The 144,179-nt window shown below is 38.2% G+C and overlaps 1 protein-coding gene, 1 non-coding gene and 1 pseudogene across 2 annotated transcripts; 1 reads left to right on the top strand and 2 right to left on the bottom strand.

The window, feature by feature from the left end:
* Positions 1-17: 17 nt before the first annotated feature.
* LOC140859520 (small nucleolar RNA R71) lies at positions 18-123 on the bottom strand. The gene has a single exon (XR_012143058.1). It is a non-coding gene; the product is annotated as a small nucleolar RNA R71 (small nucleolar RNA).
* A 26,970-nt stretch (positions 124-27,093) lies between these two features.
* LOC105033067 (uncharacterized) lies at positions 27,094-93,059 on the top strand. Its single transcript, XM_010907718.3, has 2 exons — positions 27,094-30,214; positions 92,143-93,059. The coding sequence occupies exons 1-2, from the start codon at positions 28,136-28,138 to the stop codon at positions 92,566-92,568; spliced, it is 2,505 nt and encodes an 834-aa protein (XP_010906020.1). The 5' UTR covers positions 27,094-28,135; the 3' UTR covers positions 92,569-93,059.
* A 1,611-nt stretch (positions 93,060-94,670) lies between these two features.
* On the bottom strand, positions 94,671-130,395 carry LOC140859276 (putative invertase inhibitor; annotated as a pseudogene).
* Positions 130,396-144,179: the final 13,784 nt, after the last annotated feature.

Here is a 144,179-nt window from a genome sequence, read left to right as displayed (position 1 = left end):
AATTAGAAAAACAAATCAAATTAGAAAAGCTATCACTAGTTTTTCCCAATTGGAGGGTGAACTTTTTCATGAGACATGGAAAAGGTTAAGGGACCTCATTCATAAATATCCACACCATACTGTCCCTAAATGGCAACTTTGTCAGTGTTTTTATGATGGTCTATCAGAGAAACACCAATAAATGGTTGATGCATCATGTGGTGGGACATTCATGCTAAAGAGTGAGGATGAAGCCTGACAGCTTTTTGAAACACTTAGTGAGAATTTTCTACATCATATGTCTGCCACTTCTAGAGAATAACCCATGCTTCAACAAAAAAGAAGTGGAATTTATCAGATTGGAAACGTCATGGATATCCACAGTAAGGTAGATGAACTGTCCCAAAAATTAGACCGTCTTCTAAATACTAGACAATCCCCGATTCCACCTAACCCAATCCAAAAAGTTTGTGCATTGTGTGCAAGTCCGAACTATTTTGTTAGTGAATGCCCAATCGCACCTCAATTTTCTGAGTTTGTGCACGAGCAGGTTCAGCAAGCTCAAGTCCAACAAGCTCACAGACCAGAAAATGATCCATATTCGAACACTTATAACCCTGGCTGGAGAAACCATCCAAATTTTTTCTGGAGACCACAACCAGTGGTTGGCCCTGCCGCACCTCGACCTCAATATCAGGACCCAACATATAGGCATGGATCATATCATCAATTTTAAAATGTTCCTCAACTGTCTACTACTGGTCACAGCTCAGCTTTTGAGGAAAAAGTTCTGAAAGTACTAGAACGATTAGAAGTCAACACTCAGACCTTTAACTCCCACACACAATCCATTGCTAAGCTAGAGACCCAAATAGGTCAACTAATGACTGCATTCAATAGGAGGGAAGGAGGAAAATTACCTAGCCAACCCGAGAGCAATCCAAGAGGACAATTTGTGATTGAGAGCTCTAATACCCCAGAAGCTTTTTCTGAACATGCCAAGTCAATCACGACTCTGAGAAGTGGGAAGGTCATTGAACACACTAGTAAAACCAATGAGACCGATCCTAAACCTCTAACTGAAGCCAAATCACCCAAGAACAAGGAGGACCTTAAAATAGAGAATGAACCAACTACACCAGAATCATCTTACTTGCCTAAAGCCCCATTTCTGGATGCCCTAAAAGCCTCTATTCCTGCAGATAAGAAGGGAGGAAAACTCGATGAGATGTTGGAATTGTTTAAGCAAGTCCAAATTAATCTTTCCCTTCTAGACGCAATCAAACAGGTCCCTGCTTATGCCAAATTTTTGAAGGATTTGTACACCCAAAAATGTAAATCTAGATCACAAATCTCAAAGAAAGTATGCCTCACTGAACAGGCTAGTTCTGTCTTCCAGCATGCCACTCCTCCAAAGCTTAAGGACCCAGGAGCCCCCATCATTTCCTGTGTTATAGGAGATTATCACATTGAAAAAGCTCTTCTGGACTTAGGGGCAAGTGTGAATCTTTTACCTAGTTCGGTGTATGAACTTTTTGGATTCGGAGAATTGAAACCCACATCAGTCACACTACAATTAGCCGACAGATTAATTAAGGAACCACGTGGAATGCTTGAGGATGTCTTGGTCAAGGTAGATGAATTTTACTTTTCAGTTGATTTTCTGGTTCTCGACATGGAACTAAGTGGCAACCCCAGACAAATTCCCATTATCTTAGGACGACCCTTCCTAGCTACGGCAAATGCATGCATTAATTGTAGGACAGAAGTCATGGACGTATCGTTTGGGAATAAGAAACTGAGACTGAATGTGTTTGGTGCTTCCCAAGGACCATCAATGGATAGTTGCTTCGAAGTAGATACACTAGAAGATATTATAGAAGATGCAACACCCATAATTCTAGCACCAGACCCCTTAGATACTTGCTTGGCTCACTTTGGAGTGTATGACTTTAAGGGATATATGAAAGAAGTTAACACCTTGTTGGATACACCACACGATAAAACCACTCCTCCATGGGCAATCAAGTATGAGCCATTGCCCACATTAGCCAGTACACCAATAGTCCCATCTTTAGAATCACCACCTATGTTAGAACTGAAACCCCTTCCTGCTATGCTCAAGTATGTATTTCTAGAACCCAATGACACCCTTCCGGCAATCATTGCATCAGACTTGACCTCTAATCAGGAGGCACAATTGGTTGGTATTCTGAAGGAACACAAAGAGGCTATCGGTTGGTCCATTATCGATTTAAAAGGAATTGACCCCTCCATTTGCATGCACCATATTCATTTTGAGGCAAATACCAAGCCCCATCAAGATATGCAGAGGAGATTGAACCCAAACATGCATGAACTAGTAAAGAAAGAGGTGGTAAAGTGGTTAGATGCTGGAATCATCTACCCCATATCCGATAGTAAATGGGTCAGTCCCACTCAAGTAGTACCTAAGAAATCAGGTATTACTGTGGTTGAGAACGAAGAAGGTGAACTGCTTCCCACTCGCATATCATCTGGATGGCGAGTATGCATAGATTATAGAAAACTAAATGCCGTTACTAGGAAGGACCATTTTCCATTGCCTTTCATCGACCAAATCTTAGAACGGTTAGTAGGACAAAGTTTCTTCTATTTTTTTGATGGTTATTCAAGGTACAATCAAGTACTTGTATTTTTGGATGACCAAGAAAAGACTACCTTCACCTGCCCTTATGGCACCTTCACTTTTTGGTGTATACCATTCGGGCTCTGCAATGCACCCGCTATATTTCAACGATACATACTGGCCATTTTTCGGATATGGTAGACAAATGTCTTGAAGTTTTTATGGATGATTTTTCTGTATTTGAAACCACCTTTGAGGATTGTCTCCATAATCTTTCCAAAGTTTTTAAACGGTGTATGGAGACAAATCTTGTCCTAAGTTGGGAAAAGAGCCATTTCATGATGCGGAAAGGAATTGTATTAGGACATATTATTTCTGAAAGAGGGATCAAGGTAGATAAAGCCAAAGTTGAGGTCATTTCAAAACTACCATCCCCTACTTCGGTCCGATAAATACGATCCTTCTTAGGTCATGTCGGATTTTATAGATGCTTCATCAAAGATTTTAGCAAGATTTCAAGACCCTTGTGCAATCTGTTGGCCAAGGACACACCATTTGTCTTTGACGAAGATTGTTTGAAAGTATTCAACACATTACAAACAGCCCTGACAACAGCACCCATAATAAAATCCCCTGACTGGTCCATTCCATTTGAGATTATGTGTGATGCCTTTGACTTTGCAATAGGTGCCGTCTTAGGCTAAAAAATCAATAAGGAGCCACATGTGATCTATTATGCTAGCAAGACTCTTTCTGATGCCCAATTAAACTACACCACAACAGAAAAATAGCTACTAGCAGTAGTGTTCGCCCTTGAAAAATTTTGCTCATATCTATTAGGGTCTAAGGTTCTAGTTTACTCTAATCATGCAGCTCTGAAATATCTCCTCTCAAAGAAAGATACTAAACCGCATTTGATCAGATGGATCCTTCTTTTACAAGAATTTGATCTGAAAATTCGAGATAAAAAGGGTTCCGAGAATGTGGTAGCTGATCACATCTCCAGGATCTTAGTTGAACACACGATAGGCATAGATGAGGTCAAAGAGAAATTTTCTGACGAACAATATTTTGCAATCTCCTCTAGCCGTCCTCCATGGTTTGCCCATATTGTCAATTACTTGTCAACAGGATAAGTACCTTCTCACTAGACAAAAAAAGAAAAGGATCGATTTTTCTCACAAATTAAATATTATTTCTGGGAAGAACCTGAACTATTCAAATACTGTCCTGACCAAGTTATTCGCCGTTGTGTCCCCAAGAGTGAATTCCAAAGCATTCTCACTTTTTGCCATTCTTCGGCATGTGGGGGATATTTTAGTGGAAGAAAACTGCAGCAAAAGTGCTGCAGAGTGGGTTTTATTGGCCAATACTTTTCAAGGATGCACATGAATTTAGCCGAAGTTGTCTGCAATATCAGCAAACAGAAAATTTATCCAAGAAGGATATGATGCCACTGACCCCCATTTTAGTAGTAGAAATCTTCGATGTTTGGGGGATTGATTTCATGAGACCTTTTCCAGCCTCGTTTGGATTCGAATATATTCTGGTGGCAGTTGATTACGTGTCAAAATGGGTGGAGGCAATAGCTACATGGACTAATGATAATAAAAGTATAACTAGTTTTATCCAACGAAACATCATTAGTCGATTTGGCTTCCCAAGGGTGATCATTAGTGATGGGGGGACTCATTTTACGAATAAACATTTTGAAGCATTTATAAAAAAATATAATATTACACACAAAGTGGCCACATCGTATCACCCCCAAACTAATGGTCAGGTAGAGGTGTCAAATAGGGAGATTAAACATATCCTAGAAAAGACGGTTAGGCCCGATAGAAAGGATTGGTCTCTTCGCTTAGATGATGCATTATGGGCTTACCGTACAGCTTTTAAAATCCCTATTGGTATGTCACCCTACCGACTAGTTTATGGAAAAGCTTGCCATCTGCCGGTTGAATTAGAACATCGTGCACTCTGGGCCATACGAATGTTTAATTTTAACATGAAGAATGCAGGTTCTAATCGAAGGTTGCAAATCAATGAACTGGAAGAACTTCGCAACGATGCATACGAGAGTTCACGAATTTACAAGGCTCAAACCAAAGTATTTCATGACAAATATATCTCTAGAAAATCATTTGAGCTAAATCAAAAGGTATGGCTTTTCAATTCCAGGTTACGCCTTTTTTCCGATAAACTTCGATCCCGATGGGATGGACCTTTCATTGTCACACAAATATTCCCACATGGAGCAATTGAAATTCATGACCCCTGGAATGACAATACATTTAAGGTAAACGGCCAACGTCTAAAGCCATATGTAGATGAAATTGCACATAAAGAATGAATCGACACCATCTACCTGTGTGATCCACTTTATAATAAATAATAAACTTGATGTCTGGCTGAAGACGTAAAACTTAGCGCTTGTTGGGAGGCAACCCAATGATTTCATTTTTTTTTTTACTTTACTGCAGCTACAGAAATTTAGAATAAGAGCCTATTAATCAATGAAGCTATCTTCAACTTCCGAAGCAAAAGTTATCCCAGGTGCACTCTCTCCTTTTATTTTCTTTGCTTTTCTACTCCATTGAGGATAATGTAGATTAAGTTGGGGGGGAAGGAAATTAATCAAATCCTCGAGTATGGCCAGAAATAATTAGTTTTGTGTATCCAAATTTTATTTTGATTAAGAGTCAATTAGGCATCTTAATAAATGAATGATTAATGGTCAAGATAATTTTAGAGATACTGAGAAATAAATTATTAAAAAAATCTAATGAATGGTAGGGTTTAGACTAGATCAAATTTTAGGAGTGATTCTACAACCCTCTTTTTACTGATCTCAATAAAGAATCTGCTTTATGAGAGATTGGGTGGAAAGGTCGAGGTATGCAAAAAAAAATTCTCCTTAAAATTTACTTTAAAAAAAAAAAATATTGGTTTCCTACTGAGTAACCGGGCCCTTTCGCCTAAGTAAGCATTGTGGTTCGCGTAAAAAGGTGGACAATATTAAAAAAATAATGGATAATAAGGAGACTAAATTGCAAGAAGATAATAAACCTATCTCACATTAAGTTAGAGGATTTAAAGAGTAAAGTGGAGAGTTGGTGAAAGAAAAGCTCTTAAAATTTTTTTAGTTAATACTCAGCCACTAATTGGGTCAAATTGATAATCCAATGAAGTATCTCTTTAATGGTCTGACCAGGTTCATCTACCTTTTGGGATGCCTAACCTAACTTTTAATTCAAGACCGAGTCGGTACACAATGCTGATATATCTATTTTACTCGAGGATGAGCAAAATTCAAGTTGGAGGGTGTGATAAACACTTAATTTAAGTCATTTAAAGCAAAAAATTATATTTAATTTATTTTATTTATTAAGAATTTGATGCTTCTTTTTATATTTTACAGGAAAGGTGATCGTCGATATAAAGAGTCCGATTCGCAAATCAAAAAGACTCAAGTTTGAAGAAAATTAGACTTAAAATAAAATTAAAATAAAAAAAAGATGCATACAGTATTATAGAAAATGAAGATACTATGCAAGGAACCCAAAAGGATATAGACGAAATTGTAAAGAAATAAAAGTTTTTTTTTGGAATCAAAAAGGAGCGTTAACGCGTGCGCGGGTGAGCGGAAGCAAGCGCAAGGGAGCGGGCGCATGGCGTGCGAGCGTGCGGCAGCGAACATGCGAGCGCACGGCAGCGAACACGCGAGAGAGAGGCAGGTGGATGGCGGGTTCGCGCAGCATCGGGTTCGCGGGGAGATTTTCCTGGCAGACACAGCGACGAGCAGATGGAAGGAAAAAAATATAATATTTGGAAATACTTCAAGAGGAAGAATTTATATTTTCTTTATCTGCTTGTGATCTTTTCATCTCATCCATCCATCTTTTAGTCCTTAGTATTTTCTTTAGTCCCACATTGGAAAATCATGTAAAACTCCTCCCTCCTAACACCTATAAAAAGACTTTTGTACTCTCATTGAAGGGGGAGCCCAGAAATTCTTCTAGAGCCTTGCATAGAGGAAGAGAAAGGGATTACATGAGCAGCTAGGCTAGCAGTCTCGAGAGTGGAGAAGAAATTTTGTAATGACACAGAATGGATTTATTGTTCTAAACTTCTCTTGTATTTCTTTATATGCAATAAAGATTATGCTTTTTATTTAAATCATCATGAGTTCTTTATTTGCTCTCTTTCATATGCTTTTATTTATGCTTTCTTGTTAGATTAATATTAGGAACAACTTTTACTTTCCAGAGATGCACCATGATCTATGGGTACGAGGCGTGCTGAGGAAAGAAGAATTATTTATCTAGTACTTTTCGAAGACATGCCGTGATCTACGGATACGGGGTGTGCCGAGGAAAGATAGGTATTTTTTCTAAGATTAATCGCATCTATTTAATTAAAAAAGAGATACAACTCTGCTAGTGCAAAATTAATTCAAAACTCCCGAGCTCTTTATTTTCTAATTACATCAATTTTAAAATAATTTATTTTCTAAATCAAAACAATGCTTCTTTCTTTTATTTTGTAATCTCAACTTAGCCCAAGGTCCCTGAGGATACGATCTCGACTCATCCTACCTATGTAGTGAGTAGAGTTATTTTTGGTGCTATCAACGACTACGCATCAGTTTGTAATCATTTGACATAAGCCAGACACCCCCAGACCTTAAGGTAAGTGAGGTTTGGCCTACATCCTGACCATATCTTATATGGTGTTGTACTAACTAACTTGCTCGAAACATTATTGAGCATAAAATAGGTTGTCTCAAATGCATATCTCCAAAAGAAGATTGACAGACTTGCAAACCCCATCATGGACTGAACCATATCCAACAAGGTTCGATTCCATCTTTCTAAGACACCATTATGCTGTGGTATCTCTGGAGGAGTCCATTGTGAGAGAATCTCATTCTCTCCAAGATATGTCAGAAATTCACTGAAAAGATATTCACCTCCTCGATCAGACCAAAGAGTCTTAATACTTTTTTCAGTTTGTTTCTCTACTTCATTACGAAATCATTTGAACATTTCAAATGATTCGGACTTATGTTTCATCAAGTAGACATACCCATACCTAGATAGACCGTCTATAAACGTAATGAAATAGCTATATCCTCCTCTGGTACTAATGTTCATAGGTCCATAAACATCACTATGTATTAAACCTAGAACTTCACTAGCTCATTTATCTTTTTCAGTAAAAGGTGACTTAGTCATCTTTCCAAGAAGACAAGACTTACAAGTTGGCAATGATTCACGATCATTGATATTGAGGATACCCTCTTGTGCTAACTTGTTTATACTCTTTTGTTAATATGATCAAGCCTGCAATGCCAAAAGTAGGCATCCGTGACATTATCTAACTTTAGATATTTATTTGGAGTGTACATTACACTTATATACTGTGACAATATATAGATGCCATTTCTTAATTGTCCTTGCATTGTTATAATATCATTCATAATGATATCATAATAATCATTCTTTATTGATAAACTATAACCATCTTTGTCCAAAAGATCAATAGAGATTATATTCATCAAGAAAGATGGACAATAGTGACAATCACTTAAAATGATACTATTAGATTTGAAAATAAGCTCGACAATTTCTAAAGCTCGAATTAGAACTTGACTTTCATCTCCCACATTTAGGAATCTCTCGTCGTTCTCAAATTTTCTACAAACTTGAAGTCTCTGCAATGAATTGCATATCTGAACTGAACTTTCGATATCCAATACCCAGATAGTAGTATCATATATAGAGAAATTACAAAGTGTTATCATATAAGCACCTTGATCAGCAACTAATTGCTCATTTCTCTTTAGCCTATTTGGGTCATAGTCTGCTTGACTCGATTCAGTCCTAAATTTTTTAGCTAGATTGGGCTCAAGACTAATATTCAACTTCTGATACTGACTATCAAAGTTGGATCCAATAAGCTCATCACTATCAAACAGTGAGTGGAGTGATAAATTACTAGCCATTTCTGAAAAGAAAGAAAAATACAGACCTAATTAGTATATGAATTAATCAAGCCTAAAGATATAGATTTTAGTCTAAAGATTCTCTCACTATTTTATATGAATTGATAGCCTCTACCTCCAATTCGAAGAATTATCTTAATTCTTTAGTGGGTACTAGAATCCACACAGACTGCATACAGACCCGAGTATGGCTCGATCAATCCATATACATCTATAGGTAGGTTCTTAATCAATTATTTTTTTAAATAATTTTTAATAATTAATTTTACTTCAAATTTTATTTCAGTAGGCAATGGGCCTCCACTGAAAGTCCTAGTTAGGTCCAACCATTAACATGAACCTACTCAGTGATTCTAACTAATGAATAATCAGACCCGAGTATGGCTCGGCCAATCCAACCATTCATCAGATAGTACAATAGAGTCATCATATGATGAATAATAATTCCATCATTTAGAGAAATACCAAATGGATGGCGCCTGCAATGTCCATCAGAAATAATAGACCCATTACTATTCACCTTAATGGAAGGCTATGATCTAGTTATCATCATAACTAGCTCATTTTATAGACCTAATAATTTAGAAGATTTAGTTAACATAATTTAATAGAATTAAATATACAGACCAGCTAATCTTAATCCTCCCACTGACTTTACTAAGTCAGATTAGGGTGGACTAAAAACAAGCCAGTCCTACTGACAAGTCATCAATCCTCCCACTGACTTCACCAAGTCATGTTGAGGATAAAGACAAGTCAAACTAGGGGCACCTAAATCAGTTGAACTAATTTTTTAGTAAGCATGGGTCAACCCTAATCATTAAGTGATCTAATCAAAACTTGATTCATCATGTTGGTCAGGTAAGTGAGATCGGTGAGAGGGATATGCCATTAACTCATCATAGACTTAATCTATATGAGTAGCTCTCAATTAAAAATCATTGATCAAGACTGCCAAACTTACCTTAGACACCAACTGGTTAATCAGTTTCAATCAGATCTATTTATGGATTTGGGTTCGATCATTGAGCTCAAGATCAAAGTCCATTTGGGTCTAATCAAAGGCATGGACTCGACCAACTACAACTATTATATTGACTCTAGAGAAATCTTGATTAAATCTAATTTCTCTTTTTAATCTATTTGATCTTTGATTCTAACCCTAGGTCTAACCCAATTAGGAGGATCTAAATAAGCTAACCCAGAAACCCATCACCCATGTTTTATGCAAATGGACATTGATCTTGAGCTCAATGATCGAATCCAAATCCATAAGTAGATCCGATTGAAACTAATTAACCAGTTGATGTCTAAGGTAAGTTTGGTAGTCTTGATCAATGGTTTTTAATTGGAAGCTACTCATATAGATTGAGTCTATGATGAGTTAATGGCATATCCCTCCCACCGATCTCACTTACTTGGCCAACATGGTGAATCAAGTTTTGATCAGATCGCTTAATGATTAGGGTTGACCCATGCTTACTAAAAAATCAGTTCAACTAATTTAGGTGCCCTTAGTTTGACTTATCTTTATCCTCGACATGACTTAGTGAAGTCAGTGGAAGGATTGATGACTTGTCAGTAGGACCTGCTTGTTTTTAGTCCACCCTAATCTGACTTGGTGAAGTCAGTGGGAGAATTAAGATTAACTGATCTGTGTATTTAATTCTATTAAATTATGTTAACTAAATCTTCTAAATTATTGATTCATAAAATGAGCTAGTTATAATAATAACTAGATCATAGCCTCCCATTAAGGTGAATGGTAATGGGTCCATTATTTCTGATTGACATTACAGGCACCATCCGTCTGATGTTTCTCTAAATAATGAAATTATTATTTATCATATGATGACTTTGTTGTACTATCTGATGAATGGTTGGATTGGTCGAGCCATACTCGGATCAAATTATTCATTAGTTAGAATCACTGAGTAGGTTCATGTTAATGGTTGGACTTAACCAAAACTTTCAGCGAAGGCCCATCGCCTACTAAAATAAAATTTGAGATAAAATTAATTATTAAAAATTATTTAGAGACACAATTGGTTGAGAACCTATCCATAGATGTATATGGGTAGGTTGAGCCATACTCGGGCATGTATGCAGTCTGTGTGGATTCTAGTACCTACTAAAGAATTAAGGCAATTTCTCGAATTGGAGGTAGAGGCTATCAATTCATATAAAATAGTGGGAGAACCTTTAGACTAAAATCTATATCTTTAGGCTTGATTAATTTATATACTAATTAAGTCTGTATTTTTCTTTCCTTTCAGAAATGACTATTAATTTGTTGCTCCACTCACTGTTTGACAGTGATGAGCTTATTGGATCTAACTTCGATAGCCAGTATCAGAAGTTGAATATTGATCTTGAGCTCAATCTAGCTAAAAAATTTAAGATTGAATCGAGTCAAGCAGACTATGACCCAAATAAGCTCAAGAAAAATGAGCAATTAGTTGTTGATCAAGATACTTATATGAAAATATCTTGTAATTTCTCTATATGTGATACTACTATCTGGGTATTGGATACCGAAAGTTCAGTTCACATATACACTTCATTGCAGGGACTTCAAGTTAGTAGAAAATTTGAGAACAGTGAGAGATTCCTAAATATGGAAGATGGAAGTCAAGTTTCAATCCGAGCTTTAGAAATTATCGAGCTTGTTTTCAAATCTAATAATATCATTTTAAGTGATTGTCACTATTGTCCATCTTTCTTGATGAATATAATCTCTATTTATCTTTTGGTCAAAGATATTTATAGTTTATCAATAAAGAATGATTATTGTGATATCATTATGAATAATATTACAATAATGTGAGGATAATTAAGAAATGGTATCTATGTATTGTCACAGTCTATAAGTGTAATGTATACTCTAAATAAATATCTAAAGTTAGATAATATCACAGATGCCTACCTTTGGTATTGCAGGCTCGGTCATATTAACAAAAGAGGATAAACAGGTTAGCATAAGAGGGTATCCTTAATATCAATGATTGTGAATCATTGTCGATTTGTGAGTCTTGTCTTCTTGGAAAGATGACTAAATCATCTTTTACTGAAAAATGTGAATGAGCTAGTGAAGTTCTAGGTCTAATACATGTGATGTTTGTGGACCTATGAACATTAGTGCCAGAGGAGGGTATAGCTATTTCATTACATTTATAGATGACCTATCTCGATATGGATATGTCTACTTGATGAAACACAAGTCTGAATCATTTGAAATGTTCAAATGATTTCATAATATAGAGAAACAAATTGAAAATGTATTAAGACTCTTCGATCTAATCGAGGGGATGAATATCTTTTCAATTAATTTCTGACATATTTTGGAGAGAATGAGATTCTCTCATAATGGACTCCTCCAGAGACACCACAACATAATGGTGTCTCAGAAAGAAAGAATCAAACCTTGTTGGACATGGTTCAGTCCATGATGGGGTTTGCAAGTCTGTCAATCTTCTTTTGGAGATATACACTAGAGACAGTCTATTTTGTGCCAATAATATTCCGAACAAGTTAGTTAGTAAAACACCATATGAGATATGGTCAGAGCATAGGCCAAAACTCACTTACCTTAAGGTCTGGAGGTGTCCGACTTATGTCAAACGATTACAAACTGACAAGCTCGGACCTAGGTCTGATAAGTATAATTTTGTGGGGTACCCCAAAGAAATGAGAGGATATTACTTTTACCTTCTTTTTGAACAAAAGATATTTGTCAGCAGTAAGGCATACTTTTTGAAAAAGAAGTTGCTTAGTGAAGGAATAAGTGCCTCTAAAGTCGAGCTTGATAAAGTTCGGCAGGTAGAAGAACTGACACCAGTAACTGAATCTGAATTGGATTTGATAAGATCCAATCAAAGCCTAGTATATAAACATCTTTAAGATGATTCGGTAGAGTACTGCATCAGCCAGACAGATACCTCGATTTTTTGGTCCGAGATGGAGATCCTGTTGAGCTCCATGAGAATAATGAGGATCCAGTCACCTATATAGATGCAATGCAGAGATCCGACTCTGAGAAATGGCTTGAAGCCATGAAATCTGAAATGGAGTCCATGAAGATCAATAATGTGTGGACATTGGTTGATCCACCTGAAGGAATAAAACCCATAGGATGTAAGTGGGTCTTCAAAAGGAAAAAAAGCATAGACAGAAAGGTTGAGACCTATAAAGCCTGTTTGGTTGCCAAGGGGTATCGTCAATGTTATGGTATTGACTATGACGAGACATTCTCTCCTGTAGCAATGCTCAAGTCCATTCGGATCATGCTTGCGATAGTGGCATACCTGGACTGTGAAGTCTGGCAAATGGATGTAAAAACAGCTTTTCTAAATAGAGAACTGAATGAAGAGGTGTATATGATATAGCCTAAAGGGTTCACATCTATAGATGAGTCCAAGGTGTGCAAGCTTCAAAGATCCATTTATAGATTGAAGCAAGCATCTCGAAGTTGGAACATACGTTTTGATACAATGATCAGAACGTATGGCTTCGTTAAGAATGGAGAAGAATCCTGCATATATAAGTGGGCTAATAGTTCAGTAATTATATTTTTTATTTTATATATGGATAATATTCTCTTAATCGAAAATGATATCCCTGTATTATAGAAAATAAAAGTATGGCTGTCATCACAATTCTCCATGAAGGATATGAGAGAAGCAGCCTACATCTTGGGGATGAAGATCTATAGGGATAGATCTAAGAGGCTGCTCAAACTCTCCCAATCAACGTACATAGATACCATGCTGAAATGGTTCAGCATGAAGAATTTCAAGAAAGGCTATCTTCTGATAGGCCATGGAATATCTCTCTTGAAGAAGGATTGTCTGACAACTCCTCAAGAGAGAAAGCGTATGAGTAAAATTTCAAATGCCTTGGTAGTGAGTTCTATAATATACGCCATGACATGTACAAGATCAGATGTGGCATACTCACTAGGAGTAGTGAGCAGATACCAATCAGATCTGGATGAGAACCATTGGAAGGTTGTAAAAACCATCCTTAAGTATTTGAGAAATACTAAGAACTAGTGGCTCATTTATGGAGAATCTGACTTGAAACTCATGGGATACACTGATTTTAATTTTCAATCAGATCGTGACGATAGTAAAAGTGTGTCGAGATACATCTTTACCCTAAATGGTGGAGCTATCTGTTGAAAAAGTTCCAAGCAGCACACTGTAGCCGATTCTGTTTGCAAGGCGGAGTACATCACGGCATCCGATGTTGCAAAAAAAGATGTATGGCTAAAAAAGTTCATCATCGAGCTTGGAGTGACACCTTCCATCGATGGTCCAGTTCTACTTTATTGTGATAGTATTGGATCCATAGCTCAGGTAAAGGAGCTGAAGGCATATCAGTGGACAAAGCATATTCTGCGTTGCTACCATCTTGTTTGAGAAATCATGGATTAAGATGACGTTGACCTTCAGAAGATCGACAGAAAGGAGAATCTGACCGACCCATTAACTAAAGTCCTTATGATAAAGGAGTTTGAAGATCACAAAATAAAGATGGATATACGATACTGTATCGATTGGCTTTAGTACAAGTGAAAGTTATTGAAAAAATGTGTCCCAAAGTTAATCATCAGTCTATTGATGGTTGTGCTATTTAATGTAATTGTATATGAATCAATTAATAAATATTTATTTGATAATTTTTATCATAAGCTTGTACATCTTCGATTTCAAATTTTTATGTTATGATGAAAGTCCTTAAGACTATTTTAAATCGATAAAGGAGGATTTATCGTTTAGTTTTTAAATGAGTTTGCGATTAAATGATATGCTATTACTTGGATAATAGACATATCAAGTGTAGGTCATTGTGTGCCATATAGGTTGATTGTCCTCTTAACCAAAGAGTGTGGAGACACTGGTATGGCATGCAGGTGAAATGTAAGAGTACATTTCATTAAATGTGACCAACTTCAAAGTACTCTGCTATTAAGAGTCACTCTGAAGTGATATAGGTATAAGCATCCCTTCGATCTGAGATCACCACGGTGACTTACAAGCAACTCATTGTACTTTGATGCTGAACTACTTGAATTTCTAATTCAAGATCGAAAGATTTTTGGACACAGTCAAGTACTTGTGAAGTCGGTGTGTGAGTTAAGATAGAATTGATCACTCCAAGAGATTGGAGAGAATGCTTTGTGTTTCGATTTAGTAAGACCTTGGTCAGGGCAATCCTTGTGAGGAGTCATAGGATTTATCAGGTTGAGACACATAATGGATGTACCATTAAGAGTTGATAGTTTAAACTCTAAGTCATCCTAGCATCAAAGGTCAAATGGATGAATTATATGGTAATTATATTCAAATAGGTTCTTGAGTGTTGCTTTGTATACATTCGGCCTATCCGAATGTCGGGTACCATTGCTAGATGGTTACTTCGATTGGTACAGAAATCAATTTCTGTGCTACTGACTTAGATTTAAACCTATAGGATCACATATATTAAAATTTTTTCTTCGATCATATGGCTAATCTGAAGAGTCTCAGTTAACGGAGACTCTGCTAAAGAGTCCCACTTGACGGGGACTCTGCTGAAGAGTCCCACTAGATGGGAACTCTAGAGAAGAGTCCCACTAGACTTGGACTCTATCATTAATAGAAGATTAATTACTGATTAGATCACTAATTAGCTCAATTTGATTAAGAATTAAAGTCTAGATCAAGTTTGATTGAATTTGAATCAATCAGGTCAAGTCTGATTAGATTATGAGATAACCTAATCGATAAAAAAGAAATGATCCTGATTTGATCGGATCTATGGCTTAGTTAATTTATTAATTTGATCAAGTTTAATTGAGATTATAGGAGTCTAATTAGATTAGGTTCATCATATTTTATTTGGATCTAATTGAATTGGGTTTGAAAGAAATTCAATTGGTTAAACCCTAGAGTCCCAAATGAATAGGACTCTATCCCTTGCGCCACCTAAATTATCTCATATCTTTTTTCACTGCACAAAATTATTTTATACATGAGAAAATAAAAAAATAATCCTTCTTTTGTCGTCCATTAAGGATAGAAATTGATTGGTTTTGATTTGAATTCAAATTAGTTTGAATTTCAACTTAAAGTCTTATCCATGTCCTTCCACACATTGGCTGCTTTTGAAAGGGTTTATTGTGTCTGAGAAAAGGAAGTCTTTCCAATTAATTTTTATGTCTAATTTTTTTTAATAAGTCCCTCTTTAAGTTAGATAAGGGTGATAAAAAGTTAGAGTTGAATTAAAATTCAAAAGAGTTTGAATTGCAACAAACTCCAGCCCTTATCTTATTTTATTTGGTTTGTGCGACAACCATAAAAAGGCCATTATTTTATGCACCAAAAGAGGAGAGCTTTTCATCGTCAGATATCAGAGAGAAAGAGGGTCGAAAATGCTTCTTTGGGATGTGAGGATTGGGTGATTTTCTTTCCTCCTTGATGTGAACAAAAGAGAAGATCGTTCTCCTCTCGAGTGAGCGACCTAGAACTGTTCTAGAATTTTGGATGAGAGAAAAACTATAAAGAAGAGAGTCTTCATCAAAGTTTTTTCCACCATCCAGCATCTTCCTCTACTCCATCTTCGACATTAAAAGGTTGGAGGTGATCGAAGAAGGAGATCAAGTCAGATCTGTCATCAGAAGCTGATTGCGTGAACTAGCACTCCCACGGAGGGCTGATTGGTCCGAGGAGCTTCGTGTGGACCATCCTGGAGGTTGGATGCTTGTGCAGCTGTGAGCGATCAGAGAGGACTTCTAAATGTACATTTTCGATCATGGAGTTTGACTACCCACACTCAGGTATTGGGTTCGGATCCTAAAAGTGGTAGATTAGATCTATTACTAAATGCTATCTTTTGGTTTACATGTTTGTCATTTTAGATTTAGATTTTTATGCATATAAATTCATATTATAGATCCATTTGTAGGAGTTTCAAGATCAGATCTTATGCATGTATTTATAGATTAAATAGTTTAATCTAATATTCTTCTATTGAAAATTTTTGAAATGCATGCATGAAACCTCTGTGCATCCCAACATTGCAGCCACACAAAGTCATCTAGTTTTTATAGAAACATCTACATGAAGACTGGTGCAGATCAAGGGCTTGGAGGTGCTAGTCTGCAAGCAACTTCGATAGTTGATCTCTTCCTTCTTCTTCAAATACCTTGGACACTCTAAAGCAAGAGGAGATCTAAAGGAGGAAGAGAGGAGGAGGAGAAGAGCTTTAGAAAATCGTAAAATAACAAGGGAACCAATGATGAGACATCCAAGAGAGGAGCCCCTTTTCTATAGACTAGGAATTTGGATTCCACCAAGGGAAGGGCGCCAAGAGTCCACACCAAAACCACCTTTTGGTATCCTAAAAAATTCCAAAAAAATCACTATGGTGTGGAGAAAAATTCTAGAGTCTCACATGCCAAAGGACTCTCCAAGAAAAATAGAGAATAAATCATTATGGTGCCAACAAATTTCCTTATATAAAATTTTTTTTTTTCTAATTTACATCTTATCTATAATTCAGATCGCATTCGAATTAGGTAAGAGATAAGATTATGACTCATCAATAATTGCTACCCACCCTTATTGGGTTTGCTACTTTGACACCAAAAAGGTCAAGCCAAATCTTATTTGGCATGGAGATATGGGCATGAGTCCAAGTATGGCGCAAGGAGATAAGGATAGAGTCTAAGTTGATAAGGACTCTTCATTCCTAATTTGATTCTAATCCAAATCAAATTTGAATTGAACCCACTGATAGAAATGAACCTAATTCAATTGAAAATCAAAATATCTTATTAAATTTTTAATCCCAATTAGAAATTAGTCAAGTTCAAATTCTGATCGAATTAGGATCAAAATTTTTCTATAATCAGAATTGATCATATCAAACCCAATCTAAATCGAACTGAATCTAATTCAGTTAGACTTGTTTCAAAGATTTTTACTCAATCAAATTGAATTAATTAGTAATCTAATTATTAATTAATTCTTCATAATAGTAGAGTCCTATTCTTAGTGGGACTCTTCTCAGAGTCCCAGTTCTAGTAGGGCTCGTCACCAGAGTCACAATCCAATTGGACTCTTCAACCATCTGATCTGACCAAATCTTCTAATACATGTAATCTCATAGATTCGAACCTAAGTTGGTAGCACAGGAATAACTTTCTATACCAATCGATGTAACTATTTAGCAATGGTGATCCGACAGTTGGATAGGTCAAAGTGTTGCAAAGCAACCTTCTAGAACATAGTAGCACATGGTTACCGTATAATTCATCCTTTTGACTCCAATGCTCAAGATGATCTAGGATTTAACTGTTAATCCTAATTTAGTCAATCACATTGTATTTTAACCTTTTAAATTCATCTCATGGATTATCCTGGCTAAGATTTTGTTAAATTAAAATACACTGATGCATATCTCCTAGTAATTCAGAGGGGTCAATTTCATCTTAACTCACACACCGACTTGATAAGTCTTAACTGCACTCAGTAACCTTCCATCACTGAATTAAAAACTCAAATAGTTTGGTACTAAAGTATAGTGAGTTGCTTACAGATCATCATGGTAGTCTCAGGTCTGAAGGACACTTATACCCTTCTCAAGCTACTCTTGACAGTAGAGTGCTTGGCACATGCTCACATTCGATATGAATGTACTTCTACATTCTATCTGCATGTCACAACAGTGTCTCCACACTCCTTAGTTAAGAGGATAACCAACTCATATGGCACACAATGACCTACACTTGATATCCTTATCGTCCTAGTAATAGTGTATTGTTTGGTCGTGAATATTTTTAAGGACTTAACAATAAAAATTTTTTTATTGATTAATTATAGTCCTAAAGACTTCATTACAATACAGGAGTTCAAAGATGATCAATTTGTAATGAAAATATCAAATAATTTTTATTAATAAAAATTTATATACAATTTATAAAATGAGCACAATCATTTAATGATTGGCTTTGGGACATATTTTAATCAGAATCAAGGAACTCTTGACAGTAGAGTACTCTGCAGTTGGTCATGTTCTGTGATGATATACTCTTAAATCTCATTTGCATGCCATACCAGAGTTTCTACACCATTTGATTATGAGGACAACTAATGCATATGGCATACAATGACCTATACTTGATATCGCTATCGTCCTAGTAATAGCATATCATTTGGTCACGAACCAGTTTAAGGACTACGTGATAAATCCTCCTTTATCGATCAAAGTAGTCTTAAGGACTTCATCACAACACAGGAGTTCATTAGAAGATGTAACCTTGTGATAAAAAAGGTATAATAACTTTTATTACTTATCAATTCATATACATTTATAATTAGCACAATCATCAAATGATTGGCTTTAGGACATATTTTCCAACAATCTATTGGTGAACAGTGGTGATTTTATGCATATATTTCTAAACTTTTTTGAATAAATTGTAATGAAAAGCAAATAGATTAATCATATTAATCTAACATGTATATAATCTAATTATCAAATCAACTTACTCTAGGATCTATGACATGATATGTTGCATATAAAATTTGAAATAATCATATGATAAAATCTGCATGCATGGATGTAAGTAGTAGATCAGATCTATACCTATTTGAGTTCAGAACTCGATACCTAAGCATGGCACGATGATGCCGTTATTGATGAACATAGTAGAGAGAATTTTTGCTGGTTGCTCATAGCTGTACATATGTCCGATCTCTACAAAAAGTTCACTCGAAGTCCCGATCTGATCGGTCTTCTCGAAAGTTCTAGCTTGCGTAAAGACCTACTTCTTGACTGATCTGGATCTTTTCTTTAAATCTCTAGAATCTTTTCAAAGCTTAAAGATGGATTTTTAGAGGAGATGAAGAGGTGAAAGAAAGATGGAGAAGAAAATAATTTTTTTTCTTTTCTTTTTCTCTCTTCTCAAATCCTAAGGAACAAATCCTGAAAAAAAGATTTTGCGCACACCCCAAGAGAAAGGACTTTCCTTCTCTTTTCACGTCATGAACCCATGCCCAAGGACTTCTCATGATGAAAGCCCTTTTCTCTGGCCTCTTACACACACAAAAGAGAGAAACAAACCCCTTTTTATAGGCATGCAATAAGTTGGGTGAAGAGTCCAAGAGATCTTGGACTCTTCCAAGAGATGTCGCACCCTCTCCCAATTTTGTACTAAAACATGTCCAAAAAAATATGAGATGCCCCTTTCCATATTTTTTTATGGTAAATCAATTCTCCAACTAATTTTTCACAAAAAATCTCCTCACAATATTGTGCACATAAGGAGAAAAAAATAAATTGGTGGCAAGGTCCAAGAGATAATGTCAAACATTATCCATATGGTATCCTATTTCAAATTAGATTTGAACATACCATTTAAGATCAAATCCTATTTCTAATCAGATTTGTACATATGAACATGTGGCTCTGATACCGTTGTTGAATTTTGGTATGGTGCTGGTGTATGCAGATTTCAAAAATCTTTTTGAATAAGAATACAGTGAAATAATATATCAAAACTTCTTTTAATCTAAGCATGCATATATGCGATCAAAGCACCTAAAGATCTAGTACATATGCTGAAAATAATACATGCTGATTTTAATCTGAAAATAAAATCATGTGATCAAATCACATACCCATTTTATTTTTTCTTTCTTCATCCTTGGATCTAGAAGAAGAATAGGTTCAACTCTAGCCGTGCAAATATCGGGCCTCTATGGATATCCACATGAGAACAAGAAGGATTGATCCTTTTGATTTCTTCACATGCAATTGATCAACTCTTGATCAGCCTTTGGACCTCTAGATCAACTCCTTCATCAGCCTTTTCACTTTTCTTGGATCTTCCTTGATGTAGATCAGCCACCAACCAAAGAGAGGAAAGAAGAGGGGACGCCCAACCAGATTTTGGGCATGGAGAAGTGAATGCCCAACCCTTTGGGCATTGGAGAAAAAGAGGGAGAGAGGGGAGGCATGGAGACACTTTCCATAAGGCTAAGAGGGGGTCCCTTTAAATAGGTCTGGAATTGAAGTCCAAACCAAACTCCAATCTTCATTTAAAGAGGATTTCTAATCTCATTAGGAGTCCTTTTAAACCCTTAGACCTATTAATTAATTCTTATCTCATAAGGAAAGAAGAGGGGGTGCCAACTATTGGTGCCCACAAGGAGTCCTCATGCCACAAGGGGATGGGGAGCACTATCCCATAGCCCCATGCCCTAATCAAATTTAAGGGGGCATGATCCCTCTAATTGATTCCCATATAATGCACCCAATTTGATCAAATCATATGGCACAATTAAGGCTTAATCCAAAGCATGTTGGTATCCAACAATTGAGCTCCATAAACCCAATTTCAAATCCAATTTGGATTAGGTTTAATGCATATAACTTAACATGATCTAATCCTTATCAGATAAGAAATCCAAGTTCAAAGAGAAATTGGGTTTAACTATGTGCTAGCAAGGCTTTCTTAAACCTAATAGAATTTTTTTAAATCCTAATCTAATTAGGACTTCTCAAGTCTAATTGGTCAATCCGAATTAGTTTTCTTATTTGTATGATCTCATAGGTTCAATTCTATCTGATAGTAAGATATACTATGATCTTTATCATAGTATCATTGAAACTCTTTTCAATAGGTTAGAATAATTTGCTCTAACTTAATAAGAATCGTTAATCTAGAACAATCTTAATAAGCTCTCACAATCCCCTAGTGACACCTAGTAATATGTATTGGCAATCTCGTAGAATTGAATAACGAACCTCAAGGTGTAGTTTTTATGTGATCAAGTCTCTCTATCGTGAGTCCCAACTTGATGGCAGGTCATGAATAAATCGTCAAACCTCAACATCTGTTACATGATATATTCAATTAGCTTAAGTCCAAATAATAATTTTTATAAATTTTTTTTTTCTCAATCACACTGCTATGGCTATAGACTTATGAACTTAGCCTCTCGAATCACATAGGACTACTCCTTTCTATCTAGATCAATAGATTCCATATAGATGCCTATCCTACTCCTGCAGTGGACCAACTATCGCCAACATATACTATAAAGATTTGAATGGCTAGAGTCAATATTTCTGTATAAAACTCCAATAGCCTCACTGTGAGCAATCATGGCACCGTAGGTCAAAAGACTACTCACACAACTATAGTATCGAGATGATCACTGATGAATGAATAAAAATTTATGTAATCTCTCATATGATCATGCTCAGTACTAATTATTCTCTAACAACTGCCCACACTTATCACTCAGTGTCTCTACAATGTAGACTAGAGACTCATCTATCTTGAAGGAAGCAATCTATGCATCGATTTATCTGGATCGATCATCATCCTCACGATAATACTATGATCGAAAGTAATTTAAAAATTAATTATACATATCTTTAATTCTCAATACCTTGAGAATATATATCGTAAGTATTAATTTCTTGGATGATTCAAAGATACATCACAATTGAATGAAAAATAAATACTGCCTATTTATTGATCAAATTAATATTTTAAGTATAAATTTATGTTCTAGATAAATACAATGTATCAGCCATATTAATTTTTTGGATATACATCTAACAAATATTCTCAAGAGTTGAGAATTTATGGTATGTGTAATTGGTGATTAATTTTTAAACTACTTGAAATTGATAGATCATTATGGGGATGGTGATTGATCCAGATGATTGGTGCATGAATCATTTTTCTTTTAGGATAGATAAATCTTGAGTCTACAGTATGGGGACATTGAAGTGAGAGTGTAGGTGATTGTTAGAGAATAAAGATACCAAGTATGACTAACACAAAAAATCACTTGGATGTCTACTCACTTGTCAGTGACTTGCTCAATGCTGTAGTAGTGTGACTAGTCCTTTGATCTATGGTGCTTCGGCTATTCACAATGGGGTTATTGTAGTTTGACTATACATAAACTTGGTCTCCTAGTCATGTGGGTCCTTACGATGTATGTTGGCTCTAGTAGATTTATTGTAGAAATAAGATGAGTACCTATATAGGATCTATCATTCTTGGTAGATAAGGGAGTTAGTTCTATGTGATTTATGAGATCGAATTCAGAAGATCTTGACTAGGGTAGTGTGAATATGAAAAAAAAATTTCATAATTTTCACATAAAAAATTTGAGTCAAATAAATTTGACATATGATAGATGATGAGATTTGACGAGAAATCTATAACCTCTATCTTATTGAAACTCTTGATAGAAGGATTGTATCATACGAGAACTGCACCTAGAGATTTATCTATTCCATTCTATTGAAATATCACTACAAGCTGCTAGGCATCATTGATAGATTTTGAGACTCTTAAAAATTATTTTGATGGTCAATAATTCTCATAGAGTGAGTTAGAATTATTGCAATCCATTAAAAAAAGTTTTGATGATATTCGTGATGGAGATCATAATATGTCTCACTATTAGATAGCATGGTATCACATACAAAAGAAAATAGGTTAAAGATTTACAATTGGACTTGAGAAGTCTTAATTAGATTAGGGTTTATGAAATCTTAAAGGGTTTTAGAATATCATACTAACACATGGTTAAACTCTAGATCCCCCATGTCATTAGGATTCCTTATTCGATAAGGATTTTATTTTTGATTTTAGCATGCATCCCGTTATTGATTATGTCAAGAGAGTGAGAGAGGGTGCCATGAGTTTGAGTCCTCTTCAAATTAGGATTTGAGGAATTAAAAGGATTGGGATAAATCAAAAGGTTTGATTTAGTCAATGCCTTATGGGACTGGGACTTTTATTTGTTATGAGATTAGATGTCATAATTAAAACACAAACCACCTAGTCTTGAGCCCTTTTTGTGCGCCACATTCTCACATCCAAGAGGGGATTTCACGTGGAAAAGAGAGAGGCACAAGGTGTTTTAGGAGCAGAAGGACTCTTGCTCCTCTTGAATCCTCATGCAACAGCCTTGACGCCATCTATATTCACGTGCACCCCTTTTCTAGGTTTGGAAAGTTTCTCATGCCAAAAGGACTCTCTCTTGTGCCCCTTATTCTAATGTAATAGGGAGTTTAATTTGGTTGGGACTCTTGGACGCCCAAGAGCCCAAGGTGTGCTAGGTCTCCGCACCTATTTAAGGGGCTGCAACATGTGGTTCAAGGTGGTAAGAAAAATCAAATAACCAACACCTCCTCCTCTCCTCATCTCTCTCTCTCTTGCAGAAGGTGGGATGCCCAAAGGGTTTGGGTGGTTGAGATTAGATTTCTCTATCTTCTTTTTCCATCTAGCAATCAAGAGTTGGCGCATAATCAAAAGGTTGCAATCAAAATTTAGCATGCTGATTTCCTTGAGAAGGAAATCAAAATCAATTGGGGAGATTTCTTGACCTTCCCTGTGTGGATATTTGTAGAGACCGGATACTTGTGTGGCTTCATAAGAACCGAGAAGACATCCACGATCATCAAATTGCAGTGAAGAACTATCCGTGTAAAGGTGAAGATCCAATCTTCCTTTTCTTAAATCATAACTTTAACAACTATGATGGATTGAGGTTGATTCGAGATGAGATCTTGCATCATATCAATTTGAAAATATATTTTTCTGATATGCTTATGATCATAAAACTTTTAAATTCCACTGTGCAAATCAAGCCTAGTTTCTAATAGGGAGGCAGGTTACCGATCCTACCACTAGGACCAGGGGGTTCTAGTTCGAATGAAGATGGGATCTCATATTGGGCACGAATGAGACTCAAGTCCTTTAGACCCAATTTGGATCTGATTGTATCAAAAATAAGGAGCAATACAATATCACACCTCTCGTTGGAACCAGCAGAAGCTTCCCTTGAAGAGAAAGATGATTTGGAATACCAACCTTCACTGAGGCTCCCAGAACCAGCCATGGGAAGACACAGGAAAAAGATAAGAGAAGATGGATATAGGAAAGGAAAGAAAAACTAATCGGACCAAAGGAACAAAAAGAAAATCAAGAAAATAGAGAAGAAAACCAACCTATGATGGTACAGAAGGCGACAAAGGTGGATCAAAAAGGAACCACCAGCAACCCGAGAAAATTGAGGGAGATGATCGAAAGGACACTCGGAGCAGGGTCACTGATCAAAGAAGAAAAGAAAATGAAAATCTTTAGAAAAATCTAGAGGTGTGAGAAAGAAAATATAAGAGATATGGTCCCTCTTTATATGCGTAGAAGGATAGAACGACTCAAATATTGAATCCTGCCTAGCCATCTGATAATCGATATTTGGCACATCTCCATTGGTCGGTAGGAGATGACAGGCAGCTCATTAATGATTTGCCCCAGAAATAAGGCATGCCATCCTTCAAATTCTACCAACGCTCTACTTCCTATAGTCATGATTACTTGCTAATGCGATCTTTCATTCCGCCCAAGGGCTATAGGCACCATTTTAGTGGCAACGACAGTGGGTCTTTGATGAATCAGAACTCATGTGCTCCTTTTGTCCACACCGAACTCAGGAGTAGGAGGCATGTGTTGGGGGATAATTTGTTATTCAGACTGAAGACATGAATCAGAAATATGATGAAGCTTACAGAACCAACACCACAAAACTGTTAGAGATAAATGTGTCCGATCCTGGAAGTAGATATGTCTCTCTGAACTATGAGAGAACTGTGGAGGTCATTCAGTACATAGCTTTGGACCTCCCTAATCCAAACTTCGACCCCTAGTGATCTTTACACTTAACGATCTTCCCAATCAAAATGTCAGAGTTTGGTGGGTCCTAATTTTGGCTTGTAATCAAGACTCCACCAATCGATCCCGATCCCTGCCATAGACTAACATCTGAAGAGGTTGATCTCAGAATTCGATAGTAGATATACGTTTAGACTCTACCGATCCTTATCCTAGCAAATACAACTGGCCCTGACTACCTTAATTTGGTGCCTACATGCATCAGATTGCTCTAAAGCCTCTTCAACTGAAGCTAGCCTAATCCTATCTATGCCCTTATTTCAAATTCAAATGTACCTGCGACACTATAGCTGGCTTCAGAATATATAAGATAGGTGTAACCACCCAATCCCAAAGATCCTAATCAAAAATTTAGCCACATCATGCCCAAATCGGCCAAGCAACCATCCAAAATGGCCTTTCTACCCTTGCCTACAAAATAGCCTCCAGGGGACCCCCAAGGTGTGTGCACACACTCTTTCTCGAATGCACCTTCTATTATGTTTTCTTGAAATCTAACTTAAACATCAGAGGGTCCCCATCATAGCTAACTCTGATCAGGACTTACTTTGTAGGTTACTTCGTAGGAAGGATGCACCACCACTCCAGCAACTCGAATTGAGATCCAAATTCCAATGGCAACAGGATACTTGATGACTTTTCAGGAGAAGTAATATCATGAGAATTAAAATTATAAAAATGTATTGCTTTATCTAGTATAGAGACAGAGTATATTACAGTGACAGAAGCTTGTAAAAAATTCTTGTGAATGAAAAATTTCCTACAAGATTTGGGCCTAGAACAAGAGTAGTATATACTTTACTGTAACAGTCAAAATGCCATCCATCTTTCAAAGGATCCAATATTTCATTTAAGATTCAAGAAAATTAATGTGAGATATCATTAAGTTCGAGATGCTTTGGAGATGAAGTTACTATATCTTGAGAAAATCCATATCGATGATAATGGATCGGATATGATGACTAAACCCTTGCCCATAGAAAAGTTGATTACTTGTAGGGAGAAAGCGAGATTGGTGGAACCTCCAACATGAGTCGGGAGGGAGAGATTTGTTGGTGTGGCCCCTCTTCATTTGGGACCCACAACCTTAAAATAAAAAAAAGAGAAGGTGACCATTTCATTTTGAGCCCTAGCTGGGTGAGGTAAATAGGGACCAATTGAAACAAAGAGGCAGTGGCAACAAAGGCAGCAATGGGGAGAAGAGAAAAAGATTTAGAAAAAATAGGTGCTACTTTGTTGGATAATCGGATAACTAATTTTATCCCGATTTTGGTGAAACTTTAATATGTTGTTCGCAACATCGAGAGCTACAAGCTGAATGGTTTTGATCTTTGGAAAGCCTTCTTCATTAATTATTTCAAGCATGTATAAGTATTGAGATCTATCCTCTATTTTTGTTTATTATTGAATCTAACTTATTGGTGATGGTTGTTTTTATTGTGCAAGCTAAGATTTATTCTTGATAATATATTTTTGTAACCTCTAGTTTAGTAATCTCATTATTCTAAATAGTGAAAGATTCACATAGAAAGAATTTCATATTAAAATTGTGATGTCTTTTTTTATGGGTTGCTTGATTATTTTTGTTTGTTAATTGCCTGATTAGATTATAGAGATTATTGTTACTTGATATCCTATTTAATTGCACAAAGAAGAAAAAGAAGTTTGCGACATTATTGTTTGTGAATGTAGTTTTTCCCAACACCAAGCTATTATGGAATCACAAATGAATCAAGAAAATAAATATAAAGAGAAAGCAGGTATAACTTAAAGAATTGGATGAAGTCAATCAACCCTTAATCCAGTGAAACAGAAAGCTTCGCAAATAGAGAATTAGAGACATATATGTAACAGAAAATGACACTAACAATGAAATGGAAATAATAGGAACAAGTAGCTAAACGAGAGGAGTGGAAATTAAGAAGTCAACGACTGTAAGCAAGTTGTAGCAGCTTGCAAAATGGATAGAGAAAGATGCCATTGTTATAACACTTGGTCCGTCATCACTTACTCCAAACATCATATTTTTTTATCTTCTTTTTTTGAACAATTCCAAAACATAATGCATCAGCCACCTGCTCTCTTACGTGCTCTTATTTTACTTGGATATGTGACGTTGATGCTTTTATTCCTCTGTGGTTACTGTTGCTGCTGAATCGACAAACTTGTTTAACGATTGGTCAGTTCTCTGCAACCCAAGCATCCTGACAGAGTTTGGCAATGCTTGTGTGAAGGTGCGCGACATCACCAGAAACCTCTAATGAGTGCTCATCCTCCACTTGTTGGTATCCTGATGTTTCGCCTGGCTTCTCTTCCTGAATCCTACTCCTGGAGCTTCGCTGATCCCTCTACTTCCCTGTGCTGCTGAATTTCTGTTTTGCTGTTCTGTTTCTGTGGTTCTTACTCCTGTAGCTTGGCGAAAGTCTTTGCAAAACGCCATGTAGCAAGACTCTCTGGGATAGTTTTGTAAATTCCGACTGACTTCCTCTAATAAAGTGTAGGCGGCGGTCTCAGACTCTCAGATCAGCCTCCGAAATTGCCATAAAAAAAAAAAAGATCAGGATTATATAATCTAAAGTCATGCTAGAAGCTAGGCAACAAGTAACTGTCTCCTTGCATCATATTAAACTTCCATTGACTTTTGGCACCTTCCAACCTATACTCCAATTACTCCTTCCAACTCGGGATAATTCTGAGTTAACAGCCACTACAAAAACACCTTAAAACATTCAGAGACTCATCCATTTCTCAGCATTTATGCTCTTGCTGCTTCACAGCTAGCATTTGGATGAGGTTCCAGAACCAGCAATCCGAGGAAGGCATCCAAGCCATCCATGTTGAGGAGATTGAGCCTTCAAATAGAGGAAGAACCAATCTCCACCTCTACCACTCCACCATTTTCGAACCACAGAGAGAGCTATTCACCCCAATGCCACCCAGACGTCGCCGCAACAGTGACACAGCTGATGCACCAGAGAAGAAGCTCACCCTCTTCGCCCTCCGCCTCGCCATCCTGGAGAAGGCGGCCAGCAGACTTGGTGCGCTGGCATTCATCTGGGCCACTGTCATCCTCCTTGGTGGGTTTGCCATGACTCTTGTGAGCACTGACTTCTGGTTTGTCACCATAATTCTCCTCAGTGAAAGCACCAGAATTTTCAGCCGGAGTCATGAGCTCGAGTGGCAGCACCAGGCGATGTGCTCCCTTGCAGAGTCTGGGCGCCGGAGCTTCCGCATGCTCAAGTCCAAGTCTAATTTCATCCTCAGCATACTGAGAGGCATTCTCCAGCCATCATCGATCAAGCAATTACAAGGCAACCATGACCCGCAGCTGACTGATGACAATCACAATCAGAAGGTTTGGGAGTACCAACAACAGATTGCTCAGTCCATGAGGACCTGGCTGTCTCCGGATGTCCCCCTTGTCCCTCATGCTGGCTGGGTGTTTGTGTCAAGAAACACCATCAGGATTCTCTACTGGCTCCAGCTGTTCTCGGCCACTGCCTGCGTGGTACTGTCGTTGATGCGGCTCATCAGCCAGGACTATGGCAAGGCAGCAGGCCAGGACGAGGTCAAAGGTCAGCAGAAGTCATCACTGAACATATTCTATGGGCTCGTGCTGGCCGAGGCCTTCACCTTCCTCATGGAGAAGGCCTACTTGTTCTGGAAGATCTCCTGCTGCAATCTACTGGAAGATGTAAGTGAAAAATGTAAGCTGGGCCCGCGCGGGATTGTGTCGATCAGGCGATTTTTCTATGACACATACTCAAAATGCATCCAAGGGAGCATTTTTGATGGCCTCAAGATGGACCTCATCTCCTATGGTGCGGAGCTCTTGGTTGCCAATTCTGGTGACGAGCAGCTCATTGGAGCTTGGACACTGAAGAGCTTGGTGACAGGTGAACAGTCCTCAACCGAGACACTAAGGAAGATCGGAACTTCTGCAGCAGTGATGGAGAGGCTCGTTGAAATGCTGAATTGGAAGGACCATGCTGAACAAGACATCAGGAACTGTGCAGCGGAGATCCTGTCTAAGCTCACAGAGAAGAAGCAGAATGGACTTCGAGTAGCAGCAATTCCTGGTGCCATTGAGTCTATAGGGTCCTTGTTATATACTGGAAGGAACTCTGTTTCCAGACCCGACCAGATTTCACCAAAAAAAGTAATTGCTGATGAAGCAAACTATGATTTCTTAGCCTTCAATCTGCATGGTCTCACAATTCTTATGAATCTTGCTCATGATCATGACAACTGCGAAAAGATTGGGAGTGCCAAAACCCTCCTACCAAAGATCATCGACTTCACTGGTGCCGGTGAGAGCCTGCTAAGGAACAAGCAAGCCTCACATACTCAAATTGAAGCAGTGGAGAGGTCACTGGAAGTGGTGAGGATGCTTGCGATCACAACTGGAAGCACCGGAAAATTGCTAAGGACGGAGATCTCGGAGATAGTATTTACGGTGAGCAACATCAGGGAGATTTTGAGGTATGGAAAGAACAATATGAAGCTGCAGAAGCTGGGCATTGAGATTCTAACTGGCCTGGCAATGGACGAGACTGCGAGAGAGAAGATTGGGAGCAGCGGCGGGATTATTAAGCTTCTGCTGTCTTTCTTCTTCAATCCGGGATTGACAGAGGATTGGAAAGAGTTGAGCGTTGAAGCGGGAGAGGCATTGGCGCTGCTGGCATTGGAGAACGAGCAGAACTGCAATAGGATCTTGAAGGACTGGGAGGTATTGAGCTGGCTTATTGGCGAACTAGATAATCCCGTTCTTCGCATAAATGCTTCAAGGATCCTTTACAACTTGTGTGCCTACAGTGGAGCTGAATGCTTTGATCGTCTCGAGGGAATCACTGCTGCTATGACTATTGTAAGCATCTCTCTCTCTCTAGCAAAGAAAGCATGGTGGTAGGATCTATTTGATATAATTTGGCTAGTTGTTTGTTTTTCCTAACTCGTTTCATTACGTGGGCATTTTTTTGAAAGTAAATAGCTCATCTATTTCCACAAAATTGGTAATTTTTCATCGTAGAATTGGTGATTTGAACTTTTCTGCTCCATTGCACGCCTGCCATCATGAATACTGCAGAAATATTTTTTTACCGTGTCACCTGGTATATATGTGCCTATTACTAATGCGTATCCACCATAATACTGTTAGAAAATTAATGTAAACTTAATTGAAATGTTTTGGGTTTAGAGTTGTATAGAAATCAAGGTGTTAATGTGTATGTTTTCTAGGAGTCAAAGTAGCTGAGAAGTGTAATAGTCATCTTCATTATGAGTTGTGGTCAATGCAAGTAATTGAGAAGTGTAATAGTCATTTTGAATTCTATAAATAGATGTATGGAAATAAAAGTGGAGAAGCAAGATTGAAGAAAATCTGAGTTTTACGGTGTTATAGAAACTTGTTCTTCCATATTGCCTCTACCCTTTTGAGTGTCCACCATATTTCTATTAGTTTAGTTGCCAACAAATTGGTATCAGAGCAAGATCATGGCTACCAGAGTGCTTCCCATTCCTTGTCTTGCCAACAACTTTAAGAATTAGAGTATTCAAATAAAGATATTACTTGACTCCCAAAATATTTGGGAGATTGTAGAGAAGGGGTATGTGGAGTCCCAAGATAAGCACAATATCACAATGAACCAAAGGACAACAATCGCAGAGCTTCGGAAGGACACAAAGGCTCTCTTCTTCATCTACCAAGGCCTATATGACGCCACATTTGAGAAGGTTGCTAGTGCTTACAACTCCAAGCAAGCATGGGAGATCTTACAAAATTCTTACAAAGGTGTAGAAAAGGTAAAGAAGGTTCACCTCCAAACCTTGGGAGGTGAGTTTGAAGCTTTGCAAATGAAGGAGTCTGAAGTTGTGTCAAACTGTTTCATAAAGGTGTTGACCATTGTGAACCAATTGAGGAGGAATGGTGAGACACTTGATGACAATCGGGTTGTGGAGAAAATCCTATAATCCTTAGATCATAAATTTGATTATGTTGTAGAGGCCATTGAAGAGTCCAAAGACTTGGATACTATGACAATGGATGAGCTTATGGGTTCACTTGATGCCCATGAGCAAAATATATTAAAGAGAAGACAAGAGCCATTGGAGCAAGTTCTACAAAGCAAGCTCTTCGTCAATGACAAGGAAGAGTCAAGAGGTGAAAGTAGCCAAAGAAGCTGTGGCCGTGGTTGAGGACGTGGTCGTGGTAAAGGCCGAGGTGGAGCCATGGTCATGGTAGAGGCCATGGTGACTACAACAATATTGTGGAAGGCAACCAAAATTATGGAAGAAGAGGACAAAGAGGAAGAGGCCGAAGGTATGACAAGGGTCAAGTTCAATATTACAATTGCAATAAGTTTGGGTATTACTCTTTTGAGTGCTACTCTAATCAATCTGATTAAGTTCATGAGAAAGCTAATTATGCCAAGAAGGAAGATGATGGAGATGACGTGCTTCTACTAGCATGAAAAGGATCATGCTGCCAATCAAAATATATGATACTTGGATTCCAATGCAAGTAACCACATGTCGGGGCACAAAGAAATCTTCATAGAGCTTGATGAATCGGTGAATGGCCATATATCATTTGGAGATGCTTCCAAGATAAAGATGAAGGGCATTGGTAAGATACTTATTCAACTCAAAGACAGAGGCCAACAGTTTATTTTCAATGCCTATTATATGCTTGATATAAAAACCAACATTCTTAGTGTTGGGCAACTCTTGGAGAGAGGATTTGATATGCAACTGAAGGAAGAAAGCTTCTACCTAAGAAAATAAAATGAATTGATTGCTCATGTTTCTATGTCAAATAATCACATGTTTGTGCTAAATATAAATCATGTTATTGCTAAATGTCTAAGTGCATGTATGAAGGATGTTTCATGGCTTTGGTATTTGAGGTTCGAACATATAGACTTCGGTGCTCTAAAGCTTCTTTCAAGTAAGAGAATGGTGAATTAGCTGCCATATATTGATGCCCCTAATAATATATGTGAGAGGTGTGTTCTTGGCGAACACCTAAGGAGGAGCTTTCCAAAGGAGTCTTACAACAAAATAGAAACACCACTTCAACTTATCCACACCGATATTTGCGGACCGATCACTCTAAGCTCAATTGGAGGTCATCATTATTTTTTAATTTTTATTGATGATTTCAATAGAAAAACATGGGTGTACCTCTTGAAGGAGAAGTTAGAAGCATTCCAATCTTTCAAGAAGTCTAAAGCTTTGGTGGAGAATCAAAGTGGTTATACCACCAAGGCATTGCACACTATAAGAATCCAAACTATTAATGATGGCTAGTTGTCATCGTTAATAGTACGCTTGCCGTCGCTAACAATCTCACCGTCGCTAATTTTATCGTAACAGTCAATCTGAAAAATCTTGATTACTAAATATCCTTATTAGCGACGGAAATCCTTATTAGCAATGGCTTTAGAGATGAAAAAATTCTATCACTAATTATTTTTTAATTTTTAAATTAAATTTTTAAAAAAATATTAGTGATGGTATTTTTGTGGCTAATGCTGTCGCTAATAATTATTAGCAATCGATAATGCTATCGCTAATACCATCTCTAATTTATTTTTAATTTTTAAATTAAATAAAAAAATAAAAAAATATTAGTGATGGTATTGTCATCGCTAATGTCGTCTCTAATAAGTATTAACGATAGCATATCTGTCGCTAATACTATTACTAATAATTAGTTTTATTTTTTTAAAAAAATTAATAATAATATTTTTTAAAAATCTATTTTAATTAATCATAATAAATTATGGTTCTTAAGATCTGTTATAATTAAAATCCAAAGTTAATATGACAATCAAAAATTTAAAACTAATTATATTATATTAAAAATATAAATTATATAATTTTTTTATAAGCAATATCAAAAAAAATACAATACATCAAAAAAAATCAGATCCGATCCTCATCGTCGTCTACCTGCTCCTCTCCAACAACTAGTGGATGAGTGCTTGATGTCCCCACATCCTATAATGAAAAAAATAAAATAATATTAGTAAGTTTTGATATAGAGGCATATCTTTCGATACAGAGACGTATCTTTTGATAGGCTCCTTCGATTCTTGAACAGATTATTCTTATATATTTTATTCGATGATACGGAGCTATAGACGCCTCCAACCTATCGATTGGATGTTAGATTTAATTTTTAGCTCCTAGATCCCTTTTTCGGACTTAAATCTAAATATATGAAGTTTTTAAATATAAAAACTTAAAACAAGTAAAAGGATTTAGTAATATGATTCTGTGATGTGATGGTTGAGATGATGAGCCCAATCAGTCGCATAGCTGTGGATCCCAAAGAAGCTCCTCGATCGTATCGTGGATGGCATCTAGGAGGCTCTGAGGTCGCTGGTTCAGAAGCCTCTACACGACCTTCTCCATATGCACATCACTTTAGGTCTGGGACATCGAGGCCTATGAGGACATCGAAGGAGATCGATCTGGTGGAGGATCGAAGCTATGGTCTAATCCTATGACCCGACTCCTACTCACCACCCCCGATGGCACTGAGCCATCCTTCAAGATCAAGAGGGTCTGAGAAGATGGATCATCATCGTACCTCTCAGCAACGTATGCCACGTAACGTGTCTGTACAATTCAGAAATACATTAGTTCTAATATAAAAATTAGATCCTATAACAACTTAATTAGTAAATAAAGTTTGAAGTTTTTATCCTAATATGTCATGATGTAGAATCTAAATAGTCACCAATCCTCTTAGACTAGTATGTGGCCCACCACAACTGTAGTTGGTCTGGTGGATGACTCAGCTATCATGTCCATAATAAATAAATAATAAAATTAAATTAATTAAAGCATACATATAAGAGTTTTTACAATTCTAGTAAAGAGTTTTGATATAGCTTTCTTTCCAGTCTGTCGACCACAACATGTGTGCTGATTGAGCCGCTTGTGTGCCTAATCAGATCCTGCTGGATAGTCTGATTCTGTCGGACCCTCTACCATCTACCAGAGTATTCTTCATTGCTCCACTGATCATTGAGATTCTGCCATATGTCCACCCATATCCAGTGATCCATGAAGGACCTCCAGTCTTATGGTGATTGGGAACCAGAGTGCTGGATGGTGGACTGTCTGAGGTTGTAGAGGCCATCTCGGAGCCTCGTTGCAGCCACCTCTTTGAAGGTCCAATGGCCAGCCTCCTCATCTTGGAGAGTCTCGAATCGATAGTACTCCTGCAAGATAGAAGCAAAAGTGTTTTAATATGTAATTAAAATACCAACGTATCAGAAATTTAAAAATTAAAAAAATTTTAACTTATTAAAAATATCTCTCAGGCTGCATTACGAGCTCCGAACGGCCAACTTGAGAACTTGTTCATCGATCCCGACATCAATCGACGTATGATCCCGATAATGACACGAGATGTAGAAGGCTTTCTGAATGTGCTGCAAAATTAATTTCGAAGAATAAATGTTAACTCTAAAATTACTAAATTCTAAACTTATTAATTGAGCATGTAGTACTTATGAGTGGCTCTGGATATTGATGATCTCTCCATCCTCCGATTGAGTCGGAGGTGCCATGAGTCGGGTGGGTCCTCAACCACGGTGCTGTGTCTGAGAGCTGGTAGTCACTACTGTATGTGATTGTAAGGTCACTGGTGACCTTCTGTCCTCTAAATCCGAGTGCAAAATATCTAATACAAAGAATGTTATATTAGTTAACAAATGATAAAATAACATAAATGAGAATATATAAAGTGTTAGAGCTTACTACCCAGTGTGAGAGATGTAGAATCATGTGAGCTGGCCGTGTGATCGCTCTCTCCTCGAGAGTTTTGTCCTCGATTGGTGTGGCTCCGGCCTCTAGAAGACATGATGTATACTCTCTAAAAATAAAAGTAAATAGATTTATCAAATTAATTATATAATTATGGATGGCAATGCAAGATTTAAAATGATGCAAGACAAGTAATTAAAATGATCCCAGAATTATATACTTAGCACTACTCATCGGTCTCTTCAAATATTTGGTATCCTTCGAAATTTTCTTTTGATTCTTCCTCTTCTTCCACCTCTTCCTCTTCTTCTTCCTCTTCTTTCCCTTCTTAGGAAAGATTGTCCTTTAAAACAATCTCAGTTGGATCTACGTCCTCATGTTGGCCATCTTTACATAGGAGAATTTTTGGAGCATCCAATTCTACATCATCGAAAGATTGATGAACTCCTACTATCTCATCCTTTTGAAAGCATTCTGGTAATTCGGACTCTTCTTCTTTTTCGAGCATGTAATGAACAACTCGAGACTTAATTTTACATACAGTCCGTCAATCTTTCATTCCTCTTTTTCTTAATGGAAAAGGAGTATAATATACTTGAGCAGCTTGTGCAGCTAGTACAAATGGCTCATTGACATAAGCTTTTGATCCATATTTAATTTCAATAAGCCCATGCCATGGATCAACCTTCATACCATTATCGGTATCGAACTATTGGCACTTAAATAGAATGTTATTATTACCTCCAATGTAGCTCATCTTAATCACTTCTGCGAAGATTCCATAGTAGTCACTCTCTACTTTATCTTCCCACTAGCTACCTTTTATACACACACCACTATTCATTGTGCTTTTATAATTTTTATATTGCTGGGTGTGAAATTTGAAACTATTTACGTTACAGCCATTATAATATGTCACATATTTTTCAAGCCCATAACCTAATGGTCTCAGCTTCGTTGGTATGGACTCGCTCCCTTGAATGACCTATGTTACAGTGTGTGTTTCACATCCCAGTCATAGTGGTTCATCAGTATCTTTCAGCATACAGTAAAAATCACCGTTGCCAGCTTTTGAATCATCCTCTGCATCTCAATTAAATTTAGGACCAACTGCATCCATAACCATGTCCACCATTCTATTTGTGTCCATGTCCTGCTTGGTTCTAATCCTTGTAACTTTCTCTCACGTCTCTCCATACAGGTATCAATACTTGTAGTTGGGCATAAATCTACTTTTATACAAATGAATAGTAATTATATCCTTATCAAATATTTTTCTATTGCCATATCTGTTACAAGGGCAATGAGCTCGTCCTTGATGTAAGAGTACTGTATTTTCAAAAATAAAATCACAAAAGTACTCTACATCCTCCTTGTATTTAGCAGAAATCTCTCCATCGACTACTCGATGGTCCATCCAACTATAGTCTACGACAGACTATCTAAGAATTCTGCATATACATAAATACAAAGTAATTGCTAAATACTATTTTATCATTCAAAATGACTTACATAGTAAATGCATCCTATCATCAACTAATAGGTAAAGGTAGGTCCTATCCTATTCAAGAAATGCATTAATTTTATAGGTCCATTATAGTAACAAATGATATGAATAAGGGCTGAAAAAAATTTTGATAGTATTTTTTCTTAGTTCTCTCATGTAGGGAGAATAAAAGAAAAATACTGTTCAAAATTTCTTTCGGACCCTCAACATACCGTTTGATTACTATAATGACCTATAGAATTACTTATATTTTTCAAACTATCCATAGTGGACATTCAATTGACCAATGTATATAATTCTTTCATCCGTACAAAAATAAATAAATATAAAGATGCATTAGAATATATACATTAATCAACTGACAAGTCTATCGCTCCATGCAATGTAAATTTTATTAAAATTAACACATAATTAATGCTATCCGGCACCTTCCATCGGTCTGAGTGCACAGGACGTGTGAGGGCTAGATGCCTTGGACACCAGCTGTGACCTGAGGCTTGAGCACACAGGGCACACTCCGGCCTTGTGTTTGCAATGCTACCTGGCATCTTCCCTCGATCCGAGCACTCTGCATGCTGAGACCTAAGTCCCATGCATCTAATTAATTAACTAATCAACTAATTAAATATCTGACTAAATAATTAAATCAATATTTAATTAACTTTTAGTGATGGCACTAGCCATCGCTAATGCCATCACTAATACTAGACAACATTAGCCATCACTAATGCCATCGCTAATACTCATAATAGTATGCTCACGTGGGGATGAGGCCGTAGGACAGGGGTCACAATGTTGGGGCTATAGGCTGGGGGTAGTGGGGTAGGGGCTGCGCAGTCAGACCGATGGGGATGGGGCCATGGAGAGGCCGATGGGACAGGGGCTGTAGGGTCTGACCAGGGTGGTCGGGGCGGCCACGAGGGAGGTGGGCTTGGGGTCGCTGGCTCAGGGCCGTGGTGTAAGAGGCATCGGTAGGGTTGGGGTGGCCACGAGTGAGGTAGGGTTGGAGTGGCTAGCTCGGGGTCGGGGCGACCGCGGGCAAGGCGGGAATGGGGCGGCTGGCTCGGCCAGTGGGGTCGAGGCATCCACGGGCGAGACAGGGCTGGGGCAGTGGGCTCGGGGCCACGACGTAGGAGGCACCGATGGGGTCAGGGCCACAACGTAGGAGGCATCGATGGGGTCGGGATGTCGGGAAGGATGCGTCGAGGAGCACCGGGGAGGATGCATTGGGGAGGGGGGTTGCCGTCGGTCAGGAGGAGCACCAGTGTGGTGGGGAAAAGTCAAAAAGTTGGAGAATGAGAGAGAATTTACGGAAAGGAGGAGAACGAGTGTAGAATTTTTTTTCCTCTGATGGGCTAGGGGTTTATTTTAGTAGGACTATTATCGACGGCAAGACGGCTGTTAGTAATATGGTCGGTAAAATATTATTTTACATGTTAGGGTATTAGCAATTGTAGTTTCCATCACTAATATCCATTTGCCATCACTAACACTATTAAATTATTATTGAAATATTAAATTTTAATATTAATTTTTTTTAAATTTTTCAAATAATATTTTTTTAAAATTATTAGCGATGGCAAATTATTCCATCACTAATGCCATCACTAATACTATTAAATTTTATTATTAATTTTTCATCCTCTTTGGTCATTTTTTGGATGGTTAAAAATCATTATTGGATTTTATTAAATTTTTAGACTTAATTAACTTATGAATCAAGTCTTAATTGATTTAAATTAGATCTAATTTAATTAGGTTTGACTTAATTTGAGGCTAATTAAGTTTTAATATTCCAAGTAAGATTTGGATTTAAAGCCTAATTGAATTAAGTTTGATAGGATTTTGAATTAGATTCGAATCGAATTCGAATTGATTCATAGATCAAATCTTAATTGATTTAAATCAAATTTAATTTAATTAAGTTTGACTTAATTTGAGGCTAATTGGGTTTTATAATCCAAGTAGGACTTGGATTCAAAGCCTAATTGAATTAGGTTTGACAAGATTTTGAATTAGATTCAAATTAAATCATGGATCAAGTCTTAATTAATTTAAATTAGATTTAATTTAATTAGGTTTGGCTTAATTTGAGGCTAATTAGATTTTTTAATCCAAGTAAGATTTGGATTCAAAGCCTAATTGAATAATCAGATTCGAAGTGAATCATGGATCAAGTTCTAATTGACTTAAATCAGATTTAATTGAATTAGATTTGACATAATTTAAGACTAATTGGATTTTATAATCTAAATAGAACTTAGATTCAAAGTCTAATTGAATTAGGTATGACAGAATTTTGAATTGGATTTGAATCGAATTCGAATTGGATTCAAATTGAATCATAGATCTAGTTCTAACTGATTTAAATTAGATTTAATTTATGTGGGCTTAACTTAATTTGAGACTAATTGGATTTTCTAATCTAAATAGAATTTAGATTTAAAGTCTAATTGAATTAGGTTTGATAGAATTTTGAATTGGATTCGAATCGAATTTGAATTGGATCCAAATTGAACCCAAATTGAAAACTATTTTCTCCTAATTGATTTAAATCAAATTAAATACAAATAGGCTTGACTTAATTTGAGGATAATTAAATTTTATAATCTAATTAGGATTTAGATTTAAACTCTAATTAAATTAAGTTTAACAGAATTTCAAATTAGATTCGAATCGGATTCAAGTTGGATTCGAATTGAATCCAAACTGAAAATTATTTTTTTCTAATTAATTTAAGTCAGACTAAATTTAATTAAGTTTAACTTAATTTGAAGGTAATTAGATTTTACAATCCAAGTAGAACTTCGATTCAATGTTTAATTGAATTAAAATTGACAGGATTTCGAATTAGATTCGAATCGAATTCGAATTGGATTCGAATTGAACCCAAATTAAAAATTATTTTCTCCTAATTTATTTAAATCAGATTTAATTTAATTAATTTGAACTTATTTTAAGGTTAATTAGATTTTATAATCCAAGTAAGACTTAGATTCTAAGCCTAATTAAATTAAATTTGATAGTATTTCGAATTGGATTCGAATCGGATTCAAATTGGATTTGAATTGAATCTAAATTATTTTCAAAATTATTAGTGATAAAAAATATCATTGTCACTAATTCAATCACTAATAATATTTTCAAAAAAATTATTTTTTTAAATTATTATTCAGATTTTATTTAAAAAATTGTTAGCGATGGCAAGATTTCTGTCGCTAATAACCCCAATTCACCATCGCTAATAATTATTTTATATTTAAATATTATAAAAAAATTAAAAAATTTAAATACTTTTAGTGATGGCAACCACCGTCGCTAATAATTATGTTGCCATTGCTAATAGTATTAGTAACAGCAAAATTTTTGGTTGGTTTTGTGGTGGCTAAAAGATGTTATTAGCGACAAAATTTTTTACCATCACTAATACCATCGCTAATATTCAATATTTTTGTAGTGGTAGTTAGATCATGGAGGAGAATTCATATCCAAAGAGTTTGAAGCTTTTTACAAATCTCATAGGATTTGGAGACCCTTGACTGCATGATACTCATCTCAACAAAATGGCATCGTGGAAAGAAAAAATTGGACTATATTTGATATGGTCCGAAGCATGCTTAAAACAAAGGAGATGCCGAAGGAGTTTTGGGGCGAGGCCATCAATTGTGCAGTCTACTTGCTTAATAGATGCCTTATAAAGAACTTGGAAGGGGTAACACCATAAGAAGCATGGAGTGGTTACAAGCCCCATATCTCTAATTTGAAGTGAAGAAAATGCCATCACATGGTGACATGTATGCATGCAGAAATTTAAAAATTTTTATGCAGTGGAAGATAAGATTTTAGATCTAAATTTATTAAATTTAATTAGATCTAATCTAATCTAGCATGCATAGAGATCATATCTTATACCTAGAAATCATTACATATATAAGATCAAGATCTAATCTATTAAAGATCTAAAATTTACCTTTATGCGGATAGATTTTTACTACGATCTAAAAATCATGGATATTTTTTGAGATTTTTTATAGCTGCATATACATTCGACCTTTATAGGTTTCCACATAGGACTGATCTTGATCAGAAAAATCTAAAATCATCGGGATTCTAGCTCTCTTGCAGATCTCTTTCCCTTCAAACTGATTTCAGCCTTCTTCTTTCTTTTCTTCTTAAGAAACCAGGAAGAAGATGGTGAACGAGAGGATGGAAAAGGGAGGAAGAATAGGGTCTTCCTCTTGGGCAGCACTAAGAAGAGGAGAAGCTCTTCTTTTGGGCAGCAAGATGAGGGGAAAAAGGGTGATGAAAAATCAATCGCTTCATGCTTGGATCTGCCCCTTATTTATAACCCCACACTCCACCTTTATCTCAGTTTGAAGTTTTGAATCCAATTCAAATTTTAAATAATAAATAATGATAGAGAGATAAGAGAGAGAGGAGAAAGACTCTCTAGGATGTGCATCCCAATCTTGAGTCGTGCATCCCTGAAGGATGTCGCACATCCGAGATATGCATGTAGAGATCAGAACATGCAGATTTTTAAATTTTAAAAATCATGAATGCAGTGGAATTTGAACTTGACCTAGATTTGAAATAATTTTAAATCTAACATACATAAAATATAGATCTAATCTACATATATCAGGAATGTTCACATGCTGAAATTAAGATGTTGAAAAATAAAATCAGATTTAGAGTTAGACCTTTACCTTTGCACGATTAGATCTTCATCGTGATCTGATAGTCCATGATAATTTGGTGAGGTTTCTGCAGAGCCATACACACGTCCCACCTCTATGGATATCCACCGAAGGTTGATTTGATTAAAAGGACTCGATCTCACTGAGGTGCTAGCTCTCTTATAGAGATCGCTTTTTGGATTGTCAAATCAGTTTGATCTTTTGATTCTTTTCTCAAGAGAATCAATCAAATCTATAGGAGAATGTTGAAATCAGATCATATCTAATTTTTTTTCTACTTTTTTTTTCTTAAAAAAAATTTGAAGATCTATGGAAGAAGATAAGAGATCAAATATCTTCCTTCTTCCTTCTTGTCCAACCCTTGGACTAGATCTAGGAAAGGTAAAGGAGAACCGTCCATCTCATAGATCAAGAAGAATAAATCAGATCAAATCTATTTTTTAATGTCCAACTCTTGGATATCTTTAGGAGAGAGAAAGAGAGAGATATGTCTAACTCTTAGACAAGGAAGAGAAAAAGGGAGTTACCTTCAACAAGCAACAAATTGGTTGTAAGAAAGAAGGGATAGGAGAGATGGCGTCCAAACTTCTTCATGTTGAAAAACTCCCAACGCCCACCTTGGGCATGCCTTGCTTCTCCACACCAATCTCCACTCTTTTGGGCATCCAAAAACTTCTGATCTCATCCTAAGGAGGCACCATCTTATCCCAAGTATTTAAACTCCAAGGAAGTTAGGGTTTTGGTTATGATAGAGTTGGAATTGATTAGGACTCTCCCTTTTTTGATTACCGCCCACCCTTGTCTCTTAAAATTCTCCACGCCACATCACCACTCCCACTCTCTTTTCCAACATCAAAAACATGGGTGTGAGAGCCCTTTAGGGTGTGGGAATTTAATGGGGTTCTCCTTATTTGATTTGGTTAAGATCAAATCCAAAAACCAAGTGGAATTTCGAGTCCTATTTAGGTTAGGTTAAGTCCAATCCCATTAGACTAATTAAACCCAATCCAAATCAAATTAAAATTTTATCTAATCAAATTAAATCTGATTTAACTTGATCAAGACCCTATCCAAATCAAACATGGTTAAAGATTAGGTCAAATCTAATCTAGATAGGTTTGGATCAAGTGTTCATTAGGTCTAATCTCATTAGACTTATGAAACTTAATTTAAATCAAACTCAAATCAAAACTAATCAAATTAAATCTGATTTAATCTGATTAAGACCCAATCTTAATATTTGATCAAATTAAAAAATATGTAATAATTACAATTTAGTGCTCTTATAATTTACTAACTCTTAGTAAGTCCTCAAAGTAACTTTTATATTTAAGTCCAATCATCAATCAAATTGATAATTAAGACCACTTGCAATTTTTTAGATAGTGGGACTCTAGAGCCCAGTCCAGTAGGACTCTTTTCGATCAGTCAAGATTTCTTTTATGTGTGACCCCATAGGTTCTATTCTATCTGATAATAAAAAATATTTTGATCTCCATCAAAATATCATTAAAACTTTTTTAAATTGATTGAAATAATTTCAACTCACCAATCGAGAATTCTTAACCATCAAAATAATTATCATTGGTCCCACAATCCATCAGTGATGTCTAGCAGTATGTAGTGGCAACCCAATAAAATAGAAGAATGAATCTCTAGGTGCAGTTACCGTATGATTCAATTCTTCTATCGTAAGTTTTGACAAGATGAAAGTCATAAAAAATTTGTCAAACCCCATCATCTGTCATATATAAGACTTATTCAATTTGAGTTCATTTATGAAACCTGATAAAAATTTTTTTCCATCATTCACACTGCTTTGGCCAAAGTCTTCCGAACTCAGTCACATAAATCACATAGGGCTACTCCTTTACTACTAAGATTGATAGATCCCATCTAGGTACATATCCTATTTTTATAATGAACCTACTGCAGACAACATATATCTCAAGACTCCATATGACTAGGAGACCGAGTTATGATGTAGTCAAACTACAGTAACCTCATTGTGAACAGTTGAGCATCATGGATCAAAGAACTAGTCATACTATGATAGCATCGAGAAAGTCACTGATGAGTGAGTAGACATCCAACTGACTTCTCATGCTATTCATGCTAAGTACCATTATTCTCTAACAACCACTTATACTCTTGCTCTAATATTCCCATACTGTAGATTTGAGACTCGTCTATCCTAAGGAAAGCGATCCGTATATCAATCTTATCAGATCAATCACCATCTCTATGATAATCCTTCGATCGGGAGCAATTTATGAATTAACCATCAATGACACATGTTCCAAATTCTCAACTCTTGAGAATATGTATCATCATCTATTAATTTTTTGGATGATTCATGGACACATACACTACATGAATAAAATTAACTACCCTAACTAATTAGATCAAGTATAAAATTATGTCCTAAAAAGAATTCATGTGTCGGCCTGATTGGCTTCTGGGGCATATATCTCACGTCCCAACCCTGGGTCACGTGTTCCAACCCTTGGACGTGCCCTTTTTGGCATGAGGGATGAGAGAGAGTCCCAGTCAAACTTCTGGGGCATACATCTCACAGTCCCAACCCTGGGTCATGTGTTCCAACCCTTGGACGTGCCCTTTTTGGCATGAGGGATGAGAGAGAGTCCCAGTCAAACTAGGATCTCAACTTCTAATCCTAATCTTCTTTAGTTCAAAATCAAATTCAATTAGGTTTAATCAAATCCTCATTTGACTAGGACTAGACCCAATGAGAATCAAATTAAATCCAAATTAATTTGTGTCAAGCCCAATATTTAATTAAAAGATCAAATCAAATAATTAATGATTAATTCGATAATAATTGCTAATTGTGCTTTCATAACTGACTAACCTTTAGCAAGTCCTCTCTTGTAATTTTTATAACTTAGTCGAATCATCTATCAAACTGATAATTATGTCAGTCTACAAATTGATTTCTTAATGCAATTATTTGATCAAGTCAAAACTCCTTTTGTGTGTGACCCTATAGATTTTGTTCTGTCTAATTGTGAGATACATTGTGATCTCCAACAACAACATCATTAAACTCCTTTCAATGGGTCAGAACAATTCTAATTTGCCCAATGAGAATTATTGATCTTCAATAAATTTTTGTGGGTCTCACAATCCACCAGTGAGCCTAGCAGCATGTAATGACTGTTGGGAATTATGTTCCAAAGTCAATCATCAGTCCATTGATGGTTGAGTTTATTATTATAATTATATATAAATTATCAAATTAATAAATATTATTTGATTTTCTCATCACTGTGTACATCTTATTTTGAACTTTGATCATGTGATGAAGTCTTTAAGACTATTTGATTTGATATAAGAGGATATATCATTTAATCCTTAAATCTTAAGTACACGATCAAATAATATACTATTATTAGGATGATATCTATATCAAATATAGGTCATTGTGTGCCATGTACGTTGGTTGACCTCTTAACCAAGGAGTGTGGAGACACTGGCATTGCATGCAAGTAAGATATAGGAGTACATCTCACTGAATGTGACCAACTGCTGAGCACTCTGTTGTCAAAAGTAGCTCGCGAAGGATATGGGTATAAGTGTCTCTCTGATCTGAGATCACCACGATGACTTACAAGTAACTTACTATGCTTTGATGCCGGACTATCTGAATTTTTAATTTAGTGATGAATGATTTCTGAGCACAGTCAAGTACTTGAGAAGTCAGTGTGTGAGTCAAGATAGAATTGATCCCTCTGAATAAGTAGGAGTTGATGTATCAGTATATTTCAATTCAGTAAAATCTCGATCGGAATAATCCATATGATAGATTTTGAAAATTGAAATATAATGTGGATGACCATATCAGGATTGATAGTTAAACCCTAGGTCATCTTGAACATTTGGGTCAAAGAGATAAATTATACAGTAACCATATGCCAATAGGTTCTTGAATGATGCTTCATAATCTTTTGACCTATCCAGATGTCGGGTATCATTGCTAGATGGTCACTTTGATTGGTATAGAAAGATTATTTCTATACTATCAGCTTAGGTTCAAACCTATGAGATCACACTCAAAAAAATTTTTTGACTAATCATATGGCTGATCGACGATTAAGAATCGTTCTAGAATAAAATAGTCAATTCGATTGATGATTAGCCCCGTGCAAAAGTTACGATAAATCAATTTACTAATTATTGGTGAATTAAAGAAGAATTGATTAGTAATTAGATTACTAATTAACTTAATTTAATTAAGTATTGAGGTTTGAATCAAGTCTAATTGAATTAGATTCAATTTGATTTGACCCGATTAGGTTATGAGATGACCTAATCGCTAAAGATGTTCGATTCCTGATTTGATCAGAACTTGAGCTTGATTAATTTTTAATTTGATTAAAATTTAATTAAAATTATTTACTATCTAATTAAATTAGGTTTAGTAGTCTAATTGGGTCTAACCTAATTTAGTTGGGTTAAGAATCTAATTGGATGAGAAAATAATTTAAATTCAAATCCCTTACGCCTCCTTTCTCTGTACCCTCTTATTCTTCACATGAGAAAAATTTTTACATAAATTTTTCTCATGCCCAGAAGCTTTTCTACATCCACATCTAAATTTTTTTGAATTAAAAATTGGTTGATTTAAATTTGAGTTCAAATAAATTTGAATTTGAATGAAAAACTAGAGTCCAAATTAAATTGGACTCTTCTCTTCATGCCATAACATTTCTCCATGCATAAAGTGTCTTTGCATGAGATTTTTGGCACCAATCTAATGTTGGTCAACCTCACTCTAAGTTCATAAGATGAGGATAAAGATTGATTCAAAATTTAATTCAAATTTGATTTGAATTGGTGATAAGGATCAACCACTATTTGAAATTGAACCAAAACTATCTTTTTCTTATCCTTATCCTCCATGGGATGCCACCCTTAAGAAGGGATCAATTTTGTATGAGATTAGAAGTGATTTTTGGTGTGAGAAACTTAAGAGTTGGGACGTAAAATGTTGAGAGTGGCTTGGGCTTTCGTGCATGAGAAACAGAGGAAGTGCTCTTCCTTTCAGGCGTGAGGTGTAGGGTCTAGGGCTTCAACTCTAGATTTTATGAGAAAAAAAATAGAAGAGTTTCTTGTTCAATCTCCCACACCACCATCTTCTTGTAAAGCTTCATCTTTTGATCTGAAAGAGTTCGGGAGATTCGAAGAAAAGAGCTTGGATCAGTCATCTAGAGCCTTCGACATGAGCTAGCACTCCCACAAAGGAAGATCCAATCAAGACTTCGAGTGGACGATCTGTGCAGCTACTCGACATCAGTGAGAGCTTCATACCATATCTATCAGTAGTGAAGATCATCAACCTACGAAGAGGTGATGAGTTCTGAACTCAATCGATGTGATCTAAAGGTTAGATCAGATTTAGGACATTGATGTGATCGATGTAGTTTTTTATTTTATATCAAATTTTATATGTAAATTTTTTATATCATAGATTCTTAATTGATAGTTTAGACCTAATTCAAGGTATGTTTAGAAGATTAAAGTATTTAATCTTTTATTTTTACTATAAAATTTTAAAAATACATGCTTTGAACTATTTATTTTTCCAACAATTGGTATCAGAGTATGGTTTCATATGGCATAAATTCTTTTACATATAACCTGATATTACATGCATTTAGATCTATAATTTAATTTAGATTAGATCTGATATATAATATTTAGATCTAAAATTAATTATAGATCTGATCGCACAAACTGATATAAGGTGGTCCTGCTGTAAGGTTTACCCCTTACAGTGTAAAGATTGTCTTAATTTATGTTGATCTTTATAAAATTTAATTTTAATTATTTAGATTAGATCTAAATAATTAATTTAAAATTTGAGTAGTATAGTAATCTGATTGGATAGATCTTCATAGCCATTTGATCATAAAAGAAATCAAGATTTCGCAACTCTATTTACCCATTTGATGAGATCTCTTATGATGTGTAGGGGTGCTGCACGATATTTTTCATGATGATAAATAATGAAAAAAATTTTAAAATTTTATTTTAGATCTGAAATAATATATATTAGATCTGAAATTAGTATATATTAGATCTGAAATTAGTATTTTGATCATTAGATGATTAATTATAAAAATATTTTATAAAATTAAAAACTATTTTAAAATATCGAATCCGAATCCATGTTAGCCCAAAATTTAATTGAGAATTAAGTGATCTAGATTTGAGAATCAAAGATCTAAGGTATTAATTTTATGATTCATGGGTTAATGGGTTAGCTCAAGTCAAGTTCATTTAATTGGGTTAGACCTAGGGTTAGAAATCATTGATAATGGACCATGTTAGTAATTGATCAAATCTAATTAAAAGTTAATTTTGATTGGATTAATTTCTTCTCTTGATCAATTTCAATAGTTGTAGTTGCTCAAGTCTATGTCTTTAATTAGATCAATATGGATTTTGATCGTAGCTCCATGGTTGAATCCAAGTCTATAAGTTGATCAAATTGAAAATGACTAATCAGTTGGTGTCTAAGGTAAGTATGGCAGCTTGGATCGGTGGTCATTAATTAGGAGCTATTCCCATAGATTGTATCTATGTTGAGTTAATGGCATATCCCTCCCACCGATCTCACTTACCTGACCAACATGGTGAATCATATTTTGATTAGATCATTTAATGATTGGGGTTGACCCATGCTAACTAAAAAATTAATATGACTAATTTAGGTGCCCCAGGTTCAACTTATCTTGAGTCCTCTTTATGACTTGATGAAGTCAGTGGGAGGATTCATAACTAGTTGGCTGGACCAGCTTATACTTGATCTTCTTTAATCTGGCTAGGTGAAGTCAGTGGGAGGATTAAGATTAACTGGTCAAATCTTTTCTCATCTCTCAATTCAACTAATTAAATCCTCTAAAATTGTTAGATCCCTAAAATAAAATAGTTATGGTGATAACTAGGTCATAGCCTCCCATTAAATTGGATGTAATGAGTCCAATACTTTAGATGATCATTGGAGCCACCACATGCCTGGTGCTCATCTGACTGTCAAAATTATCATTCATAATATGTTGATTTAGTTGTGTCTTTCTGATGATGGTCAGATTGGCCGAGCCACACTCAGGTCTGATCACTCATTTGTTAGATGCACTAAATTCTGGCAGGTTAATGGTTGGACCTAATTAGAACTTTCAGTGGAGGTACCACATGCCTGCTGAAAAGGTGTCTAGGGTAAAATTGAATGCTAGAAATTGTCTGATAAAATAATTGGTTAAAAATCTATCCATGGATGCACAGGGGTTGGTCGAGCCATACTCGGACCCATGTGCAGTCTATGTGGATTCTAGTTCCCACTAAGAAATTAGTGTAATTCTTTGAATTGGAGGTAGAGGCTATCAATTCGAATAAAATAATGAGAGAACTTTTAAACTAAAATTTATATCTTTAGGCTTAATCAATTCATATACTAATTAAGTTTTGGTTTTTTTTTTATAGTTATGGCCATCACCTTGTCGCTTCAATCACTATTAGATAGTGATAAATTGATGGGATCAAATTTTGATAGCTGGTATCGAAAGCTCAAAATAGTCCTGGAGCACGAACGGATCTTGTATGTGTTGACAGATCCGGCACCCGAGGAGCCAGCTCCGAACGTGCGTAGCACGGTCTGAGACATTTATCAGAAGTGGCTCATGATCGAACTATGGTTCATTGTATTATGCTGGTAGCAATGAATGATGAGTTTAGGCATCATTTTGAGAATGCTCAACCACAGGACATGTTGCAAATGTTGAACGAGTTCTTTGGCACATCCAACGATATTGAGAGGTACAAGACTAGTTGTGCTATTTTCAATGCTCGAATAAGGGAAGGAGCGTCAGCCACCAATCATGTACTGTATATGATCGAGATGATTGAGTGCTTAAGCAAGCTCAATTTTCTCCTGCATGAGCAGTTGGAGAAAGATACCATTCTGAACTCTATGCCCAAGTCCTACCTTCCTTTCCTTACTCATTTTTGAATGACAAAGCCTGTGGTCAACTACCACGATTTGCTGGGGTTGCTGCAGAACTTTGAGAAGGATGACTAGCTCCACATAGAGTCGGTGAATGTAGTGGGAAGGTCTTCTTCTAGTCATCGACCCTTTAAGAAAGAAAAAAAGAATAAGAAGAACAAAAAAATGGTGCAAAGTACTGAGGCACCCAAGCCCAGTCAGACCAAAAAATCCAAGTTCGATCGGAGTCAGGCAGAATACTTCTACTGCAAGAAGCAGGGTAACTGAACAAGGAATTATTCTCAGTACATTGCCTCCTTAGATTCGAATAGATCGAGAAAGAAGCAAGTTATTGCTGGACAAGATAATTATATGATAACATCTTGTAATTTCTCAATTTATGATTCTACTATCGGGGTATTAGATATCGGAAGCTCTTTTAATATTTGCAATTCATTGTAGGGTTTACAAGTCAGTAGGAGATTTGAAGAAGGTGAAAGATTCCTCAATATTGGAGATGAAAGATTAGTTTCAGTTCTAGCATTAGAGATTATTAAGCTTGTATTCAAGTCGAATATAATTGTTCTTAGTGAATGTCACTTTTGTTCTTCCTTTTTATTGAACATTATTTCTATAGGCCTCTTGACCATGTACGGTTATAAAATTTTAATAAAAAAAATATTTTTAATATTGTTGGATATAAAATACCCCCTAGCCGAAGTTCATACCAGGAGTGACCCTCTTGGGACTCTGCCGGCATCCGACCTTGGGCGACATCTTTTCGAACCTCTCCGACGGTCGAGCTTCCGCAATATTCCCAAGTTCCCCCGACGGACGAACTCCTGCCGCATCTCCTGGGCTTCCCCAGCGATAAGCTTCTTTGGTTGTCCATCGGGCTGCTCCAAGTGCTCTCTGGATTCTACCATTGGTCGATCTCCTACAAGGGTCAACCGTTCTCTGGACCCCTTCCGGATCTTTTCTGACAGGATTCGATCGACTCCAATCCAAATTTCTTCCAGAACTACGTCAGTTCGCCAGTGGCCGAACTTTTCCAACAGCAAATCTCCATGATGGATGGGCTCCATCCAAGTTTCTACGGCAGTCGACCACTTTATGGGTTTCATCCGGGCTCCTACGGGAGTCGGACTTCTTCCCCGAACTCCTACTGCAGGTAGACTTCGTCCAGGCTCTTACGGGAGCCGAACTTCTTCTCCGAACTCCTACTGCAAGTAGACTTCATCTGAGCTCCTACGGGAGTCAGACTTCAGTCCTGAACTCCCATTGTAGGTAGACCTCATCCGAATTCTTACAAAGGTCGGACTCCGAGCTCCCACCACAAGCGATCTACTCCGAGCCCCCACCACAAGCGATCTACATCAAGCTTGTGCCACAAGCGATCTACTCCGAGCCCCCACCACAAGCGATCTACTCCGAGCTACTACTACAAGCGGTCTACTTCTAATTTCTACTACGAGCGGTTCGCACCAGATTTCTACTGTAAGCCTCCGCCCGAGCTTCCCTTGTGAACGAATTCCCTCCGGACTTCTATTGCAAGCAGGCTTCGGCCGAGCTTCCTCAATAAATGATCCCCATCCGGACTTCTGCGGGAACCAGACTCCGATCAGACTTCTGTAGCGGGCAGATTCTGGATGAACTCCTACAATGCACGGGCCCCAGCAGCTGAACCCCTCTAGCAGAAAGCCCCTGACCGAGCTTCTACAGTGGATGACCTATGCCTGCAGTACTAGCGCCCTAGGCATCCAACGGTAGAAAGCTCGCCAGCAACATCCGAGCTCCTCTCAGGCGGAGAGCTACCCCTCTCCACCAAACACCCCAACCGAGCTTCGGCCGATAGGCCTGGACTCCCTGGCAGGCCATAGTAATGGCGCGACTCTGCTCCACTTCCTATAACGGATCCCGCGTGGCTCCATCATTCTCTGGCAAGTCACGACAATGGACATCACTCCACTCTCCACAACAGGCTCCACGTGGCAGGCCACGGCGATGGCCACGACTCCACTCCACTACCCTCCGTAACAAACTCCTCGTGGCCCCGAACGACCCACCACCAGGCAATTACGGACGTCGCTGTCAATCTGTTATGCCCTCCGCCTATAAAAAGGGACCCCCAGATATGTTATTCTCGAAGCTCTAATCTCTATCGAAAAATTCTACTAAAATTTCCGTTCGAGCACTCCATTCTTGTTGAGGCAGAGAACTGACTTGAGCGTCGGAGGGTCTTGCCGGGAGCACCCCCACCTCCGGTTTAGACTTTATTTGTAGGTCCCGACGGCGACTGCGACTCCCTCGACTCCAGCTTCTCCAACGCCGGCAAATTTTTGCACCAACAGGATTGGTGCTAGAGGAAGAGGTGTGTCTTTGCAGTACCTTTGTTCTTAAAGGAGCGCTCAACAGGACCATCTCCGGTCATCTTCTCCGACATCTCCTCCTTCGGTTGCCTGCCTGATCTCCACCTGATGCCTCCCCGAAGGGCATCCACCAGGCGATCAATGACCTCCACAGCCAGATCTCAGTGAGCTCCGCAAGCCCCGGCTTCATCTCCAGTCTCCCCGGCTCCTCCTCCGACGACGACTGCAGTCGGTATGGAATAGTTTGACCTACTGGTTCAACAGGTCAGAGGCCTCACCGAAGCAGTGCAAGCCATGCAGCAGCAGCCGCAGGCATCGGTGCGGCTGGAAAGAGCATCGCTGGAGTTCCAGAATCTGACGATCGGGCGGGCCACATGGGCCAGCCGCCCTGTCTTTCCAAGAAAAGAAAAATAGAAAACAGAGAGTCCTCCATCCGATCATGATTCAAACCCCGGAGAGTCCCTGCCTCCGCTCCACCAGAAGACCCTCGAGGCCCGCAATGAAGAGGACCTCTTGGATCAGAGATTCCAGAAGATGAACCGACGGATCGAAGAGCTCCGCCGCGCTCCCACTGCTTACGGTGAGGACATCTGCACTGACCCTCCTTTCTCTCAAATGATCATGCAGGAACCAATTCCACTGAACTTCAAGCTCCCCCAATTCGAGAGCTACGATGGGACCTCGGACCCGGTCGACCACCTGGAGGCCTTCGGACCATGATGCTGCTGCATGGTGCGCCAGACGCCATCTTGTGTCAAGCTTTCCCGTCTACCTTGAAGGGAGCAGCCAGGAATTGGTACTCGGCATTGAAGTCGGGTACAATCTTCTCCTTTGACCAAATGAGTCACCAGTTCGTGGCTCATTTCGTCAGCAGTCGGCATCCCCGGTGAGGTTCGGAGTCCCTCATCAACATCAAGCAAAAGGAGGGAGAATCCATCCGAGCTTACGTCAACCGCTTCAACGCCGCCGCCCTGGAGGTCCGAAACCTGGACCAGTCGGTTGCAATGGCCGTCTTAAAGAGCGGCCTTCAAAAGAATGACCTCCTCTTCTCCCTAGAAAAGAAGTATCCCAGAGACTTTGCCGATCTGCTGGCCTGGGCCGAAGGATATGCCCGAGCAGAGGAAGCCTTCAAGCTAAAGGACGAGGAAGCTACGAAGGAGCGGCAGGCGGGTGACTCCAGCAAGCCCGCAGTTGAGAGAGGGCCGAGTGAAGCTCGGCCACGTTCTTGGACTCCTCCCGGGCACAAGCGTGCCCAGACTCCTCCCCGAGCACGCAGGCAGAGAAGCTCGGACCGTTAGGTTCGGTGGGGCTCTCCCCCAGGAACATTCCACAGCTATGCCCCCCTCAACGCATCAAAAACCCAGGTGCTGATGGAGGTCAGGGAGCAGCTCCCAAGGCCAGAAAGGATGCGCACACATCCCGAAAAGCACAATCCTAACAAGTTCTGCCTCTACCATTGCGACCACGGCCACGACACAGAGGAATGCATTCAACTCCGAGACGAGATTGAGGAGCTCATCAGACGAGATCGACTTGACAGGTTCATTCGACACCGGCCTGAGGATAGAGAGGATCGACCAAGGGCCCTACCACAATCTGAGCCGTCGAGGAGGGAAGAGCAGCCCAGAGATTGGCCTCCAATTGGGATCATCAACTCCATCTCTGGAGGACCTCGACGGGGAGCAGACCTTCTACGACCATGGGATTTGAAAAACCTGTAAATGTATTACTAACGACTTTGCCTTAAATCAAGATTCCTTTCAGATTTGCATATCTTTTCCTTTTGGCATGGACCCGTAACGACAGGGGATAACCCCTTCAGACAACAAAAACTAAGCCATGTTAGGAACAGGAGGAGAACCCCACCCTAACATGAGCAAATTTGAAAGTCCGATTATTTTAAGACGGGACGGGGGGAGAGGCCCATATAATGGCCCTTATGTGCCCCCACAACCCTGTTAGAGACAGGAGGAGAACCTCACCCTAACATGAGCAAAGTTGAAAGTCCAATTATTTTATGACCGGACAGAGGGAGAGGCCCATATAACGGCCCTTATGTGCCCTCATAGCCCTGTTAGGGACAGGAGGAGAACCTTGCCCTAACATGAGCAAAGTCGAAGGCCCAGTTCTCCTTAGACCGGATGGGGGGAGAGGCCCTACAACGCCCTTATGTACCCCCACAGCGCTATTAGGGACAGGAGGAGAACCTCGCCCTAACATGAGCAAAATCGAAGGCCCGATTCTCCTTAGACTGGATGGAGGGAGAGGCCCTACAATGTCCTTATGTGCCCCCACAGCCCTGTTAGGGACAGGAGAAGAACCTCGCCCTAACATGAGCAAAGTCGAAGGCTCGGTTCTCCTTAGACCGGATGGGGGGAGAGGCCCTACAACGCCCTTATGTGCCCCCACAGCCCTGTTAGGGACAGGAGGAGAACCTCACCCTAACACGAGCAAAGTTGAAGTCCCGGTTCTCCTTAGATCGGATGGGGGGAGAGGCCCTACGATGCCCTTATGTGCCCCCACAGCCCTGTTAGGAACAGGAGAAGAACCTCATCTTAACCTGAGCTGAACTCGACTACATCAAGAATAGGAGGAGAATCTCATCCTGATGCCAACTAAGATCCAGTCATTCAAGACCAGATAAGAAAAAGAAAACCTTCTCGATGGCCCCTTCGTGCTCCCACGACCCCACTAAGAGTAGAGGGAAAACCCTCACTTGAGCAAAGAAAAAGAAAAAGGGGAGAAGTTAAAAAAGAAAGTGATGAACTACGCCAGCGACAAATGAAAAACAAATTACGTCAAAGATACAGGGGATCTCGTCTCAGTGAGGATGGGGATTCTTATCAAAAATCCCCAATCTCCAAGAGGGCTCTCAACACAGACCGAGGATAAGATGGCTTCCTCAAAGAGATGAGAAGTTCAGACCCTCGAGCTTGAACTCCGAAAGGAAGCATCAAACTCGAGTGGCCCCGGACAAATCCATGGCCATAAACAAAAGAGATAGGTCAATGCGATGATGATTGGGTATCTTCGAATGATATCGATATTGAGCAAGGCAAAAATTGAAAGAAATTCGGCAAACAGCAACTCAACACATGAGTAGAAGAGGTAATAGAAAATTTCCTTTTCATTTCATTAACTAAGTATGCATTACAAAGCCCTTAAGGTCGGAAAAGAAAGATGACAAGAAAAGCAAGCCAACGCGACGACGACCAAGAACCTTCAGACAACATCGACATCGAATGAGATAAAAAAATAATAATAAATAAATAAATAAAAGAAGTCTGACAGACGATAATTCAACACAACGTGCGGACAAGGTAACAAAAAATCTCCTTTTCATTTCGTTAACAAGGTATACGTTACAGAGCCTAGAAGGCCCCAAAAAAAGAAAAACGACAAGAACAGAAAAAGAGGACACATAGAAGGATGGAAGGCAAAAAGAGTCCTAAGGGGGCCCGACTTCTTCTGACTTTGAACTTTCGGCTTCGACCCTCATCAAAAAGTGCCTTAAGCTTTCGACTTCTTCTTGCAATTCTTTCTCCCTCATTAGCATCTCCATATACCTCCGATGAAATCGTTGGCTTTCGTTCTCCGCCTCTCAGAGCCTTTTTCTCAGGACCTCAGATTTCGCCTCTGCATCTTTGACCGCCTGCTGCTCGTATACCAGCTGGATCTTCAACTGCTGCAGCTCAGCCTTCCCCTCCTCAAGGGCGACGGATAGCTCTTCTATGGTTCCTCTCAAGGATTGGAGTTTGTCGGGGTCCCGAACAGGGACGAACTGGGCTCCTTCAGATAACTGTCTTTGAAGGCAGGCAATCTCGTCGGTCATCATCCTGAGCTTCCTCCTGTAGTCATCCACCTGCTTGCACCAGCCGGCCTGGTATGCATTGTAGTTTGCCTCGGCGTCTTGGAGCTATTGCTGAAGGTCGGAGAACTTCTTTGACCATTCTCGATCGTGGTCGGCCTGAGTCGAAAGCCAGGACGAGCTTCCTTCCAGCTGGCCGATCTTCTCCTGTGCAGCCGACAGCTCCACCCCAAGAGAGCTAAACTTGGAGGCCTGAGCCCAAGATCGATCGCTGGTGCGCTTCTTATGTTCCTCGAGCTCCTTCTTGAAGTTCGCCTTCCTTCGGCTGTAATCCATGATCCCTTTCATATGGAGGTTCCAGAAGTAGGTGGCCTCCACAGTGGCCTCTGAGTGGCTCTCCCTCAGCCTGCGAAGCTCGTCCTCCATCTCCCTTGACTTTTCTGTTAAATGACAGACTTTTTTCCTCAGATGTCGGATCGTGGACCTCAGCGAAACTCCCTGTGGCAAGGGAAGCACTTCGGCAGGGCACTACCATCGGGAGACAAAAGCGTCAAGGCGCGGCTCATTGCAAAAAGGAAAAAAGAAAAGAGAAGAGAAGTTTCCCATAAGGAGGAGCCCAATTTTATTGATTGAATGTCTCTTAAAGATAAAAGAAAAATCATAGTAAAAGAAATATACAAAGTCAGAGGTCTCAGAACTCCGAAGTAGGAGTTGGGGAGCCCGGTGTTCTTGGAAGGGGGGCTGCAGTGGTAGCGGCAGTAAGAGAAGGCTCGGCTTCATCTTTGAATGCCTCATCCAAGAAGCTGAAGTCGAGCTTGGGAAATTTCTTGACCATCTTCTCTTGGCAGAGCTCAAATCCTTTGATGAATGCATCTTGGCCGAACTTGACGTTCAGGTCCCTCATTTCGGCGGAGGCCTTGAACTCCTCCACCACTTGGCCCCTGGCCTACGAGATCAGAATCAAAATCTGCTCCATCAAATTTGCGACCTCGACCTCCGCCTTCCTTACCATCTCCTCTGAGGCTTGCTTTTCTCTCTTGAGCGCCTCTTGGAGGTTGGCTACCTCGACAGCCTTTTCCTTGAGGCGGGCAACCTCAGCCCGGCGACCTTCCTCTGCCTGGATAGCGTCCCTCCTCGCCTTGTTCATCGCCTCGATGTTGGCAAGGAGCTAGTGCCCGATCTGCAAGGGTGGTCGAAAAGTCAGAATGAAAGCTGAAATGTTAATTGAATGAAGGAGTGAGGGGAAGGAGGAAAGTGAATCCGCTTACCTCGAGAAAGGACCCTAGAGAGTCCCAAATCCGCTGTTTGGGATCGGTACGAACGATCCTCTGGATGACTTCAGGCAGGACGCACCCATCGACCAGTCGCTTTATCAGGTCCTTGTCATTAAAAGGATTCTCCACCGGCTCTTCCTCGGAGCCGTGGGATTCTTCGATGGCAGCTCGACGGCCGCTGACCCTGCGGGCCACCGTCTTCTTTCTCCTCCCCCTCTCAACACCTGGCACCTCCTCGGAGCGGGCCCCCGAAGCGGGAACCTCGACGGGAGAACTCCTCAAAGAGGCTCGGAGAACTGGGGGCTCGGCATCTGACGGAACATCGACAGTGAGGGCTGCCTGGGCAGGCATGGCCGAGCTCATCTCCTCTATTCTGGCCTTCTTTGCCGACCCAGAGGCCGCAGTGCCTTTTTTTTTGTGAACCTTGAGGCCCCTGGCAAGCATCCGTGCTGCTTCAGCATCCATTCCTAAAAAAAAAAAAAAGAGAGAAAAAGAGAGAAAAAAGAGATCAGCAATGGAGTGAAAGAAGGAAGAGGTGATGCATAGTTTAAAATAATAATAATAATAATAAAATAAAAAAAAAGAGGAAGAGAAGAAGAAAAGAAGAAGAAAGGAAAGATGGAATACTCGCAGGATCCAGGGGGTTCAAACCGATGTTGAATAGAAATTGCTCCTTCAGAAGGTTGGAAAGGAAAGGAGTTGGATAACTAAGAAGTTTTCGGGCGGCTTGAAGGTCATCCTCTCCCAGGCTAGGAGCCCGGCAGACGGAGTCCCTCAGGGAGCCCCAAGGGGGCAATCCCAGCTTTAAGGTCGGACATTGGACGTAGAGGTACTTCCCCTTCTAGTTATGGATAGAAGAGGGAGCACCTTTCAGCAACCCCTTTTTACCGAACTGGGGAGAGAAGTACCACCAGTCTTTCACCGAGGGGTGGCACTTGAAGGTGTAAAAATACCTAAACAAAGGAAGAGATGGCTGAACTTCGGCTACGTGGCAAAGGGAGAGGAACCCTATTAAAAACCTAAAGGAGTTCGGCGATACTGAAGCTAAAGAAATATCTAAAAAATGAAAAAGAGCGATGATGAAGGACGAAAGCGGGAGTCGAAGCCCAGCATTGAAAGCCTCCTGGTACAGACAGAAACGGCCAGGTGGGGGGTGCTAGCCCGATCGGCGGGACAAGGAAGCTCCAGATCGTACTCCGGAGGAACTCCATACTGAACCCTTATCAGTAGAAGTTCGTCCGGAGTCAGAGAACAGGGAATGGCGTTCGATGCAAAAGTCGAACGAGGCCCAGCCCTAGATATGGGTTCATCTACAGTATGAGGGTCCTGGGGGACTGAGGCAGATGAACTCTTGGAACCGCTAGAGACGGAGGTGCCAGAAGACATTGCAGGCAAAAATCCTAAAAATCCCAAAAAAATCGGGAGAAATAAGAGACGAAAGGTCTGTGGGGAACCAGGCAGGTGGAATGCGGCAGAAGAAAAATGAAGAAGAAGGAACACCTAAATGAAGAGAGAAGGAACGAAAGTTCTGGAACTAACCTAAGCTGCTTTGAAGAATGCAGAGATGCAGGGACAGGGATGACTCGAAGAACACCTCGGGCCAAAACGGACGCCAAGGAAGGTCAGAGCTCTCAGAAAGAAGACGGGCACTGACAAAACTTTCAGGCAAAATAAGACTCCCGGAGGAAGAAGGGCAGGTTTAAATAGATCCTGGGATCCGGTGCTATAATGATCGCGGATCTCCCAAGGCCGACCCATGTTTGCCACATGTCCCACTCGCCACGGCAGGCGGCTAAAAATTACTGACAGCTAGCAGAGCCATCATTACGTCATACCTGGAGCCACGCTCCAACGGGAATTTTGAAAAGTCTCTTCGGATCGCCTCGATTTGAAAAGACTCTGATATGCGTGCATTAAATACCAGGATATCTGTGGGCGGTCGCATGCAGAATTCAAGGGGGCAACTTCGGCTGTGAAAATTTCTCTATACTTTCTTCATTCGAAACTCGAACTCGAAAGTAGGGGGACTGATGTTGGGTATAAAATACCCCCCAACCGAAGTTCGTACCAGGAGTGACCCTCCCAGGACTCTGTCGGTGTCCGACCTTGGGCGACATCTTTTCGAACCTCTCTGGCGGTCGAGCTTCCACAATATTCCCAAGTTCTCCCGACGGACGAACTCCTGTCGTATCTCCCGGGCTTCCCCAGCAATAAGCTTCTTCGATTGTCCATCGGGCTACTCCAAGTGCTCTCTGGATTCTACCATCGGCCGATCTCCTACAAGGGTCAACCGTTCTTCGGACCCCTTCCGGATCTTTTCCGACAGGATTCAATCGACTCCAATCCAAATTTCTTTCAGAACTACGTCAGTTCGCAAGTGGCCAAACTTTTCCAACACCAGATCTCCATGACGGACGGGCTCCATCCAAGTTTCTACGGTGGTCGATCGCCTTCTGGATTTCATCCGGGCTCCTACGGGAGCCGGACTTCTTCCCCGAACTCCTACTGCAGATAGACATCGTCCGGGCTCCTACGAGAGCCGGACTTCTTCCCCAAACTCCTACTGCAGGTAGACTTCGTTCGAGCTCCTACGGGAGTCGGACTTCAGCCCTGAACTCCCATTGCAGGTAGACCTCATCCGAATTCTTACAAAGGCCGGACTCTGAGCTCCCACCACAAGCGATCTACTTCGAGCTCCCATCACAAGCGATCTACACCGAGCTTCTACTACAAGCGATCTACTCTGAGCCCCCACCACAAGCGATCTACACCGAGCTTCTGCTACAAGCGATCTACTCCAAGCCCCCACCACAAGCGATCTACACCGAGCTTCTGCTACAAGTGATCTACTCCGAGCTACTACTACAAGCGGTCTACTTCAAATTTCTACTACGAGCGGTCCGCACTGGATTTCTATTGTAAGCCTCCACTCGAGCTTTCCTTGTGAATGAATTTCCTCTGGACTTCTATTGCAGGCAGGCTTCGACCGAGCTTCCTCAATAAATGATCCCCATCCGGACATCTGCGGGAACCAGACTCTGATCGAACTTCTGTAGCGGGCAGATTTCGGATGAACTCCTACAATGCATGGGCCCCAGCAGCTGAACCCCTCTAGCAGAAAGCCTCTGACCGAGCTTCTACAGTGGATGACCTATGCTTGCAGTACTAGCGCCCTAGGCACCCAACGGTAGAAAGCTCGCCAGCAACATCCGAGCTCCTCTCAGGTGGAGAGCTACCCCTCTCCACCAAACACCCCAACCGAGCTTCGACCGACAGGTCTGGACTCCCTAGCAGGCCACAGTAATGGCCGCGACTCTACTCCACTTCCTATAACGGATCCCGCGTGGCTCCATCATTCTCTAGCAAGTCACAACAGTGGACATCACTCCACTCTCCACAACAGGCTCCACGTGGCAGGCCACGGTGATGGCCATGACTCCACTCCACTACCCTCCATAACAAACTCCTCGTGGCCCCGAACGGCCCACCACCAGGCAGTTACGGACGTCGCTATCAATCTGTTATGCCCTCTGCCTATAAAAAGGGACCCCCAGATATGTTATTCTCGAAGCTCTAATCTCTATCGAAAAACTCTGCTAAAATTTTTGTTCGAGCACTCCATTCTTGTTGAAGTAGAGAACTGACTTGAGCATCGGAGGGTCTTGCCGGGAGCACCCCCACCTCCGGTTTAGACTTTCTTTGCAGGTCCCGGCGGCGACTGTGACTCCCTCGACTCCAGCTTCTCCGATGCTGGCAGATTTTTGCACCAACAAATATCATTATGAATGATATTAATGTGATGAATGGATAGCTGAATAATAGTATTTACATATTGTCACAACCTGTTAGTATAATATACACATCTAGCAAATGCCCTAGAATTAGTGATGTCTTCGATATCTACCTTTGGCACTGTAGGTTAGGTCATGTTAATAAGAACAGAATAAATAGGTTGACACAAGAAGAAATCCTCAAAGTTAGTGATTGTGAATCACTTCCAACCTGTGAGTCCTGTCTTCTTGAAAAAATGATCAAGTCACCTTTTACTAAAAAAAGTGAGCGAGCCAATGAAGTTCTAGGTCTAATACATACTGATGTATGTGGACCGATGAACATCAGTGTTAGAGGTAAATATTATTATTTTATTACGTTTATAGATGATCTATCGAGGTATGGGCACATCTACTTAATGACACATAAGTTAGAATCATTTGAAATATTCAAACGATTTTGTAATGAAGTAGAAAAACAAACTGAAAAAAATATTAAAACTCTTTGGTCCGATCGAGGAGGAGAATATCTTTCCAGTGAATTTTTGATATACTTAGAAGAGAATAGGATTCTCTTACAATAGACTCCTCCTAGAATACCACAGCATAATGGTGTATCAAAAAGAAAAAATCGAACTTTGTTAGACATGGATCGGTCCATAATGGGCTTTATAAGTTAGCCGATCTCCTTTTGGGGATATGCACTCGAGTCAGCTTGTTATATTTTAAATAAAATTCTAAGTAAGTTCGTAAGTAAAACACCACATGAGATATGGATAGGATGTAAGTCAATACTCTCTCACCTTAGGGTTTGAAAATATCCGGCTTATGTCAAACATTTAAAAACTGACAAGCTTAAACCTAGGTCTGACAAGTGTTTATTTGTAGGATACCCAAAAGAGACCAAGGAGTATTACTTCTACCTTGCTGATTAACAGAAGGTGTTCGTCAGCAATAGGATAGTCTTTCTAAAAAAGGAGTTCCTTGGGGATGGAACTAATACCTCAAAGATTGAACTTGATGAAATTCGATCGATAGAAGAACTGACACAATCTAGTAAACCCATAGAGTTGGACTTGATTGTATCAAATCTGGAACCTATTATAGAAATATCTTTAAGAAGATCTGGTAGAGTACCACGTCAATTAGATAGTTACTACAGTTTCTTAGTCTGGGATGGTGATCTAGTTGAACTCGATAAGAACAATGAGGATCCGATCACCTATATGGATACAATGCATAGGTCTGACTCCAATAAGTGGCTGAAAGCCATGAAATTCGTAATAGAGTCTATGAAAATCAACAATGTATGGACATTGGTTGACCCATCTGAAGGGATAAAATCCACAAGATATAAGTGGATCTTTAAAAGAAAGAGAGCGCAGATGGAAAAGTAGAGACCTACAAAGTCCGTCTGGTTGTCAAGGGTTATCGTCAGCATTATAGTATTGACTATGATGAGATATTTTCTTTTGTGGCAATGCTCAAGTCCATTAGGATCATGCTTGCGATAGCAACACATCTGGACTATGAAATCTAGCAAATGGATGTGAAAACAGCCTTCCTAAATAGAGAGCTGAAAGAAAAGGTGTATATGATACAACCTAAAGATTTTATATCCAGAGATGAGTCTAAGGTGTGCAAGCTTCAGAAGTCTATTTATAGACTTAAGCAGGCATCTTAGAGTTAGAACATGCATTTTGATAAAGTGATCAGAATATATAGCTTCATTAGAATGGAGAGAAATTCTACATATATAAGTGGGTTAATTACTCGATGATAGTATTTTTTATTTTGTATGTAGATGATATTCTCTTAATTAAAAATGATATCCCTGCATTACAGAGAATAAAAATTTGGTTGTCATCATAATTCTCCATGAAGGACTTGGGAGAGGCATCCTTCATCTTTGAGATGAAGATCTATAGAGATAGATTTAAAAGATTACTTGCATTATCCTAATCAACGTACATTGATATTATGTTGAAATGATTCAACATGGAGAATTCTAAGAAAGGCTATATTTCGATGGGCCAAAAAATTTCTCTCTTAAAGAGTGACTGTCCCACAACTCCTCAAGAGAGAGAGCGTATGAGTAGAATTTTATATGCTTCGATAGTGGGATCTATTATGTATGCCATGACATGTACGCGACTGGATGTGGCATACTCACTAGAGGTAGTGAGTAGATATCAGTCTGATCTAGGTGAGAATCACTGGAAGGTCGTAAAGACCATCCTTAAGTATTTAAGAAATACTAAAGATTAGTGGCTTATCTATAGAGAATCCGACTTAAAACTTATGAGGTTTACAGACTCCAATTTTCAGTCAGATCATGATGATAGCAAAAGCGTATCGGGATATATTTATACCCTGAATGATGGAGTAATCTGTTGAAAGAGTTTCAAACAGCACACTATGATCGACTCTACTTGCGAGGCAGAATATATCACATCATCGGATACTACAAAGAAAGCTGTGTGGTTATGAAAATTTATCAACGAGCTCGGAGTGGCACCCTCCCTTGATGGCCCCGTCTTGTTGTACTGTGATAGTACTGGTGCCAATGCTCAAGCGAAGGAATCGAAGTCACATCAGCAGATCAAGAATATTCTGCATCGCTACCACCTAGTCCGAGAGATCGTGGATCGAGGTGACATCGAGCTTCAGAAGATTGATGGAAAGGAGAATCTGATTGACTCATTTACTAAAGCCTTTGGTGTCAAGGAATTTGAAAACTATAAATCAAAGATAGGTATACAATACTATATTAATTGATTTTAGTCCAAGTGGGAGTTGTTGAAAATTGTGTCCCAAAGCTAATCGTCAGTCTGTTGATGGTTGAGCTTATTATTATAATTATATATGAATTATTAAATTAATAAATATTATTTAATTTTTTTATGACTGTGTACATCTTATTTTCAACTCCTGTTATGTGATGAAGTCTTTAGGACTATTTGATTCGATATAGGAGGATATATCGTTTAGTCTTTAAACCTTAAGTTCACGATCAAATGATATACTATTATTAGGATGATATCTATATCAAATATAGGTCGTTGTGTGCCATGTACATTGGTTGTCCTCTTAATCAAGGAGTGTGGAGACACTAACATAGCATGCAAGTGAGATGTGGGAGTACATCTCACTGAATGTGATCAACTGCTGAGCACTCTGCTGTCAAGAGTAGCTCACAAAGTATATGGGTATGTGTCCCTCTAACCTGAGATCACCATGATGATTTGCAAGCAACTCACTGTGCTTTGATGCCATACTATCTGAATTTTTAATTCAGTGATGAAAGATTTTTGGGCACAATCAAGTACTTGAGAAGTCAGTGTATGAATCAAAATAGAATTGACCCCTTCAAATAAGTAGGAGTTAATGTATCAGTACGTTTCAATTCGGTAAAATCTCGATCGGGGTAATCCATATGATGGATTTTAAAAATTAAAATATAATGTGGATGACCATATCAAGATTGACAGTTAAACCTTAGATCATCTTGAGTATTTGGGTCAAAGGGATGAATTATATGGTAACCATATGTCAATAGGTTCTTGAATGATTCTTCGCAATCTTTCGATCTATCCAGACATCGGGTATCATTGCTAGATGGTCACTTTGATTGGTATAGAAAGATTATTTTTATACTATCGACTTATATTTGAACCTATGGGGTCACACTCAAAAAAAGTTTCTGACTGATCATATTGTTGATCGACGATTAAAAATCATTCTAGGGTAAAATAGTCAATTCGATTGATGATTAACCCTGTACAAAAGTTGCTATAAATTAATTTGCTAATTGTTGATAAATTATAGAAAAATTGATTAGTAATTAGATTATTAATTAACTCAATTTGATTGAGTATTGAGATTTGGATCAAATCTAATTGAATTGGATTCAATTTGGTTTGATCCGATTAGATTATGAGATGACCTAATCGCTAAGGGTGTTCGATTCTTGATTTGATCAGAACTTGAACTCGATTAATTATTGATTTGATTAAAATTTAATTAAAACTATTTATTACTTAATTAGATTAGGTTTAGTGATCTAATTGGGTCTAACCTAATTTGGTTGGGTTAAGAATCTAATTGGATGAGAAAATAATTTGAATTCAAATCCCTTGCATCTCCTTTCTTTGTGCCCTCTTATTCTTCACATGAGAAAAATTTTTTACATGAATTTTTCTCATGCTCAAAAGATTTTCTACATCTACATCTAATTTTTTTTGAATTAGAAATTGGTTGGTTTAAATTTGAGTTCAAATGGGTTTGAATTTAAATAAAAACCTAGAGTCCAAATTGAGTTGGACTCTTCTCTTCATGCCATCACCTTTCTCCATGCATAAAGTATTTTTGTGTGAAATTTTTTGCACCAATCTGATGTTGATCGACCTTTCTCTGAGTTTATAAGATGAGGATAAAGTTTTGCTTAAAATTTAATTCAAATTTGATTTGAATTGGTGATAAGGATCAACCAATATTTGAAATTAAATCGAAACTACCTTTTCCTTATCCTTATCTTCCATGTGATGCCACCCTTAAGAAGGGATCAATTTTGTGTGAGATTAGAAGTGATTTGTGGTGTGAGAAACTTGAGAGTTGGGGTGTGAAAAGTTGAGAGTGGATTGGGCTTCCGTGCGTGAGAAACAAAGAAAGTGTTCTTCCTCTCAGGCATGAGGTGTAGGGTCTAGGGTTTTAACTATAGATTTTGTGAGAAGAAAAATATAAGAGTGAGTCTTGTTCAATCTCTCACACCACCACCTTCTTGTAAATTTTTATCTTCTGATCCAGAGGAGTCCAGGAGATCCGAAGAAAGGAGCTTGGATCAGCCATCTAGAGCCTTCGACGCGAGCGAGCACTCCTGCTAATGAAGATCTGATCAGGGCTTCGAGTGGACGATCTGTAGAGGTCGGACGACCTGTGTAGTTGCTCAGCATCAGTTAGAGCTTCATACCATGCCTACTAGTAGTAGAGATTATCGATCTATAAAAAGGTGATGAGTTCTGAACTCAATCGATGTGATCTAAAGATTAGATCAGATTCAGGGCATCGATGTGATCGATGCAGTTTTCTATTTTATATCAAATTTTATATATAAACTTTTCATATCATAGATCTATAATTGGTAGTTTAGATCTGATTCAAGATATGTTTAGAAGATTAAAGTGTTTAATCTTTTATTCTTCACCGTAAACTTTTAAAAATACATACTTTAAACTACCTATTTTTCCTATAATGGCAACCTAGCAGAGCGGAAGAGTTTGAACCACTACAAGAAAGTAGGTTATTAGCAATAGTATTTCAGTCTAAACCACTACAAGAAAGTAGGTTATTTGCAATAGTATTTCAGTCTAAACCACTACAAGAAAGTAGGTTATTAGTGATGGCTAAATATGATCACTAATAACCATTTTTTCATCGCTAATACTATTAGGGACGGACTGCCATTGCTAATAGTTCATTGAAAATAATGTAGCTGCTAATTACTATTATTAGCGATCACAAAAACTCCATCAGTAATACGTGTAATTAGCGACCGTATTAGTGACAATAATGCCATTACTATTTTTTTTTTAATTTTTTTTTAATAAAAACTATTAGTGATGGTAGTTTCTGTCGCTAATGCCATCACTAATAGTTTTTATTTTAATTTTTTTCTAATTAAAATTTTAAGAACTATTAGCAATAATATTTTCTGTCATTAATACCATCACTAATAGTTTTTATTTTTTAAAAAATATAAAATTAATTTTTTTAAAAATCTATTTTAATCATAATAATAAGTAATTATATTTTTTAAAACTTACTATAAATAAAATAATAATTATTTATGATAATCATAAATATAAAATTAATTATATTATATTAAAAATATAAATTTTATAATTTTATAAATATATACTACTTTACAGGTATCAAAATTACGTATATATCAAAAAAAAATTATGTGAGATCCTCCTCATCATCCTCCTCATCCTCCTCCTGCTCTTATACATTCTCTTCAGTAGCTGATGGATGGGAGCCAGATGTCCCAGCATCTTGTAACGAAAAAAAATAAAATATTATTAATAAGTTTCAATATGAAAGTGTATATGTCTATACGGAGGTGTATATTTTGATATACTATTTTGATTCTCGAATAAATTATTTTTATATATTTTATTCGATGGTACGAAGCTATAGACACCCCCAGTCCATCAATTGAATGGTTAGATTGAATTTTTGTCTCCTAGATCTCTTTTTCGGACTCAAACCTAAACACATGAAGCTTCTAAATATAAAAATTTAAAACAAGTAAAAAAAATTATTAATAGACTTACCTACTGTGATGGCTATGACAATGAGCCTAATTGATCGTGTAGATACAGATCCTAAAGAATCTCAATGACCGTATCACAGACAGTATCTCGAAAGTTCTAAGATCGCTGGCTCCAAAGCCTTTGCACAACCTCCTCCATAGTGCATCACCCCACATCTAGATCATCGAGATCTGAGAGAAGGATATCGAAGAGTATTGAGCTATTGGAGGGTTGAAGCTATGGCTGAATCCTATGATCTGACTCCTACTCACCCCTCTGGTGGCCCTGAGCCATCTCTCGAGGTCAAGGAGGGACTGAGAGAATAGATCCTCACCATGCTGTGATACGAGATACTCCATGTAATTCGCTTATATAGTTTAAAAATTCATTAGTTCATACATATCAGTATATATATAAAAACTTAATAAATAATATTTAAGTTGTTATCGCGATCTATCGAGATCGAGGATTTATGTAATCACCAGCCCCCTAGACTGGTGTGTGGCCTCCCATATTTGCAGCTGGCCTAGTGTACGATCCAGCTGTCATGTCTATAATAAATAAATAATAAAATTAAATTAATTAAAAAATATATATATGATCAATTTAATATGAAATTAATTTAAGTATAGGATTTTTATCAATCTATCGGCCACAACATGTGTGCCAACAGAGCTATTGGTGTGCTTGATCGGATCTTGCTGGGTAGTCCAATTCTGTCATGCCCTCTGCCACCTATCAAAGTACTCCTCAATGCTCCATCGATCACAAAGAACCTCCCATATATCCACCCATATTCAGTAATCCATGTAAGACTTCCAGTCCGATGATGACTCAAAATTGGAGTACTCTATGGCGGACTGCCTAAGGCTATACTGCCCATCTCGAAGCCTACATGTGGCCACCTCCTCAAAGGTCCGACTGCCTGCCTCCTCATCCTGAGGAGTCTCAAATCGATAGTACTGTTGTAAGTAGAAGAAAGCATATATTAATAAATAGAATATAAATCTATCATGAATTTAAAAATTAAAAACCTTTGACCTATTAGGAACATCTCCTAAGATGCATCATAAGCCCCCAACAATCAACTAGAGAACTCATTTATCAACCCCAGTATCAATCGTTAGATGATCCTGATAACCATATGAGGCATCCTAAGCTCTCTAAATGTGCTACAAAATTAATTTTGAACAATAAATGTTAGACTCTAAAATGGCTAAATTTTAAATATATTCAATGAAAATATAGTACTTATGAGTGGCTCTGAATGTGGATGAGCTCTCTATCCTCCAATCGAGTTAGAGGTACCATGAGCTAAGTGGGTCCTCTACCATGCTACTAACTATGAGAGCCGAATACTACTCCATGTGACTATGGGATCACTGGTGACCCACATCGTCTGAACTTGAGAATATCAAGATATTACAAAAAATATTATATTAGATAATAAAAGATAAAATAATATAAAAATGAATATCTAAAGTATTAAAGTTTACCATGTGGTATGTCTGGCATAGAACCATACGAGCTGGCTGTATGAGAGCTCTCTCCTTGAGAGCTTTCTCCTTGGTGGTGATGGCTCCAACCTCTGGAAGACATGATCTATAATCCCTGAAAATAAAAATAAATAGATTCATGGATTAATTATACAATTATGGGTGCCAATGCAAGATTTAAAATGATGTAATTTGTTGGCTAATAATCCAATGATCTATAACTAAGTTAATTAAAACTGAAAAACTATTGTAATTGATACACCTCAAGCCTAAACCAGCACGGAGGGATATATTTTAATATACTACTTTAATTTTTAAATAAATTATTTTTATATATTTTATTCGATGATATAGAGCTATAGATACCTTCGATCCATCCATCAAATACTTAGATTGAATTTTAACCTCCTTGTATCCATCCCTTCCACCTCAAGTCTCAACCGATATGGAGGAGTATATTTCGATATTATTCCTACATATCTCATTCGATGATACGAACATATTTACCACTCCATCCCATCCATCGGATAGAAAGATTGCTTTTTGACCCCTAGATCTCTTTTCTCCAACTCAAGCCTAACTATGTGAAGCTTCTAAATATAGAAACTTAAAGAAAGTAAAGAAATTTGTTAATACTATTTGACTTATTTGCTGTGATAGCTGTGACAATAAGCTCAGCTAAATGAGCAAAAAATAACTAAAATATTGACCTTTACATACGAACGCCCTCAAGATAGGAAGCACAATATCCTAGAGGTTTGAATCTTTCTTGTTTCTTGAATTGATTCTATCTTTCAAGTGTGCATCTCAAGTCCAAATATTATAGATTTCCTCATGATAGGTATGCAAAAGAGTTTGGAATCATGGTTAGAAATCAGCTTGCTGCAGTTGATGCCCAGGTCTTGCTACCTCTAAAGGTATGTTACACTAATATTCATCATGTTTACCTAAAAGTAATTTGCCTGCAGTAATGTGAAATCACATCTTTCAAATACTTTAGCTAAAGTATCATGACTCTGGGAGGGAGAAGATGTGCTAGGGTTGGGCCCTACCCCTGCTCGAGCCTAGCCCAAAAATTTTTTTTGGGCTTCGGGTTGGGCTTAGACCTGATGATTTTAGAAAAACCTAGGCCCAAGCTCAGCCCTGGCCTAGGCTTAAGCCTGGTCCAAACCCATTTGGGCGGGCACAAACCATGAGGTGGCTACAAAATAAGAAGGTTGCAAACTATGAGTAGAAATTTTTGAAAAAAATAAAATAAAAACTTAAAAACAATACTTAAATCAGAGACCAACAAAGTAAACAAGGGAAAGAGAAAAAGAAGAAGGCTTAGATCTGCCATTGGAAAATAAGGCATTGTAAGTTCCTCCGCACCCTTAATCATAAGGTGGTCGCAAGCAGTTGCCTGTGATATAATAGACTATCTAAGCTTGCCCTACAACAAAAACAAGAAGAACAAAAATGCATCACCTCCATCAATCTCTCTTTAGACTCTTTAGGTGCATCTTGCATAGGCAGTCATCATAGCCTCTTTATGAATAGAGCACTACTGGTTTTGGGCAGACCAAAGTCGGTCTGGTGATGACCTGGCCTCAAACCCCTGCCATCCAAGGCAGTAAGGCTACTCTCATCGGAGAGCTTTTCAGAGTGGTTCCACCTCCTAAAAATAATATTATTTCTTCGAGCCCTGGGCCGCCTTCCCAAGCTCCCAGTCACCTCCTCGAGCCCCCTTCCCTTACCCGAGCTTGGTTTGAAAATTCTTTTTAGCCTTCGGGTCAGGCTTAGGCCTAAGGATTTTAGGAAAAACTAGGTCTGAGCTTGGCACTAGCCCAGGCCTGAGTCCAGCCCGAATCCATTTGGGTGGGTCCGAACCATGAGGTGGCTGCAAAGTAAGAAGACTGCAAATTAGGAGTAAAAATTTTTAAAAAAATATAAAATAAAAACTTAAAAATAGTACTTAAATTAAAGACCAACAAAGTAAACAAGAGAAAGAGAAAAAGAAGAAGACTCTGATCTGCCATTGAAAAATAAGGCATTGTAAGTTTCTCTGCTCCTTTAACCATGAGATGGCTGCAAACGGTTGCCTACGATGTAATAGACCATCCAAGCTTGCCGTGCAACTACAACAACAAGAATAGAAATGCATTACCTCCATCTCTTTTTAGACTCCTTAGGCGCATCTCGCTTGGGCAATCAGCATAACCTCTTTATGAATAAAGCACTGCTAGTTTTAGATTGCATGTGGGCTGGTAGTATCGGGGGGACTGGGCCTAGGTCGAGCCAAAGATATATCTGAGCCAGGTCCAAAATTTAAATGGACTTTATAATTAGACCAAAGCCCGACCTGAACTATTTCAAGCCTAGCTCAAAGTCCGATCTGAATTCTGACGGGCCCTACCGTCGAAGGCAGTAAAGCTACTCTCGCTGGAGAGCTTTTCGAAGTGGTTCCACCTTCCAACAATAATATTATTTAAATTAATAATATTATTAATTTAAATTAATAATAATATTATTTAAATTCATAATATTATTAATTTAAATAATATTATTTAAATTAATTCTAAATAATATTATTAAATAATATTATTTAAATTAATAATATTATGAATCTAAATTAATTAAATATTATTAATTTAAAATTAATTAAATTAAATTAAAGTAAATATTATTAATTTAATTTAAATATTAAATCTAAATTAACTAAATTTAATAAATATTAATTTAAAAATATTAAAAAAAATTGAAACAATGATATTTGGTGATCGCTATGGAGCCATCGCTAACACTCATCAAACCAACCTAGAGGCAGTGTTGTGGCATGGAGAAGGCACTGCGGCATTGAGGGCTGTGCGGCAGGTGAAGGAGGGGAGAGGGGGAAGTGGGGGAGAGAAGGGGGAGGAAGAATGGGGGTAAATTGGTCGGGGGCTCGGAGAGGCAGCCGGAGGCTCGGGGAAGCCAGATCCGACGGTGTGGTGGGAGAAAATGGGGATCGAAGGTGGGGTAAAGAGGGGTGCAGCAGGGGGAGAACGGGGAGGCAGTAGGGGGTTTGATTTGGCAAGGGGAGGGGTGGGGAAGGAAAAGGGAGGCCGATCGGTGGGACACTGACTTCGAGAGGTAGTCGAGAGCTCGGAGACGTAGGCTCCAGGAAGAAAAGGAGAGTCCGGGCGGCGTGAGGCTGGGGGGAGGAGGCTGGGCATCCAACAGCGCAACGTGAGCTAGGAATCTAAGAGAGGGGGAGAGGGGGGGTTCGGTCAGTCATCGGTGGGGGAATGAAAATTGAGGGTGGGGGGGGTGTTGAGGCTTTTAGCATGGGGAAGCTAAAAATTGAGGGCAAGGGGGGGGATGAGGCTTTTAGCATGGGGAAGCTAAAAATCAAGGGTAGGGGGGATCTATTAGCGACAGTTAAACCATCGCTAATAGTATCGGCGCTAATGAGTATTAGCGATGGCTTTTACTGTCGCTAATAACATATCTCCATCGCTAACAAGCTTATTAGTTTTTTTTTATTTGCAACGGTATGTGTGTTTTGATCACCATTGTGGTCGGTAAAAATGGTTATTAGTGACGACAGACTAATAGCTATCGCTAAAGTTCTTTTTCTTATAGTGAACCTCTAGATATAGTTAATATATAATTTAATTCTTCTATTGTGAGTCCTGATATGATGAAGGTTATGAAAAACCCATCATACCCCATTGTCCATCATATATATGAAGGAAAAATTCTATCCGATCAGATCGGATACCAGGAAGAAGGAAGAGATTTCTAATTTAAAATTTTTGATAACTCTTATGAAAGTTATCTCAATGAGCAACAAAAAGATGATCGAGGTTGATTGATTCCTGAACATCGTTGCTCCATGAGATCCAGATATCCAGAGCCTCAACTTCTCTCGCACGCCAAGCAACATAGGAGAGAGAGATGAAGAACTCTTTAGGAGAAAAGGAAAGGAGAGCCTTGAGATCTGATCTCAAAGCTAGGATGAAGCCCACATGCCACCACTCCAAAGGAGGGAGGATGCCCAAGGGAGAACATGCCCAAAGAGGGGATGCCCAAGGGGAGGATGGCTTGATAGATTGCTTGATCAATTGCTAGATTGATTTTTCCTTCTCCAAACCCCTCCTTAAATGGATAAGAGATCCTAAATCAAATCAAATACATTCATGTATTAGGAATAGGACTCTCTCCAAGTTTGAATCAAATTCAAACTCCTTAAACCATGAAGATTTCCAAAGAAAGTAGGAGAGGTGCCAACTTGTGCTTCTCTTTGTATGCTGCATGCCCAAGGGGACCGGTCCTCCATCTTGGTTGGCCACATAGGTGAGAGAATGTAAAGAAAATATATCTTAGTGCACTAAATTTAATTTGGTTTAGATTTGGATTCAATTTGAATCTAATTCGAATCCGATTCGAACCAAATTCGAAAAGGCTGCTAATTCTAATCTAATTAGGATTTAGGTCTAAGTCCAACATGGATAATTAACCCAATTTAGCCTTAATAAAATCAAACCCAATTAAATTAGATCTGATATAAAATAACTGGGACTCAAATTCAATCTCTCATAATTTTTTGAATCATAGATTTGATCAAATTCATCTCCAAAATCAAACCTGCATCTCATGTGCAGTGCTAGCTGGACATAGTTAGTTTTTAATTCCATATGACTTATAGCTTAATTTTCAATTAAGTAAATCTATATATTTAATCAAGTCTCATACTTTCAAATTGAACATATAGATATTAGGTCAATTCTTTCCTACATTGTTTGACTTTGTGCATGACTCCACAGGTCTGAACACTAAGTCGATAGTATAGGAACCTCTTCTTATACAAATCGAAGTGACCATCTAGCAATAATACCTGATGTCTAGATAGCTCGAATAATTACAAAGCAACATTCAAGAACCTAGGTATATGGTTATTGCATAATTCATCCCTTTGACTCTAATGCTCAGGATGACCTAGGGTTAAACTGTCAACCCTAGATGAGTCATCCATATTATATTTTAATCTTTTTCAAATTCTATGATAGATCACACAGAATATCCTGATCAAAATTTTATTGGATTGAGATATAGTGATGCATTAACTTCTGTAATTCAGAGTGATCAATCTCATCTTGACTCACACACTGACTTCACAAGTACTTGACTATACCCAGTAACCTTCTGTCACTATATTAGAAGTACAAGTAGTTCGACACCAAAGCATAGTGAGTTGCTTGCATAGCACCATGGTGATCTTAGATCTAAGGGACACTTATGCATATATCCTTCACGAGCTACTCTTGACAGTAGAGTGCTCTACAGGTGAGTCACTATTTGATGACGATGTAATCCTATATCTCACCTATATGCCATACCAGTGTCTCCACACTCCTTGGTTAAGAGGACAACCAACCTATATAGTACACAACAATCTATACTTGATAAGTGTTATTATCTTTGTTAATAACATATCATTTGGTCACGAATAAATTTAGAAACTATTCGATAAATCCTCTTTTATCGATTATATTATAGTTCTAAGGACTTCATCATAACACAAGAGTTTAAAAGAAGATACACTTTTATGATAAACTTGCCAAAAATAACTTTTGTTCATTAATAATTCATATATAAATTATAAAGAGCACAAGCATCTACAGATAGATAATTAATTTTAGAACACATTTCTAATAACTCCTACTTGGACTAAAGCCAATCAGGACTATATCTAATACCCATCTTCCACTTGTGGTTATCGAACTCTTTGGTCCCGAGAGCTTTAATGAAGGGGTTGGTCAAATTTTTTTTCATCAATCTTCAGTAGTTCAACGTCACCTCAATCTATGATCTCACGGATCAGGTGTTAGCGATGCAGAATGTGTTTGGTTCTCTGATGGGACTTGGGTTCCTTGGCTTGAGCGATGGCATCAGTGCTGTCACAATGTAGTAGAACTGGATCTTCAACTGAGAAAATCACTCCAAGTTTGTAGATGAACTTTCTCATCCAAATAGCTTCCTTTGCAACATCGGATGCCATAATGTATTTCGCTTCACATACTGAATCAACTACTGTGTGCTGCTTGAAACTCTTCCAATAGATCATTCTATCATATAAAGTGAAAATATAGCTAGATATATTTTTGTTGCCATCATGATTTGACTGAATACTAAAATTAGTATATCCCACAAGTTTAAAGTCAGTATCTTCATAGATTAACCATTGATCCTTAGTATTTCTCAAATACTTAAGGATTGTCTTTACAATCTTTCAATGGTTCTCATCCAGATCAGATTGATACCTGCTCACTACCCTTAGCGAGCAGGCCACATCCGGTCTTGTACATATCATAGCGTACATGATAGATCCCACTATTGAGGCATATGAGATTCTACTCATACGCTCTCTCTTATGGGGTTGTTGGATAATCCTTCTTAGAGAGAGTAAGTCCTTAGGCTATCGGTAGATAGTCTTTTTTGAAAATTTTCATACTGAACTATTTCAGCATGGTATCGATGTACGTAGATTGGGATAATCTAAACAACCTTTTAGATTTATCTCTATAGATTTTCATCCCAAGGATGTAAGATGCTTCTCCCAAATTCTTTATAGAGAACTGTGATGACAGTCAGAGTTTCACACTCTATAATGCAGGGGTGTCATTTTTTATTAAGAGTATGCTATTTACATATAATATAAAGAAGATGACTACAGAACCATTAGTCTATTTATAGATGCAGGGCTCCTCTCCATTTTTAATGAAGTCATATATTTTGATCATCTTATCAAAACACATATTCCAACTCCGAGAAGCTTGCTTCAGTCTATAAATAAACCTATTTAGCTTGCGCACTTTAGATTCGTCTGTGGATGTGAACCCTTCAGATTGTACCATATATATCTTTTCTTTCAAATCTCTATTAAAGAAAATAGTTTTGACATCCATTTGTCAGATCTCATAATCTAGGTGTGTAACTATAGCAAGCATAATTCGAATGAACTTGAGCATTGCTATAGAAGAAAATATCTCATCATAGTCAATACTATAATGTTGACAATATCCCTTGGCAACTAGATGAGTTTTATAGGTCTCTATCTTTCCATCCACTCCTTTTTTTCTTTTAAAGATCCATTCACACCCTATGGGTTTAATACCTTCAAGTGGATTAACAAGTGTCCACACACTATTGATCCCCATGGACTCTATTTCAGATTTCATGGTATTTTATCATTTCGTAGAGTCGAACTTCTACATGGCATCCATATAGGTAATCTGATCCTCATCATTTTTATCTAGTTCGATAGCATCACCATCTCAGATTAAAAAATTATAGTATCTATTCGATTGATGTAGTACTCTACTACATCTCCTTAATGGCACCTATATAGCAGGCTTCAAATTTGATTCTCCAATTAAATTTGATTCTGTATTCCTTCTCAAAGGTGTCTGATTCTCTATCTCACAAACTTCATCAAGTTAAATTTTAATGGCATCAGTTCTTTCTCAAAGAAACTCTTTCCAAAAAGACTGTCCTATTCCTGATGAACACCTTTTATTCTTCAACGAGATAGAAATAGTATATTTTTGTTTCCTTTGGATATCATACAAATAAACACTTATTGGACCTATGCCCAAGCTTATCTATCTTTAAACATTTGACATAAACTGGATATCCCCAAATCTTAAATTATGAGATTATTGGTTTACACCCTATTCATATCTCATATTGACAGACTTGCTTGAAACTTTGTTTAGTATGTAGCAAGTAGTTTCTAGAGCATACCCCCAGAAAAAGATTGGTAGGGTCGCAAAGTTCATCATGGATCAAACCATGTCTCATAGTGTTCGATTTCTTCTTTCTGACATCCCATTATGTCGTGGTATCTTCAGAGGAGTCTATTGAGAGAGAATCTCATTCTCCTCTAGATATATTAAAATTCATTGGTAAGGTATTCTCTTTCTCAGTCTGATCAAAGAATTTAAAACTCTTTTCAATTTGTTTATCTACTTTACTATAGAATCATTTGAATATTTTAAATAATTTAGACTTATATTTCATAATACCTCGATAGGCCATTAGTGAAAGTAATGAAATAGTTAAATCCACCTCTAGCACATGTACTCAAGGGTTCACATACATCTCTATGTATCAGACTCAGAACATCAGTGGCTCATTCACTTTTTTCTTTAAAAGGTGACTTTGTCACCTTACCAAGAAGATAGGATTCATAAGTTGGTAATGATTCACAATCATTAATGTCGAGGATTTCCTCTTTAATTAACTTGTCCATCCTATTCTTATTCATATGACCTAGCCAACAATGCCAAAGATAAGCATTACTAACATTATCTATTTTAAGATATTTGTTAGATGTGTACAATACACTAACAGACTATAATAGAAGGTATATACCATATTTCAATTGTCTATGCATAATTATAGTATCATTCACAATGATATCACAAAAATTATCTTTTTTATTAAAAAGTTGAGATCAATTTTGACCAAAAGGCCTACAAAGATGACATTCATAAAAAAAGAAGGATAATAATGACAATCATCTAACATGACAATCCTAGACTCAAAAACTAGCTGAATAGTTTCTAAAGCTAGAACTGGAATAAGACTTTCATCTCTAACGTTCAGAAATCGTTCATCATCTTTGAATTTTCTACTGACCTAAAGTTTCTATAATGAATTGCAAATATTAAATAGACTTTTGATATCCAATACCTAGATAATAGTATCACACATAGAGAAATTACAAAGAGTTATCATATAAGTGTTGGAATTCGGGATTTGGTGCATGCATGTGTGTTTCAAAATTTTATTTTCTAAACACCACAGTAGAGAATAAGATTAAAGTAATTTTAATCTGAATTATACATGCATAAAAATATAAAACTATATATATCTATTTCATATGCTGAAATTGATATATGCTGAAATTAGATTGTGATCAAATCACATATCTATTTCATAATTTCTTTCTTCAAACTGGATCTAGAAGAGACGAGGCTCTCTATTAGCCACACAAGTGTCTAGTCTCTATGAGTATCCACTCAAGATCAGTCTAAAATGGCCCTCTATATTCTGAATTTTGATTCTCCAAAATTCAGCCTGCTGAATCTAAACGAAGCCTGGATCGCGATCAACACTTGATCTTTCTCCTTGATCTTTTTCTTCTCCTCTTCTTTAGAGTTTCTCCTTGCTATGTGCTGCTATCAAATACTAAAAACCAGCAAGGAAGAGGCACCCCAAACTCCTTTGGACATAGAACTCCTTGGGATGCGCATCCCAAGGAAGGGGAGTATAGAACACCCAAGAGAAGAGAAAGGGAGAGGAAGAGAGGGTGTGGGGAGAGTCTTTGGGTGTGAGGGGCTATTGGTTTTGATCGCTTTAGGACCTTAGGGGAGGTCCCCTTTTATAGGCACAAAGATTGAATCCTATTCAATCATATAATATAAGTCCTACTTATATTAGGATTCCTATTAACTTAAGTTATCCAACTTACATTAGAAAGCCCATTAGGAACCAACTATTGGAGCCCTTGCACCCATAATTAGACACCCTCTTTTGCACCTAAGAGACACCCCATATGAAAACCAAAGGCCTCTAATTAATGGACACATCCAAATTGATCAAATCAAAGTGGCACCCCATAATAACTATCAAGGAGATTCATAAGGGACTTGCATCCTTAATTTATATGATCCATAACTTTAGACACCCGACAATTAGAGTCTCATAAATCTTATTCATATAGGTTATTGGTAGAGGAATTGACTTTAAGAGCATAATCGTCTATAAATAGATAATTGACTTTAAGACATATTTTCTAACAATATAAGACCTAATTAGTTTGAGTCCATCTCATGAATTCATATGGAAATTTTTTTTCATTAATCACATTGCCGCAGCCATGATCTTAAGAACTCAGCTTCATAAATCATATAGGACTACTTCTTAACTATTAAGATTGATAGATCCCATCTAAGTGTACATCCTATTTGTACAACGAACCTATTATAGTCTGTTGAAAAATATGTCCCAAAAACCAATCGTCAGTCTGTTGATGGTTGAGCAATCTTGTATGGTAATTGATTTATTAATAAATAAAATATATTTAATATTTTCATTATAAGCATTCATCTTCTAATGAACTCCGTTGTTATGATGAAGTCCTTAGAACTACCTAGATTCGATAAAGAGAGGATTTATTGATTAGTCCTTAAAACTGTTCATGATCAAATGATAGGCTGTTAATAAGGATGATAGCTTCTATCGAGTATAGGTCGCTGTAGGCCATATGGGTTGGTTGTTCTCTTAACCAAGGAGTGTGGAGACACTGGTATGGCATGCAGGTGAGATATAAGGGTACATCATCATTGAATGTGACCAACTCTAGAGTATTCTGCTATCGAGAATGTCTCTGATGGAATATAGGTATAAGTGTCTCTTAGACCTGAGATCACCTCAGTGACTTGCAAGCAACTCACTGTACTTTGGTACTGGACTAACTGAATTTTTAATTTAGTGACGGAAGGCTTCTGGGCATAGTCAAGTACTTGCGAAGTCAGAGTGTGATCGAGATGAGATTGACCACTCGAAGAGTTGGAGAAGAATGAGTCACTGTATTTTAATTTAGTAAAATCTTGGTCAGGATAATCAATCAGATGGATTTGATATTTTGAAATACAATGTGGACAACCTGATCAGAGTTGACAGTTGAACTCTGACGTGTCCTATGATCATTTTGGTCAAGGAGATGAATTATATGAAAACTATATCCACATGGATTCTAAGGATATTGTTCTATATATTTGACCTATCCGATCGTTGGGTACCATTGCTAGATGGCACTTCGATTGGTATAAAAATTTATTTCTATACTACCGACTTAGGTTCGGACCTATGAGATCATACACATTAGAGTTCATGATTCGATCGGATGGTTGATCAATGATTAAGAATCATTCTAGGATTAAATGATCAATACGATTGACATTTAACCTAGTACAAGTGTTGCAGGAGCATCGATTAGCAATTCGATTGCTAATTGACTTAATTTGATTAAGCCAATGGACTGAGATTAAGTTTAATTAAATATAATTTAATTAGATTTAGTTTGAACTTGATTGGATCAAGTCCAATTAGTTTATTGGATAAGCCAAGTGCAAGAAAAAAACTAGTCCTAGTTCAATTAGGACTTGGATCAACATAATTTTTAATTTGATTAAAAAATTAAATCAGATTTAAATCTAATTTAATCTAATTAAATTAGATTTTTAATTGGGTTAAAATCTATTTTAATTAGATTAATCTAATTTTGGTTTGATTTAGTTTGAGAAACCAAATTAAAACAAGTCAAAGATAGAATCCTAGTAAGACTAGGATTCCACCTTGCGCCACATAAGCCCCCCCCACGCCCTCTCTCTTATTTCACGCCAATTCCCTCTTATTTTGTGTGACAAAAGCCCTCTCCCAGGTCTTTCCTATGTCCAAAAGGTTTCCTCTCTTCTTTCATACATGGAAAGTGGTTGTGGATCAAATCAAAGTAGGAATAAGTTTGGATTTCAAATTCTATGAGATAGAGTTTTAGAAATCCAAAACTCTTTTTTTTTGCATCGAATTTACTCAGATTTTTTTTGAGATTTTTGTGACTTTTAGGACACATATTTTGCACCCTTTTCTGGTGGTCCATGCATGAAAATAAGGAGGAGGCACCCAAGAGTTGGGCACCCCTTATCTTGCCATGTTTGGATAAGCCTTGACTAAGTATTTAATCTAGACAAAGACTCTATCATATCTCTCTCTATAAAATGAGTTTCTTTATAAAATTTTTGGAGAACATAAATATTTGAGAGATCGGTATGTCCAAAAATCAAAGAGAAATACCTTTAGGTGGTGGAGATATAATAGACACAAGATAGGGTGTCTAGGAGAGAGTAAAGAGAAGAAGAAGAGGGTCTTCTTCTAGGGTTGTTAGTTTCATCTCTTTCCTTCCTCCATCTTGAGTTTTCTAAGAGCGTCTCAGATCTTAAACTCCTCCTCCTATTTCTCATCTTTGTAAGAGCTCAAATCAAGAAGAAGGAGGTACCTAATCAACCATCGAAGAAGGATCAGCACGGTACTAGCATACTGTGCTGATTTCCTGAAGCAGGACTTCTGGTCGAGATTCGTGGGCTTGTGTGGATGACTCCTAGAGACTGGATGCGTGTGTGGTTTGCAATATCATCCTCAAGCTCAGATCAACAAGGTTGGAATATCTAACTTGCAAGGTAATAGATCTGATCTATTGTTTAATACATACATTAGATGTAGTATAGAAACATGTTGATATGATCAATATATAGTTCATCCTCTATATATTTTAATTTTTGATTTAATACTATATAATAATTATGTAATAAAATCTTAGATCTAGAGATTCTCTAGTTTTAAAAAATAAATTTTGATTTATTTTAGTCTTCCACTGCCCGATCTTGAAAAAGTTTCAAGATCTAACCCTAAAATCCTAGATCTGGTTCCTTTAATTGGTGTCAGAGCCAGGTTGTTTATTACATGATTATTTATACATACTTAGATTATCTTTTAGATTAGATCTAATTTATAATCTGATTATTAAATCTAAAATTAAAATTTTAGATCAATCACGAACTGTAAGGTTGTCCTACTGTAAGGTTTACCCCTTATAGTGCAAAAGTTATCTTAGTTCATGTAAATCTATCTTTAATCATAAATTTATTAGATATAATTTAAATTAAATTTATGATTTATTAAATTTAAAATATATTTAAATCTAAAATAAAATCTTTTTGTTAATAATTTTTGTGCAAAAAAATTGTTTAAAGTTGAAATTGTTTCAATTACATGAACCTGTTTAGATTAGATCTAAAGTAGTTTCATGTTTATTTCATTTGCATCTTGATTATGATTCAAACATGCAATATGATTGATAGAACTATATTATAAAATTATTTTATAAATATAAAAATTATTTTTGAAAAATTAAACCCAACCCTCAGCCCAAAACTTAATTAAGAATTAAGAAGTTGTTTGATTTGGTTCTAGGATTGTAAATTGAAGAACCTAAGACACAAACCATAACACATTGGATTAATGGGTTAGTAAAAATTAGGTTCATTAATTGGGTTAGACCTATGGTTAGATTAAAGATGGATTTAATTAGAGAATTAACTAAATCTAATCAATTATTGTCTTAAATTAGGTCAAGGATTCTCTAGATCAATTACAATAGTTGTAGTTGGTCAAGTCCATATTTTTAACGAGAACCAAATGGACTTGATTCTTGGCTAAGCGGTCTAGCACGAACTGTTAGGTTGATCTAATCGAAACTAATTAAACCAGTTGGTATCTAAGATAAACCAGATCGATAATTTTTAATTGGAAGCCTGCTTACCTGACTATTTTTGATGGTATCTAAGGCAAGCTTTGGCCGACCCTCCTACTGATCGAACTTATCTGGCCTCTTGGTGAAATTATATTTTGATCGGATCACTTAACTATTCGAGCTGACCCATGTCAGCTAGGTAAATTAGTGTGACTGATTTAGGTGCTTCTAGACCAGCCCTATTAATGGTCCCCCTTAAGCTGTCTTGGTGAAGCTAGTGGGAGGATCATGATAAGCTGGTTCATCTGACCTCATTCTCTAAATTATTTAAATCTTTTAAAATTATTAGGTCCTTAAAATGATAAAGTTATGGAGATAACTAAGTCATAGCCTCCCATTAAGGTGTTTGATAATGAGTCCATTAACTCAATAATCATTGCAGACCCAAAGGCCTAGTGCTTGTTGACTAATGAAATTATCACTCATCATATGATGACTTGAAAGTGTCTCTTTAATGATGGTTAGGTGAGCCAACCAAAGTTGGGCTTAATCATTCGTTGGTTAGATGCACCGAGTATGATCATGTTAATGGTTGGATCTAACCAGATCCTTACAGTGGAGGCCAAAGCCTACTGATTAGGTTTCTGGGGCAAAATTAAAATTACTAGAAATTATTTAGATAAATAATTGGTTATGAACCTACCTTTAGATGTACATAGGTTGGCCAACCAAAGTTGGGCTTGTGTGCAGTCTAACTGGATTCTAGTACCCACTAAGAAATTAGGATAATTCCTCAAATTGGAGGTAGAGGCTACCAATTCGAATAAAATAGTGAAAAAAATCTTTTGATTAAAGTCTAAATCTTTAGGTTTAATGAATCAATTACTAATTAGGTTATGATTTTCTTTTGTGAAGATATAGCCACTTCCCAATCACTCCGATCATTGTTTGACAATGATAAGTTGGTGGGACCCAACTTCGGTAGCTGGTATCGAAAGTTGAAGATAGTCCTAGAGCATGAACGGATCCTATATGTGATAATAGATTCTACACCTAAGGAGCCAGCTACCAATGCATGTGGAACAGTCAGAGACACTTACTAGAAGTGGCTCAATGATTGGGCCATGGTGTGCTGTATCATGCTAGCTGCCATGAGCGACGAGTTCAGTCATAGATTCGAGATGGCTCAGCCAAAGGACATGCTTCAAGTATTGGAGGATGCCTTTAGCACACCCGATGACGTGGAGAGGCACAAGACTAGTTATGCCATCTTCAATGCCAAAATACGGGATGGTGCCTCTATCACTGATCATGTATTGTACATGATCGAGCTGATGGAATGATTGAGCAAGCTCGGCTTTTCCTTGCATGAGCAGCTTGGGAAAGATGCAATACTAAACTCGCTGTCCAAGTCTTATCTCCCATTCCTCACTCATTATAGAATGACAAAGCCTGAAGTGAACTACCACGAGTTACTGGGGTTGCTTCAGAACTTTAAGAAGGATCACCAACTCCACAAGGAGTCGGTGAACTTAGTGGGAGGTTCATCTTCTGGTTCTCGACCCTTTAAAAAGGGGAAGAAGAACAAGAAGAAGAAAGTGAAAAAGGTGCAAGTTCAGGCTGGGACATCAGTGCAGGGCCAGACCAAAAAGATTAAGCCCGATAAGAGTCAAGCTGAATGCTTCTTTTGCAAGAAGCGAGGGCACTGAAAGAGGAACTGTCCCTAGTACATTGCCTCCCTGGACCCGAACAGGCAGAGAAAGCAACAAGTTGTTGCTGGACAAGGTATTTATATGATAACTCCTTGCAATTTCTCTATTTGTGATATAACTGACTGGGTATTGGATACCGGTAGCCCTTACCATATTTGCAATTCGTTGCAGGGGTTGCAGGTCAGTAAGAGATTTGAGCAAGGCGAGAGATTTCTGAACATGGAGATGGAAGATTGGTTCCAATTCTAGCATTAGGAATCTTGAAACTTGTATTTGAATCCCACATCGTTGTTCTTAATGATTGTCATTTCTGTCCCAGTTTCTTTTTAAATGTCATTTTTGTAGGCCTTCTGGCCAAAAATGATTATGAAATTTCAATAAAGAAATAAGTTTGTAATATCATTATGAATGGTGTCACTATTTTTGTGGATATTTGAACAATGGTGTGTATATGTTATCACAACCTGTTAATATAGAGCACCCTAGATTAGATAGTATGTCAGATATCTACTTATGGCACTATAGGCTAGGTCATATAAACAAGAACAGAATAAACATGTTGACTCAAGAGGAAATCCTCGAAGTCAGTGATTGTGAATCACTTCCAACCTATGAGTCCTGTCTTCTTAGTAAAATGACAAGTCACCTTTTACTAAAAAAGGTGAGAGAGCTACTGAGCTCTTGAGCCTAGTACATACTGACGTATGTGGGCCCATGAGCATAAGTGCTAGAGGTGGATATTTCTACTTCATAACTTTTACGGATGATCTTTCCAAATATGGATATGTCTATCTGATGAAACATATGTCGGATTCATTTGAAATGTTCAAACGTTTCCAAAGTGAAGTAGAAAAATAAACTAGGAAGAGTATTAAAATTCATCGATCTGATCGAGGAGGAGAATATCTTTCTAGTGAGTTTCTCACATATCTAGGAGAGAATGGGATTCTCACCCAATGGACTCCTCCAGGAACACCACAGCATAATGGTGTGTCTGAAAGGAGAAATCAGACTCTCTTAAACATGATCCGATCTATGATGGGTTTTGCCAGCTTGCCGATATCCTTCTGGAGATATGCACTCGAATCGGCCTGTAATCTGTTAAATAGGGTTCCAAATAAGTCTGTAATTAAGACTCCATATGAGATATGGACAGGGCGTAAGCCAGCACTTTCATACCTTAGGGTTTGGGGGTGCCCGGCCTATGTCAAATGATTAGTCACAGATAAATTTGGACCTAGGTCTGACAAATGCACATTCATCGGGTATCCCAAAGAGACCAAAAGATATTTTTTCTACCATGTTGATGAGCAAAAGATGTTCGTCAGCCTTAAGGCAATCTTTTTAAAAAAGGAGTTCCTTGGTGAAGGAATTATTGCCTCTAAGGTTGAACTTGATGAAGTTCAACAGGTAGAAGGACCGACATCAATAGCTAAACCTGAGTCAGATTTGATTAGATCAGATCCGGAGCCCAATGTATCTGCACCATTAAGGTGATCCGATAGAGTACCACATCAGCCAAACAGATACTATAGTTTTTTTATCCGAGATGGAGATCCCATCGAACTCGATGAGAACGATGAGGATCCGATCACCTATATGGATGCAATGCAGAGACCTAATTCTGAGAAATGGCTTGAAGCCATGAAATCCGAAATGGAGTCCATGAAGGTCAACGATGTATGGACATTGGTTGACCCACCTAAAGGAGTTAAACCCATTAGGTGTAAATGGGTTTTCGAAAGAAAAAGAGGCACAGACAGAAAGGTGGAGACCTATAAAGTCCATCTGGTTGCCAAGGGGTATCGTCAACGTTATGGTATTGACTATGACGAGATATTTTCTCCTATGGTAATGCTCAAATCCATTCAGATAATGCTTGCAATAGCTATCCATCTGGATTATGAGATCTGGCAAATGGATGTAAAGACAGCTTTCCTGAATGGAGAGCTGATCGAAGAGGTGTATATGATACAACCTGAGAAGTTTACATCCACAGATGAGTCTAAGGTGTGCAAGCTTTAGAGATTCATTTATGGATTGAAGCAAGCTTCTCAGAGTTGGAACATACATTTTGATAAGGTGATCAAAACGTATGTCTTCGTTAAGAATGGAGAAGAGCCCTGCATCTATAAATGGGTAAATGGTCCAGTTGTGGTATTCCTTATCTTGTACATAGATGATATTTTCTTAATCGGGAATGACATCCCCGCACTACAGAGAATAAAAGTTTGGTTGTCATCGATGTTCTCCATGAAGGACTTGGGTAAAGCATCCTACATCCTAGGGATGAAGATCTATAGGGATAGATCTAAAAAGATACTTGGGTTATCCCAATCCACGTACATAGACACTGTGCTGAAGAAGTTTAGCATGGAGAATTCCAAGAAGGGCTATCTACCGATAGGCCATAAAATTTCTCTCTCTAAGAAAGATTGTCCGACAACTCCTGAAGAGAGAGAGCATATGAGTAGAGTCCCATATGCTTCGATCGTGGGATCTATCATGTACGCCATGACATGTACAAAACCAGATGTGGCATACTCACTAGGAGTAGTGAGTAGATACCAATCTGATCTTGAAAAAAATCACTGAAAAGTGGTTAAAGCCATCCTTAAGTATTTGAAAAATACTAAGGACCAATGGTTAGTTTATGGTGAGTCAGATCTGAATTTGTGAGGTTCACAGACTCCAGCTTTCAATCTGACCATGATGACAACAGAAGCGTGTCAGGTTATATCTCTACTCTGAATGATGGAGCTATCTGCTGGAAGAGCTCCAAGCAGCATACTGTGGCAGACTCTATTTTTGAAACAGAGTACATCGCAGCATCGGATGCTGCGAAGGAAGCTGTGTGGCTGAAAAAATTCATCACCAAGCTCAGAGTAGCACCCTTCCTCGATGGTTCGGTCCTGCTCTACTACGACAGTACTGGTGCCATAGCTCAGGTGAAGGAACCCTAAGCTCACTAGCAGATGAAGCATATTTTGTGCTGCTTCCACCTGATCTGGGAGATCGTGGATCGAGGTGACGTCGACCTTCAGAAAATTGATGGAAAGGAGAACCTGATCGACCCCTTCACTAAAGCCTTGGCGATAAAGGAGTTCGACAATTACAAGTCGAAGATGGGTATTAGATACTATGTCGAGTGGCTTTAGGACAAGTGAGAGTTGTTGGGAAATGTGTCCTAAAAATCAATTGTCAGCCTATTGACGGTTGAGCAATCTTATATGGTAATTGATTTGTTAATAAATAAAATATATTTGATATTTTTATCATAAGCATTCATCTTCTAATGAACTCCATTGTTATGATTAAGTCCTTAGGACTATTTAGATTTGATAAAGAGAGGATTTATCGATTAGTCCTTAAAACAGTTCACGACCAAATGATAAGCTGTTAATAAAGACGACAGCTTCTATCGAGCATAGGTCGTTGTAGGCCATATGGGTTGGTTGTCCTCTTAATCAAGGAGTGTGGAGACACTAGTATAGCATAAAGATGAGATGTAAGGGTACATCATTATTGAACATGACCAACTCTAAAGCATTCTGCTGTTGAGAATGTCTCTGATGGGATATAGGTATAAGTGTCCCTTAGACTTAAGATCAGCTCAGTGACTTGCAAGCAACTCACTGTGCTTTGGTACTGGACTAACTGAATTTCTAATTCAGTGATGGAAAGCTTCTGGGCATAGTCAAGTACTTGCGAAGTCAGAGTGTGATCGAGATGGGATTGACTACTCCAAGAGTTAGAGAAGAATGAATCACTGTATTTCAATTTAGCAAAATCTTGGCCAGGGTAATCCATCAGATGGATTTGATATTTTGAAATACAATGTGGACAACCTGATCAGAGTTGACAGTTGAACTCTGAGGTATCCTATGATTATTTTGATCAAGGGGATAAATTATATGGAAACTATATCCGCATGGGTTCTAAAGATGTTCTATACATTCGACTTATCCGATCGTCGGGTACCATTGCTAGATGGTCACTTCGATTGGTACAGAAATTTATACCTATTCTATCAGTTCAGGTTCAGACCTATGAGGTCATACACATTAGAGTTCATGATCCGATCGGATGGTTGATCAACGATTAAGAATCGTTCTAGGATTAAATGATCAATACGATTGACATTTAATCTAGTGCAAGTGTTGTAGGAGGATCGATTAGTAATTCGATTGCTAATTGACTTAATTTGATTAAGCCAATGAACTAAAATTAAGTCTAATTGAATATGATTTAATTAGATTTGGTTTGGACTTGATTGAATCAAGTCTAATTAGTTTATTGGATAAGCCAAGTGCAAGAAAAAAATTAGTCCTAGTTCAATTAGGACTTGGGTCAACTTAATTTCTAATTTGATTAAAAAATTAAATCTAATTTAAATCTAATTTAATCTAATTAAATAAGATTTTTAATTGGGTTAAGACTTATTTTAATTAGGTTGATCTAATTTTGATTTGATTTAGTTTGAGAAACTAAATTAAAACAAGTCAAAGATAGAATCCTAGTAAGACTAGGATTCCACCTTGCGCCACATAAGCCCCCCCATGCCCTCTCTCTTATTCCATGCCAATCCCCTCTTATTTTGTGTGACAAAAGTCCTCTCCTAGGTCTTTCCTACATCCAAAAGGTTTTCTCTTTGCTTTCATACATGGAAAGTGGTTGCGGATCAAATCAAAGTAGGAATAAGTTTGAATTTTAAATTCTATGAGATAGAGTTTAGAAATCCAAAACTCTTTCCTTTTTGCATCAAATTTATCCAGATTTTTTTTGAGATTTTTATAGCTTTTAGGGCACACATTGTGCACCCTTTGCTAGTGGTCCATGCATTAAAATAAGGAGGAGGCACCCAAGAGTTGGGTGCCCCTTATCTTGCCATGTTTGGATAAGCCTTGACTAGGTATTTGACCTAGACAAGGACTCTATCATATCTCTCTCTATAAAATAAGTTTCTTTATAAAATTTTTGAAAAATATATAGATTTGAGATATCTTTGGGGCATCCAAAAATTAGAGAGAAAGACTTTTGGATCGTGGAGATATAATAAACACAAGACAGGTTGTCTAGGAGAGAGTAAAGAGAAGAAGAAGAGGGTCTTCTTCTAGGGTTGTTAGTTTCATTTCTTCCCTTCCTCCATCTTGAGTTTTCTGAGAGCATCTCAGATCTAAAACTCCTCTTCCTACTTCTCATCTTTGGAAGAGTCCAAATCAAGAAGAAGGAGGCACCTGATCAACCATCGAAGAAAGATCAGTGCAGTACTAGCATACTGTGCTGATTTTCTGAAGTAGGACTTCTGATCGAGATTCGTAGGCTCGTGTGGATGACTCTTAGAGACTGGATGCATGTGTGGTTTGCAATATTATCCTCAAGTCCGGATCAGCAAGGTTAGAACATCTAACTTGCAAGGTAATAGATCTGATCTATTGTTTAATACATACATTACATGTAGTATAGAAATATGTTGATATGATCAACATGTAGTTCATCTTCTATATATTTTAATTTTTGATTTAATGTTATGTAATAATCATGTAATAGAATCTTAGATCTAGGGATTATCTAATTTTAAAAAATAAATTTTGATTTATTTTAGTCTTCCGCTGCCTGATCTTGAAAAGGTTTCAAGATCTAACCCTGAAACTCTAGATCTGGTTCCTTCATAGCCAACATACACTGCAAGAATTTATATGACTAGAAGACTAAAGGAATATGCAGTCAAACTATAGCAACTTCACTATGAATAGCCAAGGCACCGTTGGTCTAAGAACTACTCAGATAACTACAGCATCGAAAAAGTCACTGACAAGTGAGTAGACATCTAAATGATTTCTCGTATGATTATGCTCGATATCGATGTACTCTAATAACCACTTGCACTCTCGCTCAGTATCTCCATACTGTAGACTCAAGACTCGTCTGTCCAAAAAAAAGCAATCCATGCACTAACCTCGCTGGATCAATCACCATCCTCGTGACACATATCTCAAATTCTCAACTCTAGAGAATATATGTTATCATCTTATTAATTTTATGGATAATTCAAGGAGACATAATACAAGAATGATATAGAAAATTACCCAAATTTGTTAATAAATAAATGAATCAAGTACAAATTTATGTCTGAGAAAAATACAATGTGTAAGCTAGATTAGCTTATAGGGCATACATCTAATATGAAGGTGTTTGGGTGCATAGCTTATGCATATATTCTAAATCAAAGGAGAAGCAAGTTAGATAATAAAAGCTTGTCATGCATCTTCATCGACTATGATGCAAGATCTAAAACCTACAAACTCTATAAACCAAAGGAGAAGAATGTCATTGTAACCTGAGATGTGGAGTTTCAAGAAGACGGCATTTAGAATTGGAGCACTAACATGGTGATGATACAATATGAAGAACAAATCAAGGAGCAAACTAGAGAGCCAACACTACCTTCATCTCCTACTTCATCGAATGAAGATGGTTCAACACCACTAAAGACAAGGAGCATTCAAGATTTATATGATGTGACAACTCCTCTAAATCTTATTTATCTTTTTGCTAATGAAAAATAATTTTTTTTGAAGTTGCTATCAAAAAAGAAAAGTGGAGGAAATCCATGAATGAAGAGATAAAACCCATAGAGAAGAATGAGACATGGGAGCTCACTTCTCTACCAAGAAGGCTTGAATCAGTAAAGTGGTTTTACAAAGTCAAGAAGAATGCGTAAGATGAAGTGGAGAAATACAAAGCATAACTTGTAGCTAAAGGCTACAAACAAAAGGTCAGAATTGACTACGAGGAGGTCTTTGCTCCCATTGCTCGAATATAGACCATTCACTTGATGATTTCTTTAGAGGCTCAAAATAAATGAAAGATTTTTCAACTTGATGTCAAACCAGTCTTTCTTAATGGCTACTTGAACGAAGAAGTGTACATTGAGCAACTCAAAGGTTATATCAGAAGTGGGCAAGAAAACAAAGTGTTGAAATTAAAAAAAAATGCTCTACAATTTGAAGCAAGCACCTAGAGCTTGGAACTCAAGAATTGATGCATATTTCAAGGCTAATGGCTTTATTCAATGCCCCTATGAACAAGCTCCCTATGTCAAAGAGAAGGATGGGAACATATTACTTATCTCATTATATGTTGATGATCTTATCTTCACTGACAATTCTACATAATTGATCAAAGAATTCAAGCAAGCAATGGCAAAAGAGTTCAAAATGACTGACATGCGACTTATGTCCTATTTCCTTAGCTTAGAAGTGAATCAATTAGAAAATAAAATTTTTCTTTCCCAAAAGCACTATTCAAAGGAAGTGGTTAAAAGATTTCTGATGGAAGATTGCAATCCTATAAGCACACCGATGGATTGTGGTACAAAATTATCCAAAAATGATGAAGACAAGGTGATTGATCCTACACTCTATAAAAGCTTGATAGGGTGCTTGAGGTGCCTGACATATATAAGACTAGACATACTATATGGTGTTGGTTTGATGAATCGATTCATGGAGAAACCAAAATCATCTCATTGGAAGGTAGCTAAGAGAATCCTACGTTATATTCAAGGTACCCTAAGCCTTGGCTTATTCTATTCCCATTCTAATAATTTTCAAGTTGATGGCTACTCCAATAGTGATTGGGGTAGAGACTTAGATGATTGGAAAAGTACTTTCGAAATTATATTTTTCATGGATCATACAGAATTCTCATGGATGTTAATGAAGCAATCAATTGTTACTCTCTCATCTTGTGAAGCCGAATATATTGTGGCATCTTCATATGTTAGTTATGCAATATAGCTAAGGAGCTTGCTAAAAGAGATTAATTCTAATCAAAATGAAGCTACATAAATTTACATTAATAGCAAGTGGGCAATTACTTTAGGAAAGAATCCGGTCTATCATCAAAGGAGCAAACATATAGATGTTCGCTTTCATTCAATCCAAAAGCATGTGAAGAACAAAGATGTGGAGCTTATTTATGTGAAGACCCATGATCAAGTTGTGGACATTTTCACTAAACCACTTGGAGTTGACCTCTTCAACAAATTCAAAGATCTACTTAGGATGAAAGATGGAAGACAATTAAGTTTAAGGGGATGTTGGAAAATTAATATAAACTTAATTGAAATACTTTGGGTTTAGAGTTGTATAGAAATCAAAGTGTTAATGTGTATGTTTTCTAGGAGTCAAAAAGTAGTTGAGAAGTGCAATAGTCATCTTCATTATGAGTTGTGGTTAATGCAAGTAGTTAAGAAATTTAATAGTCATTTTGAATTCTATAAATAGATGTATGGAAATGAAAATGGAGAAGCAAGATTAAAGAAAATTTGAGTTTTAGAGGGTTATAGAAACTTGTTCTTCCAAATTACCTCTATCCTTTTGAGTGTCCACCATATTTCCATTAGTTTAGTTGCCGACAAATACAGTGGATAAGTATCTCCAGCAAGAGCTGAATATTGCGAATTTGTACAGGTCATTTCTGTCTTCATTGCTCCATGCTCAAACAACCTTGCTGTTATAATGCCATTATTAACTTAATGTGCTGCCATAACTTAGTATTGTTGATTCATGTACAGCAATTTTATCATGATAGTTTCATCCACAAAGTCTAGGTTTTGTCATGCATGACATCGACTTCAAATTTTCCTCTATCCATATTCTTACTAACATTCCCAAATTCAAATAGTTGACTTGAATCTTGCTTTGTTTTCTATAGGTACTAAAGGCAATGATGACTGGAAGAGAGAAATTACTAGAAGTATCAATTGGGCTCATCACACAGATTTGCAAATTCATAAATTTTGAGAAGTATGTTATGGAACTTGAAAAAGCTGATCTTAAAGAGATTGATGTTGTGGAGAAGCTGGTAAATGTATTGAAAGAATACGAGCATGCAAATGTTAGTGTTCCAAGAATAAGGAAGTTCGTGATTGAGCATGCAATTTGGATGATGAAAGCCAACAGAAAGTGTATCCATTTATTTAGCAATTTTGAGATGGAGAAGGTGCTACAGCATGTTGAAGAAACAATATCGGAGATCGAAAGCTTCAATATTTTCTCTGGCACTGTTGGGCTAAGCCATTGCAATACGAGCTCATCAATTCTTATACGTACAGCATTGCAGCTCATAACTGAAGGCTAAGAAACAAAGGGACTGAAAACTAGTTGATCAACAAAATTGCATGTGCAGACATAAAATTGGCATTTGATGTATAAATAATTAATTCAGTACTCATGTTTGGTTATGTAAGACTAGTTCATCAAACTTCTTTGTTAACGACATAGGGATTGCCTGGGGTTGTCTAGAGAGATAATTTACCTCCCAATATTCCAAAGCATGCTTGGGATTGCCTGATATTAGCCATGGCTTGGTGTCTGTGGAAATAAAGGAACAACAGGATCTTCAGATTTGAAGCTAACTCATCCAACAAGACAATGCAGACTGGCCAGCCGCTTTTTGGAAAATGGTTAACTTTGCCTGATCTTTGCTTATGCCCTCAACTGCCAAAACTGTTTGAAGCCTTCAGCAGATAGCGTATACTGTTTGTTTTGGAGATCATCAAAATCTTTAATTCTCTCAGATACCATTTGTCTTTCTCTTCTTTTGGGTGAAATGGACACAAGCAATCTCACCTTGAGTCTATACTTTAAACTATTGCAAATACTTAACTTGTACGTTGCCTTCTACTAATAAAATGGGTGGTCAACCCTCCCAATTCATTAAAAAAAAAAATGATATAGGAGGTGAAGAACATCAGAGTAATTAGACCTTCAAACAGCTCACCAGAACTCTTTTTCTTTTTCTTTGATTCAATTAACCTCTATTCCTAGTATCTCTAGCTCACTTCTCTTTATTATGATGAAGAAAATCTTCAAGGGAAAAAGTAGGAATAATCACTGCATCAGCGATAGGGGCCTGAGTCCATATCTGGGTAGCTAACCTGCAATATAAAAGAACATAAGATGCAGACTACTCCATGTCCAGACATAAATCACAAAATTCTGGAATATGAAGACCATGATAAGATAAAAAACCATGACATGGAAGCTGATTCTAAGCTATCTTCCACAAAAGTAGTGTCATCCTAGGATGCACTCCTAATCTCCATATCCACCCAATACATACAGATGATGGGGCTTCTTCCTTGAAAAAAAAAATATATGTATATATATATATATATATTTGCAACTTGAACCGACACTCCACATGAAGGCCTCCAACACAACCTATCTGCAACATCACCATCCAATATAGGAATAGACCGATTTCTATATGCTCGCCAGCAACCATAAGATCGTTAACTTTAATGTTTATGCCAAAGACCTAGTATCAACAGGAGCAGGCCAATATGCAATAGGAATGTCTAAAATCCATAGGTCCTAAATCACCTCTATAGAAGCGCCATTACCCTCCATCCATCTAGTATTAGAAAAAATCATTGGAGCAAAAGGACAGTTTCTTCCAAATAGGTGAACTAGCTCATGGACATATTGGAGTAGCGTAAGCGACCATACTCTATATTTTGCTCTCACAAGAAAAACCCACAACCCGTGTGTCAACACAAAGCCACCATACGTTTGGCCATTAAAGCATCACTCTGAGCCACCAAAGAAGTAAGACCCAAACTATCTGCTCGGATTGGCTGGCATACACAATTCCAACATAGTAAATTTACCATCCTGGAAGTAATTGAGGAACCCCATAATAAATTCCTCCTTACACCTCTCGGTTGCAATAACACCTTCGTAGGAATAACACAATTGGACATCAAATAATTAGGAAGAGTAGAAAATATTGACTTGGTCAATATATGTAACTCTTCCTATCATAGGGAGTGCTTTCCATTTCTAACCTTCTGATCTTTTCCAGAATATATTTTCAACCCACTATAGTCTAGTGAAGATAATCTTTTACGTGATATTGATACCCCAAGATAATTCCATATGTCATTAGATTCATGGATACGCAAATAGTTTTTGATCCTCAGCCTTGATAAAGCATCAACTTATTTTCGATATTTAATAACTACAATCTTAAACAAACAATACCACAAAAGTTCTAAATGATGTCTCCCGACATGATCAGTTCATGCTAAGGCTAGTAGCAACAACTAATTTTTCAGATGAAATTTGTCATTCCTTTTTATTGTTTATAGAGTTTTAGTTCTCTCAGCTAGAGGACTTAAAAATAAAAGGAGGAAAAAGGAGAGAAACCATGTAAATTGGAGAAGCAAGCAATATCAATCATCCTAGAAGATTGGTGATCACCAAAGCAAGAGCAGAGAGCTCTCATGAATCATTTATTCTCTTTGCTCAATGATGACTTGACTTTCTTCTCTGCAAATCCAGTCTCACAGTCATCACCCACATTAATGGCCACACTAAGATAAGCCCTCGCATCAAAGTAGCATTTGGATGTGATGGAACCAATAGTATCTTTCCATATATAAATCAAGTCAGAATGCATAGTCAAATAATCACTTGGACTCGTTGATCGCACAGTCGCTTGCCTTCTTCAACAGATTGGAGATCATCAACTGGGTGCTTGTGGCATTGGCGCTGGCCAACTTGGTGGCGATAACAGCCAGTCCCCAGGTGTTAGCTAAGTCACTTCTAGGATCGGCACTGAGAGATGTGGTGCAGAAGTTGTAGTTGACATTAGGGCTTCTTGCTACTGCTATCTTGCATGTCTCCTAGATGGAGGCCTCGACAAGAGAGGAGCTTTGGTTGTAAAGATACTAAGAGAATATTGAGAGAATAACCCCACCACCTCGACTAGTGAGGAGTAATTCATTTATAAAAAAATGATATGCCATAAATATGGTATACACAATATTACATCCCCTAAGTATAGAAAATATAGATATTACAGGGTGTACATTCCTAATGATACACCGTAAATATGGTATATAGATATTATAGGATATACATTCCTAATGATACACTGTAAATATGGTGTACATGATATTACAGGCCTTAAGTATAGAAAATACAAATATTATAGGGTGTACATTTCTTTTCAAGAAACTAATAGCTCATTTCTTGTCTTTGCTCCCTCGCAAGCCCAATGGGAGGGTGGTCACATTGAGCTTAGATTGGATAGCTGTGTAATGCAGGATAGGCAGACCCTTTGTGAGAGTGTTCGCAAGTTAATCAGGGGAGCCAATAAATCGAAAGAGAAGCTGCTGTCAGAAGACTCGTTCATGAACAAAGTGATAGTCTATCTCAATGTGTTTGGTTTGAGTGTGAAAGACTGGATTAGCACTGAGATAAATTGCAGAGAGATTATCACACCACAGTGTTGGTGGATTCTGAAGTTGAAGGTCCAACTCACTGAGAAGCAACTGTATCCAGATCAGCTCAGCTGTGGCACTGGCCAAGCTTTTGTACTCTGATTTAGTACTTGAATGAGCTACTGTTTGTTGCTTCTTGGAGCTCCAGGAAATAAGATTAGCCCTGAGAAAAATAGTAAATCCACTAACAGAGCGACAATCATCAGGATTACTAGCCCAATCAGCATCGGAGTGAAAGAAAAATCGGCTTTTTTCTTATAGGATTTTCCAGATCTAATGAGATCTGGGGCAGAATATTTAAAAAAAAAATTATCCTATGATATTTTAGATCTAAGATCTATTAGATCTGATTCCTATTATCTGATACTTAATATAAAATTAAATCTAAAACTTGAGGATTAGAGAAATACCTCTAGGGTAACTTGATTACCCTGTAGATGATCGCAGCAATGTCTGATGTTCTGATCTAGCCATACAGTCACCTGGCCTCTATCGGTATCCACTCAAGCAGGATCTAGATCATCTTCTCCTCATGAATCTTTGCTCCAAAAATTAGATCTGGATCTGATCTGGAAGATCTTCAAAAGATCTTTTGAAGCTGGAGCAGCAGCTTCTCAACAAATCCCTGCAGCCTTCTGATCAGGGAGCCACCACGCCTTGGACAAGCACCAGATGGATGCCCAACTTCTTGAGCATGAAGAGGAGAGAGAGAGGGCCAGAGGGGGTATGGAGAGGTGGAGGGGTTTTTGGTTTTTGCTGGGTATTGAGTAGATTCACTGAACCCTAGGCGCAGACAGGGTTTAAATAGACCCTGCTGCGCCATGCAGTGCCACATCATTCGACCAATCAAAAAATTCTAATTAATTCTAAAAAAATTTTGATTGATGGAGTGATATCATCTGATCATATCAGATAAGAATCCCATCAAACTCTCCTACTGTTGGTGCCAACAGTGGATAAACACAGTGAGATTGGCGCCCAACAGTTTGAGTCGATCAAGGCATAGAGTCCTCATCTCATGGGACTCTATCCTTATCCACTTGGGGCGCACACCATATCTGATTATGGCACCCACTTTGAGGGTAAAATTAGCAGGTGGTCACTCCACAAAAACTCTCCAATGACCTCTTGCCAAGTAGCCTTTAGTCCAAGGTCCATGGGTCAACGTTTGATCGATGTCTTAAAACGAAAATGACAGGTGACAGGAATTAGTAGGTGTTGTCTTAAATTCATCTTATGAATTAAGAGAAGTCCTTTCTGAGCTGGACTAGCTTCAGTCAGACTGAGAGAAACCTTCTCAAAGTTTTCTGAATGAGTCAAATCACATTTAGCTTAGTCGAGATAGAAAAGATTATACGAGGAGAAAGTTAGGCTCAATCGTGTGCTAGCATGATTTTCTTGAATCTAATTGGATCTAATCTAAATCAATCGAACTGGGCTAGCTCAATTGATGACATCCAGACCCTAACTCTTATTTGTGTGACCTAGTTGGTTCATTTTCATATGGTAATGAGACATGTCATAATCTCATCATCGACATCATCGAAACTCTTTTCGATGGACCAGAACTCTTTTGATTCAGACAATTAGAATGATCGATCATCAAGATCATTCTAATTACTTTCAAAATCTACCAGTGACACCTAGTAGTATATGGTGGCAACCTATCAGAAATGAAGACAAACCTCTCGGTGCAGTTACTTGTATGATTGAGTTCTTCTATCATGAGTTCCGACTGAATTAGTATTAAGGTGAACTCGTCAAACTCAACATTAGTTATACGAATCAATCAATCGATCCGAGTCCGATGTGAAATCTCAATGGAAAACTTTTTTTCATTATTTCACTCTACCATGGCCATGGGCTTAAGAACTCAATCTTTCAATCATCATAGGACTACTCCTCTCATCTACCGAGGTTGATAGATCCCATCTTGGTGTGATTTGGTTCCTACAATGAATATGCTACAGCCAACATACACCTCAGGGTTCCGAATGGCTAGGAGACTGAGTTATGATGTAGTCAAACTATAATAGACTCAAGGTGAACTATTGATGCTCCTCAGGTCAAAGAATTAGACACATAGCTGCAGCATCGAGTTAGTCATCAACGAGAAGGTAGACTTCTTTATGACTGCTCGAGGTGGTCACGATCAGTACTCTCATTCTCAATAAATGCTTGTACTCTCACTCTGATGTCTCCACACCGTAGATTCAAGACACATCTACCTTAAGGAAGCAATCATACACCAACCTTCCAGATCGATCACCATCCTTGTGATGATCCTATGGTCAGGAGCTATTTATGAGTTAGTTATGTAAATTCATGCCTTAAATTTTCAACTCTTGAAAATATGAATTAACATTCCTACTAACTCAAAGGATGTATCACAGACATAATGTACATAATGTGATAGTAGAATAACCTTTTTATTCATTTATAGTCAAAATTATAAATTTATCCTTAGATTTGTACAGTAATGTGTCAGTCAATCTGACATCTAGGGCACACATCTAATAAACTTCCACTTGACCTAATGCCAATTGGCTACATATCTAAGTCCCTCTTCTCAAGGTGGGCTTGGATCTTCTGCTGGCCTAATGGCTTTGTCAGCGGGTCTGCCACATTGTCTGTGGAGTCGACTCTCTTAACCTCGATACAACTTTTTTCGAGGTAATCATGGATCAGATAGAATCGTCGCTTGATATGCTTGGACTTCTGATGAGATCTTGGCTCCTTAGCTAGGGCTATGGCGTCATTATTGTCACAGTAAAGAGGGACGGCATTCAATGAAATCACTCTAAGCTCTGCGGTAAATTTTTTATACCAGAATGCCTCCTTCGCAACTTTCGATGTAGCAATATACTCTGCCTCCATGGTGGAATCAGTAATCACCGTCTGCTTGGAACTCTTCCAGCTAACTGCACCATCATTGCAAATGAATAGACTCCTAGATGTCGACTTTCGATCATCTATATCAGACATAAAGTCGAGTCTGTAAATCTCTGAACCTGGAGTTTTCCATTCCCAAAGACTAGAAATATATCCTTAGTTCTTCTCAAGTACTTAAGGATACATTTCATAAAAGTCCAGTGCTCTTTGCCTGGATTCGACTGATACCTGCTTGTGACACTCATAGCATGGGCTATATCAGGTCATGTACATAGCATGGCATACATGAGGCTCCCTATTACCGAAGCATAAGGGATCTTGCTTATGCGTTCAATCTCCTCAGGTGTGCTAGGGCACATCTTCTTGGAGAGATGAATGCCATGTCTAAAAGGTACTAAACCTTTTTTGGAGTTTTTCATGCTAAACCTTTTTAGCACCTCTTCTATGTACATCTTCTGTGAAAGTCCCAGCATCCTATTTGGTCTATCTCTATAGACCTTAATACCTAGTATAAAGGATGCTTCTCTTAGATCTTTCATAGAGAACTCCTTAGACAACCATATTTTGACTGAGGTCAACATGAAAATATCATTTTCAATTAGAAAGATGTCATCTACATATAGTACGAGAAAGATAATTGCACTCCCACTGACTTTCTTGAACACACATGGTTCCTCCTCATTCTTGATGAAACCAAACATTTTGATCACATCATTGAAACGAGTATTCCAGCTCTGAGATGCTTGCTTAAGTCCATAAATGGACCTTTGCATCTTGCAGACCTTGTGATCATCATCACTGGATGTGAAACCAAGCGGCTGTTCCATATAGATATCTTCCTCAGGATATCCATTTAAGAACGCCATTTTCATGTCCATCTGTCATATTTTATAATCGAAATAAGCTGCAACAGCAAGCAATAGCATGGCTACGGATGAAAAGGTATCCTGATAGTCAATGCCTTCGCACTGACTATAACCTTTCGCAACGAACCTAGCCTTGAATGTCTCCACATTCTCATCTGTACCTATTTTTTTCTTGAAGATCCATTTACACCTAATAGGTATAATACCTTCAGATGGATCTACCAAGGTCCAGACTTGGTTTGAGTATATCGAGTCAATTTCTGATCTCATTGCCTCTAACCATTTCTTAGAGTCGATATCTGATATCGCCTCGTCATAGATCTTGGGGTCATCACCATGAACCCCATTTTCCGTGAGGAATATTTCCTCTACATCCTCACGTATGGTACCTAAGTACCTTTTAGGAGGATGAAAAATCCTAGTCGATCTATGAGGTGGAAGAGGTTGTGTTAGGACTGGTTCTAATTGATTGGATTCCTCAGGTTCTTTAGCTCGTTGCTCTTGGGAGACATTCTCCTTGAGCTTAATTATTCTTCCGATGCCACTATCTTGAATAAACTATTTTTCAAGAAAAATAGCATGTCGATTCACAATCACATTGTGGTCTTTCGGAATATAGAAATAGTATCCTAATGACTCTTTAGGATATCCTATGAATCAAGCTCTAAAAGATCTGAACTCTAACTTATCCACCTGCTGTCTCTTGACATGAGCCGGACAACTCCAAATTTTGAGATGACTTAGACTTGGCTTCTTACCATGCCATATCTCATACGGTGTGGTAGGAATGATTTTAGAGGAAATCTTATTCAATACATATATTGCTGTCATGAGATAATATCCCCAAAGAAACTCAGAGAGGTCCGTGAAGCTCATCATGAAACGGACCATATCTAATAGGGTCTGGTTTCTTCATTCTGAAACCTCATTGAGTTGTGGTGTTCCAGGTGGAGTCCATTGAGAGACTATACCATTATCCTTAAGATAGTCTAGGAACTCCCGACTAAGGTATTCACCTCCTCGATCTAATCGAAAAATCTTAATGGGCTTTCCTATTTGTTTTTCTACCTCATGTCTGAATTGTTTGAATTTTTCAAAAGATTCAGACTTGTGTTTCATTAGAAACACATATCTATACCTAGACATATCATCGGTAAAGGTAATGAAGTAGACATAGTTACCTCTAGCCAGCACATCAAATGGGCCGCACACATCCGTATGTACTAGGGCAAGTAGGTCTGTGGCCCTTTTCCCATGTCTTGTAAAAGGGAGCTTGATCATTTTGTCTTGAAGGCATGATTCACAAACTGAAAATGACTCGAAAGTCAACGGACTCAATAGTCTGGATATCTTCAATTTGTTAATCCTGTCTTCTGCTATATGACCTAGACTTAGGTGCCACAGATACCTATTATTTAGACTATCGTTAGGCCTTTTAATTCCTATGGCACTTATATTTTGCTCAATATTAAATACAGATACATCAATATGTAGCTGATAGAGATCATTAATAAAAAAATCATTTGCAACTTTATTATTTTTATAAAATATATTACAATGGTCCTTATGAAAGCTAATCATATAGCCTTCTTGTGCTAGACATGAAACAGAAATTAAATTTTTGCTTGCTGCAGGCACATAATAACAATCTCTAAGAACTAAATCTAATCCTAATGGTAATCACAGAAGGTAGGTTCTCACGGTCATAGCAGCAACTCTTGCTCCATTCTCGATGCGTAGGATCATCTCTCCATCCCTCAGCTTCCCGCTCTCCTCAAGACCCTACATAGAAGTGCATAAATGAGCACTAGAACCAGAGTCAAGTATCCAACTGGATGCAGAGAAAATCATAAGATTAGATTCTATAACGAGCATACCTCCAAAAGGACCATCCTTCTTGTTCTTCAGGGTGGCCAGGTACTGAGGACATTTTCGCTTCCAATGGCCGTCTGAATTACAGTAGAAATATTTTCTCTTTTCAACAGCCTTCTTCTTCGGTTCCATCTTCTTCCTTTTCCCATCCACCTTCTACTTCTTCGCAGACTTCTTCTTCTTTCCAAAAGACTTTCTCTTGGAAGAAGTCCGCTCCACAGTAAGGACTGAGCCTTTTGAACTCTTTAAAGAAAGCTCAGCCATAACCAACATGTTCATTAACTCAGCCAAGGTACACTGCATCTTATGCATATGGAAGTTCATGATAAAATGACCATATGCATCGGACAGGGACTGAAGGATCACATCAATCTGAAAATCCTTGTCTAGGATGATACCGAGCTTCTCAAGCTCCTCAAGATCCTTGATCATTGTCAAACAATGATCTTGGACTGACTGCCCATCATGCATTTTAGCCTTAAAAAGTCTTTGGCAGACTTAATACTTAGCTGCACGACTTTGTTCACCAAACAACTCTTATAGGTGAGCCAACATTCGGTGGGTAGTCATAATGTTCTCATGCTGGCGCTGCAAGTCATCAGACATGGCACCCAACATATAGTACCTGGCTTTGTTATCATCATCCATCCACTTTTTCAGAGACGCTCTCTGTTCAGCAGTTGGACATGCTGGTATGGCGGTGGGTCCTGGTCTAAGACATGAGTCAGTTTCTCAGAATCCAGAACAATTCTATAGTTTCTCAACCAGTCCTTGAAATTGGGTCTAGTCAATCTATGGGTGTCTAGTATTTTGGTCAGGGGGTTGGATGCAGACATGTTTTCTGTAGAGAGTTAAAAGTTTCTAGTTAGATTTTGTAATCAGACTTAACCAATTTATTTAGAGGTTTCATTTTTAAATAAATTAGGCTCTCATTATTTTTTCAGATCCCTACACTCCCTAGGTAGAGATGTGAAAATCTCTGTGATTAATGATTTCTAGTGAGTGGTGCGGTCTCACCGACTGGCTCACCACCTCACCTAATAATTATTGATGATGGGTCAATCGATGAGTGGACAATTCTTGTTCAATAATTTTCTAATCATGGTGCACCCAAAACTTGATCTCTAATTCATGAAACTCATCATGCCCGGAATATTGCTCCAATCTTTAGTTAAGTCAGACCCACCATTTGCACGAACTAGATTTCTGATTGAGTCCCTCACCGTATCCAAAATATTGAGCACAACCCATCCTCTAATCTGTAGCATCCAATGCCTAATGGACATGGTTGCATCTTTCCAGTGCAACTGCCACTGTAACTAGCCGAGAACAATCAACCCCGGAAAGGATCTGCACATCCACAATGGTGGAAGACCTTAGACTTAATATTTTCTTAGGAAGATTTTATTTAGGTCTCATTAAACTTGACTTGACATAGTCATAACAATTATGACTAACCTAGTGGCGTGGGTTAGCTCGAATTGTTAGCTATCTCAAATCAGAACTGGGTCGACACATATGGCTAGGTAAGTGAGATCGATGGATGGGATATGCCATTAACTCGATAAGAATGCATTCAAGTCGAGTAGCTCTCAATTAAAAATCAGTCGGTCGTATCTGCCCAACTTACCTTAGACACCAAATTGTTGAACCAGAACTAATTGGGTTAGCCTACAATCCAGGCTCTAACCACTGAGCCTAATTAGGTCTTAGCTTAATCGAGTCACATATGAATGTGATTTGACCTTGACCTAGACTTAATCCTATTAGGCTGGTCAATTATTAGCTTTCATGATCTCACCTAACCAACTTTTGATTCGGTTTGATCAACCACTAGACCTAATTTAGCTACCCAAGTCCGAACCCAATTTTATGAAAATGACTTAGATCTGAAATTCTCAATTTTAAACCTAATTTGATTTCATAAGCTTAATTCATTAATTAAGTCTTGGGTTCATAAACAAAATATGTAAAATAAATCCTAGGGTTTCAAGATCTAGGATTTTGCAGAAAAGTAAATTTGATTTCTGATTAAGGATGAACGCGTAGCACCCCTACACACCATAAGAACATCCCATTGAATGGGAGGAGAGGGTCGTAAATCCTACTTTGTTCTTATGACCAGACGGCCATGAGGAACATCTTAATCAAAAATATTAATTTAACTACAAAACTAGTTAGATCTAAGTTACATATCGCATATATAATTTCAGATCTAACTTATACATGCTTTGCATACATCTCATGCATTAAAATCTGATCTAATTAGCATGCTTTCAGATCTGATACATCACATATAATATCTAAAAAATAAAATTTAAATTAAACTATTCAATATGAAATTTATTCTAGATAGTTACTAGAACAATTCTACAACTAGTCTAGGCATGCAACAGATCAAACTTATGAATTAATTAAATTTTTATTTTTTATTTTTTGATCTGAATATAATATTTATAATATTAAAAAATTTAGAGAATAAATTAGATCTAATTTATATTTTAATTATATTAAAATATAAAACTTTAAGACTATTCATAGATTAAACTATTCCTAGTCTAGTCATGCATCTCATACATGTTAGATCTACTTAGATTTAATTTTAAATTTTTTAATTTTAGATTCTATCATATCTGATGTGACATCTAAAATCCATTAATATCAGATAAATAAAAATAAAAATTAGATCTAAATTAGATCTGAAATAGAGCCATCAACCTGGCTCTGATACTAGTTGAAGAAAAAATTGATTTTTTTCTTGTAGGATTTTTCAGATCTAATGAGATCTGGGGCAGAATATTTGAAAAAATAAAATCCTATGATATTTTAGATCTAAGATCTATTAGATCTGATTCTTATTATCTGATATTTAATCTAAAATTAAATCTAAAACTTGAGGATTAGAGAAATACCTCTAGGATAACTTGATTACCCTGTAGATGATCACAGTAATGCCCGAGGTTCTGATCTAGCCACGTAGTTACCTAGCCTCTACTGATATCCACTCAAGTAGGATCTAGATTATCTTCTCCTCATGAATCTCTACTCCAAAAATTAGATCTAGATCTAATCTGAAAGATCTTCAAAAGATCTTCTGAAGCTGGAGCAGCAGCTTCTCGACAAATCCCTACAGCCTTCTGATCAGGGATCCTCCTTGCCTTGGACAAGCACTAGATGGATGCCCAACTTCTTGGGAATGAAGAGGGGAGAGAGAGGGCTAGAGGAGGCATAGAGAGGTGGAGGAGTTTGTAGTTTTTGCTGGGTATTGAGCAGATTCACTGAACCCTAGGCACAGATAGGGTTTAAATAGACCCTGCTGCACCATGCAGTGCCACATCATTCGATCAATCAGAAAATTCTAATTAATTCTGAAAAAATTATGATTAGTAGAGTGATGTCATCTGATCATATCAGATAAAAATCCCACCAAACCCTTTTACTGTTGGCACCAACACTGGATAAACACAATGAGATTGGTGCCCAACAGTTTGAGTCGATCAAGGCATAGAGTCCTCATCTCATGGGACTCTATCCTTATCCACTTGGGGCACATGCCATATCTGATTATGGCACCCACTTTGAGGGTAAAATTAGCAGGTGGACACTCCACAAAAATTCTCCAATGACCTTTTGCCAAGTGGCCTTCAGTCCAAGATCCATGGGTCAATGTTTGACCGATGTCCTAAAACGAAAATGGCAGGTGACAGAAATTAGTAGGTGTTGTCTTAAATTCATCTTATGAATTAAGATAAATCTTTTCTAAGCTGGACTGGCTCCAGTTAGATTGAGAGAAACTTTCTCAAGGTTCTCTGGGTGAGTCAAATCATATTTGGCTCAGTCGAGATAGAAAAGATTACATGAGGAGAAAGTTAGGCTCAATCGTGTGCTAGCATGATTTTCTTGAACCTAATATAATCTAATCCAAATCAATCGAACTGGACTTGCTCAATTGATGACATTCAGATCCTAACTCTTGTTTGTGTAACCCAGTTAGGTTCATTTTCGTTTGGTAATGAGATATGTCATGATCTCATCATCGACATCATCGAAACTCTTTTCGATGGACCAGAACTCTTTTGATTCAAACAATTAGAATGATCGATCATCAAGATCATTCTAATTGCTCCCAAAATCCACTAGTGACACCTAGTAGTATATGGTGGCAACCCATCAGAAATAAAGATGAACCTCTCGGTGCAGCTACCTATGTGATTGAGTTCTTCTATCATGAGTCCCAACTGAATTAGGGTTAAGGTGAACTCGTCAAACCCAACATCAGTCATACGAATCAATCAATCGATTTGAGTCTGATGTGAAACACCAATGGAAAATTCTTTTTCATTATTTCACTCTGTCATGGCCATGGGCTTAAGGACTCGATCTTTTGATCATCATAGGACTACTCCTCTCATCTACCAAGGTTGATAGATCCCATCTTGATGCGATTTGGTTCCTACAATGAATATGCTACAGCCAACATACACCTCAGAATTCTGAATGACTAGGAGACCAAGTTATGGTGTAGTCAAACTATAACAGACTCAAGGTGAACTATCGATGTACCTCAAATCAAAGAACTAGACACACAACTGCAGCATCGAGCTAGTCATCGATGAGAAGGTAGACTTCTTTATGACTGCTCGAGGTGGTCACGCTCAGTACTCTCATTCTCAACAAATATCTGTACTCTCACTCCGATGTCTCCACACAGTAGACTCAAGATACATCTACCCTAAAGAAGCGATCGTACACTAACCTTCCGAATCGATCACCATCCTCGTGATGATCCTATGATTAGGAGCTGTTTATGAGTTAGTTATGTAAATTCATGCTTTAAATTTTCAACTCTTGAAAATATGAATTAACATTCCTACTAACTCAAAGGATGTATCACAGACATAATGTACACAATGTGATAGTAGAATAACCCTTTTATTCATTTATAGTCAAAATTATAAATTTGCCCTTAGATTTATACAGTAATGTGTCAGCCAATCTGGCATCTAAGGCACACATCTAACACGGAGAAGACATGTAGATAAGAAATAGACCCTTTCTTGATGTGGAGACCATGAGTGATTGTCCCCTTCATATAATGTAGAATTTGTTTAACAGCTGCCCAATGAGCTGTAGTGGGTCGATGCATAAATTGAAACATCTGATTTACTGTATAAGAAATGTTAGGCCTGGTAAGTGTTAGGTACTATAGGCAACCAACCACTCGGCGATAAAGAGTAGGGTCATCATGTGGGTCACCGTCATATAATCAAAGGCAAGAATCTGAGGTCACTGGTGAAGGTGCAGCACTGGAATGAGCCTCAATGCCAAGAAAGTAGTGCAGTGGTCCAAGGTCTTTCATGGCAAATTCTTGATTCAGAGCCACTAGGAGAGATGTGAATGGTGAATTCAGTATTCCAATAAGAATAATACCATCTACATATATGAGGATGAACATATAATAAGAGGCAGTGTGGAGAATGAACCGAGAGAAAATAGCACGAGATCCCTTGAATCCGAGATGCTACAGAAATGAGCTCAGGCGAAGGAACCAGGCACATGGGGCTTGCTTAAGGCCATAAAATGATTGTTTAAGGTGACAAACATAGTGCGGCTTTGACGGATCAACAAATCCCAACAGCTGCTTCATATAAACCTCCTCATTGAGGAAGCCATGGAGAAATGCATTCTTCACATCTAGTTATCGAATTTTCCATAGTAGAGAGGTGGCAATTGATAAGATGGCCCGAATGCTAATCGGCTTGATGGTCAGACTAAAGGTCTCACTGTAATCAACACCTTCTCACTGATTTAAGCCATTGGCAACCAACCGAGCCTTAAAACAATCAAGAGAGCCATCTACCTTTTGTTTGATCTTGTACACCCACTTGCAGTCGATAACATGATGGTGAGGAGGAGGAACGAGTTCCCATGTGTGGTTGTCTATGAGTGCTTGAAACTCCTCCTGCATAGCCTGATGCCATCTCAGATCTTTCCATGCCTTCGAGAAGGAGGTTGGTTCGTGAAGATCAGTAGACACAAAGAATGCAATAGGATGCTTCGATATAGTAAAGCACCAAGGTGGAAGAGAGCCTCATGAGATGGAGTCACCATCCCATGAGTACGAACTAATTGAGGGTCTCTCATCTCATCAGACAAGGATGGATGCTCAATTTGGGATGAAACAGCTATCACATTGTTAGTTGGTCTTGCCAAAGTAGGAAAATCATTTTCCAGTTGACTAGTAGTTAATGATGATAGGTCAGACGATAGAATGGGTAAACAAAAATCGATGGGTTTGGAATTTGAGGAAAGATTATCAAATTTCGAGATGAAGCTCGGCATGGAGTGAAGTGTCGAGGTGCTCATAGTGGACAAAATGTTCGAAGCCAGAGTAGAAACCTTTGAACTAAAGGGAAAAGTGTGTTCATCAAAAAATGTCAATACAAGAAATAAAGATGCAGCCTATAACTAGGTCAAAATAGTGATACCCATAGTAATGTGATGGATAGCCCAAAAAAATACAAGGATGGGATCAAAAATCAAGTTTGTTACTGGTTTAGTAGGGAAAGCACAAGCATGCAAAAACTCATAACATGTTATAATCTGGTGGACTTCCATACAAAATCGGATAAGAGGACTAAAAATGAAGTGATCTTGTTAGAAGATGGTTGATTAGGTAAACTACTGTTTCAAAAGCATAGTCCCAAAATTTTGTGGGTAAGTGTGAAAAAGCAAGAAGAGTCAAACCAATGTCAACTATGTCTATATTTTTGTTCAGCAGAACCATTTTGTTGGGGTGTGTAAGGGCAAGAAATTCAATGAGTGATGCCATTTTGCTAAAGTTCATTCTAAAAATCATTGGACAGAAATTCTTTGGCACCATCAGATTGAATGGATTTAATTTTATAGCCAAACTTATTTTCAACTTGTAACCGAAAAGCTCAAAAGGCACAAAAAATCTCTACCCTAGATTTTAAGACATAGAACCAGAAAAACTTACTATAATCATCCAAAAAATGAATATAATAAGAATGCTCGCTATGCGAAGTGACAGGTGTTGGTCACCAAATATCAGTATGAATAAGAACAAGTGAAACTAAACTTTTATTAAAAATAAGTAGAAATAAAAATTGAAAAAAAATTTCAAGCTAACATGAAGTGCATACATGAGTAGTATAGTCTCTATTGAATGAAATAGAAGAGGAATTGAGAACATGCTGAACTATGGGAAACATAGGATGACCCAATCGTTGATGCCACACTATTCCCGATCGTGATGTAGTTAAAAAAACTTTAGCTTGAGAAGAACCCACCACCTCGACTAGTGAGGAGTAATTCATTTATAGAAAAATGATATAATATCAATATGGTATACACTATTACATCCCCTAAGTATAGAAAATAAAAATATTACAGGGTGTACTTTCCTAATGATACACCATAAATATGGTATACAATTATTATAGGATGTATATTCCTAATTGTTGGATTTTGATCATGCAGCAAAAACAAATTTTTAAATTTTTAAAATAAATAAATCAATAGTTTTAATAGTTAAAACTATCGAGTCAAAATTTAAACCTTAGAATCACCTTGCCGATGTCAATCAAAACAAAACAAGCATGTAAAGAGATAGAATTTTATACTTTCACCAAAAAGTAATATGGTACAATGGTGATCTCCATGAGACTCCAAAGTAGAAGCTCTCCAATGGTGATCCACATAAAAATTAACCAAGATCCTTCCTAATCAGTGTGCAGCCGCAGTCTTATCTTCTCAAAAAATACTGCCGGTTTCGAACTCGAAGTACGGTCATACAAAAATCCAATCGTCTTTGATTTTGCCATCAAAATCATGTCAAGAAAGATACTCTATAGATGTCTTACAATCTAGGATTTGATTTTGGGCTCCAACACATGAAAAAATCAAATCTTAGGGCTAACTAGCAATACTTGCTAATTCTCTCACCACCTTTCTTACAACTTTTGCCTCTCAATTTCTTTTACCTTTTTTTCAGATTTTTTTCAAATTTTTTTTCTCTTTTACATGCCACATAACTCTAATTTTCATCCAAAATCAAGCACCTGGTCCATATGGGATGCCCTATATAAATAGGTGACTATGGGACGTAAGCAAGGACCAAGGGGTGCCAACCTTTGGTGCTCTACTTTCTCACATGATGAAATAAATCACCGTGTATTATTTTTGGCATAGGAGAGCCTTCATATAGAAGGACTCCTCCTCTTCTATACTCCATAAATGTTTCATAAAAAAATGGCATGAAATCATAAAGGTTCTGGATGAGAATACAAGGTGATAGGATAAGATAAGAGCCTTCATTAAGAAGGACTCTTCCCCTTCTCACGTTAATTAAGAGGGGGTGGCAATTTTATTTTGGCATGAAACCTAGTGGGTGTAGAGGACTCCTTCCACACTTGAAACTATTCTAAGTTGGATAAGAATCCAATTAAATTGGATCCAATCCCATTAGGTTAAAGATAACTAGTCTAGTTTAGCTTAAACACTTTGAACTGAACCAATTTAGGAACTTGGACTAATATAATATGCTAGCATATCAAATTAATCCTTAAAATTTATATTAAATCTTAATTAAATCAGATCAAAATTAAATTCTAAAGTGTGTGACCTATTGAATTTCAAATATAGGCAGCAGTGGATCTAGACTCTTGATGTAATCCTAATTCGATCAGATTAGGTCAGTCGAACAGTCCCAATCAACTAGGACTTTTCTTAATTAATTTTTAAATTAATTTTTTTTAATTTTGATGAGGTCACAAGTCAAGATTGATGACTAACAATGTATCATGACTATCCAAAATATTTAAAATTTTGATAAAAAATTATCAAAATATCCTCCAATGGTAAATTACTGTGTAATTCAATCCTTCAGTCAAACAATATCCCAAATGAGCTATGGGCATGAAAACATATCAAACCTAATTGCTTATCTATATGTATCTCGATCAAAAGGTGATGATTCAATTGATGATATATTAAAAAAAAATTTCTAATTATCATCCAACTTTGGCCAAAGACTTTCAGAATTATCGACTTATGAGATCACATAGGATGTTCACTTTCCTTATTAGGAGTGATTGATCTCTTATTGATCACTCACAACCTCCATGCATATTTTATCACATCCAAAACACCCCATACAAAGATCAGAGAACCAAGTTAGGAAGTAAACTAAAATATGGATTCATGTACATAAGGTACTATGACGATCTCAAGTCAAAGGATCACTTACACAACTCCCACTAGAGAATCATCAGCTGACATATAAATAAAACTCCATCAGATATTCTTTAGCAGATTTATTCAGTGAACTCATTCTCTAATGAGCATCCACATCCTTGTATTAGTATCACCATATAAGTGGTTGAGAGATCAACCACCCTCATCTCTGAGCATACATAGGATATGCCAGTCTTATCGGTATCATTAATCTCTGACTCAATGAACTAATGACTAAAAAATATTTTAGATCATGGCTATCAAGGTTGTAAGTCTCATTGATATGTTCTCATCACGATCTTAAAACCATTGTCCAGACCCATGGGATTCATTATAATCTTAAAAATAATAAGATACAACATATAACGGATCAAAAATATCTATTTTATTAATAATATTAATGTCAATTACATGAGTCTGAAAGATAAATTACAGAAAATATCCTCTCACATTCTGTATGCAATTAACTTATAGGACCTTATTCTTTTAATCTCCCACTTGCACTAAAATCAATCATCCCAATACTTGATGCCCATGCAATCAAGGTGGCGATCAAACTGCTGCACTAACAAGGCCTTAGTAAATATGTCCGCTATATTGTTCTTGGTATCAACTCGCTCTATGATCACATCGCATCTTTCGACTATCTCCCGAACAAGATGAAACCATCTTAAGATGTGCTTGGATTTATGATGAGATCTCAGTTCTTTGGCTTGAGCAACTACCTCAGTATTATCACAATAAATGGGCACTAGTTGTTCAATCTCTGGAACCACATTCAATTCTGAAATAAATTTTTTCATCCAGACGGCCTCTTTAGCAACTTCATTAATAGCAATGTACTCAGCCTCAGTGACCGAGTCAGCAATAATTTACTGTTTGAAATTTTTTCAACTTACTGCATCACCATACAGGGTGAACACATACCCAGATATGGATATACTATCATCTGGATCAGATTGAAAACTAGAATCAGTAAACCTTTTAGTTTTAAATCTGATCCACCATATATGAGAAAAATATCTCTAGTCCTTCTCAAGTACTTGAGTATATTTTTTATAGCTTTTTCATGATCCTCCTCGGGATCAGCCTAAAATTTGCTTACAATGCCTAAAGTATTGTTAGATATATGTCCTAGAAGCCAATATAACTGACACATTGTAATAAATCTAGGACATAATTTTATACTTAATACATTGATTTGATCAATAAAAGGATAAGTTTAATTTTTATTCAAGTGTAATGTGTCCTTGAATTGTCTATGGAATTAACTTTCGATACATATTCTCAAGGTATTAAGAATTAAAGACATATATTTAATTCTTAAATACTCCTGATCATAGGATTATCATGAGGATGATGATCGATTTGGATAGACCAATGCACAGATTGCTTTCTTCGAGATAGATGGATCTTTAGTTTATAGTATAGAGACACTGGATGATAAGTGCGGATAGTTATTAGAGAATATTTAGTACTGAGCATGACTATATGAGAGATCACTTAGATTTCTACTCGATCGTCAGTGATCATCTCGAGGCTGTAGTTGTGTGACTGATCTTTTGATCTAAGATGGTACTGCTACTCGCAGTGTGACTACTGAAGTTTGATTGACACATAAATATGAGTCTCAATGAGCCCATGTAGTGGATATTAGCGACAGTTGGTCCACTGCAGGAGTAGGGTATAAATCAAGATGGGATCTATCGATTTTGGTAGAAAGGAGTAGTTCTATAAGATTTGAGAGGCTAAATTTGAGAATCTGTAGCCACAATAGTGTGATTGATAAAAAAAAAAATTTATAGAAATCACATTTAGACTTGAGCTGATCGAATCTATCATATGACTGATGTTGAGGTTTGACGATTTATGCATAACCTGCCATCTAGTCGAGACTCACGATAGAGGGACTGAATCACATATTAACTATATCTAGAGGTTCATTTCAGTTCTACTAGGTTGTCACTACATACTGCTAGGTGTCACTGGTAGATTGTGAGAGCTCACTAGGGTTGTTCTGGGTCGATAATCTTTGATGAGTTAGAGTAAAATTATTTTGATCCATTGAAAAGAGTTTCAATGATACTTTGATAGAGATCATTGTATATCTTACTACTAGATAGAATTGAACCTATGGGGTCACACAACAAATGAATTAAATCTGAAATTAGCAATTGAGCTTATGAAGTGTCAATTAGGTTTAGAAAAACTTGATTGGGTTCAAGATAACCTTACTAACATATGGTTGGATCCAATTTTCTCTTTATGTTTGGATTCTTATTTGATAAGATAATTAAAACTTAATTATCTACTAATAACCTACATGAATTAGATTCATTGGACTCCAATTATTAGATGTCTAAAATTTTGGATCATATGAATTAAGGGTGCAAGTCCTTAATTAATTTCTTTGATAGTTATTATGGGGCGCCACCTTGATTTGATTAAGTTGGGCATATCCCATGATTAGAGGGCTTATAGATCTTATATGGGATGTCCCTTGGGTGCAAAAGAGGGTATGAAATATTAGGTGCAAGGACTTCAAGAGTTGGCGCCTAAAAGGATACCTAATAGAAGTTAAATAACTTAAGTTATTAGGAAATCCAATGCAAATAGGACTTGTATTATGTGATTGAATAGGATTCAATCCTTATTCCTTTTTAAAGAGACCTCCTCTAAGGTCCCTAGAGCATCCAACCAGCAGCCCACACCCACCTTTGGAGACTCCCCATGCCCTCTCTTCCTCTCTCCCTTTCTTCTCCCTTAGCATCCCACACGGCCCACCTCTTGGGCATCCCAAGTTCTTCCATGCCTAAGGCTGTTGGGAGTCTCCTATTTGCTGGTTTTCAGTGCTTGGTAGTAGCACAAGTAAGGGAGAAAGGCAAAAGAAGAGGAGAAGAAGAAAATCAAGGAAAGAGATCAAGAGTTGATCGTGATCCAGACTTCATTCAGATTCAACAGGCTGAATTTTCTTGAAAAAAAATATTTAACTTGAAGAGGACTGTTCCAGGCTGATCCCAAGTAGATACCTATAGAGGTTGGAGACTTGTGCAACTAGAAGAAAACCTCTTTTCTTTCAGATCTAGATTTGAAGAAAGAGATTGTGAAATAGGTATGCGATTTGATCATAATCTGAATTTCAGCATATATACAATTTTAGCATATGAACTAGATTCTTGTGGTTTTATATTTTTATGCATGCTTAATTTAAATTAAAAATATTTTAATCTTGTATTTTATTGTAGTATTGAGAAAAAAAAAATTTTGAAACACACATGCATGCCCCAAACCTCAAATTTCAATAGTAGTATCGGAGCCATGGGTTTCATATGTTGAAAATTGATATCTATGTTTTGAAAAGGGTTTCAAAATTTAATTTTTTTTTTGATACATGAGATGTATAGATAAATTTTTAAATCTAAAATTTAATTTTAGATTTAATTTTAAAATATATAATTGATATGTGAAAGCATGCATAGATCTGAATTTTGATCTGAAATGATTTCTAGTTCATGTTCATATGATATGTAGATGTAAGCATAAACTTAAAATTTTATATGATTTGATTCATAATTCATATATAAGATATATGATTACATATTTAGGTTATAAAATTATTTTTAATATGATCCATGATTAGTATATGAGATATATGATATCATATTGTAAATCTAAATTTTATTTAGATCTGAATTTTATATGCACATATGAGATATATATTTGTATATTAAATTTAAAAATTATTTTTATGATTTAAAATTTACTTTCATGCAAAGAATTTAGATCTGACATTTGTATTTGTGCATGAGAATTTTGATCATAGAAAAATCAAAATTAGGTCATGTAATAGAATTGCATCTAGGGTTTTTGATTTGATTCATATGGATCTAATTTGATTAAGTAATTGATCAAACTGAGTCAAATATTGATTAGGATTAGATCAATTAAGTTAAATAATCATGCAATTATTATTGATTGAATCGATTGAGTCCCATATGTAAAATCGATTAACCTAAAGATCTAATTTGGCTCGATGGTTTGAGCTTGATTCGCTTGAGCTAACCTATTTGGACCTATTGACCTATTGGTGTCTAAGATAAGTAATTGAGACATAATTATTTAATTAATTTTATTTGCTTATATGGCCAATTTATTGGTGTCTAAGAAAAGCAATGAGGGGATTCCCATCAATCTCCACTTACCTGATCAATTTGGAAGATTGAGCCTTCAATAAGATTGCTTAGTGATTTGATTTAGCTCATGCCAATTAGATCGATCATATGATGACAGATTAGATGACATAAATATTTCCATAAATATTAAGTTTATAGGTCTTCCACCATTGTAGATGTGCAGACATGCTACTGACGTCAATTATTCTCGACTGATCACAGTGGTTCAGTTGCATTGAAAATATGCTACCACTTTATTAGCAAAGAGTTGCTCCAGGATAAGGATGGGGTTGGGCTCAATAACTGTTAGATAAGAGATTCAATGATAGCCTTGTACTTGCTTGTGAATGGTGGGTCGGGCTTAACTAAGGAGTGTGGGCAATAACTATTACGTGAGCCCACATGACTTAGAGATTAAATCACTGCAACATGCTTAAAGAAGCATCTGAGTAAAGATTTTTCTATGCATCGGTGTGTATGTTACCAATAATTATTAGGTGAGGTGCATGATATTGGTGGGACCGCAGCGTCCACTAAGAATCTTTTATCGTGTTAAGATTTTTGTTTCCTTCTCGGAGAGTGGAGGGATCCAAAAAATTAGTGAGAGTCATTGTTTGCATCTTAAAGTCCCTAGAAGCAAATAAAATATTAAGTGCAAAAGTCTAACTTGAATCTCTACTTTTATAGTTAAACAATGTCGGCCTCAAACCCTCTAGCCTGCATCCTTGAAACCAATCATTTGATTGATACAAATTACAAAGACTGGTTCAAAAATCTCAGAATTATCCTGATCTCAGAAAAATTAGGTTATGTATTCGATCAAAAATCCGTAATGTTACCAAACCATCCTACTGCTGAGCAAAGAGCTGCTTTTGAGAAGTGGATGGATGAAGACAGTCGGGTCAAGTGCTATGTACTGGCATCTATGTTAAATGAGTTGCAAAGGCAGCATAAGCATATGCCCACTGCCAGGGCTATGATCACTCACCTACAAGAGTTGTATGATGAGCAGAGCCATATAGCGCACTTCAAAGTATCCAAAAGATTTTTCAATTTAAAGATGCGTGAAGGGCAGTTGGTCTATGAGTACTGTATGACAGTGATCAAGGACATTGAGGAGCTTGGGAAGCTCAGGCTGGATATACAAAAGGAATTACAGATGGATCTGATCCCTCAATCCCTTACAAGTTCATATAATCAATTTATTATAAATTTTCATATGAACAAACTCGATTGCACTATTTTCGAATTGGTCAACATGTTGGTCACTACGGAAGGAATCTTGAAGAGTTTAAGGGGCACTGTTCTTGCTGTGGAGCGAACTTCTTTCAAGAGAAAGTCTACTGGGAAGAAGAAGGTTAAATCCACTAAGAAGTAGAAGAAGAAGGACGGCCAAAGAAGAAAGTTCCCAAGAAGGCTAAAGCAAAGAAAAAGTATTTCCATTGTGATGCTGAAGACCACTAGAGGAGGAACTGTCCACTTTATTTGGAGAGCCTAAAGATCAAAAAGGATGATAAGCCTTCTGAAGATATTCTCGTAATTGAATCTAACCTTATGATTTCTTCTACTTCTAGTTGGGTATTAGACTCTGGCTCGAGTGCTCATATATGTACCTTAATGTAGGGTTTAATAGAAAGTAGGAGATTGAGGGAAGGTGACATGATCCTTTGGATCGGCAATGGAGCAAAAATTATGGCAGAAACCGTTGACACTTATTCTCTTCGATTACTGTCTGATTTTAGATTAGATTTGAAAGACTATTATTGTGTTTCTATATCTCGTCAGAATTTGATTTTCATGTCTGTGCTAGCACAGGAAGGTTTTGAAATTAGTTTCAATAAAAATTTTTATTTCATTTATTTATGAAATAAATTGATTGCATGAGGTCTTTAATTGACAGTCTTTATCACTTGCATGTTGATGTGAATGTGAACTTAAACGAGCAAATAGTGAGTATCGTAGGCCAAAAGAGATCTATAGATGATATTAACTAAAAGTACTAGTGGCACCATAGACTATGTCATATTGGAGAGGACAGGATAAATAGACTGGAGAAGGATGGGATCCTTAGCTCTCTTAATCTAGAGTTGTATCCAGCTTGTGAATCTTGCCTTTGTAGAAAAATGACCAAGTTATCCTTTGTAGGGCATGGGAAAAGGGCCACTAAGTTACTTGCTCTGGTACACACCGATGTGTGTGGGCCATTTGATGTGTAGGCTAGGGATGGTTATGCCTACTTCATTATCTTTATCGATGATCTATCTAGGTATGGATATGTGTATCTGATGAAACACAAGTCTGAAGCTTTTAAAAAGTTTAAACAATTCAGACATGAAGTAGAAAAATAAACAAAAAACTTATTAAGGTTTTTTGATCTGATCGAGGAGATGAATATCTTAATCAAAATTTTTTTGAATATCTTAAGAACAACGGCATAGTCTCTCAATGGATTCCTCATGGAACACCTCAGCCAAACGGGATATCCAAAAGGAGAAACAAGATCCTATTGGATATGGTCAGGTCCAAGATGAGCTTCACTGATCTACCCTTTTATCTTTAAGGACATGTCTTGTTAACTACCATTCATCTGTTGAATAGGTTTCCATCAAAATCTATTTTTACCACACCGTATAAGATATGATTCGGTAAAAAACTGAGCCTAAGTTATCTTAAGACTTGGAGATGTTTGGCCTATATCAAAAGACAGATGACTGATAAACTAGAAGATAGATCTGTAATAGCTCATTTCATAGGATATCCTAAAGAATCCATAGGATACTACTTCTACTTTCCACAAGATCATAATGTGATTGTGAATCAGAATGATATATTTTTAAAAAAATAGTTTATCCAGGATGGTGGTAGTGGAAGGTTAGTTGAGCTTGAAGAAAAGGTCTCTGAAGAGCAAAGAGCTATAGATCCTTAGGAACTCATTATCCATGAGCCAGTAGTTGACGTTCCTCAACCACCTCATAGATCTAGTAGGGTCTCCTGACCTCCTGAAAGGTATATGGATATGCTTATGGAGGAAGTAAAGAAAATATTTCTTATGGGAGATAAGGGTCATGGTGATGATCCTAATACCTTTGATGAGGTGATGTTTGACATCGATTTCAAAAAATGATTAGATGCGATGAAGTCAGAAATTGACTCAATGCACTCGAACCAAGTTTGGACCTTAGTAGATCCATCTGATGGTATTGTACCCATTGGGTGTCAATGAATCTATAAAAAAAAATAAGTATCGATGGTAAGATAGAGACCTATAAAGCTAGGCTTGTGGCTAAGGTTATAGTCAGTGCAAGAGCATTGACTATCAAAAAGTATTCTCACCCATAGCTATGCTGAAATCCATCCATACTTTGCTTGCTGTTGCAGCTTACTATGATTATGAAATCTGATAGATGGGTGTGAAAATTACTTTTCTGAATGGATATCTTGAGGAAAATATCTATATGGAGCAGCCTATGGATTTCACACTGGTGATGGTGATCATAGAGTTTGCAAGCTGCAAAGATTCATATATAGATTAAAGCAAGCTTTTTGAAGTTGAAATCATCATTTTGATGAAGCAATCAAATCATTTGATTTTATCAAAAATGAAGAAGAACCATGTGTATACAAAAGGGTCAGTGAAAGTGCAATAACATTTCTGATATTGTACGTTGATGATATTCTCCTCATTGGGAATGGTATTCTTATGCTGACCACAGTCAAAAGATGGTTGTCTAAGAAATTCTTCATGAAAGACCTAGAGGAAGTATCCTATATTTTTGGAATAAAGGTCTATAAGGATAGACCTAAACAGACGCTAGGCCTGTCACAAAAGCTGTACATAGAGAAGATGCTAAAGAGGTTCAGCATGAAAAACTCCAAAAGAGAACTTTTACCTCTTAGGCATAGTATTAATCTTTCCAAGATGATGTGTCTGACCACATCTAAAGAAGTTCAGTGTATGAGTAGGATTTCTTATGTCGTGGCCATAGAGAGTGATAAGTGGTATATTTTTATATTTATTGAAGGTATTTTTGATAATTTATGGTGCTAACATCTTCTTAAAAATCCTAATTTCATGAATTTATTGAATTTTTCTAAAAAAATAAGTGATTTTGAAAAAAATATGAAATTAGATATATTTATAAAAAAATAGATGTTAATTTAATTGAGCAATTTAAGCACCAAAATGAAGAAAAATTTTTGAAAAATTTAATGTATATTTTTTCTAATTTTTCAGATGAAAATCGGAGCAAAAATGGAGCTAAAATATCCAAAAAAAATAAAAAATATTACCTTCAGTGCACGGTGGATCGGTCGGTCGGTCCATAGAGCCAGGGCGTGGTCCATAGGAATAGTTACGCGGTCCACAGGCGTGGCTCACAGCGAGAGAAAGATCCTGGGTGCAACCCAACGGCTGAGATTTAATCCGACCCAAATTCGATGGTTCAGACTCGTTGCCGACTTTGAATAGGACTCTTTTGCACGATCCGACGGCCCAGAAGCAATCCATCATGCGATCCAACGGCTGTTATCGCTCCCGACTGTGTTAAGGACTCTTTTGCATGATCCGACGGCCAGAACTTCATCAGAACCCAAATCGGACGGCTGACATTTGATCCGACCCTGATAAGGATTATAACTCTGATTTTGAGCTGATCTGGGCGGTCCAAGCTTGATCTGATGGCCAGAAAAATTCCTAGAAGATTAATACATTTTCTAAGGGTTTTAGGACTCCTTTTGTGATCAAAAAAATATAAAAAAATTATCTATAAATAGGGGGTCCAGGAATAAGCTTTAGGAGGAGAAAAAATCAAAGAAAAAGCAAGGAAAAAATAGAAAAAAATTCAAAGAGGTTTAGGGATCAAATATTAGGAGATTATGGAGCTAGAGATTTTGATGCGTGGCTAAATCCCTTCAATCCAGGAATATGGAAGCCTGTAAATGGATTTTTATTTTCTTCTTTTTGTATTTAATTTTTATGCAATAAAATTATACTTTTATTTCATATCTTTTTATTTTTTTTTGAGGTATTAATCCAGCCTACATGGCCTATACCCTCTATTGACGTGCCGTGATCTCTGGATACTGTATGTGCTTTGAAGAGATAGATCGTGGTATGTTAGATTGAATCTTAGATCTTGTAATTAAATTTAGATAGTTTATACTCCAACAGGACGAGTTGTGATCTACTGATATAGTTCGTATCCCTTAGAGATAAATTATACTAATACCACAATTATAAGAATTAAATATTATAATATAGAAAAAAAAAATCTCTTTGCATGGTGGATTCAGAATTCCTGGATTATTTCTCTGAATTATTTTCTTTCATAATTTAATTTACACTTTTGATTTTTTTTTTGCTATTTTATTTCTTGTTAATCCTTCTACAATCAATTCTCTTTTTATTTCTTCTTAAAAGGAAAAGATAATCACCCTAGATCCCCATGAAAATGATCCCTACTCACCCTATCTATATAGTTTGAGTTGATTTTTATTCTTGACCGCCTACGACAGTGATCAAATTTTGGCACCGTTGCCGAGGATCTAGGCACGATTATTTTTTTTTTAAATTTTTTTTTTCTTTCTTAGTTTCTTTCTAACTTACCTAGTTCCTTAGTCAAACTTACTTTCTTTCAAAAAAAAAAAAAAATACATTGACACCTCATAATCTACTTAAGAAATTAGATACTTAATCACAAAATCTAAAAAAATAAAACAAATCAATTTACTCTTAACTAATTATCAAATCTGGTCATCTTTTCTTCTTGCATTACATAAGTCCATAAAACATCTTAAGGGTACAAACCCTAAATAAGATAAAGTGGAGATTTCATCACCCTTCCTTGGCCCACAAACCACCATCTTGCATATTGCATTGACCTAAACCTTAATTTAAAATCAATTAGACATTGGCCCCTAAGGACTTTCGAGCTCAATAGGACAAGAGATCCTAAGAGTAAGATCGGGTTAGGGTTAGTCAATTTGACTGGTGTCTAGAAAAGTGGTTCAAGAACTACGTCTTGAAGGAAAGTGGTTATTTAATTGGTTCCGTTCACTTATCTGGCCAACTCAGTTGGTGTCTAAAGAAAGCAACGGGGGGATCCCCACCGACCTTACACTTACCTGGCCAGTTGAGTGGCTAGTCTTTTATCAGGAATGCTCAAAGGCAACCTTAACAAGTTAGGAGCTGTCTAGATCTAGGGTTACCCTTAGCTAGAATTGATTGAGTAACATGACTACTAACGTACAAATATTAATCCTAATTAAAATGCTCCTCTATCATCTCTAGATTTAGGACTTCTTAGGCCCCCATCTTTAGAATTCTTTTCTCATCTATTTTCTCTCTTTTTTTTTAAAAAAATATAAAATAATAATAAAATAAAAAGAAAAATATAAAAATAACTGAAAATTCTCAAATTTCTTCGTGGACAAGGTTATCTAGTCGATTAGTGAGAATAGATCCAAACTTAACATCGAGTCCAGGAGACCTTAAGCCCATCATGGGTGAACCCGAACATGAACCTAGGATCTTGAAAGACCTTTGCTACCCAGTTGGGACAGCCCAACCCTCATGTATCCGACTGCCACAAACTGATGCCAATTTTAAAATTAAACCTTAGATCATAAACATGCTTTCCAAATTCACCAGAATCGAGGATGCATATATTTTTATGAGAGAATTTGAGGAAGTATGTGTCACGATGCGGCTTCAACAACTCACTGAGGATGCTGTAAAACTTAGGTTGATCAACTTTGCCCTCAAGGATAGTGCCAAAAAGTGGTTATACAGTCTTCCTAATCAATCCATCGCATCATGGGAGGGTTTTGTTAGAGTGTTCCTAAAAAATTTTTTTCCACACCATAAGACTGCCAAATTTAGGAATGAAATTAATCAATTTTATCAATTACCAGGTGAGTCTTTTTGGAAGTGCTTTGATTGTTTTAAGAATCTTTTGAGTCAATGCCCACATCATGGAATAGAAACTTGGAGGCTGTGCCAAATCATTTATGAAGGACTAGATCCAAACTCAAGAACCATGTTAGAATCAATATGTCAGGGTCGATTCATGAATAAAGAACCCATAAAAGCCTGACAATTTCTAGAGGACCTAGCAGAAAAGAGCCTACAATGAGAGATTACTAGAGAATCCGACAGACACACACCTTCCAGAGTGGGTGTATATCAAGTTCAACCTTTCCTAGCTGAAGAGGATAAATTCGCATCTTTGATCCGTAGGATAGAGGCTCTAGAACTCAAGGAACATACCCAAGTGAACCAAGTTGCAACAACAACTTGCAATGGGTGTAATGCCATAGACCACACGATGGAAGGATGTCCTTTCTTGATGGGTCCAGCCAAGAACGAAGTAGCACAGGTGAACGCAGCCTATCAAAGACCCACAAATGACCCCTACGCACCAACATACAATCCAGGATGGAGGAACCATCCCAATTTTTTTTGGTCACAAGGGTCAAACTCAATTTTACCTGCTTTCACTCAACCCAACCCCAGACCCACTCAATCATCAAATACCCCATCAGATTTCAGCTATGATCAAAAGCTTAACTCACTAGAAAAGAGTCTGAAAATCTTAGCAAAATCATCTGCTAGCACCAACACTACACTAAACAACTTCATACAGACCATAGGCCAGCTTCTAACTTCCAACACCCAGGCTATTACCCGTTTAGAGATGCAATTAGGTCAATTAGCCATGGCTGTAAGTGAAAGAGAAAAAGGTAAACTATCGAGTCAATCCGAGGCTAATCCTAGGACTCAGAACAATCAAGGACCACAACAAGGAGTCCAGATCAACCAATTAAATGCAATTCATACTTTAAGATCCGGAAAATAAGTAGACAACTATGTCGGTACACCTGAAGATCAAAATGAACCATTGTCTAAACCATCTCATGAGCAAGTAATTGATCAGATCGAGTTGGAGGATCCAGATAAGTCTAAGGAGTCAATAGAGATTAACAAACCACCCAAGCCATTGGAAGAATCCACATCAGGGATTAAGCAATTCGAGACATCACCCACCAATTCTGTAGCTCCTTTTCCAAATAGACTTAGGACCAACAAATACTCAGCCCATATGGATCAAATCTTAGAGATGTTTAAACAAGTTAAAGTGAATATCCCTCTATTAGATATGATCCAACAAGTTCCCACATATGCCAAATTTCTCAAAGACCTATGCACAAAGAAGAAGACCACCAATGTTCCCAAGAAAGCCTTCTTGGCGGCTAATGTAAGCTCATATCTATCAAGCCACATGCCTATCAAGTATAAAGATCCAGGGTCTCCTACAATCTCTTGTGTTATTGGAAAAACCATCATTGATAGGGCCTTATTAGACTTAGGGGCTAGTGTGAATATCCTACCGTATTCGGTCTATGAAAAATTGGGGATAGGAGAATTAAAGCCTACAGAAATTATATTGCAATTGGCAGATCGATCAGTGAGGGTCTCCAAAGGAGTTGTGGAAGATGTGTTAATCAAGGTAAGTAATTATATTTATCCTGTGGATTTTGTTATCCTCGAGACTGAACCAGTGATTAATCCAAAAGGTCACATTCCAATAATCTTAGGAAAACCATTCTTAACGACCACCAACGCCCTAATCATTTGTCGCAATGGACTCATGAAACTCTCATTTGGAAATGTGACCATTGATCTTAATATTTTCAATCTTGAAAAAAAAAGGGACCAATTCGTTGATGTAAACTTGATCTAGGATGAGATCTATGAGACCATTGACCTAGGAGAAGAAGATTTTTACTGTAATCTCTGGCCAGATCAAAAATTTAAAATAGCTTATGAAATTTTTGCATCTAGTGATCAGGGAGTTCATCCACAATGGCAACCACCTGACGAATCACTTGTAAAGATGAATTTTCTTAATGAACCAATTGAAGAGATTCAAGTCCAGGAGGTTAATGCCTTACTTGATTTACCTCACCCACCCTATCCATTTGAATTTGTCAATCCAATATTTGATACAAGATAAGTGAGACAGAATTAGTATGGTCTGGCTGAAGACTTAAAACTTAGCACTTTCTGGGAGGCAACCCAATTTTCAATTTTTGCTTTTACTTTCTTTTACATTATGTTCAGGTTAATCAAGGCTTGCTTTGTATGGATTTGAAGGCAATATTGACTAAAATAGGGGAAACACCAATTTTGAAAAAAAGCTTCTGGATCTGGTGACATCCTTCCTTTTTCTTTCTCTTTTTATGCACCTTTCATTTTTCCTACTCTATTGAGGACCATGTCGATTAAGTTGAGAGAAAAAATATTTTTAAAATATTTAAAAAATATATATATATATATATTTTCAAAAGTCCCCAAGTAAGTTAGTATTTAGCATTTAAGCACCAGATTACATTTAAGAATTGAGTTAAACCAAGCATATTTTAAAAGAAAATTGATGTACAGACTAGAGAGTTGTGAGATATCGAGGGATCAAGTATTAAGAAAACTCAATAAAGAATTAAGTTTAGAACTTAAATAGTTTTCTTTGAGTATTTTTAAATTTTTCTACCAGCATCAAAGAAGAGTTTACTTCTTATGAACTTGTGTAGAGTAACTATACGTTTCTTCATATATTAAAAAATAAAAAAATTCAAGTATTTCATGCTGAGTAACCGAGCCTCTTTGCCTAAGCAAGCATTAAGTTTCGCGTCAAAAGGTATGAAGGGCAAAGAAGTTTTGTTGTAAAGTGTTGGGTATAAAATTACCCTCCAGCCGAAGTTCATGACAGGAGTGACCCTCCAGGGATTCTACCGACTTTCGATCTTCGGCAATATCTTTCCGAATCTCTCTGACGGTCGAGCCTCCGCAATATTCCCATGTTCTACCGATGGGTAAACCCCACCAGCGTCGACTGGATTCTTCACGATGGACGGACTCCACCCAAGTTTCCATGATGATCGACCACCTTCTAGACTTCATCCAGACTCCTACGGGAGCCGGACTTCATCCCCGACTCCAAATGCAGGTAGACTTCATCCGAACTCCTACGGGAGCCGGACTTCATCCCCGACTCCGACTGTAGATAGACTTCATCCGGACTCCTACGGGAGCCAGACTTCATCCCCGACTCCGACAGCAGGAAGACTTCATCCGGACTCCTACGGGAGCCGGACTTCATTTCTAACTCCGACTGCAGGAAGATTTCAACCGAACTCCTACGGGAGCCGGACTTCATCCCGACACCAACTGCAGGAAGACTTCATCTGGACTCCTACGGGAGCCAGACTTCGTCCCCGACTCCAACTGCAGGAAGACTTCATCCGGACTCCTACGGGAGTCGGACTTCGTCCCCAACTCCGGCTGCAGGAAGACTTCATCCGGACTCCTATAGGAGCCGGACTTCATCCCCGACTCCGGCTGCAGGAAGACTTCATTCGGACTCCTACGGGAGCCGAACTTCATCTCCGACTTCGGCTGCAGGAAGACTTCATCCGGACTCCCACGGGAGCTGGACTTCGTCCCCGACTCCGACGGCAGGAAGACTTCATCCGGACTCCTATGGGAGTCGGACTTCTTCCCCGAACTCCGACCGCAGGTAGTCTTCATCCGGACTCCTACGGGAGTCGGACTTCCGCCCAGAACTCCTGTTGCAGGTAGATCTCATTCGAACCCCTACAAAGGTCGGACCCCAAACTTCTACCGCAAGCGATCTACCCCAAGCTTCTGCTACAAGCAGTCTACTTCAAATTTCTACTACGAGTGGTCCACACCGGATTTTCACTATAAGCCTTCACCCGAGCTCCCATTGTGGACATATTCCTTCCGGATCTCCATTGCAGGCAGGCCTCAGTCGAGTTTCCTCGACAAATGATCCCCATCCGGGCTTCTACGGAGATCGAACTCCGACCGAACTCCTGTAGTGGATAGAGTCCGGACGAACTCCTATGGCACACGAATTCCAGCAGCTGAACCCCTCCAGTAGATGAACTTCTCCAGCGCTATCCGACATCCGCTGTCGGTCGACCCTTTGCCAAATTTTGCATGAAATCGAACTTCGTCTACAGAAAGCCTCTGATTGAGCTCCTACAGCGGATGGCCCTCACCTATAGTATTAACGCCCAACAGCACCCAACGATAGAAGGCTCACCAGCGACATCCGAGCTCCTCTCAGATGGATAGCTACCTCTCTCCACCAGACGCTTCAACCGAGCTTCGGCCGACAGGCCTGGACTCCCTGACAGGCCACAGTAATGGCCACAACTCTGCTCCACTTCCTGCGACGGATACCGCACGGCTCCACCACTCCCTGGCAGGCCACAATAGTGGCCACGACTCTGCTCCACTTCTTACGATGGATTCCGTGCGGCTCCTCCACTCTCTGGCAAGTTGCGACAACGGATGTCGCTCCACTCCCTGCGACAGGCTCTGCGTGGCAGGCCACAGTGATGGCCATGATTTCACTCCACTACTCTTCATAACAAACTGCTCCTGACCCCGAGCAGCCCACTGCCAGATAGTTACAAACGTTGCTATCAGTCTGTTGCACCCTCTGCCTATAAAAGGGGGACCCAGATACGTTATTCTCTAAGCTCTAATTTCTATCTCAAAACTCTGCTAAAATTTTTGTTCGAGCACTCCATTCTTGTTGAGACAGAGAACTGACTTGAGCATCGGAGGGTCTTGCCGGAGCACCTCCAACTTCGATTTAGACTTCCTTTGCAGGTCCCGATGGCGACCGCAACTCCCTCGACTCCAGCTTCTCCGACGTAGGCGAATTTTTGCACCAACAGGATTGGCGCTAGAGGAAGGGCTGTGTCTTCACAGTATCCTTATTCTTAAAGGAGCGCTCAACGGGACCACCTTCAGTTATCTTCTCCAACATCCTCTTCTCCTTCCTCCGCTAGATCTTCGCCCGATGCCCCCCCGCAAAGCATCCACTCGACGATCCACGGCCTCTGCGGTCAGATCTTAGGCTCCGACCTCACCTCCAGTTTTTTAGGCTCCTCCTCCTCCTCCGGCAATGGTGGTTGGTGCGGAGCAATTTGACCTACTGGTTCAGCAGGTCAGAGGCCTCACTGAAGCGGTGCAGGCCATACAGCAGCAGCAGCAGTCGCAGGCATCAGTGCGACTGGAGAGAGCATCACCAGAACTCCAAAATCCGACAGTAGGATGGGCCACTTGGGCCAGTCGCCCCGTCTTTCCCGGAAAGATGAATCCGATGGTGGAGAGCCCTCAGTCGGATCACGATTCTACTCTTGAAAGATCTCTACCTCCATTCTGCCAGAAGACCCTCGAGACCCGCAGTCGAGAGGATTTCCTAGATCAAAGGCTCTGGGAGATGAACCGACGGATCGAGGAACTCCACCACGCACCCCCTGCTTATGGTGAGGATATTTGTACTGACCCTCCCTTCTCTCAAATGATCATGCAAGAATCGATCCTGCCAAACTTCAAGCTCCCTCAATTTGAAAGCTACGACGGGACTTCAGACCCAATTGACCACCTGGAGGCCTTTCGGACAATGATGCTGCTCCATGGCGCACCTGACGCCATCCTTTGCCGAGCTTTCCCATCCACCTTGAAGGGAGCGGCGAGAAACTGGTACTCGTTACTGAAGCCAGGTACCATCTTTTCCTTTGATCAGATGAGCCACCAGTTTGTGGCTCATTTTGTTAGCAGCCGGCATCCCCGAAAGGGTTCAGAGTCCCTCATCAACATCAAGCAAAGGGAGGGGGAGTCCATTCGGGCTTACGTCAACCGTTTCAATGTCGCCGCATTGGAGGTCCGAAACTTGGACCAATCGATCATGATGGCCGCTCTAAAAGGCGGCCTTCAGAAGAACGACCTTTTATTCTCCCTGGAAAAAAAGTACCCCAGAGATTTTGCTGATCTGTTGGCTCGGGCCGAAGGGTACGCCCGAGCAGAAGAAGCCTTCAAAATAAAGGATGAGGAGACCGCAAGAGAGCGATAGGTGGGAGACTCGAGTAAGCCCCCAGTCGAAAAAGGGTCGAGAGAAGCTCGGCCACGTTCTCGAACTCCTCCTGGGCACAAGCGCGCCCAGACTCCTCCCCGAGCATGCGGGCAGAGAAGCCCGGAGCGTCGGGCTCGACGGGGCTCTCCCCTAGGAAGATTCTGCAGCTATGCCCCTCTCAACGCATCGAAAACCCAGGTGCTGATGGAAGTCAGAGAGCAGCTCCCAAGGCCAGAAAGGATGCGCACGCACCCCAAGAAGTGCAATCCTAATAAGTTCTGCCTCTACCATCGTGACCACGGCCACAACACGGAGGAATGCATTCAGCTCCGAGACAAGATCGAGGAGCTCATCAGATGAGGTCGGTTCGATAGGTTCATTCGACGTCGGTCTGAGGGTAGAGAGGATCGACCAAGGGCCCTGCCGCAGCTTGAGCCATCGAGGAGGAAAGAGCAGTCAGGAGATCGGCCTCCAATTGGGATCATCAACTCCGTCTCTGGAGGACCTTGACAGGAAGCAGACCTTCTACAGCTCTGGGATTTGAAAACTTGTAAATGTATTACGAACGACCTCGCTTTAAATCAAGATTCCTTTCAGATCTGCACATCTTTCCCTTTTTGGCATGGACTTGTAACGATAGGGGATGACCCCTTCGGACAACGAAAACAAACCCTAATGTGGGCAAAGTTGAAAGTCCGATTATTTGTAGACCGGATGGGAGGAGAGGCCATACAGCGCCCATATGCGCCCCCACAGCCATATTAGGGATAGGAGGAGAACCTCGCCCTAACATGAGCAAGGTCGAAGGCCCAGTTATTTATAGACCGGATGGGGGGAGAGGCCATACAGCGCCCATATTCGCCCCCACAGCCATGTTAGGGACAGGAGGAGAACCTCGCCCTAACATGAGCAAGGTCGAAGGCCCGATTATTTGTAGACCGGATGGAAGGAGAAGCCATACAGCGCCCATATGCGCCCCCACAGCCATGTTAGGGATAGGAGGAGAACCTCGCCCTAACATGAGCAAGGTCGAAGGCCCGATTATTTGTAGATCGAATGGGGGGAGAGGCCATACAGCGCCCATATGCACCCCCACAGCCATGTTAAGGACAGGAGGAGAACCTCACCCTAACACGAGCAAGGTTGAAGGCTCGGTTATTTGTAGACCGGATGGGGGAGAGGCCATACAGCGCCCATATGCGCCCCCACAGCCATATTAGGGATAGGAGAACCTCACCCTAACATGAGCAAGGTCGAAGGCCCGGTTACCCTTAGATCGGATGGGGGGAGAGGCCCTGCAACGCCCATATGTGCCCCCATGGCCCTGTTAGGAACAGGAGGAGAACCTCGCCCTAACATGAGCAAGGTCGAAGGCCCGATTACACTTAGACCGGATGGGGGAAGAGGTCCTGCAATACCCATATGTGCCCCCATAGCCCTGTTAGAGACAAGAGGAGGACCTCGTCCTAACCTGAGCTGAAACCAATTATGTCAGAAATAGGGGAAGAACCTCATCCTGACACCAATTAAGGTCTGGTCATTCAAGACTGGATAAGTAAAAGGAAACCTTCCCAGCGACCCCTCCACGCTCCCGCGACCCCACTAAGAGCAGGGGGAAAACCCTCACTCGAGAAAAGAAAAAAAAGGTAAGGAGTTAAAAAGGAAAGCGACGAACTACATCAGTGACAAATGAAAAATAAATTACATTAAAAATACAGGAGACCTCATCTCAGCGAGGATGGGGGTTCTCATCAAAATCCTCGATCTCCAAAAGAGCTCTACAACGCAGGCCAAGGATAAGACTGCTTCCTCAGGATGATGAGAAGCTTAGATCTCCGAGCTCGAACTCTGAAAAAAGGCATCAAACTCGAGTGGTCCCGGACAAATCAACGGCCCTAAATAGAAGGATGGGTCAATGTGATGGTGATCGGGTACCTTTGAATGGCATCAATATCGAACAAGGCAAAAGTCAAAGGAAGCTCGGCAAACGATAATTCAACACGTGAGTAAAAATGGTAGCAAAAAATTCCCTTCTCATGTTATTTACTAAATATGCAATACAGAGTCCTTAAGGCTGAAGAAGAAAGATGACCGAAAAAGCGAGCCGATGCGGCAACGACCAGTAACCTCCAGACGACGTCGACAAAAAAAAAAAAAAGAGAGAAAAAGAGGAAGAAGAGAGAAAGAAGACGAAAAGAAAAAGAGGAGGGGAATACAACAATAACAATAGTGAATGAAAGAACTTCGGCAGGTGACAATTTGACGCAAGGTGCGGACAAGGTAACAAAATCTCCTTCTCATTCTCGATTAACAAGATGTACGTTACAAGACCCTGAGGGCCGAGGAAAAAAGAACATTACTACAAGACTCGAAAGGAACATATTAAGGACCACTTCAAGCTCTCGACTTCTCCTTCTAGTTCCATCCTTCTCAGCAGTATTTTCCAGTATGTGTGATAAACCCCTCGGCTCTCACCCCCTGCCTCGTTCTGCTCCATTGCCGAAACCCCAACCCTAGGGGAAAAAGGGGGGGATAGAATTCAAGGGGCAGCGACGGCGACGGCAGCGGTGACGATGACCTGCATCAGGAAGAACCGAAAGTACCCCGGAGGCTGCGATGACGTTGGAGGCATGCACCACCACCATGTGCTCCACGATGACCGCCATCCTAGGTACTTCGGCAAGGTCGGTATGCACTACTTCCACCATCCCCGCAACAAGTTCTACTGCCCCGCCGTCAGTGCCGACCACCTCTGGTCCCTCTACCCCGACGACGTCAAGAAACCCACCACAGCTTATGACGACAACTCTACCCCCTTGACCGGTGTCGCCCCGTTCAACTATTCTGAAATTCTCGGACGGAATGCGCTCACCGATTGGTTCCGTTATTAAATCCCTATTGTTGAAGGAATTCTTCCTTGAGCCCCCTTTGAGGCGGTGGGAACCCTTAGTGACAGTTCGGCAGCCGCTGAACTCGCAGGCCACTGTCTTCCCCCTCCTACTCCTCTCGATCCGTAACATCCTCTCGAGATTGGCCTCCGGGATAGAAGCCCCGACGAGAGAACTCCTCGAAAGGGCTCGAAAGACTGAAGGCGGTGGGGAGCCGACGGAGATGGCAAAGATTGGTGCGAAGAACGCTCAGAGTCGAAAAGGGCACCGATGGGGTGGCTAAACTCTCGGGCAGAAGAAAGGCGTCGACCCTCAGGCGAAATGAAGTCCCTGGAGGGAACGAGGGGGCTTAAATAAGCAACGGGGCCTGGCACAGTTATGGTGGCAGATATCCCCAGGTCAACCAGTGCCCGCCACGTATCCCACTCACCATGGCGTAGAGCTGACTGCTGGCGGGACCATTATGGCGTGGCGCTTAGGACTACGCTCCGGTGGAAATTTCGAAAGGACTCTTCGGATCATCCTAATTGAAAAAAGACTCCAGCACGCGCGCATTGAATGTCAGGATTTTTGAGGATGGACGTGCGCAGGATTCGAGGGGGCAACTTCGGTTGTGAAAATTTCTCTGTACTTCATTCGAAATTCGAACTCGAAAGTAGGAGGACTGGTGTTGGGTATAAAATACCCCCCCAGCCAAAGTTCGTGACAGGAGTGACCCTCCAGGGATTCTACCGACTTCCAACCTTCGGTGACATCTTTTCGAACCTCTTCGACGGCCGAGCCTCTGCAACATTCCCAAGTTCTACCGATGGGTAAACCCCCACCAGCATCGACCGAATTCTTCACGACGGACGGACTCCACCCAAGTTTCCACGATGATCGACCACCTTCTAGACTTCATCCGGACTCCTATGGGAGCCGGACTTCGTCCCCGACTCCGAATGCAGGTAGACTTCATCCAGACTCCTACGGGAGCCGGACTTCATCCCCGACTCCGACTGCAGATAGACTTCATCCAGACTCCTACGGGAGCCAGACTTCATCCCCGACTCCGACTGCAGGAAGACTTCATCCAGACTCCTATGGGAGCCGGACTTCATCCCCGACTCCGACTGCAGGAAGACTTCATCCGGACTCCTACGGGAGCCGGACTTCGTCCATGACTCCGACTGCAGGAAGACTTCATCCGGACTCCTACGGGAGCCGGACTTCATCCCTGACTCCGACTGCAGGAAGACTTCATCCGGACTCCTACGGGAGCCGGACTTCGTCCATGACTCTGACTGCAGGAAGACTTCATCTGGACTCCTACGGGAGTCAGACTTCATCCCTGACTCCAACTGCAGGAAGACTTCATCCGGACTCCTACAGGAGCCGGACTTCATCCCTGACTCCAACTGCAGGAAGACTTCATCCGGACTCCTATGGGAGCCGGACTTCATCCCCGACTCTGGCTGCAAGAAGACTTCATCCGAACTCCTACGGGAGCCGGACTTCATCCCCGACTCCGACTGCAGGAAGACTTCATCCGGACTCCGACGGGAGCCGGACTTCATCCCTGACTCCGGCTGCAGGAAGACTTCATCCGGACTCCCACGGGAGCCGGACTTCATCCCTGACTCCAATGGCAGGAAGACTTCATCCGGACTCCTACGGGAGCCAGACTTCTTCCCCAAACTCCGACCGCAGGTAGTCTTCATCCAGACTCCTACGGGAGCCGAACTTCCGCCCAGAACTTCTGTTGTAGGTAGATCTCATCCAAACCCCTACAAAGGTCAGACCCCGAACTTCTACCGCAAGTGATCTACCCCGAGCTTCTGCTATAAGCGATCTACTTCAAATTTCTACTACGAGTGGTCCGCGCCAGATTTTCACTATAAGCCTTCACCCGAGCTCCCATTGTGGATGTATTCCTTTCGGATCTCCATTACAGGAAGGCCTCAGTCGAGTTCCCTCGACAAATGATCCCCATCCGGGCTTCTATAGAGATCGGACTCCGACCGAACTCCTGTAGTGGATAGACTCCGGACGAACTCCTACGGTACATAGATTCCAGCAGCTAGACCACTCCAGTGGATGAACCTCTCTAGCACTATCCGACATCCGCTGCCGGTCGACCCTTTGGTAAATTTTGCGTGAAATTGAACTTCATCTACAGAAAGCCTCTGACTGAGCTCCTACAGCGGATGGCCCTCGCCTATAGTATTAACGCCCAACAGCACCCAATGATAGAAGGCTCACCAGCGACATCCGAGCTCCTCTCAGATGGATAGCTACCTCTCTCCGCCAGATGCTTCAACCGAGCTTTGGCCGACAGGCCTAGACTCCCTAACAGGCCACAGTAATGGCCACAACTCTGCTCCACTTTCTGCGATGGATACCGCGTGGCTCCACCACTCCCTGGCAGGCCAGAGTAATGGCCACGACTCTGCTCCACTTTCTGCGATGGATTCCATGTAGCTCCTCCACTCTCTGGCAAGTCGCGATAACGGACGTCGCTCCACTCCCCGCGACAGGCTCTGCGTGGCAGCCCACGGTGATGGCCATGATTTCACTCCACTACTCTTCATAACAAACTCCTCCTGACCCCGAGCGGCCCACTGTCAAACGGTTACAAACGTCGCTATCAGTCTGTTCACCCTCCACCTATAAAAGGGGGACCCCAGATACGTTATTCTCTAAGCTCTAATTTCTATCTCAAAACTCTGCTAAATTTTTCATTCGAGCACTCTATTCTTGTTGAGGCAGAGAACTGACTTGAGCATCGGAGGGTCTTGTCGGAGCACCCCCAACTCCGGTTTAGACTTCCTTTGCAGGTCCCGACGGCGATCGCGACTCCCTCGACTCCAGCTTCTCCGATGTAGGTGGATTTTTGCACCAACATAAAGCTAGTTTTAACTCATAGCCTGTTTGATTCGAGCAAGTAGGTTCAAGGGGTATTTTATACATAGTGCCCTAAAGCCATCTGGTTTGGGAGTCATTGATTGAAAACTCACTACGTGGGTCAAACAGAAAGCTTAAAGGGTTAAGACACTCAATAGCAGTACAATGTTAAAAAGAAAAAAAAAATCAATCAATAAATGAAGGATAGAAGTAACAATATACTTGTCCATATGAAGATTAATAATTTGGAGATAAAGGTAGCGATAATATAGAAAAGTTTAGAAAAAGTTTAGTGTTCTTAGTTTAACTCTTATATTGACTAGAATTAATACCCCAATGACATACCTCATTTACACTCTACTAAATATCAGTGGCCTTTTTAAAATTATTTGGTGAAATTTGAGACTTTAAGTTAAATGATACTTAAATCTAAATTCTTTCTTTACTCGAGGACGAGCAAAGTTCAAGTTGGAGAGTGTGATAAGTGGTATATTTTTATATTTATTGAAGGTATTTTTGATAATTTATGATGCTAACATCTTCTTAAAAACCCTAATTTCATGAATTTATTAAATTTTTCTAAAAAAATAAGTGATTTTGAAAAAAATATAAAATTAGATATATTTATAAAAAAATAGATGTTAATTTAATTGAGCAATTTAAGCATCAAAATGAAGAGAAATTTTTGATAAATTTAATGTATATTTTTTTTAATTTTTTAGATAAAAATTGGAGTGAAAATGAAGCTAAAATATCCTAAAAAATAAAAAATATTACCTCCGATGCACGGTGGACCGGTCGGTCGGTCCACAGAGCTAGGGCGCGGTCCACAGGAATAGTTACGTGGTCCACAGGCACGGCTCACAGTGAGAGAAAGATCTTGGATGCGATCCAACGACTGAGATTTAATTCGACCCAGATCCAACAGTTCAGACTCATTGCCGACTTTGAATAAGACTCTTTTGCACAATCCGACGGCCCAGAAGTAATCCATCATGCGATCCAACGGCTGTTATCACTCCTGACTATGTTAAGGACTCTTTTACGCGTTCTGACAGCCAGAACTTCATCAAAACCTAGATCGGATGGCTGACATTTGATCTGACCCTGATAAGGATTATAACTCTGATTTTTGAGCTGATCTGGGCAGTCCAACCTTGATCCGACGGCTAGAAAAATTCTTAGAAGATTAATACATTTTCTAAGGGTTTTAGGACTCCTTTTGTGATCAAAAAAATATAAAAAAATTATCTATAAATAGGAGATCCAGGAATAAGCTTTAGGAGGAGAAAAAATCAGAGAAAAAGCAAGGAAAAAATAGAGAAAAAATTCAAAAAGCTTTAGGGATCAAATATTAGGAGATTATGGAGCTAGAGAGCTTGATGCGTGGCTAAATCCCTTTAATCCAGAAATATGATGAAGCCTATAAATAGATTTTTATTTTTTTCTTTTTGTATTTAATTTTTATGTAATAAAATTATGTTTTTATTTCATATCTTTTTATTTTTTTTGAGGTATTGATCCAGCCTACACGGCCTATACCCTCTATTGATGTATCGTGATCCCTGGATATAGTACGTACTTTGAGGAGATAGATCGTGGTATGTTAGATTGAATCTTAGATCTTGTAATTGAATTTAGATAGTTTATACTCCAACAGGATGAGTTATGATCTATTGATACAGTTCGTATCCCTTAGAGATAAACTATACTAATACCATAATTACAAGAATTAAATATTATAATATAGAAAAAAAGAAGAAAATAAATCTCTTTGCATGGTGGATTCAAAATTCCTGGATTATTTCTCTGAATTATTTTCTTTCATAATTTAATTTACACTTTTGATTTTTTTTTTGCTATTCTATTTCTTGTTAATCCTTCTACAATCAATTCTCTTTTTATTTCTTCTTAAAAAAAAAAGATAATCACCCTAGATCCCCATGAAAATGATCCCTACTCACCCTATCTATATAGTTTGAGTTGATTTTTATTCTTGACCGCCTACGACAGCGATCAGGGAGCCTCATATACACCATGCTATATACTCGATCTGATATTACCCTTGCTATGAGTGTCACGAGCAGGTATCAGTCGAATCCAAATGAGGAGCACTGGATAGCTGTGAAGAATATCCTTAAGTACTTGAGAAAGACTAAGGATTTGTTCTTGATCTTTCGAGGAGATTCTAAATTATGAGTTGAGGGGTATACTGACTCAGACTTCATGTCTGATCTTGATGATAGAAAATCTATGCTAGGATATGTGTTCATTTGCAATGATGGTGCAGTTAGCTGAAAGAATTTCAAGCAACCCATCATAGCAGATTTGACCACAGAGGCTGAATATGTCACTAGTTTGGATGCTGCAAAAGAAGGCTTCTAGTTCAAAAAGTTTATTACAGAACTTGGGGTTATGACATCGGATGCCATACCACTTTATTGCGATAATAATGGAGCCATTGCACTTGCTAAGGAGCTGAGGTCTCATCAAAAATCAAAGCACATCGAACGGCGGTATCATATCATATGCGACTATCTCGAAAAAAATATGTCGAGGTACGAAGAGTAGACTCTACGGACAACGTGACAGACCTACTAATAAAGCAATTGAGCCAGTCAAAAATGAAAGTCCACCTTGAGAAGATGAGACTTAGATTTGTGGCCAATTAGCTTGAGTCCAAGTTGGAGATTGTTAGATTACGTCCTAGAAGCCAATATAGCTGATACATTTTAATAAATCTAGAACATAATTTTATACTTAATATATTAATTTGATCAATAAAAGGGTAAGTTTATTTTTCATTCAAGTTTGATGTGTCCTTGAATCGTTCATAAAATTAACTTTCGATACATATTCTCAAGGTATTGAGAATTAGAGACATATATTTAATTCCTAAATACTTTCGATCATAGGATTATCATGAGGACGGTGATCGATCTGGATAGACCGACGTATAGATCACTTCTTTTAGGATAGATGGGTCTCTAGTCTATAATATAGAGATACTAGATGATGAGTACAGATAGTTGTTAGAGAATAACTAGTACTAAGCATGACCATACAAGAGATCACTTAGATTTCTACTTGATCGTCAGTAATTATCTCGATGCTGCAGTTGTGTAACTAGTCCTTTGACCTGAGATGGCACTACTACCTAGAGTGTGACAACTGAAGTTTGATTGACACATAAATATGGGTCTCAATGAGTCCTTGTAGTGAATATTGATGATAGTTGGTCCATTATAGGAGTAGGACATGCATCAAAATGGGATCTATCGATCTTGATCGAAAGGAGTAGTCCTATGAGATTTGAGAGGCTAAGTTCGAGAAACAGTGGCCATAATAGTATGATTGATGGAAAAGAGTTTCCATAAGAATCATATTTAGACTTGAGCTGATTGAATCTATCGTATGACTGATGTTGAGGTTTGAGGATTTATCTATGACCTACCATCTAGTCGGAACTCATGATAGAGGGACTGAATCACACATCAACTACACCTAGAGGTTCATTTTAGTTCTACTAGATTGCCACTACATACTGCTAGGTGTCACTGGTGGATTGTGAAAGCTCACTAGGGTTGTTCTGGATCAATAATCCTTGATGAGTTAGAGTGAAATTATTCCGATCCATTGAAAAAAGTTTCAATGATACTTTGATAGAGATCATTGTATATCTCACTACCAAATAGAATGGAACCTATGGGGTCACACAACAAGAGATTAGGTCTGAAATTAGCAATTGAGCTTATAAAGTGTCAACTGGATTTAGAAAAATTCGATTGGGTTCAAGGTAACCTTACTAGCATATGGTCGGACCCAATTTCTTCTTTATATTTGGATTTCTTATTTGATAAAATAATTTGAACTTAATTACCTACTAATAATTTACATAAATTATATTTATTAGACTCCAATTGTTGGGTGTCTAAGATTTTGGATCATATGAATTAAGGGTGTAAGTCTTTAATTAATTTTCTTGATAGTTATTATGGGGCACCATCTTAATTTTATTAAGTTAGGCATGTCCCATGATTAGAAGGCTGATGGATCTCATATAGGACATCCATTGGGTGCAAAAGAGGATGTGACATATTGGGTACAAGGGCTCCAAGAGTTGACGCCTAAAAGGATTCCTAATGGAAGTTAAATAACTTAAGTTATTAGAAAATCCAATGCAAGTAGGACTTGTATTATGTGATTGAATAGAATTTAATCTTTATGCCTATTTAAAGAGACCTCCTCTGAGATCCCTGAGCATCCAACCAGCAGCCCACACCCACCTTTGGAGACTCCCCACGTCCTCTCTTCCTCTCTCCCTCTCTTCTCCCTTGGCGTCCCACATGACCCACCTCTTGGGCATCCCAAGTTCTTCCACGCCCAAGGCTATTGGGTGTCCTCTATTTGCTGATTTTCAATACTTGGTAGCAGCACAAGCAAGGGAGAAAGGCAAGAGAAGAGGAGAAGAAGAAGATCAAAGAAAAAGATCAAGAGTTGATCACGATCCAGGCTTCATTTAGATTCAACAGGTTGAATTTTTTTTAAAAAAAAAATTTAACTTGAAGAGGGCTATTCCAAACTGATCCTGAGTGGATACCTATAGAGGTCGGACACTTGTATGGCTAGAAAAAAATCTCTTCTCTTCCATATTCAGATTTTAAGAAAGGGATTGCGAAACAGATATATGATTTGATCACAATCTGAATTTCAGCATATGTATAATTTCATCATATGAACTAAATCTTTATGATTTTATATTTTTATGCATGCATAATTTAGATTAAAAATATTTTAATCTTGTATTCTATGTGGTATTTAGAAAAAAAATTTTTAAAATGCACATGCATGACTCAAACTTTAAATTTTAACAGGCATAAGCCACATCAGACCTGGTATACAACATGGCATACATTATTGATCCTACTACCGAAGCATAAAGAATAGAACTCATTCTATTTCTCTCTTCAAGTGTCTTAGGAGATATTTTTTTAGAAAGTTGTATGCCATGACCTATGGGCAAGTAACATTTTTTACTTCTCTCCATGTTAAATCTCTTCAACACAAGATCTATGTACCTAGATTGGGATAAGTCAAGCATCTTTTTTGATCTATCTCTATAGATCTTTATACCCAGTATATAGGATGCTTCACCCAAGTCTTTCACGAAAAATTTTTATGATAGCCATGTCTTAATCGATTGCAACATTGGGATATCATTCTCAATAAGCAATATGTCATCCACATACAAAATCAAGAAGACAACGGCACTCCCACTAGTTTTCTTGTACATACAAGGTTCATCCATATTTTTGATAAAGCCAAACGATTTGTCTGTCTCATCAAAATGGATGTTCCAACTTCTCGATGCTTGTTTTAATCCATAAATGGATCTACTCAGCCTGCATACCTGATTTGCTCTCCCACTAGAGACAAATCCCTTTGGCTGAGTCATGTAGACTTCTTCCTCAAGATTTCCATTGAGGAAGGCAGTCTTGACATCCATCTGTCAGATCTCATAGTCATGATATGCAGCAATAGCAAGCATTATTCGAATAGACTTGAGCATGACTACGGGCAAAAAAAATTTTTCATAATCAACACCTTATTTTTGTCTGAAATCTTTTGTCACCAGCCTGACCTTATAGAACTCTACCTGGCCATCTGCTCCAATCTTCCTCTTGAAGACCCATTTGTAGCCTATTGGGGTCACACCCTCAGGCACATCAATCAAAGTCCAAACTTGGTTGGTATACATGGGATCCATTTTGGATTTCATGACATTGAGCCATTTATCAGAGTCACTACTCATGACAGCTTCCGAATAGGTTGTGGGATCATCATTCTCAATGATGTGGGATGTGTTGTCATTATTAATGACAATCTTATACCTGAGTGATATATTATGCACTCTACTTGACCTTTGGAGAGGAATTGTGTGTAGTGGTTGTGCCTCAACATTGGGCATATCTGGTTGAGAATCATTTTATGAATCCTGGATGAGTTGTAGATTTTGAACTTCCTCAAGTTCAATAGACCTCCCACTGCCCCCTTCTTAGATAAACTCTTTCTCTAAGAAAATGACATGCCTACTAACAAACACCTTTTGTTAAGTAGGGTGGCAGAAGTAGTATCCTATACTCTTCTTGAGATAACCCACAAACCCATATTTTTTTTATCTAGCATTCAGCTTATGTCCATCAATATTTTTTGCATAAGCTGGATAATCTCAAATCTTAAGAAGTTTAAGACTGGATCTTTTTTTTTTATATCTCTATGGAGTGCTAGAGACAGATTTAGAAGGTATTTTATTTAAAACATACACTGCGGCCTCGAGAGCTATCCCCAAATAGAGATCGAAAGATCCATGAAACACATCATGGACCACACCATATCTAATAAGGTGTGATTTTTTTTCATAATTTTATTTAATTATGGAGTATAAAGAGATGTCCACTGAGAGAGTATTTTATTTTATTTTAAATGATTGAGAAACTCACTGTCAAGTATTCTCCACCTCGATCAGATCGAAGAGCTTTAATACTTTTACCAGTTTGTTTCTCAACCATTCTTTGATACTCTTTAAATTTGTCAAAGGTTTTGAATTTGTATTTCATAAAATATACATATCCAAATTTCGACATATCATCAATAAATGTGATGAAGTAAGAGTATCCACCTCTGGCTTGAGTCGATATTGGACCACAAACATTAGTATGTATAAGGTCCAAAATATCACTCGCCCTTTCTCCATGTCCAATAAATAGAGTCTTGGTCATTTTTTTATGAGACAAGATTCATAAGTTCCATATGATTCAAAATCATAAGGATCAAAGAATTTATCTTTGTATAACTTGTTAATTCTTGACTCATTTATATAACCAAATCGGCAGTGCCAGAGGTATGTGACATTCATATTCTCTCTCTTTTTTTTCTTCATATTATCAACATGAAGTACATTATCATTAAGTGATAAGAACAAAAGACTATTATAAATATAAGCATTTCCATAAAATTTACCAGAAAAATATATAGAACAATCATTGTTCTTTGCTTTTATTTCAAAATTTTGTTCTAATAATAATGGTACAGAAATAATACTTCTAACGATATTAGAAATATAATAATAGGTCTTTAGTTCTAAAATTTTGTCTGAAGGCAATATCAAAATCCTAATTCCTATGGCTTCAGCCTGAATGGACTCTCCACTAGCATCGAATAGCTCAAAATCATCTTTATTCAGACTCTTTATTTCCTACAGACCCTGTAACGATTTGCAAAAGTGTGAGCCACAGGTGGTATCCAATATCTAAGAATTTGAAATTGAAGTACTTAATGATAAGTTAGTTTGTATCATATACAAATCTTTAGCAATATTTGTTGGTTTCACAGTTGCAAGATATTCCTTGCAATTCCTCTTCCAGTGCCCCTCCTTGACATAGTGATAGTAAATACCTTTGGCAAAGACCTTCTTCACCTTCTTCTTGGAGATGTCAGCCTTAGGGTTTAGCTTTTTCTTGAAACCCTTCTTGTCTTTTTTCTTGTTGATCTTATTGACAAGAAGAATTGGAGCCTTTTCACTCTTGAAATGGCTCTCTGCTATTTTTAGCATATTCAGTAGCTTAGGCAAGCTGATGTTCAGTTTGTTCATATGGTAATTTATGACACACTGAGAGGAGTCGGAGAGAGATTGCAAGATTAAATCCTGGCTAAGTTCACCATCCATAGCAAAACTCAATTGTCCCAGACGAGTGATCAAATCGATCATCTTCAGGATACATATTTGCATAGAGGTGCCTTCAGTCATGCAGGCATGGAACAACTACTTAGATACTCATATCTAGCAATTTGACTTTGTTCTCCATACAACTCCTTAAGATTAATGAGTATAGAGAGAACATCCATGTCCTCATACCACCTCTGAAGCTCGTTGCTCATCGAGGCAAGTATGATGTATTTGACAGTTACACTGTCATCTTTTCACATCTTATATATGATCCTTTCTTCCTCAGAAGCATCTTTCCCGATCGTATTGGGTGCAGGGGTATCCAATATGTAGGAGTTTTTCTCCTGAGTGAGAATAATTTTTAAATTTCTCAATCAGTCTATGTAATTTGGTCCAATCAATTATTTGCATCTAGTATGCCTCTAAGTGATAGTGAGGATGCCATATATGCAGTTAATCTATAATAACAAGAATACAATATAAGCAGACAACTCATGATAACATGCACAACTAGATTAGGATTTTTGTCTAATTGTATCTCTTACTATTTTAATAAATTTCATAGCCCTCAAGTATGAAAAATAAGAAACATCCTTATGTTTCTTAATGGGGTTAAGATCCTTATTCCTCACAAACACCTTATGGATAGCACAACAAGCATTCATGAGTTCAAGAGTAGATAACTCTTTACCAATTGTACCTCATACAATTCTTAAAACTTTTCTCTCTTGCCTCTAGATCATTTATAGTCTTGTGGATAGTATAACAAACTATAATATTTTAGTTAAGTCAATCCTTCAATCCCATATGGTCATACTTAAATAATACTGTCCTTATGGATAGCACAATAAAGCAACACTATTCAAATATACCATAAGCATCAATATGTACTTAGTCAACATCATATCAATTTCTATAGTAAGCCTTATGGATAGCACAACAAGCTCACTAAGATCTTGACATACTCTATTGATCAAGTTTGAAGGAAGGCCCTTATAGTGTCTACATCACTAATCAATCCTAGTCCGAAATTCAATAAGATCAAATTAGCCAGGTCAGTAGGTGGGAGGCTCTCCATAGCTTTTCTTAGATACCAACAAAGTTGGCCAGGCAAGCATACGGATCTAATTAAAAAATTATCTTTCATATTTTTTTAGATATAAATTGATCAAATAAATTTGATATTTGAATTGAAAGTGAATCTCGACATTACAACTTAATATAATTTTTAAGAGGGTCTTTGAATTGGTCTCGACACATCCTAATTACAACTACATAAAATGTTCTAAACATATTATGCAATTTGGCATACTTTTATAAGATAATAACAATCATATAATTATATCAAAAATTATATAAGGGTGCATAAAATGACTTAACATATGTCAAGCAAATTAAATAAGAAAGCAAACTTTAATCAAATTAGGCATGCATAACACCCTTAACCATAAATCGATTTAGGCATCTAGCAACCATGAAATAATAAATTTCAAATTATCATAAATTCATAAATTTAATAACTAAAATTTAAATTTATGGTTCATATAAAGTGAAAAATAATTTTTGATTTTAAAGACCGATGCTAAAAATCGATGCAATATTTTTGGTAATATATGAATAAGAATAATTCTATACTATAACTTTGTACTTGTTTGATCGAATCTAATAAGAGTGGCTCTGATACACTGTTGGATTCTGATCATATAGTAAAAATTAAATTTTTAAATTTTTAAAATAAATAAATCAATAGCTTTAACTATTAAAACTATCAAAATAAAACTCAAATCCTAGAATCACCTTGTCGATGTCGATCAAACCAAAACAAGCATGCAAATAGATAGAATTTTATACTTTCACCAAAAAGTAATATGGCACAATGGTGATCTCTATGAGACTCCAAAGTAGAAGTTCTCTAATAGTGATCCACACAGAAGTTGGCCAAGGTCCTTCCTAACCAATGTGCAGCCACAGCTTTATCTTCTCAAGAACACTGCCGACTTCAAACTCGAAGTGTGATCACACCAAAATTCAGTCACCTTCAATTTTGCCACTAGAATTATATCAAGTAGATACTCTATAGATGTCTCACAACCTAAAATTTGATTTTGGGCTCTAACACATAAAAAAGTCAAACCCTAGGGCTAACTAGCAATACTTGCTAATTCTCTCACCACCCTTCTTACAACTTTTGCCTCTCAATTTTTCTTGCCTTTTCTTAGGTTTTTTTTTTAATTTTTTTTCTCTTTTACATGCCACTTAACTTTGATTTTCATCCAAAATCAAGCACCTGGTCCATATGGGACACCCCATATAAATAAGTGACCATGGGACATGAGGAAGGACCAAGGGGCGCCAACCTTTGGTTGGTGGTCCACCTTCTCACATGGTGAAATAAATCATTGTGTATTAATTTTGGCATAGGAGAGCCTTCACACAGAAAGACTCTTCCTCTTCTACACCTCATAAATTTCTCATGAAAAAATGGCATGAAATCATAAAGATTCTGGATGACAATACAAGGCGATAGGATAAGATAAGAGCCTTCATTAAGAAGGACTCTTCACCTTCTCACATTAATTAAGAGGGGGCGGCAATTTTATTTTGGCATGAAACTTCGTGGGTGCAGAGGATTCCTTCTACACTTGAAACTGTTCCATGTTGGATAAGAACACAATTAAATTGGATCCAATCCCATTAAGTTAAAGATAACTGGTCTAGTTTAGCCAAAACATTTTGAACTGAACCAATTTAAGAATTTAGGTTAATATAATATGCTAGCATATCAAATTAATCCTTAAAATTTATAGTAAATCTTAATTAAATTAGATTAAAATTAAATCTCAAAGTGTGTGATCTATTGAATTTTAAATCTAGCCAGCAGTGGATCTAGACTCTCGATGTAACCCTAATCCGATCAGATTAGATCAATCGAAGAGTCTCAATCAACTAAGCT

The sequence above is a fragment of the Elaeis guineensis genome, chromosome 7 (genome assembly GCF_000442705.2).
Source record: "Elaeis guineensis isolate ETL-2024a chromosome 7, EG11, whole genome shotgun sequence".
In the NCBI taxonomy this organism is placed as follows: domain Eukaryota; kingdom Viridiplantae; phylum Streptophyta; class Magnoliopsida; order Arecales; family Arecaceae; genus Elaeis; species Elaeis guineensis.
Note: the sequence above shows the minus strand (reverse complement) of the source record. Positions and strands in the feature narration are given on the sequence as shown.

Coding starts and splice junctions, on each gene's coding strand:
- LOC105033067 (XM_010907718.3), top strand. CDS start 28,136: ATGAGGTTCCAGAACCAGCAATCCGAGGAAGGCATCCAAGCCATCCAT. Junction 30,215..92,142: donor TCACTGCTGCTATGACTATT/GTAAGCATCTCT, acceptor TGTTTTCTATAG/GTACTAAAGGCAATGATGAC.